Here is a 117,931-nt window from a genome sequence, read left to right on the forward strand (position 1 = left end):
GTGTCCATTCCAGAACGTTCTGCAGAGGAAGGCAGACATCATTCTGGGGAAGTTTCATTCTGACCAAGCTGCTAGAAGGCCTCAGCTCTGATACCCCTCTCTGACCTGATGGCCTCTGACTAAAGACCTGAAGGAAAGACCTTTCTCTCTATCCAGCCTGTGAGTGCTTAAAGCCTGAAGACAGAGCTGGGGGTCCAGACCTCTGATTTCTCTCTCAACTGATGGATCTTTCTGAAGGTCCAGGGTGGAGACCTATCTCTCTACATTCAGTTTAACCTGCAGGGAAAAATACAGTCCAGCACCAGCTGAAAGGCAGGGTGGGTTGTTTGAAAACCCTTTTAAAATTATCATGTGGAGAACTCGAGTCTTCTCTCAGTGAAGTTGATAGTTAATTTGGCGGAGGTAGGAGTAAGTTAGAATTAAACAGACCTGAGGTAGATATTCTGTGTAAAGGCTCAGGATAATACAAGTTAAAGTGACTCCCCAAGTTAAAGTGATCCCACTGTATGTGAGTCCTGCCTGAATATTCTAGCCACAAGAACCTCATTAGCAACATAACTGGTGGTTTCAACAATCCGCACCCTGGGAAGATAGCCGGTCATAATGATTTCAATATCAGCGACGCGGACACTCATCTCTTTCTCATCAATTTTAAACCCTATCATGTTATCCCTTTCCCTTTTCCATGTGCATGTCTATCTTGTGTGTGTTTGGGTCGAGGGTGGGATGGTAAAAGGGGGTGAATAATTGAATACCTGTGTGGTAAAGCACAGATGCACCTATATTAGGACCTGTACTACAGGTACAACGGTAGTCCCTTGCTGCTGGCTCCGCCCAGCAGGCGGAGTATAAATATGTGTGTCCTCTGTGCAGCAGCCATTACGCCAGCTACTGTGGGAGGCCACACATCTTAGAGCAATAAAGCCTCAGTTGTAGCCAACTCTCATCTTTGTGCAATTGATCGTGCATCAATTTATTGCTCTAAGATTTTCAGAAGATCAAACCGGATCACCTGCAGCTGGATCCACAATCAAGCGACGCCAAAAAGGATTTTCAGCACTGGCTAGCTTGTTTTGACGCGTACATTAACTCGCCGCCAAGTCCTATTCCGAAGGCTCAGAAAATACAGACACTGTACTCGAGGTTGAGCTTCAACGTCTTTCCGCTGATCAAGAATGCGCCAAACGACGCCGAAGTCATGACGCTACTTAAAAAAAATTACGCCCAGAAAACGAACATGCTCTTCGCCAGGCACGTGCTCCCCACTCGCTCTCAACTCCCTGGTGAGTCCATAGAAGACTTCTGGCGGGCCCTAATCCCACTAGTCCGGGACTATTACTGTCAGGCCATTACGGCCACTGAACATTCTAACCTCCTTATGCGGGACGCTTTTGTTACGGGGATTGGGTCGGACCGCATACGCCAGCGACTTTTAGAAGGGGCCACACTCGATTTCGCAGAGACAAAGAAGCCAGCGCTCTCTATGACGGTCGCCTCGCGCAATGTTCAGGCCTACACCACCAGCCGCGCGGCCCACCCCTCCTACGCATCGTGGACCCCACAGACGGCCGACCCAGTGAGGGCCTTACCCAGCCAATACACCAGCTCCACACGCCAGCCAGCGAACCCCGGGGGTCCCCGATGTTACTTTTGCACCCAGCAGAAACACCGCCGCCAATGCTGCCTGGCCCGCGCTGCCCTATGTAAGGCTTGCGGCAAGAAGGGGTACTTCACCGCCGTGTGCCAGGCCCGCTCAGTCACCGCTATCGCCCCCATCCCTCTCGTTTACGGACAATGGGTGCCACCATCTTCACCTCCAGGACCACGTGCAGCCAGTGGCCGCCGCCATCTTTTCCCCCTCAGACCACGCGCAGCCAGTGAGAGCCGCCATCTTCTCCCCCTCAGACTAAGCGCGGCCAGTGAGTGCCGCCATCTTGTCCTCTGCAATTTCCCCCTCAGACCACACGCGGCCAGTGGGCACCGCCATCTTCTCGCCCTCAGACCAAGCGCGGCCAGTGGGCGCCACCATCTTCCCCTCTGCGCGACACGTGCGGCCCATGGGTGCCGCCACCTTTTTCAACCCTCGCCACGTTCGGCCTATGGGTGCCGCCATCTTGTCTCCCCCATGGCACATGGGCGCCACCACCGTTCCAGGACCCGTGCCCCCCGGGCACTCCATCATCCGACACCAGCGACGGCCAACCACGACTCTCCTCAGTGGCCATCGACCAGTCTTGTCCGCACAACCTGGCCACCGCATCGACCAGCGTTAAGATCGATGGACACGTGACCTCTTGCCTGCTGGAATCCGGAAGCACCGAAAGCTTCATCCACCCGGATACGGTAAGGTGCTGCTCCCTCGCGGTACACCCTACTAATCAAAGAATCTCCCTGGCCTCCGGGTCCCATTCCGGGAGTACTGTGCGGTCACACTCCCGGTCCAGGGCGTAGAATTCAGCGGCTTCCGCCTCTACATCCTCCCTAATCTCTACGCTGCCCCGCTACTTGGCCTGGACTTCCAGTGTAACCTCCAGAGCTTAACCCTGAAATTCGGCGGGCCCCTACCACCCCTCACTGTGTGCGGCCTCACGACCCTAAAAGTCGATCCACCTTGCCTCTTTGCAAATCTAACCCCGGATTGCAAACCCATCACCACCAGGAGCAGATGGTACAGTGCCCATGACAGGAACTTCATCAGGTCCGAGGTCTAGCGGCTGCTTCGGGAAGGCATCATTGAGGCCAGCAACAGCGCTTGGAGAGCCCAAGTGGTAGTAGCTAAAACTGGGGAGAAACACAGAATGGTCGTGGACTACAGCCAGACCATCAATCGGTACACGCAGCTCGACGCGTACCCCCTCCCACGCATATCTGATATGGTCAATCAGATTGCACATTACCGGGTCTTCTCAACGGTAGATCTCAAATCTGCCTACCACCAGCTCCCCATCCGTAAAGCGGACCGTCCATACACTGCCTTCGAGGCAGACGGTCGCCTCTATCACTTCCTCAGGTTTCCCTTCAGCGTCACCAATGGGGTCTCGGTCTTCCAAAGGGAGATGGACCGAATGGTCGACTGGTGCAGTTTGCGGACCCCTTTCCGTACCTAGACAACGTCACCATCTGCGGCCATGATTAGCAGGACCACAATGCCAACCTTGCCAAATTTCTCCACACCGCCACTCTCCTAAACCTCACCTACAACAAGAAGCGCGTGCTTAGTACGAACCGCTGAGCCATCTTTGGCTAAGTAGTCCAGAACAGAGTTCTGGGGCCCGATCCGAACCGCATGCGTCCCCTCACGGAGCTCCCCCTCCCCCACTGCCCCAAAGCCCTCAAATGATCCTAAACTATGCGGACAAGGCCCGCCCACTCATACAGTCCACCCATTTTCCCCTGAAGGCTGTGGCTCAACAGGCCTTCGCCCGTATCAGAGCCAATATCGCCAAGGCCGGGATGCACGCAATAGACGTGACGCTGCCCTTTCAAGCGACGCATCATACGTCGCCCTAGCGCCACCCTCAATCAGCCAGGCAGACCCATGGCACTCTTTTCCCGCACCCTTCATGCCTCAGAAACCCGGCACTCATCCTTCGAAAAGGAGGCCCAAGCTATCGTTGAAGCTGTGCGGCATTGGAGGCATTACCTGGCTGGCAGGAGATTCACTCTCCTCACTGACCAACGGTCGGTAGCTTTCATGTTCAACAACACACAGCGGGGCAAGATAAAGAGTGATAAGATCTTGAGGTGGAGGATCGAGCTCTCCACATCCAATTACGAGATTTTGTATTGCCCCAGCAAGCTCAACGAGCCCCCAGACGTCCTATCCCGAGGTACATGTGCCAGCGCACAAGTAGACCAACTCCGGGCCCTGCACAACAACCTTTGTCACCCGGGAGTCACACGGTTGTACCATTTCATAAAGGCCCGCAATCTGCCCTACTCCGTCGAGGAAGTGCGGACAATCACCAGGGATTGCCAGGTCTGTGCGGAGTGCAAACCGCACTTCTACCAGCTGGACCGCGCGCGCCTGGTGAAGGCCTCCTGCCCCTTTGAACGCCTCAGCGTGGATTTCAAAGGGCCCCTCCACCGACCATAACATGTATTTTCTCAGTGTGGTCGATGAGTACTCCAGATTCCCCTTCGCTATCACATGCCCCGACATGACGTCTGCCACCGTCATCAAAGCCCTCAACACAATCTTCGCTCTGTTCGGTTTTCCCGCCTACATCCACAGTGACAGGGGATCCTCATTCATGAGTGATGAGCTGCGTCAGTTCCTGCTCAGCAGGGGTATCACCTCCAGCAGAACGATAAGCTATAACTTCCGGGAAAATGGACAGGTAGAGAGGGAGAACGGGACAGTATGGAGGGCTGTCCAACTGGCCCTACGGTCCAGGAACCTACCGGCCTCCCGCTGGCAGGAGGTCCTCCCTGATGCACTACACTCCATTCGATCACTACTGTGCACCGCCACTAACAACACACCCCATGAACGTCTCTTTGCCTTCCCCAGGAAGTCCACATCCGGGGGGGTGTCACTCCTGACTTGGCTCGCAGCTCCAGGACCCGTCCTTCTCCGTAGGCACGTCCGACTCCACAAGGCGGACCCGTTGGTGGACAGGGTGAAGTTGCTCCATGCGAACCCCCAGTATGCCTACGTGGCGTACCCCGACGGTCACCAGGATACTGTCTCCCTCAGGAACCTGGCACCAGCAGGTTCCCCACACACACTCCCCTCCCCCGCCGCTCCCAGCAGAAACCCCCCAGGACCATTTGTCCTCCCCCTGCCCACGCCCGAGGATGAAGAGGATTTCGGCACGCTCCCGGAGTCACCGAAGACCAGACCAGCATCGGCATCGCCACCACCATTCCGTTGCTCCCAGCAGCACATCAAGGCCCCGGACCAGTTAAATCTCTAACTGGTCCCCTGGACTTAAAAAGACATTTTTTTTCTCACAAAAATTGTATAAGAAAAATTCAGTTGTTGCATATAATTCTCCAACACCCCCGCCGGACTCAATTTTAACAGGGGGTGAATGTGGTAAACCACTGTTACACCTATGTTAGGTGATGTATGGTAGGACCTGTACTACAGGTTCGCCGGGAGTCCCTGCCTGCTGGCTCCGCCCAGTAGGCGGAGTATAAATATGTGTGCCCTCCGTGCAGCAGCCATTTCGCCAGCTGCTGTGGGATGCCACACTAGAGCAATAAAGCCTCAGTTGTATCCAACTCTTGTCTTTGTGCAATTGATCGTGCATCAACCTGGTCAATATTCTATGATAATCATTGCATATCTTATCTCTATTGTTGTTACAACCAAACAGTTTTTTCTGAGTTTCTTCAGTTGCAAATCTGGTGCTTGTAAGTCATTGGAGCAGTCAAGGGTCAAAGATTTCGGCAAATCACTGGATAACTAACGAGTTTTGGGACTCCAGGGCCTGTGAAGTTGGAATTGACCATGCAGGATCCCAGGGTATGATAACACTACCCACTACAGACCAGGCAGATTCTGAGGAAGACATAGACATTATGAATACATATAGGTGCCGTCCTCTTGCAGAATCCAGGAAATTAGTGATGCCTTGCAGACAGTCATCATTGTAGACATTGTAGACAAGTGCACAACATCATCATCAGGGGCTGATTAGTTTCCATTGAATTTAGAAACTTCCGCATAAACATGGGACATTGAGCAAGTCAGAGCAGCTCCTATACCTACAGTCAAACTGCTCAGTTTTTAAAAAATAAATTTAAACCCAATTCTTTTTTCCCAATTAAGGGGCAATTTAGCTTGGCCAAGTCATATACCCTGCACAACATTTTGAGTTCTGGGGGTGAGACCCACGCAGGCACTGGGAGAATGTGCAAACTCCACACGGACAGTGACCCCGGGCTGGGATACAGGATCCTCGGCGCATGGGGCAGCAGTGCTAACCACTGCACAACTGTACTTCCCAAACGGCCCACAGTTATGGTTTGTGCACATTGTTACATCTCAGTATCCTAAATTTAATGCAAAGATGTAGCCGGGTAGTGATGTGGTGACATGATTGTTACATTCTAGTGGTTTGCAATGCACCAAAGAATGTCTCGTTCATGACTAGTTAAGATTTATTATTGCAAAAACGTGGGTAGAAAACAATACTAATACTACTAAAGAACTTTAAACTGTTAACTACTAGAATATGGGAGCTAATACTAAACACGACTATCCACTACGACTCCTCACCCAGACTCTGCGAGATTGAAGTGTCACGTTGTGTAGTTCTACTGCCACCTGTTGTTGGAGGTCCAACATATTAACATACAGAATTGCTTATGCATATCATTACAGTGATGATGTGGTTATTTAAAAGGTCATGTGTTGGAACGCAAATTAATAGGGAAAATGCACTATGATCACAATTCTCACAGGCCCTCTAACATCTGGTCAACTGGTCAGGGCCCAGGCTCATGAGGGTACGACACGTCAGGGTGGTGCACAGTCATGCCCTGCAGCCACACAGTCGCATGAAGACTTGGATGGTAACTACAATGTACAGAACTAACGTCACAATAGAAAACAGAGCCAGAGCCAACACCAGCAGAAGCCACAATACCCCAGCCAATCAGCTTACAACACAGGCCCCCTAACCAGTGGAAGTGGACCTTCTGACAGAGACCTATGCAGCGAGCCCTGAACCCGCTGCGCACACCCATGGAGCACCCCAGGCCATCCACACCAGCTTGAGAATGTGTGAAGCACAGCCAACTGGCGCAATCACATGTTCAGGGCATATGACCAAACCAAACACGAGGTACCCAGATGATGTAACAAACTAATCTAGAACGCGTTTTCCTCTTTCCTCTTTACACAACAATATGGGGGTGGGTTGAGATTAGGAGACACGATGGATTATTCACCAGTTTACGCAGCTGAATTTGTATTTCACCCTATGTGAATAATTATGTATTGTTAACCTGTTCAATCTGCCTGTTATAAAATGCTTTGTGCACAATAACTGTTCATTCACACAGTTACAGTTGTCCCAACTTAAGCAGGGAATATGTAGATCGAGTGATCACATGATTTTTAAACCATTTTTAAAAATTCATTTACAGGATGTGGGCGTCCTAATTGCCCATATTGCCCATACCTAGTTGCCCTTCAGAAGGTGGTGTTGAGCTGCCTTCTTGAACCTCTGCAGTCCTTGAGGTGTGGGTAAACCCGCTGTGCTGTTGCCCCAGTGACAATGAAGGAACCAGCGATATATTTCCAAGTCAGGTGGTGAGTGAGTGAACCTCCAGGTGGTAGCGTTCCAAGGTATCTGCTGCTCTTGTCCTTCTAGATGGTAGGGGTCATGGGTTTGGATGATGCTGTTACTTAAGAAGTCACGTGATGGGCGCATGGGAGCTCCCCTCGTAATATGTACAGAAAACAAGCACGTAAGAGCTTCTCAAACTAATGAATCAACTATTGTTTATTATAAGATCTTGGTTGCCAGTGTTTGGGAACCCAGCACTTCTACTCCATCCATACACATATAGATAGTAAATTGGTGGTAAAACAGGGCTGTTTTGGGACATAAAAGGGAAATTACATATGGAACCTGGAGGGCATGGCTGAGGAATTAAATGAATAATTTGCATCCATCTTTACCAAGGAGGTAGATCCTACCCAGGATATGGTGACAGCTGAGGAAGCGTTGTACCAGAAGGGGTCATTATTACTAAAGAACAAATGTCAAATACATTGTCAATATTGAAAGATGAAACCCTTAGGGGACAGTGATCACAATATGACAAAATTTACCCTGCAGGTTGAGAGGCAGAAGCTGGAATCAGATGCAATGGTTTTACAATTAAATAAAGGTAACTTCAAAAGCATGAAGGAAGAGCTGGCCAGAGATGATTGGAGGGGGGGGGGGGGGGGGGGGGGGGGGGTGGAGGGGGAGGGGACGGGCGGCAGCAGGGAAGACAGTGAAACAGCAGTAGGGTTTTGTGGGGGTTATTCGTAAGGCACAACAGAATTCATCCCAAGGAGGAAGAAACATGCTAAAGAGTGGACAAGGCATCCATGGCTGGCAAGGGAAGTCAAGGACAGCATAAAAGCAATGGAAAAAGCATACAAAGTGGTGAGGATTAGTGGGAAGCCACAGAATTTGGGAAGCCTTTGAAAGTGAGCAGAGGACAACTAAAAAAGCAATAAGGTGGGGGGGGGGGGGGAGAAGATGAAATATGAGTATAAGCTACTCAGTAATATAAAGGGAGATAGCATGAGTTTTTTTCAACATATAAAAGGTAAGAGAGAGACAAAAATAGACATTGGACCACTGCAAAATAAGGCGGGAGAAATAGGAAACAGAGAAATGGCAGAGGAGCTGAATAGCTACTTTGCATCAGTCTTCACAGTGGAAGACACCAGTGGGATGCCAGTGCTCCAAGAGAATCAGGAGGCATCAATGGCCATCACTAAGGAGAAGGTTCTGGGGAAACTGAAAGGTCTGAAGGTGGATAAATCAACTGGACAAGATGGACTACACCCCAAAGTTCTAAAAGAGATAACTGAGGATATCGTGGAGGTGATCTGTCAGAAAACACTGGAGGCAGGAAGGGTCTCAGAGAGCTGGTAAGTGGCTAATGTAATACCGCTGTTTAAGAAGGGAGGGAAGCAGAAGACTGGAAATTATGAGCCATTTAGCCTGACTTCAATCATTGGTAAGATCTTTGAGTCCATTATTAAAGATGAGATCACAGAGTACTTGGAAGTGCATGGTAAAATAGGACTGGGGTAGCATAGCTTCTTCAAAGGGAGTTCATGTCTGACAAATCTGTTAGAGTTCTTTGAGGAGGTAACATGGAAGACCACTGTTCACGATTTATTTTGATTTCCAGAAGGCCTTTGACAAGGTGCAGCATCGGAGGCTGTTAAGTAAGTTAAGAGCCCATGGTGTTAAAGGTAAGATACTGGCATGAATAGAGGATTGGCTGACTGGCAGAGGGCAGTGAGAGGGGATAAAGGGGTCTTTTTCAGGAGGGCAGCCAGTGACTAGTGTTGTGCTGGGACCACAACTTTTCACAATATACATTAACGATCTGGGACAAGGAACTGAAGGCACTGTTGCTAAAATTGTAGATGATACAAAGATATGAAGAGGGAAAGGTTATATTGAGAAAGCAGGGGGGCTGCAGAAGGACTTGGACAGGTGAGGAGAGTGGGCAAAGAAGTGGCAGAAGGAAGACAGTGTGGAAAAATATGAGCTTATGCACTTTGGAAGGAAGAATGGAGGCATAGACTGTTTTCGAAGTGGGAAAATGCTTAGGAAATCAGACACACAAAGGGACTTAGGAGTCCTTGTTCAAGGTTCTCTTAAGGTTAACAGTTCAGTTAGGAAGGAACATGCAATGTTAACATTCATGTCAAGAGGGCTAGAATACAAGACCAGGGATGTACTCCTGTGGCTGTATAAGGTTGTGGTCAGGCCCCAGTTGGAGTAGTAGGGGCAGTTTTGGGCCACGTATCTAAGGAAGTATGTTCTGGCATTGAAAAGATCCAGAGGAGGTTCACAAGAATGATCCTTGGAATGAAGAGTTTGTCATATGAAGAGCGGTTGAGGACTCTGGATGTACTCGTTGGAATTTAGAAGGATGAGGGGGAATCCTTTTAAACCTACAAGATAACGCTAGGCCTGGATAGAGTGGACGTGGAGAGGATGTTTCCATTAGTAGGAAAAACAAGGACCTTAGACGAAAGGGACGATCCTTAAAACAGAGATGAGGAGGAACTTCTTCAGCCAGAGGTGGTGAATCTGTGGAATGCTTTCCCGCAGAAGGCTGTCGAAGTCAAATCACTGGGTGTCTTTAAGACAGAGGGAGATAGGCTCTTGTTTAATTAAGGGATAAGTGGTTATGGGGAGAAGGCAGGAGAATCGGAATGAGAAAAATATCAGCCATGATTGAATGGCGGAGCAGACATGATGTGCCGAGTGGCCTAATTGCATTCCAATGTCTTATGGTCTTATACTTTATCAATGAAAGTAATGAACAATCGAAAACAAAATTAGAGATGGTGTCTGAAATACAAAAATAATGGGTGGTGTCCCTGTGAACTATCTACCAAAATCTTCCATCTCCATTTGCAGACATCATAACGTTGCTGGGCACCTTTGTTTAATTCGATTCGCACTAAGCAACAAATCCATTTACCATTGTACTGTCCCTGGAAATAGTCACGTCAGTGAGGAAAGCAACTGAAGCAGGAGTTGCTTAATTTACAAACTGAGCTGGCTGGGTATATTTTGGAAATAGGTTCTTGAAAATAGATTTTGTAACCATAGCTGTTTCAAAACAGTTAGAATGTACAAATAACGATGGACTCTCCCTCTTTGTTTTCACACGACAAATAAAATGAAGTGAAAGCAAAGTGAAGAGAATTATTGACATGTCAAGCAACATGTCAAGTGATGTTTTTTGTTCTCTTTTTGCTGACGTTCAGCATCAAATCATTTGAATAACAAAGGAACAGAGTAGAGAGCATTTTGTACAGCATATATATACCACACTGTGCAATGTTTTGCAATGTTAAAGCAGTTACTCATCTAACTGTGAGCTCAAAATGGCAAAGGCAAGAATCAGTCTGATTTTTACAGGATGTGAGAGTTTGTCATTACTATCTCGGCATTCACAAGTTTATTAATTTATCTTGTCTCTTTCCACAGATCATCTTTTACGAGGACAGGAACTTCCAGGGAAGGCATTATGAATGCAGTAATGACTGTGCTGACCTGTCCCCTTACTTCAGCCGCTGTAACTCCATGCGTGTCATGAGTGACTGGTGGGTGATGTATGAGAGACCCAATTACATGGGATACCAGTATGTTCTGAGCAGGGGAGAATATCCTGACTACCAGCGCTGGATGGGATTCAATGACAACATTGGCTCATGTCGCACCTACCCATATGTAAGTTGGCTCTTTACTTCTTTTGCTCAGATGGAGGTCAAGAACATGTTCACAGGGCAAAGCATCTAGGTTTGGGGAGTTGGCCTGTTTTTTCACACGGGCTAGATTCTCCGCCTCGCTGTGCCACATTTCCGTTTCACCCCGTCGGCGAAATGCTCCGTTACGCCAGCTGGTCAATGGGGTTTCCCATTGTGGGGCTGCCCCATGCCATCGGGAAACCCCGAGCTGCCGATAAAACGGAGCATCCCACTGGCAGAGATTTAACAGTAAAGATCTAGAGCTGAGGTTTACAGTTTTAAATCTGCATTGGTCGAAATTAGAAATCATTGCTCCTCATTGGGTCATCATTGGGTCATTATCATTTTACAGGCACTGTGTTACCTTGTAAAACAGGGTTAGGGATGCCTCAGTCCCAGCTTTGGGTGCTCAGAGAACACATTGATTGCACGGATTATAGTGGCTGTAGTGTTCTCAGCAGGTACCGCGGAGAAATTGCTTTTATGAAGAGTCTCCCTATTGTCCTAAGGACAATGTGGATACTTGTCTCATTCCACAATCAGATCCCACATCCTCACATACTTCCAACAACTTCATGTCTCCCATTCTCTGTGTCCACTCTCATCCAGTTCATACGCTCCCCACATGTTTAAACTGCCTCTGGAGGGTATTTGTGCATCAACTGTTAATGAGTGCTGATGCTGAATTTAGGCCTTAGATTGGCACGTGGCTGCCTCCAAGCCTGGGAACAAAAACTCGTTCAGTTTCTACCTCATAAACACAAATGTGTTGGAGACTATTAGCATTTGGCAATGATTGGATAATATATTTACATCAAATTTATTGCACAGAAACAGGTCGTTCAGTGCAATAATCATCAGTCATGTCCATGTGTTTATTCTCCACATTAATATTCTCCATCTCTCTTTGTTGAACACTGTAAGCAGGTCCTTGTTTCCCTTTTCTCCTCATGCACTTACTTCACTGTAATGATATGTATAGTCCAAGTGTAGTAAAGGTTAACATTTGATTTGATTTGATTTATTATTGTAAAATGTATTAGTATACAGTGAAAAGTATTGTTTCTTGAATGCTGTACAAACAATGCATACTGTACATAGGTAAGGAAGGAGAGACTGCAGAATGTGATGTTACAGTCATAGTTAGGGTGTGGATAAAAGATCAACTTAATATGAGGTAGGTCCATTCAAAAGTCTGATGGCAGTCGGGAAGAAGCTGTTCTTGAGTCGGTTTGTACGTGACCTCAATCTTTGGTATCGTTTTCCTGACGGAAGGAGGTGGAAGAGATTATGTCTGGGGTGCGTGGGGTCGTAACATCCGAAACAATGTATAAATCAAACACTAGATGGCGTTACTAAGTTATTGTATGTAAGGCAGCATTTCTTGGATTTCCAGGAGAACATAGAACATACACTGCAGAAGGAGGTCATTTGGCCCATCAAGTCTGCACCGATCCACTTAAGCCCTCACTTCAACCCTATGCCCGTACCCAATAACCCTTCCTAACCTTTTTGGTCAATAAGTTCAATTTATCATGGCCTATCTACCTAACCTCTGCGGGGGGGGGGGGGGGGTGGGGGGGGGGGGGGGTGGGGGGGGGGGGGGGGGGGGGGTTGTTGGGTTATGGCTATAGGGTAGATACGTGGGTTTGAGTAGGGTGATCATTGCTCGGCACAACATCGAGGGCCGAAGGGCCTGTTCTGTGCTGTACTGTTCTATTACCTTCAGTCCACTTACACAATACATTAATGCTCAGCAGAAAGCTGTTATAACTCATGATGTACTGATTCCACAAACAGCCCAGGACATCGAGGTTGTCAGGTATTGTGAACTCGGATTTCCACTCTCATCACCCACATAGGAGGACAAGATAATATTAACCTGAAGAAAAATAAACTAAATGTTTAGTCATCATAAGAAATGTTCTCAGGGGTCTTACATTGGATCTGACGAATAAATCCATTATAACTGTATACAATTACACTCAATCTTAATCAGATGAAAATATAATCCGAACATCCCTGTTCAGGTTATTCAATTGTCCCAGCTCTACTCTTTTTGATAAACTTTCAAGTATGTCCCTTCTAATCCATTATCTATATTTTTATAGCCAGATTCAATTGTATAATTAATACCATAATCACAAATATGCTTTTCCCTCTATCACAGTACCGAGGTGGAAACTACAGAATGAAGATTTATGAGAGGCCTGACTTTGGAGGACAGATGATGGAATTCATGGATGACTGTCCATCTGTCTACGATCGTTTCCGTTACCGTGACATCCACTCCAGCCATGTGATGGACGGTTACTGGACCTTCTATGAACATCCCAACTACAGAGGTCGACAGTACTTCATGAGACCCGGTGAATACAGGAGATACAGTGACTGGGGCGGCTACAACTCAACTATCGGATCTTTCAGACGCATGAGGGATTTCTAGACTGTTCCTGACAAATATGATTTTGATTTTCTAACATATGTGTCAGCAGAATAAATATACATAATTTAACTGCTATTTCACTGAGTTGTTTTGTGTTTGGATAATGAGGGAAATTGAGAGTCGTTTTAAGGTATTGAATGGGATGGGTAGATGATATCTGAGAAAATAGTTTCAGCGAAATGTCTAGGATGAGAAAAGGCAAATTTAGGGCAAATATGGGAAGTTCTTCCCATAATCCACCTTGTCTCATTTTCCATTCCATCGAATTGAATTTGAAAATTCCACACAAAGTCAGTTTGTGAAAACTATCATTAGATGAACAAATTTGATGATGAGGCAAACCTGACTCTCTGTGGCAAACCATGTATCCATGGAAACGGATATCTGTATTTCCTGTCAATGCCCCACTACCCTGCTAATTTGTCCACTGCCAAGTAAAGAAAGACGTGTATTTTGGATGCCTTCCACATCCATCGGATGTCCCAAAGGGCTACACATCCAATGAAGTATTTTTGAGTTTTGTAGTCACTGTTGTAATGTAAGAAACACAGTGGCCAATTTGTCCACAGCATATTCCCACTAACAGCAATGTGATTGGAAACGACAGGATAGGAATAAATAGGAACTTAGGAGCAGTAGTCCATTTAGCCCCATTGATTTCTTGGGACGGGAATTCCACAGACTAATTGGGTAGGATTCTTCATCCCGCCGCACCCGTTATCTGGTGTGGTGCACACCTGCCGGCAGCAAGATTCTCCGTCCCGCCAACCGGCCAATGGGTTTTCCCATTGTGGGCTGCCCCACGCCGGCAGGAAATCCGTGGGCATGAGTGCGATGCCAAAAAAATGGAGGATCGCGCCGACGGAGAATCCAGTCAATGATCTTTGAAGGAAAACATTTCTCCTCATCTCAGCTATAAACATTACAAATCTTTCTCTTCAACATTTTTTTGTGACATTGATTGAGGGGTAAATATTGAGAAGGGCACTGGGCTAAATTCAGCTGCTCTTCTTTAGAATAGTGCTACGGGATCTATTATAGCCACTTCAAAGTGAAATCTGGGCCGTGGTTTAACATTGCATGTGACAATGCAGCACTCCCTCAGTACAATACCGAGGGAGGGAATCTCTAATTCTGGGGCTATGTCCCCACGCCAGCGTGAAAACCGGCGTCAACGACTCCGGCGTCAATGGCCTCTGAAAGTGAGGAATTCCCACTTTTCTAGGGGGCAAGGTTGCCGCCGGAGTGGTCCCCGTAGCTCCAGCCGGTGGCGAGTGCGAGTGATTCTGGGCCGTGGGTTTAACATTGTATGTGACAATGCAGCACTCCCTCAGTACTACACTGAGGGCGGGATTCTCTAATTATGGGGCTATTTCCTGAGTGTCTGCCTGGATTGTTGGGCTGAAGTTTGGAAGTAGGACCAAAACTCTCAACCTCTGAGACAAGACTGTTCCATCTGAGCCAGGACTCTATTATCTTCCTTCCTTTTAGAAAGTTATGATTGAATCTGCTTCCACCCTTTCTGGTAGTCTGTTGATCATTTTCTGCATAAAAATCTATTCTCCTCAACTCCCATCCCATTCTTTAGCCAATTACCTTAAATCTGTGCTGTCTGGTCCCACAAACCTCCTGCCGCTGTAAACAGTTCATATTTGTTTCCTCTATCAAGGGGCTTCATGAATTTGAACACCTTTATTAAAATCTCCCTGAACTTTCTCCGCTCTGAGGAGAGACCAAATCAGCTTTCTAATGTCTCCATTTATGTCGTACTGACCAATAGCAGTTATATTTCAAGTTACCAATAACGGCCTATAACGTCCTGCATCATTCGTGCCTACAGTCACTGGTCCACTCCACTTGCGGGGCGTGATGACCTGGAGGTGTGGGCATTCAGACATGCGCGCTGGAAGCACGTGGCATTTAAACCCCCGGGCAATTTATTTTGACTGCTTGAGGTCCTGCGCTGTTGATTGAAACGTTGGTCTGCATCGCTAACTTGGGCCATTTACCCAGATATTTGGTGACTTTTTACACCTTCGTATTTTGTTATGGGCCAGGAATAAGAGAGCCCCAAAGTGTATCATGGAGTTCACCTGACTCACAACTTTAGTAGATTGTCGTTATGGTGAGCTCACGGGCCACTCTACAGGAGTGATGCATCAGAGATCCACAGCACTTTTAAATTAAAACAATGTTTATTTATGAAACCAGTTAACATTTTATAAACCCACGCTAAACATCTTAACAACTGTCAATGCCAAAATGTCCCCAAAGAATACAGTACTCTATAGATACCCCTTAATATATTCCCAAACAACATCCGGAAGACAAAATACCCTTTTTAACACTGAGATCAAGTTTAAATTCACTATTGAGAGCAGTCAGCACTTTGAAATCACCCAATTGATTTGGAGACAGTCTTTAGTTTGCAGAGCGATCCTTATTCAGCTCCTTGCTTTTCCTGCAGCTATCCAGCTCTCAAAACGAAACTAACACACCCTGGAGCAAACAGCCTAAAACAAAAGTAAAGTAGACAGACAGCCCAGCTCCACCCACACTCTGACATCACTGATAAACAACAATTCCTTAAACACTCATTTCTTAAAGGTACTCTCACATGACAATTTACACAGAGACTTTTCAGTCCAGCAAAGGCAGGAGACAGCAGGAGACTCTTTTTTGGAGGTTAATTATTATTCGTGTTTGACATTTATAAATATGTTTGAAATGCAAATAGTAAGGAAGATACATGGGGCGAGATTCTCCATTCCTGGGGCTAGGTGTTGACACTGGGGCAGGATTCATGGACTTCCACAACAGCAAAAATGGCGGCGCACCTGGAGCAATTCAGCGACCGTGGAGGTGCTGGGACCGACACCACGTGGAACACGATTCCAATGAGAAATGGTGTGGGATTCGGCAGGTCCATGATTAACACTCGAGAGGCTGACAAGCTGCAGCCACATATATACACAATACACTTCCCATACGCACTCATCCCAGCCAACATGATGGCACTGGTTGCGCTGGAGCGCACCCATCCTGCTGATGGCTTGGCTGGCACCGGAGGGCGCCGAGGGGGGTGCCCTGCGGGGATACCCAGACGACCTGTGGCCGCAAATTCACAGTGGGCTGTCAGCGGCATGTGCAGCTGCATGGCTGCCTTGCAGGCCGCAGCAATGATGCTCAGTGCCAGTCTACACCGACCCCACAGCCCACCTCCTGGCTACCCCCTGCTACTCCCCCGGCCCGGGCAGAAGCCCCTGGCAAGTGGCATGACTGTCAGCAATCTATTGTGATGTTGGATGCTTTCCGTAGTCCCCTTTCTCTCCCTCAGCAGCCAAGGGGCCTGTTTCACAATTTTTCAAAACGCAAGTGAACCTCACAGTCGGGAATTCGCCCCAGTGGAGGCGGAGCATCGTGGCGGCCGTGGAAAATACCCGGTCGCCGGCTAGTGATATGCAAACAGCTTTTACTGTACATGCATTCTGGAATGCATTGACGTCACTGTCAAGGCACTGGTGCATTGCAATTTGGCGTGAAACCAGTGCCCGCCATGATTTCAATGTCAAAACCGATTCCCCGTCCAATCGCATTTCTCGATTCCACCATTGGCCGGAGAATCCCGCCCTTTTTTTTAAACTTTGGTTTGTCATGATTCTGTTAACTTCAGTAAAAGTGTACTTGACAATATAAAGTGATTTTGATGTCACAGAAGGTGAAAGAATGATTTTTTTTTAAACTTTGGATTGTCATGAGGATATTAATTCCATTAAAGGAACTATAATGGATACAATGCAGTGATCACACACTGATGGGTTTGATTGTCCACCTGAGTTACTCTGTGTTAATGGTCATGCGTTCTGTGGGTCCTTGTGATGAACGATCAATTGTAGAAAGACTAAGGTTGGATACAACTGTGGCTTTATTGCAGTAAGATGTGCGGCCTCCCACAGCAGCTGGCGAAATGGCTGCTGAATAGAGGACACGCATATTCTCCTCCTACTGCGCAGAGCCAGCAGGCAGGGGCTACCGGCGAACCTGTAGTACAGGTCCTACCTTACATCACCTAATACAGGTGTAACAGTGGTTTACCACATTCAACCCCTGTTAAAAATGAGTCCGGTGGGGGTGGTGGAGAACTATGTAGAGTAGTGAATGAATGTACAGTGTTTAATCAGGGAAAAGAAAAAAACTGTCCTTTGAAAGTCCGGTGCCAGTTAGAGATTCAACCGGTCTGGTGCCTGATGTTCCGCTGGGAGCGACGCAGCAGTGGCGGGAGTGTCCCAAAATCCTCTTCATCCTCTGGCGTGGGCAGGGTTAGGAGGGATGGTCCTGGTAGGGTAATGTTGGGAGCGCCAGCAGAGGGGACGGTGGTGCCGGGCCGGAGAAGTGTGTATGGGTGGAACCTGCTGGTGCCAGGTCCCTGAGGGAGACAGTATCTAGGCTGCCGTCGGGGTACGCCACATAGGCATACTGGGGGTTGGCATGGAGCAAGTACACCCTAACCACCAACGGGTCCGCCTTGTGGAGTCGGACATGCCTACGGAGTAGGACCAGTCCTGGAGCTGCGAGCCAAGTCGGGAGCGACACCTCGGATGTGGACTTCCTGGGGAAGGCAAAAGACGTTCATGGGGTGTGTTATTCGTAGGGGTGCACAGTAGTGACCAGATAGAGTGTAGTGCATCAGGGAGGACCTCCTGCCAGCGAGAGGCTGGGAGGTTCCTGGACCGTGGGGCCAGTTGGACAGCCCTCCATATCGTCCCGTTCTCCCTCTCTACCTGCTCGTTTCCCCGGGGGTTATAGCTGGTCGTCCTGCTGGAGGCGATACCCCTGCTGAGCTGGAACTGACGCAGCTCATCACTCACGAATGAGGATCCCCTGTCACTGTGGATGTAGGCGGGGAAACCGAACAGAGCAAAGATTGTATTTAGGGCTTTGATGACGGTGGCAGACGTCATATCAGGGCATGGGATGGCGAAGGGGAATCTGGAGTACTCATCGACCACACTGAGAAAATACGTGTTTCGGTCGGTGGAGGGGAGGGGCCCTTTGAAATCCACGCTGAGGCGTTCAAAGGGCAGGAGGCCTTCACCAGGCGTGCACGGTCTAGCTGGTAGAAGTACGGCTTGCACTCCGCACAGACCTGGCAGTCCCTGGTGACTGTCCGTACTTCCTCGACGGAGTAGGGCAGATTGCGAGCTTTGACAAGGTGGTACCATCGTGTGACCCCCGGGTGACAAAGGCTGTCGTGTAGGGCCCGGAGTCGGTCTACTTGTGCCCTGGCACATGTACCTCGGGATAGGGCGTCTGGGGCCTCGTTGAGTTTGCCGGGGCGATACAAAATCTCGTAATTATAGGTGGCGAGCTCGATTCTCCACCGCATGATTATATCATTTTTGATCCTGCCCCGCTGTATGTTATTAAACATGAAGGCTACCGACTGTTGGTCAGTGAGGAGAGTGAATCTCCTGCTGGCCAGGTAATGCCTCCAATGCCACACAGCTTCAACAATAGCTTGGGCCTCTTTTTCGACGGACGATTGCCGAATTTCTGAGGAATGAAGGGTGGGGGATAAGAATGCCACGGGCCTGCCTGCCTGATTGAGTGTGGTGGCAAGTGCGATGTCTGATGCATCGCTTTCTACTTGGAAGAGCAATGTCTCGTCTACTGCGTGCATCCCGGCCTTGCCAATATCAGCTCTGATACGGGCGACGGCCTGTTGATCTTGGCCTTAAGGGGAAAGTGGATGGACTGAATGAGTGGGCGGGCCTTGTCCGCATAGTTTGGGACCCACTGGGCGTAGTAGAAGCACCATTGGCAGCGTTTGAGAGCCTTGGGGCAGTGCGTGAGGTAAGCTCCATGAGGGGGCACATGCGGTCGGGATCGGGCCCCAGAACTCCGTTCTGGACCACATAGCCGAGGATGGCTAAGCGGGTTGTGCTGAACACGCACTTCTCCATGTTGTAGGTGAGGTTGAGGAGAGTGGCGGTGTGGAGGAATTTGGCAAGGTTGCGTCGTGGTCCTGCTAATTGTGATCGCAGATGGTGACATTGTCTAGGTACGGGACGGTAGCCCGCACACTGTACCGGTCGACCATTCGGTCCATCTCCCTTTGGAAGACCGAGACCCCGTTAGTGACGCCGAAGGGAATCCTGAGGAAGTGATAGATACGACCGTCCGCCTCGAAAACAGTGTATGGACGGTCCAATTTACGAATGGGGACCTGATGGTAGGCGGATTTAAAAAAAAAAATTTTCTTAGCATTTACAGTGCAGAAGCAGGCCATTCGGCCCATCGAGTCTGCACTGGCTCTTGGAAAGAGCACCCTACCCAAGGTCAACACCTCCACCCTATCCCCATAACCCAGTAACCCCACCCAACACTAAGGGCAATTTTGGACACTAAGGGCAATTTATCATGGCCAATCCACCTAACCTGCTCATCTTTGGACTGTGGGAGGAAACCGGAGCACCCGGAGGAAACTCATGCACACACGGGGATAATGTGCAGACTCCACACAGACAGTGACCCAAGCCGGAATCGAACCTGGGACCCTGGAGCTGTGAAGCAATTGTGCTATCCACAATGCTACCGTGCTGCCCATTTGAGGTCTATCGTTGAGATGACCCGGTACTGCGCAATCTGATTGACCATATCAGATATGCGTGGGAGGGGGTACGCTTCGATCTGCGTGTACCGATTGATATTCTGGCTGTAGTCCACGACCATTCTGTGTTTATCCCCAGTTTTAACGACTACCACTTGGGCTCTCCAGGGACTGTTGCTGGCCTTGATAATGCCTTCCCGAAGCAACCGCTGGACCTCGGACCTGATGTGTTGGGTATGATGGGTCTGCGAGGACTGCATTTATCAGAGCAATGAGAGAGACAGGCTACCAACACTTGCAGAAGTACAACTCTAGTTTATTTAACTATGAGCTGTTAAACATACTTGCACTGTGGGTTGACACTATGTTAGGTTGACTGGAGAACTGAGGCTAAACTGACCAGACTATACTGCTAGCACATGGTAGATGTTCGTGTTGCTGATCACAGGCTCTGGCTGTCTCAGAGGCTGCATCCCGAGAGAACGGGAAAAGTAGTGCCCTCTGACTTTATAGTGGCTGTGTCCTGTCTGTGTTGTGTGTGTTGATTGGTCTTTCAGTGTGTCAGTCAGTGTCTGTCTATGCACCATCATATACTTGTGTGTATATTATGACAGGACCTGATGAAGGTCTTGTCCTGGGTGCTGTACCGTCTGCTCCTGGTGGCGACGGGTTTGCAATCTGGAGTTAGATTGGCAAAGAGGAAGCGTGGGTCGACCTTTAGGGTCGCGGGGTCGCACACAGTGAGGGGTGGTAGGGGCCCGCCGAATTTGAGGGTAAGGCTCTGGAGATTGCACTGGATGTCCAGGCCTAGTAGTAGTGCAGCGCAGAGATTAGGAAGTACGTAGAGGTGGAAGCCGCTGAATTCTATGCCCTGGACCGAGAGTGTGACCGTGCAGAACACCCGGATCGCGACGGAATGGGATCCGGAGGCCAGGGAGATTGTTTGGTTCGTGGGGTGGACCGCGAGGGAGCAGCGCCTTACCGTATCCGGGTGGATGAAGCTTTCGGTGCTCCCGGAGTCCAGCAGGCAAGAGGTCACGTGACCGTTGATTCTCACACTGGTCACAGCGTTGGCCAGGTTGTGCGGACGAGACTGGTCGATGGTCACTGAGGCGAGCTGCGGTCAGTCGCCGCTGGCATCAGAAGATGGAGAGTGTGGGGGGTCCAGGTCGTGGAATGCTGTTGGTGGCCATGCCCCGTGGGGAAGACAAGATGGCGGCGCCTGAAGATCATGCAGGGGACAAAATGGCGGCGCCCATGGGCCGCATGTTGCGGGGGCTGCACAAGACGGCGGCGCCCATGGGCTGCACGTGGACTGAGGGGGGGAAGATGGCGGCGCCCACTGGCCGTACGTGGTCCGGGACGAAGATGGCAGCACCCATTGTCAGGGGGAGGGGCGATAGCGTCCACTGCGCGGGCCTGGAACACCGCGGTGAAGTGCCGCTTTTTGCCGAAAGCCGTGTGAATGGTAGTGCGGCAAGGCAGCGTTGGTGGGGGTGCTTCTGATGGCTGCAGAAGTAACAGCGGGGACCCCTGTGGTTCGCGGGTTGGCGTGTGGTGCAGGCATACTGCCTGGGTAAAACCTCGGCTGGGGCGGCCAATTGTGGAGTCCACGAGGGATAGGAGGGGTGGGCCGCACGGCCGGTGGGGTAGGCCTGAGCATTTCTTGAGGTGACCGTCATGGAGAGTGCTAGCTTTTTAGTCTCAGCTAGGTCGAGCGTGGCCCCTTCTAGCATTCTTTGGCGTATGAGGTCCGACCCAATCACCATTACAAACGCATCGTGCATAAAAAGGTTGGAATATTCGGTGGCTGTAACGGCCTGACAGTCACAGTCCCGGACGAGTGGGATTATGCCTGCCAGAAATCTTCTATGGCATCACCAGGGAGTTGAGAGCGAGTGGCGAGTACGTGCCTGGCGAAGAGTGTGTTCGTTTTCTGTGCGTAGTTTTCTTTGAGGAGCGCCATGGCGTCTGCGTAGTTCGAGGCATACAGGATCTGCGGAAACATGCTGGAGCTCAACCTTGAGTACAGGATCTGTATCTTCTGAGCCTCCGTTGGAGGGGTGGTCGCTGAGTTGATATAGGCCTCGAAGCAAGCTAGCCAGTGATTAAAATTCTTTTTGGCGTCCCTTGATTGCGGATCCAGCTGCAGGCGATCTGGTTTGATTCAGAGGTCCATCTTTTAGAAAATCTTACTGCAATAAATTTTTTATTTTTTAAATTAAAAATTTTTTTTTTAGAGTACCCAATTCATTTTTTCCAATTAAGTGACATTTTAGCATGGCCAATCCACCTACCTTGCGCATATTTTTTGGTTGTGGGTCGAAACCCAAGCAAACACGGGGAGAATGTTCAAACTCCACACGGACAGTGACCCAGAGCCGGGATCGAACCTGGGACCTTAGCGCCGTGAGGCAGCAGGGCCAATCCACCGTGCCACCATGCTGCCCTTTACTGCAATAAATTGATGCACATCAATTGTACAAAGACTAAGGTTGGATACAACTGTGGCTTTATTGCATTAAGATGTGTGGCCTCCCACAGCAGCTGGCAAAATGGCTGCTGAATAGAGGACACGCATATTTATACTCCACCTACTGGGCGGAGCCAGCAGGCAGGGGCTACCGGCGAACCTGTAGTACAGGTTCTACCTTACATCACCTACTACAGGTGTAACAGTGGTTTACCACACCTTGCACGGCTGATCAGCCCGGTCCAAGAGCATCTTCAATCACTCTTTGGGAGGGGGATTCCAAAAGTTGGCATCGGTCTTTGGGTGCAAAGTTGCGGATATTCCTTTCTCAGGCTCCTTTTCCAGGTCTCCTCTTGCCGTCAGGTGTTTGAGAAGAATTGTGACTCTTCAACCAAGAGGTTCCTACAAGTAGGTCTCTTCTGAGCAAAGGTGTCCCCGGCATTGACGTTACATTTCTTGAGGTAAGCCTAAAAAATGTCTTTGAAGAACTTCCTTTGTTCTCCTCTTGTTTACGAATCTTCCTTGAGGTGGATGGCAGTCGGGACTTTAACATCCAAAGTTTCTGGGCGGCCCAGCAGAGTTGGTTATGGATGGTCATGGCCTTGCTACTGGTGCTATAGATTCCTTCAAGAACACTAATGTTAGCATGCCTGTCAACCCAGTTGAATTAGAGGTAAATCATGTTTGGATTTTCCAATGAATTTTAAGATGAATTGTTTGCTCGTCTCTATGATGTAATGTTCATCCTTAGAAGCCTCAGTGATTACTTCAAATGGTTTAACAAAGATTAATGCATTTGTTGATAAATGCAAGCCTCCTGTACGCTAATGTGAACTATCTGTCTAACAGGTAGTGCAGTAAATCAATCCACCACCCCGAAGAGTGTGCTTCCAAATACTACCCCAAAATTATATCAGAGGATATGTGTGCCCAGACACTGTGCTTCAACAACTGCTGCTTTTGGATGTTGAGCTTGTCCGCCATTTAATTATGGCTGATATTTTTCTCCTCCCCATTCTCCTGCCTTCTCCTCATAACCCTTCAACTCTTTATTAATCAAGAATCTACCTATCTCTGTCTTAAAGACACTCAGTGATATGGCCTCCACAGCCTTCTGCGGCAAAGAGTTCCACAGATTCACCACCCTCTGGCTGAAGAAATACCTCCTCATCTCTGTTTGAAAGGACCGCCCCTTTAATCTCAGATGGTATCGTCTGGCTCTAGTTGTTCCTCCAAATGGACGTTCACAAATGTGCTTTCAGCCCCTTCTTCCAGATCATTAATGTATATTGTAAAAAGTTGTGGTCCCAGCACCGATCCCTGAGGCACTCCACTAGTCACCGGCTGCCATCCTGAAAAAGATATTTTCATCCCCACTCTATGCCTTCTGCCAGTCAGCCAATCCTCTATTCATGCCAGGATCTTACCCTTAACACCATGAGCTCATAACTTATTTAACAGTCTCCCATGCGGCACCTTATGAAACGCCTTCTGGAAATCTAAATAAATCATGTCCACTGGTTCTCCTTTGTCTAACTGCGTTGTTACTTCCTCAAATAACTCAAACAGATTTGTCAGACATGACCTCCCTTCGATAAAGGCATGTTGACTCAGTTCTATTTTATCGTGTGCTTCCAAGTATTTTGCGATCTCTCTTTAATAATGGACTCTGAAATCTTACCAATGACTGATGGCAGGCTAACCTGCCTATCATTTCGCATCTACTGCCTCCCTTCCTTCTTAAACACCGATGCTACATTAGCCATTTTCCAGTCCTCTGGGACCCTCCCTGCCTCCAGTGATTCCTGGAAGCTAACCACTAATGCCTCCACAATCTCCTGAGCTATCTCTTTTAGAACTCTGTAGTGTAGTCCATCCGGTTCAGGTGATTGATCCACTTTCAGACCTTTCAGTTTCCCCAGAACCTTCTCCTTAGTGATTGCCGCTGCACTCATATCTGCCTCCTGATTCTCCTGGAGATCCAGCATCCCACTGGTGTCTTCCACCATGAAGGCTGATGCAAAGTAACTATTCAGTTCCTCTGCCATTTCTCTGTTTCCTATTATTACTTCTCCAGCCACATTATCCAGTGGTCCATGTGAACAGCCTACAAGAAAATGACATCTTGGAGAAGTTGAATCCAGATAAGAAGCACCAATAGCTCAACGATACATCAGACCATCCAAAGGGATTTGGTATCATAAAGGTCAAAGATACATTAGATAGTACAAAGGACATTGATAGTATAATGGTTGAAAATGAATCTGACAAGCCAAAAGGAATTGATCTTGAGCGCACAAAAAGTATCTACGGAACGACAGAATTTACACAAAGGCACAAATGTGAAACCAAAGGACATCTAAACAACACATTGCAATTCAATTTCAAGAAAGTGTTTGAACTTTCAGTCACACTGGACACACCATACAGTATGGAAAGCAATCCAGATGGCAACCGGGCGAGGGACTGCAGGACAGTGTGTAAAAACCAGCTACCACTCGAGATACACAGGCGAATGCATGTCTAGATCATACCAAGTTCGTGCGTGATGGTACAAATGCCAGGAAGAACAGGACATTGTTTAGACAAAAAAGAAGTCATGCCAATGAATTTAATGAGTTGGTATTTGCTCAAAGACCATAAACCGAACCGGTTTTTAGGGCAAAGTACACAGGAAATTGACACCACAAACACAGAAAAAAGACCAGGTCAGACAACAAAAATGATTCAACCAGTTGAATGCCTGACCGATTTGAGCTGATGACTTGTTGGTTGTGTACCACACTTTCACAGTAAAGACTGAGTACGGACTCAATGTTTGGACGAAAGAAATGCTCTTACTATACATAGGTTTGTAGAAATCTACAAATATCTTTTTAAAAAAGGGGGATGTAATGATATGTATATTGACTGGTATGTAAAGAGTTAACAAGTCAATGATAATGTTTCGTACCACTAGAGGGAACCACAGAATAATCATATATATACCATGTGACATTGGGGATTCTGGGAGTGAGGAGTTGGAAGGCATTTGGAAGAGTGCCAGGCCGAGGAGCCGTTTTACTTGAGAAGTCTGCAGTTAGAGATAGCATAGTTTAATATAGAAACCGTCTACTTTAGGAATGTGCACACATCTTAATTAGTAGTGTTATTAAAGTTATAATTTTGTTCATTTACAAAGTTTTGTGTTCTTTATTCAACGTTACCCATCCAAGCCATCCAGGTAAAGCATGGAACACAACATGGTGGTGTTGTCATTGACCGGTGTGAAATTGAGCTTTCAAAGACAAGTTAGTCCTAAGCAGCTCCCTGGTTGTTTCCAGTTCCAGTAAAGCTTCTCGTTTGCGTATCACACACTATCATCACATTTAAAGAATGTAACTCCTTCCTATTGATGAATGAAACAGTGTCATTTTGTGATGCCTTCAATGCAATATGTGTTCCATCGACAGCCCCAATTAATTTGGGGAAACTAGCAATCCTGTAGAATATGATGACATCTCCTTCATCTTCACAGGGATGTGTGAAAAATGATAATCTCCAAAGCCTTATGATTAATTGCATTAATGACCTGGTGCCTGTAGATCCTGACGGCATTCTGTGAAATGTTACATAAGCCACTAATGCCATGTTCAAAGGAACCAGAGGCTAATATATTCAGCGCTGTTGTGTGTTTCATTTCCACTGTTAAAACAGTGCAGCAGTTAGACTTCGGTTTAGATCTTCTTTCAACATTTCAATAATGTTGAAATTCAATTCTATGTTTGAAATGGGACTACAACTTTTTACAATGTACATTAATGATCTGGAAGAAGGGGCTGAAAGCACATTTGTGAACGTCCATTCGGAGGAAAAACTAGAACCAGAGGACACCATCTGAGATTAAAGGACGATCCTTTAAAACAGAGATGAGGAGGAATTTCTTCAGCCAGAGGGTGGTGAATCTGTGGAACGCTTTGCCGCAGGAGGCTGTGGAGGCCAAATCACTGAGTGTCTTTAAGACAGAGAATATAGGTTCTTGATTAATAAGGGGATCAGTGGGTATGGGGAGGAGGCAGGAGAATGGGGATGAGAAAATGTCAGCCATGATTGAATGGCGGAGCAGACTCGATGGGCCGAGTGGCCTAATTCTGCACCTATGTCTTATGGTCTAATATACATTAATGACCTCGAAGAAGGAACTGAAGGGACTGTTGCTGAGATTGCAGATGCGACAAAATCTTTAGAGGGACGGGTAGTATTGAGGAAGCAAGGGAGCTGCAGGAGGATTGGGTCAAGCTAGGAGAGTGGGCAATGAAGTGGCAGATGGAATACAAAGTGGAAATGCATGAGGTTATGCACTTTGGAAGGAGGAATGGAGGCATAGACTATTTTCTAAATGGGGAAATGCTTAGGAAATCAGAAACACAAAGGGGCTTAGAAGTCCTTGTTCAAGATTCTCTTAAGGTTAACGTGCAGGTTCAGTCAGCAGTTAGGAAGGCAAATACAATGTTAGCATTCATGTCGAGAGGGCTGGAATACAAGACCAGGGATGTACTTCTGAGGTTATATAAGGCTCTGGTCAGACCCCTTTTGGAGTATTGTGAGCAGTTTTGGGGGACCCGTATCTAAGGAACGATGTGCTGGCCTTGGAAGTTCACAGGAATGATTCCTGGAATTAAGAGCTTGTCATATGAGGAACGGTTGAAGAGTCTGTGTATGTACTCTTTGGAGTTTAGAAGGATGAGGGGGGATCTTATTGAAACTTACACAATACTACATGGCCTGGAGAGGTGGACATGGAGACATGATCTTCCACATGTAGGAAGAACTGGAAGCAGAGGACACTATATCAGACTAAAGGGACGATCCTTTAAAACAGAGCTGAGGAGGAATTTCTTCAGCCAGGGGGTGGTGAACCTATGGAACTCTTTGCCGCAGAAGGCTGTGGAGGCCAAATCACTGAAAGTCTTTAAGACAGAGATGGATAGATTCTTGATTAATAAGGAGTTGAAGCGTTATTAGGAGAAGGCAGGAGAATGGGGATGAGAAAAATATCAGCCATGATTAAATGGCGGAGTCGGCCTGATGGGCCGACTGGCCTAATTCTGCTCCTGTGTCTTCTGGTCTCATGGTTCTGGTGGGAGGAAAGAGGGGAGGGAGGGAAGGGGAAGGTTTGACAGTTGTTAATTGACAAGCTCAACATCCAAAAGCAGCAGTTGTTGAAGAACAGTGTCCGGGCACACATATCCTCTGACATAATTTTAGGGTAGTATTTGGCAGCACATCCTTGAGCGTGGTGGATTGATTTACTGCACTACCTGTCAGACAGATAGTTCACATTAGATTACAGGAGTCTTGCATATATCAACGAATGCATTAAACTTTGTCAAAGCATTTGAAGTAATCACTGAGGCTTCTAAGGATGAACATTACATCAGGGAGATGAGCAAACAACTCAGCTTAAAATTCATTGGAAAATCCAAACATGATTTACCTCTAATTCAACTGGGAGGACAGGCATGCTAACATTAGTGTTCTTGAAGGAGTCAATAGCACCAGTATCGAGGCCATGATCATCTGAAACCAACTCTGCTGGGTCGCCCAGAAACTTTGGATGTTAAAGTCCCGACTGCCATCCAACTCAAGGAAGGATCACAAACAAGAGGAGAACAAAGGAAGTTCTTCAAAGACATTTTTTAGGCTTACCTGAAGAAATGTAACGTCAATGCCGGGGAGACCTTTGGTCAGAAGAGACCTACTTGTAGGAACCTCCTGGTTGAAGGGTCACAATTCTTCACGAATACTTGACGGCAAGCGGAGGCCTGGAAAAGGAGCCTGAGAAAGGAATACCCGCAACTTTGCACCCAAAGACCGATGCCACCTTTTGGAAACCCCCGCCAAAAGAGTGATTGAAGATCCTCTCGGACCGGGCTGATCAGCCGTGCAAGGTTTGGTAAACCACTGTTACACCTGTATTAGGTGATGTAAGGTAGAACCTGTACTACAGGTTCGCCGGTAGCCCCTGCCTGCTGGCTCCGCCCAGTAGGAGGAGTATAAATATGCGTGTCCTCTATTCAGCAGCCATTTCGCCAGCTGCTGTGAGAGGCCAGACATGTAACTGCAATAAAGCCACAGTTGTATCCAACCTTAGTCTTTGTACAATTGATCGTGCATCAATTTATTGCAGTAAGCTGGACCTCCGAATCAAACTAGATCGCCTGCAGCTGGATCCGCAATCAAGCGACGCCAAAAAGAACTTAAATCACCGACTAGCTTGCTTTGAGGCCAAGATCAACTCAGCGATCACCCCTCCAACGGAGGCTCAGAAGATACAGATCCTGTACTCAAGGTTGAGCTCCAGCGTGTTTCCGCTGATCCAGGATGCCCCGAACTACACAGACGCCTTGGCGCTCCTCAAAGAAAACTACGCACAGAAAATGAACACACTCTTCGCCAGCTACGTACTCGCCACTCCCTCTCAACTCCCTGGTGATGCCATAGAGAATTTCTGGTGGGCCCTAATCCCACTCGTCCGGGACTGTGACTGTCAGGCCATTACGGCCACCAAACATTCCAACCTTCTTATGCGCTATGCGTTTGTAATGGGGATTGGGTCGGACCTCAAACACCAAAGACTGCTAGAAGGAGCCACGCTCAACCTAGCTGAGACTAAAAAGCTAGCACTCTCCATGACGGTCGCCTCAAGTAATGCTGAGGCCTCCCCCTCCGGCCGCGCGTCCCACCCCTCCTATCCCTCGTGGACCCCACAAACGGCCGCCCCTGCCGAGGCTTTACTCAGCGAGTACGCCTGCGCCACACGCCAACCCGCGCACCCCGGGGGTCCCCGATGTTACTTCTGCAGCCATCAGAAGCACCCCCGCCAAAGTTGCCCGGCCATTTGCAAGGCTTTCAGCAAAAAGCGGCATTTCGCGGTATTCCAGGCCCGCGCCGTAGCCGCTATCGCCCCCTCCGCCCTGACCTACACACAATGGGCACCGCAATCTTCATCCCGGACAACGCGCGGCCCGTGGGCGCCGCCATCTTCCCCCCCTCAGTCCACGTGCGACCCATGGGCACCGCCATTTTGTCCCCCGCAGGATCTTCAGGTGCCGCCATCTTGTCTTCCCCACGGGGCATGGACGCCGACAGCATTCCACGACGTGGGCCTCCCACACTCTCCATCTTCTGACGCCAGCGATGACTGACCGCAGCTCTCCTCAGTGACGATCGCCCAGTCTCGTCCGCACAACCTGGCCACCACTGCAACCAGTGTGAGAATCAACGGTCACGTGACCTCTTGCCTGCTGGACTCCGGGAGCACCGAAAGCTTCATCCACCCGGATATGGTAAGGCGCTGCTCCCTCGCAGTCCAACCCACGAACCAAACAATCTCCCTGGCCTCCGGATCCCATTCCGTCGTCATCCGGGGGTTCTGCACGGTCATTTTCACGGTCCAGGGCGTAGAAGTCAGCAGCTTCCGCCTCTACATACTTCCTAATCTCTGCGCTGCACTACTACTAGGCCAGGACATCCAGTGCAATCTCCAGAGCCTTACCCTCAAATTCGGCGGGCCCCTACCACCCCTCACTGGGTGCGGCCTCGCGACCCTAAAGGTCGACCCACCCTCCCTCTTTGCCTATCTAACTCCGGACTGCAAACCCGTCGCCATCAGGAGCAGACAGTACAGCACCCAGGACAAGACCTTCATCAGGTCCTGTCATAATATACACACTTGCCGCCACACTCATTCATGCAGGCAGACCAATGGCATTCTTTTCCCGCACCCTTCATGCCTCAGATATACGGCACTCGTCCGTCGAAAAAGAGGCCCAAGCTATCGTTGAAGCTGTGCAGCATTGGAGGCATTACCTGGCTGGCAGGAGATTCACTCTCCTCACTGACCAACGGTCGGTAGTCTTCATGTTTAACAACACGCAGCGGGGCAAGATCAAAAACGCTAAAATCTTGCTGTGGAGAATTGAGCTCTCCACCTACAGTTATGAGATTTTGTATCGCTCCAAAAACTCAACGTGCCCCCAGATGCCCTATCCCGAGGTACATGTGCCAGCGCACAAGGAGACTGACTCCGGGCCCTACGCAACAACCTTGGTCACCCGGGGGTCACATATTGTACCATCTTGTCAAGGCTCGCAATCTGCCCTACTCCGTCGAGGAAGTATGGACTGTCACCAGGGACTGCCAGGTCTGTGCGGAGTGCAAGCCGCACTTCTACCAGCTAGACAGTGCACGCCTGGTGAAAACCTCCCGCCAATTTGAAAGCCTCAGCGTGATTTCAAAGGGCCCCTCCCCGCCACCGACCGGAACACGTATATTCTCAGTGTGGTCGAGGAGTACTCCAGATTCCCCTTCGCCATCCCATGCCCCGATATGACGTCTGCCACCATCATCAAAGCCCTAAATACAATCTTCACTCTGTTCGGTTTCCCCGCCTACATCCACAGTGACAGGGGATCCTCATTCATGAGTGATGAGCTGCATCACTTCCTGCTCAGCAGGGGTATCACCTCCAGCAGGACAACCAGCTATAATTCCCAGGGAAACGGGCAGGTAGAGAGGGAGAACGGGACAGTATGGAGTTAGTAGCACCAGTATCAAGGCCATGATCTTCCAAAACTAACTCCGCTGGGCTCTCTCATATGCATAGGATGTCAGAGTCCCAACTGTCATAGCAAATCTTCTTCATCCAGCTCAAGGAAGGACCACAAACAAGAGGAGGACAATTTGCAGTGCAGAAGGAGACTATTTAGCCCATCGAGTCTGCACCAGCACTTGGAAAGGGCACCCTACTTAAACCCACAGCTCCACCCCGTCCCTGTAATCCAGTAACCCCACCTAACTTTTTGGACACTAAGGGCAATTTAGCATTGCCAATCCACCTAACCTGCATATAGAGGTATAGAGAAATACAGCACAGAACAGGCCCTTCGGCCCACAATGTTGTGCCGAACTTTTGTCCTAGGTTAATCATAGAATTTTGGACACTAAGGGCAATTTATCATGGCCAATCCACCCAACCTGCACATCTTTGGACTGTGGGAGGAAACCGGAGCACCCGGAGGAAACCCACGCACACACGGGGAGGATGTGCAGACTCCACACAGACAGTGACCCAAGTCGAAATCGAACTTGGGACCCTGGAGCTGTGAAGCAATTGTGCTATCCACAATGCTACCATGCTGCCCTTAAGAAGAAATTAATCTACACTCCATTTTTCTACCCTAATCCATGTACCTATCCAATAGCCGCTTGAAGGTCCCTAACGTTTCCGACTCAACTACTTCCACAGGCAGTGCATTCCATGCCCCCACTACTCTCTGGGTAAAGAACCTACCTCTGACATCCCCCCTATATCTTCCACCATTTACCTTAAATTTATGTCCCCTTGTAATGGTTTGTTCCACCCGGGGAAAAAGTCTCTGACTGTCTACTCTATCTATTCCCCTGATCATCTTATAAACCTCTATCAAGTCGCCTCTCATCCTTCTCCGTTCTAATGAGAAAAGGCCGAGCACCCTCATCCTTTCCTCGTAAGACCTACTCTCCATTCCAGGCAACAACCTGGTAAATCTCCTTTGCACCTTTTCCAAAGCTTCCACATCCTTCCTAAAATGAGGTGATCAGAACTGTACACAGTACTCCAAATGTGGCCTGACCAAGGTTTTGTACAGCTGCATCACCTCCTCATGGCTTTTAAATTCAATCCCTCTGCTAATGAACGCTAGCACACCATAGGCCTTCTTCACAGCTCTATCCACTTGAGTGGCAACTTTCAAAGATCTATGAACATAGACCCCAAGATCTATCTGCTCCTCTACATTGCCAAGAACCCTACCGTTAACCCTGTATTCCGCATTCATATTTGTCCTCACAAAATAGACAACCTCACACTTGTCAGGGTTAAACTCCATCTGCCACTTCTCAGCCCAGCTCTGCATCCTATCTATGTGTCTTTGAAGCCGACAACAGCCCTCCTCACTATCCACAACTCCACCAATCTTCGTATCATCTACAAATTTACTGACCCACCCTTCAACTCCCTCATCCAAGTCGTTAATGAAAATCACAAACAGCAGAGGACCCAGAACTGATCCCTGCGGTACGCCACTGGTAACTGGCCTCCAGGCAGAATATTTGCCATCCACCACCACTCTCTGACGTCTATCGGTTAGCCAGTTTGTTATCCAACTGGCCAAATTTCCCACTATCCCATGCCTCCTTACTTTCTGCATAAGCCTACCATGGGGAACCTTATCAAATGCCTTACTAAAATCCATGTACACTACATCCACTGCTTTACCTTCATCCACATGCTTGGTGACCTCCTCAAAGAAGTCAATAAGACTTGTAAGGCAAGACCTGCCCCTCACAAATCCGTGCTGACTATCGCTAATCAAGCAGTGTCTTTCCAGATGCTCAGAAATCCTATCCCTCAGTACCCTTTCCATTACTTTGCCTACCACCGAAGTAAGACTAACTGGCCTGTAATTCCCAGGGTTATTCCGAGTCCCTTTTTTGAACAGGGGCACGACATTCACCACTCTCCAATCCTCTGGTACCACCCATGTTGACAGTGAGGACGAAAAGATCATTGCCAACAGCTCTGCAATTTCATTTCTTGCTTCCCATAGAATCCTTGGATATATCCCGTCAGGCCCGGGGGACTTGTCTATCCTCAAATTTTTCAAAATGCCCAACACATCTTCCTTCCAAACAAGTATCTCCTCGAGCTTACCAGTCTGTTTCACGCTGTCCTCTCCGACAATATGGCCCCTCTCGTTTGTAAATACTGAAGAAAAATACTTGTTCAAGACCTCTCCTATCTCTTCAGACTCAATACACAATCTCCCGCTACTGTTCTTGATCGGACCTACCCTCGCTCTCGTCATTCTCATATTTCTCACACATGTGTAAAAGGCCTTGGGGCTTTCCTTGATCCCACCCGCCAAAGATTTTTCATGCCCTCTCTTAGCTCTCCTAATCCCTTTCTTCAGTTCCCTCCTGGCTGTCTTGTATCCCTCCAGTGCCCTGTCTGAACCTTGTTTCCTCAGTCTTACATAAGTCTCCTTCTTCCTCTTAACAAGACATTCAACCTCTCTTGTCAACCATGGTTTCCTCACTCGACCATCTCTTCCCTGCTTGACAGGGACATACATATCAAAAACACGCAGTCCCTGTTCCTTGAACAAGTTCCACATTTCACTTGTGTCCTTCCCTGACAGCCTATGTTCCCAACTTACGCACTTCAATTCTTGTCTGACAGCATTGTATTTACCCTTCCCCCAATTGTAAACCTTACCCTGTTGCACGCACCTGTCCCTCTCCATTACTAAAGTGAAAGTCACAGAATTGTGGTCACTACCTCCAAAATGCAAATATCTTTGGACTGCCAATGTCTGGGAGTCCTTTTCTCACACGAGACCTCCTTGGAGGTTGTGCTGAACTTATACTTTAAGGAACATCCTGATTGAAAGGTCACAATTCTTTGAGAACACCCGACAGCAAGAGGAGACCTGGAAAAGGAACCTGAGAAAGGTCCAAGGACCGATCCCACCTTTTGGAAACTCCTGCCAAGTGAGTGATTGAAGATGCAGCTCGAGGTTCTGTCTCAACATCCAACCCAGGACCCCCAGACCCCATGACCAGTAACACGGAGTATCTTATGTGGACAATCAAACTCGTGAGCGAGTGATCACCGCATTCTATCCATTATAGTTCCTTTACTGAAATAACATCCTCATGACAAGTCAAAGTGAAAAAAAAATCGTTCTTTCATTCTCTCCAAACTCACTTTATATAGTAAAGTACCTTTTTAATGGAATTAACAGCTTCATGACAAGCCAAAGTTTAAAACTTAAAATATTTCTTCCTTTCACTTTATTTGCATATTTATAAATGCTAAACACAAATAATATAAAACACTAACCCACTAAACCAATGGCTCCCGATGTCTTCTGCCACTGTTCAATGATCCTGGATTGAGAAATAAAAGTACAAATAAAAAGGTGGAAAAAACGTACCTAACATTGGATCAAGTCGACTACTTTAGTGCTGTCGCTGCTTTTCCAATTTGCATGTCCAGAGCAGTGCACGAGTTCAAGATGCCAAAGAAAATCAACACCGCATGTTTCCAGCACAGAGGCCCATACGTCACACTTCTGGGTCATCATGTCATGCATGTGCGGTTAATTAAAAGTGTCAGGACAGGTGGACAGAGCAGTTAATAAAGCGTATAATATTCTAGGCATTATTAATAGTGGTATACAGAGTACAAGAGCATGGAGAATATGCTGAACGTATACAAGGCACGGGTTAGACCTTGGCTGGAGTACTTTGTACAGTTCTGGGTCCCACTCTTGGAAGGATGTGAACAAATTGGAGAGAGTGCAGAAAGACGTGTAGAGAATGATTCCGGTGATGAAAATCTTCAGTAATGAGGATAGATAAGAGAGAATAGGGCTGTGCTCCCACTATCCAACAGCACTTTTCTGTTTTCTTTGGCCTCGGGGAAGTTTCACCCGCCGGGGCTGAACCAAGAGGAATTTCCTCACAGAAAGGCTATTTGCAGGTCATGGCATCTTGTCCGCCAGCTTACTCCCCTGCCCCACACTTTCAGATCTACTCCCACCCGTGTTTTTGACCCAACCCTCATCCATCCAATCTTGGGGAAGCTCCCTTCACACCTCAACCTGGCAAGCCCCACCTCAAACCGACTACTGCCAGTGGAAACCTGGCACCCAGCTACGCTGGCACTGCCAACCTGGCAGACTGGAAGTGCTACCTGGGTGGCATTGCCAGGGTTCCCAGCTGGCTATGATTAGGACACCGGCTGGCAGTGTCAATGTGCCCGGGTGCCAGGGGGAGTGCCAGGGTGCTACCCTGCCCTGGAGCCAACCATCTGGGATTTCCAAATCCGGGGAGGCCCTCGGGTGCTGTTACAACTGGTCAGTATGTGCGAATCAGCGCCCTGGCGTGGTCACCCAGGCACGGCCGGGTGTCCCGGGCACCTGGTGAATCCAGCATCCGAGTATTTAAATGAGCCATAAATGATTAGATCTGGCTCTCGTCGAGCGATGGCCCGAATTGGAGTTCGCGCGCGATATTACACCATGTGCCCGGATCCGCAGCGGGGTGCAATCGCGTCCTTAATCATTATTTGGGAGAATTGCGCCCGAAATCTGAATTAAAAAAATTAGTGGCTAGCAAAAATCTTCCATCTTCATTTATGGACATCATCATGTTAATCTGCACCTCAGCAAAAATTGACTCAAACAGAACAACAAATCCATTTACCATTGTATTGTCCCTGGATATAGTCATGTCAATGAGGAAAGCAACTGAAGCAGATGTTGTTTAATTTACATCGTGAAGAAGCTGGGTATATTTTGAAATAAGTTCTTGAAAATGGATTTTGTAACCATTGTTGTTTGAAAACAGGTAGAATGTAGAAAGGACGATGGAATCTCCCTCTTTGTTTTCACATGACAAATAAAATGAAGTGAAAGCAAAGTGAAGAGAATCAGTGACATGTCAAGCAACATGTCAAGTGATGTGTTTTGTTCTCTTTTTGCTGACGTTCAGCATCAAATTATTTGAATAACAAAGGAACAGAGCAGAGAGCATTTTGTACAGCGTATATATACCACACTGTACAATGTTTTGCCATGTTAAAGCGGTTACTCATCTAACTGTGAGCTCAAAATGGCAAAGGCAAGAATCAGTCTGTTTTTTACAGGATGTGAGAGTTTGTCATTACTATTTCAGCATTCACAAGTTTATTAATTTATCTTGTCTCTTTCCACAGATCATCTTTTACGAGGACAGGAACTTCCAGGGTCGGCACTATGAGTGCAGTAATGACTGTGCTGACCTGTCCCCTTACTTCAGCCGCTGTAACTCCATGCGTGTCATGAGTGACTGGTGGGTGATGTATGAGAGACCCAATTACATGGGATACCAGTATGTTCTTAGCAGGGGAGAATATCCTGACTACCAGCGCTGGATGGGATTCAATGACAACATCGGCTCATGTCGCACCTACCCATATGTAAGTTGGCTGTTTACTTCTTCTGCTCAGATGGAGATCAAGAACATGTTCGCAGGGCAAAGCATCTAGGTTTGGGGAGTTGGCCTGTTTTTTCACACGGGCTAGATTCTCCGCCTCGCTGTGCCACATTTCCGTTTCACCCCGTCGGCGAAATGCTCCGTTACGCCAGCTGGTCAATGGGGTTTCCCATTGTGGGGCTGCCCCATGCCATCGGGAAACCCCGAGCTGCCGATAAAATGGAGCATCCCACTGGCAGAGATTTAACAGTAAAGAGCTAGAGCTGAGGTTTACAGTTTTAAATCTGCATTGGTCGAAATTAGAAATCATTGCTCCTCATTGGGTCATCATTGGGTCATATCATTTTACAGGCACTGTGTTACCTTGTAAAACAGGGTTAGGGCTGCCTCAGTCCCAGCTTTGGGTGCTCAGAGAACACATTGATTGCACGGATTATAGTGGCTGTAGTGTTCTCAGCAGGTAACGCTGAGAAATTGCTTTTATGAAGAGTCTCCCTATTGTCCTAAGGACAATGTAGATACTTGTCTAATTCCACAATCAGATCCCACATCCTCACATACTTCCAACAACTTCATATCTCCCATTCTCTGTGTCCACTCTCATCCAGTCCTTACGCTCCCCACATCTTTAAACTGCCTCTGGAGGGTATTTGTGCATCAACTGTTAATGAGTGCTGATGCTGAATTTGGGCCTTAGATTGGCACGTGGCTGCCTCCAAGCCTGGGAACAAAAACTCGTTCAGTTTCTACCTCATAAATACAAATGTGTTGGAGACTATTAGCATTTGGCAATGATTGGATAATATATTTACATCAAATTTATTGCACAGAAACAGGTCGTTCAGTGCAATAATCATCAGTCATGTCCATGTGTTTATTCTCCACATTAATATTCTCCATCTCTCTTTGTTGAACACTGTGAGCAGGTCCTTGTTTCCCTTTTCTCCTCATGCAGTTACCTCACTGTAATGATATGTGTAGTACAAGTGTAGTAAAGGGTTAACATTTGATTTGATTTATTATTGTCACATGTATACAGTGAAATGTATTGTTTCTTGAATGCTGTACAAACAATGCATACTGTACATAGGTAAGGAAGGAGAGAATGTTACAGTTATAGCTAGGGTGTAGAGAAAAGATCAACTTAATACGAGGTAGGTCCATTCAAAAGTCCGATGGCAGTCGGGAAGAAGCTATTCTTGAGTCGGTTTGTACGTGACCTCAATCTTTGGTATCGTTTTCCAGACGGAAGAAGGTGGAAATGAGTATGTCTGTAGTGCCTGGGGTCGTAACTTCCGAAACAATGGGTAAATCAAACACTAGATGGCGTTACTAAGTTATTGTATATAAGGCAGCATTTCTTGGAATTCCAGGAGAACATAGAACATACAGTGCAGAAGGAGGTCATTCAGCCCATCAAGTCTGAAGCGGTCCACTTCAGCCCTCACTTCCACCCTATGCCGTACCCAATAACCCCATCTAACCTTTTTGGTCACTAAGGGCAACTTACATGGCCAATCTACCTAACCTGCACATCTTTTGACTATGGGTAGAAACCGGAGCACCCAGCGGAAACCCACGCAGACACGGGGAGAACGTGCAGATTTCGCACAGACAGTGGCTCAGCCGGGAATCGAACCTGGGACCCTGGCGCTGTGAAGCCACAGTGCTATCCACTTGTGCTACCATGCTGCCCGCCATGATGAGAAGCTGATGAGAGCAGAATGAGAATTTATTTTGGAGATATAGCATGAGGTCAAGTCATAGTTTAGTTTAATATTTAGACAGAATATTGATTATTCAGTATTATTAATTTAGAATGTATTCCTCAGTAAAGTGTGCGAACCTAATCAAGTTTAGTAGTGTAAAATAAATTTGTTTTTATTCCAACTTCTTATTTTTATATTCTTTGTCAACACTACTTATCTGTCTATCTTGGAGCAAAAGGCAAGAAATATAATACTCACTTCAACTTAAATGCACCATTAAAATATGTTCTATTTGTGTTAATAATTCTAGCGCCACATTGACTCATTAAGTTGTTCAACTCAAACTTTCTGAACGTCCCAACTCGAATAATTTATATTAAATACGCTTTTAGATCTGGAAAGAACTTATTGAATTGAGGTTTATAATATTGGATTAGACAGAGATCTGTTGGAAAGGAGCGATTAATGGAAATTGCTATTGTAACCTTGTGGACTATATCGTTGTTCTAACGTGTTTTTTTACGAGAGGCTAGATTTGTATGAAATATATGTCTCGATTTCAGTGAGTGCTGCATCGGGACTTCCAGTCCTACTTCACATCACATCAAAGAAGGACAGCACGGTAGCACAGTGGGTAGCACTGTTGTTTCACAGCTCCAGGATCCCAGGTTCAATTCCCAGCTTGGGTCACTGTCTGTGCAGAGTCTACACGTTCTCCCAGTATCTGCGTGGGTTTCCTCCGGATGATCCGGCGTCCTCCCACAAGTCCCGAAAGATGTGCTGTTAGGTAATTAAGACATTCTGAACAGGCACCGGACAAACACGTGAATGTGGCGACTCGGGCTTTTCACAGTAACTTCATGTCAGTGTTAATGTCAGCCTACTTGCGACAAGAAAAATTATAATTATTATTGGAGTCGCATAAAAGTGAGATCAGGGTCACAATATGAACCCAACAAAACTGAACTTTGCTGATCTAAAACCATTCTAATAATTTTTATTATTTCGTTACATTGCCATTCCCATAAAAACGTGAAGAAAAATTTAATGCATTCCAGACACTCTCAGAAATCACAGAATTTAAGGTTTCCATTGCATCACCCCATTATCTGGGAAGTTATCCTTACCTTCAGTCCACTTACACAATACATTAATGCTCAGTAGAAAGCTGTTATAACTCATGATGTACTGATTCCACAAACAGCTCAGGACATCGAGGTTGTCAGGTATTGTGAACTCTCATTTCCACTCTCATCATCCACATAGGAGGACAAGATAATATTAACCTGAAGAAAAATAAACTAAACGTTTACTCATCATAAGAAATGTTCTCTTGGGTCTCACATTGGATCTGACGAATAAATCCATTTTAACTGTATACAATTACACTCAATCTTAATCAGATGAAAATATAATCCAAACATCCCTGTTCATGTTATTCAATTGTCCCAGCTCTACTCTTTTTGATAAACTTTTAAGTATGTCCCTTCTAATCCATTATCTCCATTTTTATAGCCAGATTCAATTGTATAATTAATACCATCATCACAAATATGCTTTTCCCTCTATCACAGTACCGAGGTGGAAACTACAGAATGAGGATTTATGAGAGGCCTGACTTTGGAGGACAGATGATGGAATTCATGGATGACTGTCCATCTGTCTACGATCGTTTCCGTTACCGTGACATCCACTCCAGCCATGTGATGGACGGTTACTGGACCTTCTATGAACATCCCAACTACAGAGGCCGACAGTACTTCATGAGACCCGGTGAATACAAGAGATACAGTGACTGGGGCGGCTACAACTCAACTATCGGATCTTTCAGACGCATGAGGGATTTCTAGACTGTTCCTGACAAATATGATTTTGATTTTCTAACCTATGTGTCAGCAGAATAAATAATTTAACTGCTATTTCACTGAGTTGTTTTGTGTTTGGATAATGAGGGAAATTGTGTGTAGTTTTAAGCTATTGAATGGGATGGGTAGATAATATCTGAGACAATAGTTTCAGTGAAATGTCCAGGATGAGAAAAGGCAAATTTAGGGCAAATATGGGAAGTTCTTCCCATAATCCACCTTGTCTCATTTTCCATTCCATCGAATTGAATTTGAAAATTCCACACAAAGTCAGTTTGTGAAAACTATCATTAGATGAACAAATTTGATGATGAGGCAAACCTGACTCTCTGTGGCAAACCATGTATCCATGGAAACGGATATCTGTATTTCCTGTCAATGCCCCACTACCCTGCTAATTTGTCCACTGCCAAGTTAAGAAAGACGTGTATTTTGTATGCCTTCCACATCCATCGGATGTCCCAAAGGGCTTCACATCCAATGAAGTATTTTTGAGTTTTGTAGTCACTGTTGTAATGTAAGAAACACAGTGGCCAATTTGTCCACAGCAATTTCCCACTAACAGCAATGTGATTGGAAACGACAGGATAGGAATAAATAGGAACTTAGGAGCAGTAGTCCATTTAGCCCCATTGATTTCTTGGGACGGGAATTCCACAGACTAATTGGGTAGGATTCTTCATCCCGCCGCACCCGTTATCTGGTGTGGTGCACACCTGCCGGCAGCAAGATTCTCCGTCCCGCCAACCGGCCAATGGGTTTTCCCATTGTGGGCAACCAAACGCAGGCGGGAAATCTGTGGGCATGAGTGCGATGCCAAAAAAATGGAGGATCGCGCCGACGGAAAATCCAGTCAATGATCTTTGAAGGAAAACATTTCTCCTCATCTCAGCTATAAACATTACAAATCTTTCTCTTCAACATTTTTTGTGACATTGATTGAGGCGTAAATATTGAGAAGGGCACTGGGTTAAATTCAGCTGCTCTTCTTTAGAATAGTGCTACAGGATCTGTTATAGCCACTTCAAAGTGAAATCTGGGCCGTGGTTTAACATTGCATGTGACAATGCAGCACTCCCTCAGTACAATACCGAGGGAGGGATTCTCTAATTCTGGGGCTATGTCCCCACGCTAGCGTGAAAACCGGCGTCAATGACTCCGGCGTCAATGGCCCCCGAAAGTGAGGAATTCTCACCTTTCTAGGGGGCTAGGTTGCCGTCGGAGTGGTTCCCGTAGCTCCAGCCGGCGGCTACGGCCGGTGCGAGTGATTCTGGGCCGTGGGTTTAACATTGTATGTGACAATGCAGCACTCCCTCAGTACTACACTGAGGGCGGGATTCTCTAATTATGGGGCTATGTTCTGAGTGTCAGCCTGGATTGTTTGGCTGAAGTGTGGAAATAGGACCAAAACTCACAACCTCTGAGACAAAACTGTTCCATCTGAGCCAGGACTCGAATATCTTCCTTCCTTTGAGAAAGTTATGATTGAATCTGCTTCCACCCTTTCCGGTAGTGTGTTGATCATTTTCTGCATAAAAATCTATTCTCCTCAACTCCCTTCTCATTCTTTAGCCAATTACCTGTGCTGTCTGGTCCCACAAACTTCCTGCCACTGTAAACAGTTCATATTTGTTTCCTCTATCAAGGGGCTTCATGATTTTGAACACCTTTATTAAAATCTCCTTGAACTTTCTCCGCTCTCAGGAGAGACCAACTCAGCTTTCGAATGTCTCCATTTATGTCGTACTGACCAATAGCAGTTATATTTCAAGTTACCAATAACGGCCTGTAACGTCCTGCATCATTCGTGCCTACAGTCACTGGTCCACTCCACTTGCGGGGCGTGATGACCTGGAGGTGCGGCCGTTCAGACATGCGTGCTGGAAGTACGTGGTATTTAAACCCCCGGCCAATTTATTTTGACTGCTTGAGGTCCTGCGCTGCTGATTGAAACGTTGGTCTGCATCACTAACTTGGGTCATTTACCCAGATATTTGGTGACTTTTTACACCTTCGTATTTTGTTATGGGCCAGGATTTAGAGAACCCCAAAGTGTATCATGGAGTTCACCTGACTCACAACTTTAATAGATTGTGGTTATGGGAACCACACGGGCCACTCTACAGGTGTGATGCATCAGAGATCCACAGCACTTTTAAATTAAAACAATGTTTATTTACGAAACCAGTTAACATTTTATAAACCCACGCTAAACATCTTAACAACTGTCAATGCCAAAATGCCCCCAAAGAATACAGAACTCTATAGATACCCCTTAATAAATTCCCAAACAACATCCGGAAGACAAAATACCCTTTTTAACACAGAGATCAAGTTTAAATTCACTATTGAGAGCAGTCAGCACTTTGAAATCACCCAATTGATTTGGAGACAGTCTTTAGTTTGCAGAGAGATCCTTATTCAGCTCCTTGCTTTTCCTGCAGCTATCCAGCTCTCAAAACAAAACTAACACACCCTGGAGCAAACAGCCTAAAACGAAAGTAAAGTAGACAGACAGCCCAGCTCCACCCACACTCTGACATCACTGATAAACAACAATTTCTTAAACACTCATTTCTTAAAGGTACTCTCACATGACAATTTACACAGAGACTTTTCAGTCCAGCAAAGGCAGGAGACATCAGGAGACTCTTTTTTGGAGGTTAGCTATTATTCGTGTTTAACGTTTATAAATATGTTTGAAATGCAAATAGTAAGGAAGATACATGGGGCGAGATTCTCCATTCCTGGGGCTAGGTGTTGACACTGGGGCAGGATTCATGGACTTCCACAACAGCAAAAATGGCGGCGCACCTGGAGCAATTCAGCGACCGTGGAGGTGCTGGGACCGACACCACGTGGAACACGATTCCAATGAGAAATGGTGTGGGATTCGGCAGGTCCGTGATTAACACTCGCGAGGCTGACAAGCTGCAGCCACATATATACACAATACACTTCCCATGTGCACTCATCCCAGCCAACATGATGGCACTGGTTGCGCTGGAGTGCACCCATCCTGCTGATGGCTTGGCTGGCACCGGAGGGCGCCGAGGGGGGTGCCCTGCGGGGATACCCAGACGACCTGTGGCCCCAAATTCACAGTGGGCTGTCAGCGGCATGTGCAGCTGCATGGCTGCCTTGCAGGCCGCACCAATGATGCTCAGTGCCAGTCTACACCGACCCCACAGCCCACCTCCTGGCTACCCCCTGCTACTCCCCCGGCCCGGGCAGAAGCCCCTGGCAAGTGGCATGACTGTCAGCAATCTATTGTGATGTTGGATGCTTTCCGTAGTCCCCTTTCTCTCTCTCAGCAGCCAAGGGGCCTGTTTCACAATTTTACAAAGCGCAAGTGAAGCTCACAGTCGGGAATTCGCCCCAGTGGAGGCGGAGCATCGTGGAGGCCGTGGAAAATACCCGGTCGCCGGCTAGTGATATGCAAACAGCGTTTACTGTACATGCATTCTGGAATGCATTGACGTCACTGTCAAGGCACTGGTGCATTGCAATTTGGCGTGAAACCAGTGCCCGCCATGATTTCAATGTCAAAACCGATTCCCCGTCCAATCGCATTTCTCGATTCCACCATTGGCTGGAGAATCCCGCCCTTTTTTTTAAACTTTGGTTTGTCATAATTCTGTTAATTTCAATAAAAGTGTACTTTACAATATAAAGTGATTTTGATGTCACAGAAGGTGAAAGAATGATTTTTTTTTAAACTTTGGTTTGTCATGAGGATATTAATTCCATTTAAGGAACTATAATGGATACAATGCAGTGATCACACACTGATGGGTTTGATTGTCCACCTGAGTTACTCTGTGTTACTGGTCATGGGTTCTGTGGGTCCTTGTGATGAACGATCAATTGTACAAAGGCTAAGGTTGGATACAACTGTGGCTTTATTGCAGTAAGATGTGTGGCCTCCCACAGCAGCTGGCAAAATGGCTGCTGAATAGAGGACACACTCTTCCTAGTGGGCGGAGCCAGCGGGCAGAGGCTACCGGCGAACCTGTAGTACAGGTCCCACATTACATCACCTAATATAGGTGTAACAGTGGTTTACCACATTCACCCCCTGTTAAAAATGAGTCCGGTGGGGGTGGTGGAGAACTATATAGAGTAGTGAATTTATGTACAGTGTTTAATCAGGGAAAAGAAAAAAAATGTCCTTTGAAAGTCCGGTGCCAGTTAGAGATTCAACCGGTCTGGTGCCTGACGTTCCGCTGGGAGCGACGCAGTGGTGGCGGGAGTGTCCCGAAATCCTCTTCATCCTCTGGCGTGGGCAGGGTTAGGAGGGATGGTCCTGGTAGGGTTAATGTTGGGAGCGCCGGGGGAGGGGAAGGTGGTGCCAAGCTATATGGGTGGCACCTGCTGGTGCCAGGTCCCTGAGGGAGAGAGTATCTTGGCGGCCGTCGGGGTACGCCACATAGGCATACTGGGGGTTGGCATGGAGCAAGTACACCCTATCCACCAATGGTTCCACCTTGTGGAGTCGGACGTGCCTACGGAGTAGGACCGGCCCTGGAGCTGCGAGCCAGGTCGGGAGCGACACCTCGGATGTGGACTTCCTGGGGAAGGCAAAAAGACATTCATGGGGTGTGTTACTCGTAGGGGTGCACAGTGGTGACCAGATAGAGTGTAGTGCATCAGGGAGGACCTCCTGCCAGCGAGAGGCTGGGAGGTTCCTGGACCGTAGGGTCAGGATGACGGCCCTCCATATCTTCTCGTTCTCCCTCTCTACCTGCCCGTTTCCCCGGGGATTCTAGCTGGTCGTCCTGCTGGAGGCGATTCCCCTGCTGAGCTGGAACTGACGCAGCTCATCATGGGCAGTGAGTGAGGGGAAGCTCCATGAGGGGATACATGCGGTCGGGATCGGGCCCCATAACTCCGTTCTGGACCACAAAGCCGAGGATGGCTAAGCAGGTTGTGCTGAACACGCACTTCTCCTTGTTGTAGGTGAAGTTGAGGAGAGTGGCGGTGTGGAGGAATTTGGCAATGTTGGCGTCATGGTCCTGCTGATCATGGTCGCAGATGGTGACATTGTCTAGGTATGGGAAGGTAGCCCGCAAACTGTACCGGTCGACCATTCGGTCCATCTCCCATTGGAAGACCGAGACCCCGTTAGTGACGCCAAAGGGAACCCTGAGGAAGTGATAGATACGACCGTCCGCCTCGAAAACAGTGTGTGGACGTTCAGATTTACGAATGGGGACCTGGTGATAGGCGGATTTTTTTTTCATAGTATTTACAGTGCAGAAGAAGGCCATTCGGACCATCGAGTCTGCACTGGCTCTTGGAAAGAACACCCTACCAAAGATCAACACCTCCACCCTATCCCCATCACCCAGTAACCCTACCCAACACTAAGGGCAATTTTGGACACTAAGGGCAATTTATCATGGCCAATCCACCTAACCTGCACATCTTTGGACTGTGGGAGGAAACCGGAGCACCCGGAGGAAACCCACGCACACACGGGGAGGGTGTGCAGACTCCGCACAGACAGTGACCCAAGCCGGAATAGAACCTGGGACCCTGGAGCTGTGAAGCAATTATGCTAACCACCATGCTACCGTGCTGCCCATTTGAGGTCTATCGTTGAGATGACCCGGTATTGCGCAATCTGATTGACCATATCAGATATGCGTGGGAGGGGGTACGCGTCGATCTGCGTGTACCGATTGATATTCTGGCTGTTGGCTACGACCATTCTGTGTTTATCCCCAGTTTTAACGACTACCACTTGGGCTCTCCAGGGGCTGTTGCTGGCCTCGATAATGCCTTACCGAAGCAACCGCTGGACCTCGGACCTGATGTGTTGGGTATGATGGGTCTGCGAGGACTGCATTTATCAGAGCAAAGAGGGAGAGAGGCTACCAACACTTGTAGAAGTACAACTCTAGTTTATTTAGCTATGAGCTGTTAAACATGCTTGCACTGGGGGTTGACACTATGTTAGGTTGACTGGAGACCTGAGGCTAACCTGACCAGACTATACTGCTAGCACATGGTAGATGTTCGTGTTGCTGATAATGGGCTCTGGCTGTCTCAAAGGCTGCATCCCAAGAGAACGAGAAAACTAGTGCCCTCTGGCTTTATAGTGGCCGTGTCCTGTCTGTGTTGTGTGTGTTGATTGGTCTTTCAGTGTGTCAGTCAGTGTCTGTCTATGCACCATCATATACTTGTGTGTATATTATGATAGGACCTGATGAAGGTCTTGTCCTGTGTGCTGTACCGTCTGCTCCTGGAGCGACGGGTTTGCAACGCGGAGTTAGATTGTCAAAGAGGAAGTGTGGGTCGACCTTTAGGGTCGCGGGGTCGCACACAGTGAGGGGTGGTAGGGGCCCGCTGAATTTGAGGGTAAGGCTCTGGAGATTGCACTGGACGTCCAGGCCTAGTACTAGTGCAGCGCAGAGATTAGGAAGAACGTAGAGGTGGAAGCCGCTGAATTCTACGCCCTGCACCGTGAGTGTGACCGTGCAGAACCCCCGGATCGCGACGGAATGGGATCCGGAGGCCAGGAAGATTCTTTGGTTGGTGGGGTGGACCGACAGTGAGCAGCGCCTTACCGAATCCGGGTGGATGAAGCTTTCGGTGCTCCCGGAGTCCAGCAGGCAAGAGGTCACGTGACCGTTGATTCTCACACTGGTCACAGCGGTGGCCAGGTTGTGCGGACGAGACTGGTTGATCGTCACTGAGGCGTGCTGCGGTCAGTCGTCGCTGGCATCAGAAGATGGAGAGTGTGGGGGGCCCCAGGTCGTGGAATGTTGTCGGCGTCCATGCCCCGTGGGGAAGACAAGATGGCGGCGCCTGACGATCCTGCAGGGGACAAAATGGCGGCGCCCATGTGCCGCATGTTGCGTGGGCTGGACAACATGTGGAGCCCATTGGCCGCATGTTGCAGGGGATGGACAAGATGGCGGCATCCATGGGCCGCACGTGGACTTAGGGGGGAAGATGGCGGCGCCCACTGGCCACGCGTGGCCCCGGGAGGTGAAGATGGCGGCGCCCTCTGGCTGCGCGTCGTCTGGGGAGGTGAAGATGGGGGTGCCCACTGGCCGTGCGTGGTCTGGGATGAAGATGGCAGCACCCATTGTGTGTAGGTCAGGGGGGAGGGGGCGGTAGCGGCCACTGCGCGGGCCTGGAACACCGCGGTGAAGTGCCGCTTTTTGCCGAAAGCCTTGTGAATGGTAGTGCGGGCCGGGCAGCGTTGGTCGGGGTGCTTCTGATGGCTGCAGAAGTTAACAGTGGGGACCCCGCGGGGTGCGCGGATTGGTGTGTGGTGCAGGCGTACTAGCTGGCTCAAGCCCCGGCTGGGGCGGCCATCTGTGGGGTCCACGAGGGATAGGAGGGATGGGCCGCACGGCCGGAGGGGTAGGCCTGAGCATTACTGAGGTGACCGTCATGGAGAGTGCTAGCTTTTTAGTCTCAGCTAGGTCGAGCGTTGCCCCGTCTAGCATTCTTTGGCATATGAGGTCCGACCCAATCACCATTACAAACGCATCCCGCATAAGAAGGTTGGAATATTCGCTGGCTGTAACGGCCTGACAGTCACAGTCCCGGACGAGTGGGACGAGTCTTCTATGGAATCACCAGGGAGTTGAGAGCGAGTGGCGAGTACGTGCCTGGCGAAGAGTGTGTTCGTTTTCTGTGCGTAGTTTTCTTTGAGGAGCGCCATGGCGTCCGCATAGTTCGGGGCATCCTGGATCAGTGGAAACAAGTTGGAGATCAGCCTTAAGTACAGGATCTGTATCTTCTGAGCCTCCGTTGGAGGGGTGGTCGCTGAGTTGATCTTGGCCTCAAAGCAAGCTAGCCAGTGATTAAAGTTCTTTTTGGCATCGCTTGATTGCGGATCCAGCTGCAGGCGATCCGGCTTGATTCAGAGGTCCACCTTTTAGAAAGTCTTACTGCAATAAATTTTTAATTTTTTTTATTTAAAAAATAAATAAATTTAGAGTACCCAATTCATTTTTTTCAATTAAGGTACAATTTAGCGTGGCCAATCCACCTACCTTGCGCATATTTTTGGGTTGTGGGGGCGAAACCCAAGCAAACACGGGGAGAATGTGCAAACTCCACACGGACAGTGACCCAGAGCCGGGATCGAACCTGGGACCTCTGCGCCGTAAGGAAGCAGGGCTAATCCACTGCGCCACCGTGCTGCCCTTTACTGCAATAAATTGATGCACATCAATTGTACAAAGACTAAGGTTGGATACAACTGTGGCTTTACTGCATTAAGATGTGTGGCCTCCCACAGCAGCTGGCAAAATAGCTGCTGAATAGAGGACACGCATATTTATACTCCTCCTACTGGGCGGAGCCAGCAGGCAGGGGCTACCGGCGAACCAGTAGTACAGGCCCTACCTTACATCACCTAATACAGGTGTAACAGTGGTTTACCACACCTTGCACGGCTGATCAGCCCGGTCCGAGAGCATCTTCAATCACTCTTTGGGCGGGGGTTTCCAAAAGTTGGCATCGGTCTTTGGGTGCAAAGCTGCGGATATTCCTTTCTCAGGCTCCTTTTCCAGGCCTTGACGTTACATTTCTTGAGGTAAACCTAAAAGATGTCTTTGAAGAACTTCCTTTGTTCTCCTCTTGTTTGCGATTCTTCCTTGTGTTGGATGGCAGTCGGGACTTTAACATCCGAAGTTTCTGGTCGGCCCAGCAGAGTTGGTTTTGGATGATCATGGCCTCGCTACTGGTGCTATTGACTCCTTCAAGAACACTAATGTTAGCATGCCTGTCAACCCAGTTGAATTAGAGGTAAATCATGTTTGGAATTTGCAATGAATTTTAAGCTGAGTTGTTTGCTCGTCTCCATGATGTAATGTTCATCCTTAGAAGCCTCAGTGATTACTTCAAATGGTTTAACAAAGGTTAATGCATTCGTTGATAAATGCAAGCCTCCTGTACGCTAATGTGAACTATCTGTCTGGCTCTAGTTGTTCCTCCAAATGGACGTTCACAAATGTGCTTTCAGCTCCTTCTTCCAGATCATTAATGTATATTGTAAAATGTTGTGGTCCCAGCACCGACCCCTGAGGCACACCACTAGTCACCGGCTGCCATCCTGAAAAAGATCTTTTCATCCCAACTCTCTGCCTTCTGCCAGTCAGCCAATCCTCTATCTATTCCAGGATCTTACCCTTAACACCATGAGCTCATAACTTATTTAACAGTCTCCCATGCGGCACGTTGTCAAAGGCCTTCTGGAAATCTAAATAAATCACATCCACTGGTTCTCCTATGTCTAACTGCCTTGTTACTTCCTCAAATAACTCGAACAGATTTGTCAGACATGACCTCCCTTCGATAAAGGCATGTTGACTTAGTCCTATTTTATCGTGTGCTTCCAAGTATTTTCCAATCTCTCTTTAATAATGGACTCTGAAATCTTACCAATGACTGATGGCAGGCTAACCTGCCTATCATTTCCCATCTACTGCCTCCCTTCCTTCTTAAACACCAATGCTACATTAGCCATTTTCCAGTCCTCTGGGACCCTCCCTGCCTCCAGTGATTCCTGGAATATCACCACCAATACCTCCACAGTCTGCTGAGCTATCTTTTTTTCGAACTCTGTCATGTAGTCCATCCGGTTCAGGTGATTGATCCACTTTCAGACCTTTCAGTTTCCCCAGAACCTTCTCCTTAGTGATTGCCGCTGCACTGGAGCTCTGGCATCTCACAGGTGTCTTCCACCATGAAGGCTGATGCAAAGTAACTATTCAGTTCCTCTGCCATTTCTCTATTTCCTATTATTACTTCTCCAGCCACATTATCCAGTGGTCCATGTGAACAGCCTACACGAAACTGACATCTTGGAGAAGTTGAATCCAGATGAGAAGCACCAATAGGTCAACGATACATCAGATCATCCAAAGGGTCTTGGTATCATAAAGGTCAAAGATACATTAGATAGTACAAAGGATATTGATGGTATAATGGTTGAAAATGAATCTGACAAGCCAAAAGGAATTGATCTTGAGCGCACAAAAAGTATCTACGGACGACAGAATTTACACAAAGGCACAAATGTGAAACCAAAGGACATCTAAACAACACATTGCAATTCAATTTCAAGAAAGTGTTTGAACTTGCAGTCACACTGGACACACCATACAGTATGGAAAGCAATCCAGATGGCAACCGGGCGAGGGACTGCAGGACAGTGTGTAAAAACCAGCTACCACTCGAGATACACAGGCGAATGCATGTCTAGATCATACCAAGTTCGTGCGTGATGGTACAAATGCCAGGAAGAACAGGACATTGTTTAGACAAAAAAGAAGTCATGCCAATGAATTTAATGAGTTGGTATTTGCTCAAAGGCCATTAACCAAACCAGGTTTTAGGGCAAAGTACACAGGAAATTGACACCAGAAACAAAGAAAAAAGACCAGGTCAGATAACAAAAACGATTCAACCAGTTGAATACCTGACCGATTTGAGCTGATGACTTGTTGGTTATGTACCACACTTTCACAGTAAAGACTGAGTACGGACTCAATTTGTGGACGAAAGAAAGTTAAAAAATTGTTAACTACTGTCCAACATCAGTACTCAATTACATGTAAAGAACATACGATGCTCTTACTATACAAAGGTTTGTAGAAATCTCCAAATATCTTTTTTAAAAAGGTGTATGTAATGAGATGCATATTGACTGGTATGTAAAAAGTTAACAAGTCAATGATAATGTTTCCTACCACTAGAGGGAACCACAAAATAATCATATATATATCATGTGACTTTGGGGATTCTGGGAGTGAGGAGTTGGAAGGCATCTGGAAGAGTGCCAGGCCGAGGAGTAGTTTTACTTGAGAAATCTGTAGTTAGAGATAGCATAGTTTAATATAGAAACCGTCTACTTTAGGAATGTGCACACATCTTAATATGTGTTCCATCGACAGCCCCATTTAATTTTGGGAAACTAGCAATCCTGTAGAATATGATGACATCTCCTTCATCTTCACAGGGATGTGTGAAAAATGATAAGCTCCAAAGCCTTATGATCAATTGCATTAATTACCTGGTGACTGTAGATCCTGACGGCATTCTGTGAAATGTTACATAAGCCACTAATGCCATGTTAAATGGAACCAGAGGCTAAAATATTCAGCGTTGTTGTGTGTTTCATTTCCACTGTTAAACAGTGCAGTAGTTAGATTTCGGTTCAGGTCTTCTTTCAACATTTCAATAAGGCTTTCCCTTGCATTCTTGCTGAAGTGCAGCCACCTGAAACACATCTCGTTTGACACCATTTCATATGATGTCCTTTGTTTGTACACTCCTAGGAGGGGTAATTGATTCAGTTACTCGCCTGACGAAAATGATGTCAGAGTCTTCTCTCACGATCCCTGCGCATACGTTCACAAAGTTTAACAAGCAAAGCTATGAATGTGATACCCCAGCAGAGGTGGAGCATGGCTACAAATTTTGAATCAGCACTGGATTCTGCAATATCTGTCAGAGAGATAATTCACAGTACCTTACGGGAGGCTTGCATACAGTGGCGGACTGGACAGGGTGTCAGCTTGCCCGATGGCAAGCGGGCCCCTGATGAAGTGGGTCCCCTATATCAAATGAAAATGCAATAAAGAAACAAATACAGACGACTGTTTTAGTCATAAAAAGGAATAAGAAAAAAAAGAGAACAGGACACAAATAAGCAGTGCATGAAAAGGAACGAAGCAGGGGAGGTAGTGGAATGATGTGGAATAGGGGGGCCTGGGTCGGGCATAATTAAGGAAATTCCATGTTTTCAGCAAGAGTGTGTGAATTTAAAGATAAAGTTACAATTCGTGATTTGAGATGGTCGGCAACTTCAAAGGATATCAAGCAGTAGTCTTGGTTCAGCCGGTACATATGGTCCGGGGCCCGGAGAGCCAAGAAGGGGCCCGTGAATCTCTGAAAGGGCCCTTAAAAATTATAATTAATTAGATAAATAAATCTCCAACTTCTTTCCTGAAATTTGTATTCTAACTTAATAAAATATAATTGTTATTAAAAAGAGCAATACCAAATAAAACTGCAATAAAGAAACAAACAAATAATCACTCAGTGTATGAAGGAACGAAGCAGTGTTAAACGGATGTGAAAAGGAGTGGGGGGGGGGGACTGGTTCACCCGGGTCGGACATAGATGGAAATCCACGTTTTCAGCAAGAGTGTTTGAATTTAAAAATAAAGTTACAGTTCGTGATTTGAGATGGTCGGCAACTTGAAAGGATATCAAGCAGTCCATAGAGTCGTGAGGTCACCGAAAAGGAGAAGCAGTACCTTTGACCGTGAATCATGAGGTCAACGATATTGAAGTGATAAGCCATGATCGGTAAACTCAAAGGGTTGCGACTTGTAACACTACACTGGTATCAAACTGGACATGTTAACTTTGGCCGTGGGACCATTCTTAATGTCTTACTATAGTCGGACCAAACTTCTAAGTTTCAACAGTTGTCTCAGTTGCTTTCTGGTGTGAACACTGGACAGTGGATTGTCTCCTCTTCTGAAGCTGCATAGGCCACAGTAGTATTGACTAATGAACATAGCCTATTGAAGTGTAAGTAAGTTATTTTATATTTTTTATCAAGTAGAGGTTTATCTGGCATTCCTTCAAGTTATTCTTGCAATCATCAATATTCATTTTTCCCAATGTAGGCTATTTTTAATTAAGTTTTTATTTCAGGAATATTACCCCTATCAGCATGGAAAAGAAAAAGCATAAATCTGGGTCACTAAAACGCAAAGAACGAAAAGAAGCAGAAAGGAAGGAATCAGCCAAGCGATGCAGGCCTATTTCAGAGTTTATAATACTACAAGCACAATCCACATCAATATCCAGTTCTGCAACAAATAATGAAGAAGCAAGAAACAATGCTCATGGTGATGATGCAATGACATGCGAGTTACAAGAACAGAGAAGAGCTACTTTGAATGTAGAGACAAATACAAGTGCATCCATTACTAATTAACCCAGGCCCAATATTTCTTCTGGCTTCCTTGTTCCGGTATCTGTACTGCCTGTAGTTGCAACATCTGAACACATAGCTTCAACTAGTGACAGGGAATCAGATATTCCTTCGAGCATAAATAACTTGGTTTCTGAAGCACATCCTGTAAATGAACCTACGCAAGAAAATGAAAGATCAATTACTGGAATCTTCCAATATCCATCACGAGCAAAGCTAAAACAGTTTTTTGCTGAACATCCATTTCAGCCACTTGATGATCTGCCATTTGATGCTCGTTTGTATGAGAGGAAAATTATGAATGACTCAGTCCCAAGAAAATGGCTAAGATATAACAAAGAAAATAGATGCTTATATTGTTCATACTGCTTAGCCGTTGAGTTTCCCAACACTTGGAATCCATCACCCTTTGTACGTGGCTTTAGTGACTACAGGCGTATTAGCCAGAGCTTGACTTTACATGAATCGACAACAACACATGTCAGAAATGCTCAGCAATCTATCAGTGTGGTTAATGATGGCACCTTAGATACATTTTTTGCAGCATCACTAATTAAAAGTAAAAGAAGAAGTATTGAAGCAGAGAAGTATTGTCATAAGGATTATAGACATCATAAAGATGTTAGGCAAGCAAGCACTTCCTTTTCGAGGTCACAGAAATGAATCGGCCTACACTCTAGATAATGAGGTTCTGAATCATGGCAATTTTTTAGCTACAGTGCAGTTGATGGCAAAATATGACCCCATTATGGCAGCTCACGTTTCTGCAGTGCAAAACAAGTCTAAACAAAGAATCAAACGATTAGAGCAACAAGGAAAGGCTCAAAGTAAAGGCTGTGGTGGACTTGTTACATACCTGAGTAAAACAACTATAAACATGTTAATCAAAATTATGAAGAATATGATACATGAAAGCATTAGTCACGAAGTTTCTCAAGCAAAATATTATTCTATTCAGGTTGATTCAACACAAGATAATTCATCCATCGATCAGTTTAGCATTATTATTTGGTCTGTGCTTAAAGGTATTATCTGTGAGCGACTACTTTCAGTTGTGCCAAGTAATGATGGTACAGGACAGGGACTTTTTGATCTATTGATTGAAACATTACAGCATCTTAAAATTGACCCCCAAAAATGTTTATCTGATAGCACAGATGGCACTGCAAGCTACCATGGCCAGTATAATGGTTTACAAAGTAAAATTGCTGATGTGGCTGATCAACTTGTTCATATATGGTGCTATGCCCATGTCTTGAATTTGGTGATAACTGAAACAACAAAATGTTGTGTGCCTGCAGTTTCTTTTTTCAATTTGCTCCAGAATATAGCAACTTTTGTGAAAGCATCAGACAAGATAATGGCTGTATGGATAGAAGTTGTTGGAAAACATCCTGGACAAGAAAAAATGAAATGATTAAAGCTAATTGGTGAGACCAGATGGTGAGGAAAATCCAATGCAGCAACAACTATATTTGGACGTTTTGATGATGCCGCTGCCAGTACTTTCGTAAATCTATTGACATGCTTATCAATGATACAAGATTCAGAAAAGTTTGATGCAAAAAAAACATGAAGCAAATGTTTTACTTCAAAGTCTTCTAAAGTTTGAAACCATATTGACAATATGAAATATATACTTACTTGTATATATTTGAAACTACAACCCCGTTATCAAGTTATCTACAGACAAGTGGTTTAGATATGTTTACTGCATGGAGTTTGGTAGATTCAGCTACAACAAAGTTGAAGGAACAGACAAGAACATTTGATAATGTTCACAGCAAGGCTTTGGAATTTGTAAATAAATGTAATGACAGGATTTCATGGATGAAAATCAAACATTGGAAATTGATGCGTTGGAAACAGCATTGCCAGTTAAGAGGCAGAGGAAGAAGAAGAGAATGGCAGATGAGCTTATTGATGATGAAAGAAATTCCTCACATTCTCTAGCTGATTTTCGAGTAAATGTGTTTAACCTAATAATGGATTGCATTGTCCAGTTACTAGAATCACGCTTTGTACAACACAAACAGTTGTATAAAGATTTGTCCTGCTTGGACCCAGCAAAGTTTAAAACTATTGCAGAGAAGTGCCTTGAAGGTGAAGCATTGGAAGGTATTATTAATCTGTTTTCACAAATCAGCAAAGATCAAGTAATATTGGAATTGTTTTATTTTGCTTCAAACTTTGATGTATTAAAGCTCTTGCTTAATGATGGTGAGACTATGGATTCCAGTTGCAACAATTGTAAAATTTGCAGCACTTGCCCATCGTGTGTACTAGAAATTCTGGCATCCAACAGACTTCATGACAAGGCATATGATAACCTTTATGAACTTTATAAAGTCATCTGCACGCTATCAGTTACTCAAGTCCAATGTGAGAGGACATTTTCAAAGCTAAAGATCACAAAGACAAGGTTACGAAATTTGCTGTCTGAGGAGAATTTGGAATCATACATGTTGCTATCCATTGAAAAGGAATTGTTAGATGAATTGGATGCAGAAGCAATTATTGGCAGATTCGCACAATCATCTAGCGAACACAAACGGTTGCTCTTAATACAGTGGACTGCATGCAATGCTCTATTGTGCTTTTGAACTATCTGTTAATGTGTAAATTGTGCAGTAAAGTATTAAAAAAATCAACCAATTACTTAAAATTTTAAAAATAAATAAAAAATTCAATTATAACATTCTGTATTTACATTTGGTATCTACTGCCAGTAATATGTACAGTACATGTACACTGTCATTAGTAAGAAATACACATTTTTTCCACAAAAATGTTTTCCTTTTTTCCATATGTATTTTTTGAAAATTTTATTTATTCGTTATGAAAATTAACTGATAGCATTGTAGTTGTGGGTGGGCCCCCTTTGTCTCCTGGCAACCAATATTTTTAGACCCAGTCTGCCACTGTTCACCTGCATTCAGAGGGCCCGAAATCTGGCACAAATTAAGAGGCCAAAGAAAAGCTGGTTGAAAATGCGACAAGTGTATCAGAGGAAGGAGCTTCATTCTCTATACAACCAGTGCTATAGTCAATCTATTAACGCACAGGTAATGTAGTTAAGTAAGAAGATTGTCCAGTCACTTCTCACCTGAATGAGCTCAGAAAATACATGCCCTGCATGTTGAAGTCAGAATACTGGGTTGAAGACAGAATTGGATATTTAAGTGGCTGTCTCGGCAATGTTTGTATGTACCAGTGAAATGGTCACTGTTCAAACCATCTCACAGACATATGCGATGAAAGTCTCAGAAAGTATTCGGGCAATGGTTTTTTTATGTTTAAGAAGCCAAGAAAATAAATATTTTGATGTAATGAGGATGGTTAATGACAGAAGTGTCGAGGAGTGGAAGTAATCACATGAATGCCATTATTTTAAAGACATTGACAACCCATCACCTGGAGTGCACGTTTCAAATCATTAACATCCTAGTCACTTCACTTTCACTTTTTGGGTTCCAATCGAAATTGTAAGGAACCTTCATGCTTATTCCCTTTATTCCCCCTTTCTTTTACTTTGCTGTCCATATTTTGATCCACAGAAGATTAATGGACATGTATCTTTAAGACAAGCAACATGTGTCTTTAGTTCAGTAGAAGAATCTAGAGGTTTAAGGAGAGATCATTTGTTGGTTTAAACTGGAGCTGCAGACATTTAGGCACCAGTGAGAGATGTGGGTTAGGATTCGGTTTGATTGCTTTGCCGGTGACCAATGAATTGGTCCAAAGGGCTGTGCTCTGCATGGTTACAGGTGGTGATTGAATATTATCCCACTGGTATGCAGTTCAGAGTCCCAGTCCCAAATTTTCAGTTTTGATTTTGTCAGCACAGAGAAAAGATCCAGTTTGCTAACCCCAAAATGCTCCTATATGCACTGTGTGCGTGTTTGAGTGGGTAGGTGGGGTGGGTCCAGGGGGATGGGGGGGTGAGAGAATGTATTGCTATAACTACAGAGGCAAGTTAAAGTGGGAATTCGGGCATTAGCTAACAGGTAACCAGTTGTATTTTCTGCCTCAGCTCCTCGTCACTAACAAGGGGAAGCTATTTTTAAGTGCTTCCTCACCACTCACTCCAGTCAACATACAAGCATGGCAGCGCGCAGACCTGCTCCTCGCTTTTGTGATGCCGACCAGGCCAAGCTTCTCAACGCTGTGAATGAGAGGCTTGACATCCCGTTCTTCCGAGGAGGTTGGACGACGAGCGGCAGGGTCACCAATTCTGCCTGGCAGGCAGTGGCAGCTGCTCTTAGTTCAGGCAGCAGGACAAGGAGGTGCTCCCTCCAATGTCAGAAGAAAACTAACGACCCCCAACGAGCTGCAAAGATCCGTTCCCACCTCACTCCTGGTATCAGGTCCACCTGCCACGCAGCAAATTCCCAAACCCACTCCCCACCACCAACAGATCACTATGTCTTGAAAAAAAATGCTTGAAATACCCAGAGAAATTAGATAATCTCCTGTTGACAGTACAAGCTGTAGCAAGATCAGCAGAGGATTGGCACCGGCCCAGTTTTTCTGGAGGATCAGTCCACACATTTGCTGCTTCTCTATTTTTTCATTTTACTGATAATCACAAACCTGAGATCACTGTGGTGAGATATTGTGCAGGTGCCCACCGGATACGTCACACTGCTTTGAGCAGTTTCTGTCAAGAATTCGAAATAAGTGATTTAAACAAGATGACAGTGTAATAGAGAGTATTTATTATGTTGACAACTGATTCAATAAATTAAGATCATATTTTACAATGAAAAACTAGAAATCCCTCATTCGCCTGAAAGATCCGATAGTTGAGTTGTAGCCGCCCCAGTCACTGTATCTCCTGTATTCACCGGGTCTCATGAAGTACTGTCGGCCTCTGTAGTTGGGATGTTCATAGAAGTTCCAGTAACCGTCCATCACATGGCAGGAGTGGATGTCACGGTAACGGAAACGATCCTGGACAGATGGGCAGTCATCCATGAATTCCATCATCTGTCCTCCAAAGTCAGGCCTCTCATAAATTCTCATTCTGTAGTTTCCACCTCGGTACTGTAATAGAAAACAGATTATATTAATTATTAAATAATTAATATACATTTGTTATATGCAGTAAAAGAGAAACATTGTGAAGGAAGGAATATCATGGAGCCCAGATGATGAGATCAACAATGAGAACAAAGCTGAGATAATTTGTTAACGTCGATTCAAGAGGTTAATTATCTTTTAGACTTGTTACCAACAAGCAGCTCCTATCTAATTTTAAACAGTTAATCAGTGATGTGTGTGTAAGAGTGCACAGGGCTGATATTAGTTGGTGCACACAGACAGAGGTTTATCAATATCAGTAATAATCTGTATATATTTCTGTTTCCTATTGTGATCAGCTTGTTTCTCTGTTTCTCTGTGTGGGAACAGCTTTCTCTTTCCTAGAAAGTATTAAACATTTACAATAAGATACAGTGAGTACGCATATGTCTGTCACCACATTGTTGCCAATCATGTCTCAGTCTATCTGCAGATGGCCTTATTATTTTCGGCAATGTAAATGCATCAATATGAATTTCAGTTCTAAATATTTGATTAATCGACAATAAATATATCTAATTACACCAGATTTTGCAATAGAGTGCCGACATGACACCCAGACGTAACCCCAGCTTGCATAACCAATACATTAAGGTCCATCTCACACAACTTAACAGTGTCTGAAAAATTATAAAATTAACTTAAGGCAGTGACCGAAAGACATGCCAGTGGATTGGTAAGTCAGGCTGGATGTTTGACAGGGAGACAATTCATGACCTGTTAACCACCAGTGGCCTGATGACTCTTCAGAGCTGATGTGCATAAAGTCAAATGTTCAGCACACTGATCATTTTCTAAGGCTCAGTATGGATATAAAATATAAATCACCAAAAGCAACTTACATATGGGTAGGTACGACATGACCTGATATTGTCATTGAATCCCATCCAGCGCTGGTAGTCAGGATATTCTCCCCTGCTCAGAACATACTGGTATCCCATGTAATTGGGTTTCTCATACATCACCCACCAGTCACTCTCAACACGGACGGAGTTACAGCGGCTGAAGTAAGGGGACAGGTCAGCACAGTCACTGCTGCACTCATAGTGCCGACCCTGGAAGTTCCTGTCCTCGTAAAAGATAATCTGTGGAAAAAGTCACAGGTTTGTAAATTAATAACTTGTCCATCTAGACTACGAAGAATTCTAATATAATATATAAATTCTGATTGATCCTTGCCTTCCCCATTTTGAGCTCAGAGTTTTAGCTTAGCAACTGACTATGTTTCACCACTTCACAGTTTGGTATTTATATGTTGGACAGAATTGCCTCCCTGGACTGTACTTTTGTTATTTTAATGATTGCAATAGTTTGAACTCAGCACAAAACAGCAAAACACATGTCACATACACTAAAGAGAACCATTTTAACGCACCTATGTAACACTGAATGTGTTTTGCCTCCGTCTCATTTTAATTGTTGTATAAAGATGGCAACAATGCATTGGAATCCATTGTGTTTCCGATATTGTACAACACTTTCACTGACATTCCTGAAGAGTTGGCACTACATATTCAACAGGTATGTTTCCAATAGTTCAGCGTAAGTGCTGAAACTGACTGCTAAACCGGTTAAGATGCAGATGTACATTTTCAGAATAATGTGCTTTCTTTACAGCAGTCTACACAATGGCTGATGCATAATTACCTGTGTATTTTGCTTCCAGATTGTACTCCAAAGGCTATCGAACTTTTAGCAGCGCACGTAATTGTATGTTGATTCGATTTAGAAATTGACTTAGAGCCACGTATACCGAAGTGCAGTGAAAGTATTGTTCTAAGTACAGTCCAGGCACATCGCTCCACACATGAAAACAGAGAACATATGATAAATGCTTGATGTAACTACATAAACATAGACATCGGGTCTTGCATTTTAAAATTAATTTATGTGATGTGGGAGTCGCTGGTTAGGTAAGCATTTATTGCCCATCCCTAGTTGCGCTTCTAAAGGTGGTGGTGAGTTGCCTTCTTGAACCGCTGCTGTCCTTGAGGTGTCAGTACACCACTGTTCTGTTCGGGAGGGGGTTACAAGTTTTTTGCACTAGCGACAGTGAAGAAAGTCAGGGTGATGTGTTACTTGGAGGGGAACCTTCAGATGGTGGGGTTCCCAGGCATCTGCTGCTCTTGTCCTTGTAGATGGTAGTGGTCATGGGTTTGTAAGGCACTGTCCAAGGAACGTTGGTGAATTGCTCCAGTGCATCTAGTAGATTGTACACACGGCTGCCATTGTTCATCCATGAATGTTTTGAATGTTAGTGGAAGGAGGAGCAATCAATGGGGCTGCTTTGTCCTGGATGGTGTCAAGCTTTTGAGTGTTGATGGAGTTGCACTCATCCAGGCAAGTGGAGAGTATTCCATTCCACTCCTGACTTGTGCCTTGTAGATGGTGGACAGGCTTTGGGGGATCAGGAGGGAAGTTACTCACCTTAGGATTCCTAGCATTGACCTGCCCTAGTAGCCACAGTATTACTGTGGCTAGTCCAGTTCAGTTCTGATCGATGGTAAACCCCAGGATGTGGGGGATGCAGCGATGGTAATGCCATTGAATTTCAAGGGGCAGTGGTTAGAACCTCATTTGTAGGATATTGTCATTGCCTGCCACCTGTGAGGCATGCATGTAAATTGCACTTGTCAGCCCAAGCCTGTACATTGTCCAAGTCTTTCTTCATTTGTACATGAACTGCTTCATTATCTGGGTGGTCACTAATGGTGCTCAACATTGTGCAGTCATCTGCAAACATCCCCACTTTGACCTTATGATGGAAAGGAGGTCATTGATGAATCAGTTGAAGATGGTTGGGGTTCGGACACAACCCTGAGGAACTACTGCACCGATGTCCTGGAGCTGAGATTATTGACCTCCAACTTCATTTGTGCATATGGAGTATTGTGCTATGACTGTAGCAAAGATATTTCAAAAGATCAACTCAATCCATAAGAGGGCCATTCAGGAGTCTGGTAACAGCAGGGAAGAAGCTGTTTATGAATCTATTGGTGCATGATATTATGTTGCAGCATTTTAACAAATTCAGTTTACCTGAAGGCACATTAGAACAATAAACAGAACAATAGAACGTCAGGTGTTAGTGTGAGCAAATTCATTTTTAGAATGTTTGTTCTAAAGTGGGAAGCGGGGAGCTGAATTCTTCACCAAATAAAAATCAATGAAGGAGGAAAGAGGCTCTGGGTGACTGAAACATAACATAATTTTGACATAATGGCAAATTCTGTTACCAGATGTGACATCCTCAAGCTCAGAAACAGCAATGTGACAGAGTTATTGAATCACAAAATGTGGATCATGGATCATCCCACTCCATCTGCTGTGTTCTTTCAATGAGTTATCCAATTAGGCACAATCCTCCACACTTTTCCAGAAGTTCCAACTTTTTCCTTTTCATCCAAAAGTCAATAAAAGAAATCCAGTGATAAATAAAGAGATAAGTGACAATATTAAAATAAAGAAATTGCGTACAAAACTGGAATCAAAGCAATGATACTGGTGACTTGGAAAGTGTTATATTATCTTGTGTAATATATGTTATTAATTTGCTTCTTACCAAGATGATCCTGTTATCGATGTTCATTAACACTCGAACTCTTCCAGTTAAAGCAAATTATTTATTGAGCAACGTTAACAAATATACTGTGAGTTTGTTCTCTCTTCAAAAACTAAAGTGGAGATTAAATAAACAAGATTAAATATATATTAACAATGATTCGCAACACCTGCACTCTGAACTATCTCTCTCTACCTCTGGTTACTCGTCACTACATCCATGAAGAGGCGGGAACCCGGTTTGTGTCGATCTTTTATTTTTCAAAATTTTTTTTATTAGGGTATTCATAGTTTTATAGTGTCTTTTGAGAGCACCTTTAAGAAATAGGTGTTTATTACTGCAGTGATGTCATAGAGTAGGTGGAGCTGGACTGGCTGTCAGCTTTTTCCTTTGTTTTCGGCTGTTTGCTGAAGGGTGTGATTTAGAGCAGGATAGCTGCAGTCACAGCCAGAAGGTGTATTACAGTCTCTCTCTGTAATCTAAAGAATTTAAATCGATCCTTTGGTGATTTAAAGCTAATAACTGCTCTTAGTAGTGACTTTAACCTGATGTGCTTCTGCTGAAAGTTTTCTTTTAAGTCTTCTCAATGTTAAAAGGACAGCTTAAGAATTACTTAGTGTTGTATTCTTTGGGGGTTGTATTTGAATTAATGGTTGCTGAGATGTTCACTGTATGTTTTAAAAAGGTTAACTTGAGTTCATAGAATAAACATTGTTTTGCAGTAAAAAGATACTTTTCCATTTCTGCTGTACCACACCTGTAGAGTGGGCTGTGTGCTCCCCATACCACAATCTATTAAAAGTTGTCTATTAAAATCTGGGTCAGGTGAACTCCATGATACACTTTGGGGTTCTCTAAACCCCATAACAATAGTAATAACAATAACAACGACATGAACATAGTATGTAAGACATTTCCATCCCTGACACGATCCTCAAGCCTCCAATCAATGAAACAATAGCTTAAACCATCCCCGCCCCTAGATCTCTGCCTCTGCTGACATTTAATTTGCCCCGAAAAAGTCGACAAATGGCTGGCACCTCCGGACGAACCCTAACATTGACCCTCGAAGGGCAAACTTTATTTTCTCAAGACTGAGAAACCCAGCCATGTCGCTAACCCAGGTCTCTGATTTTGCGGGCTTTGTGTCACTCCACATTATCAGTATCCATCTCCGGGCTACCAGGGAGGCAAAGGCCAAAATGTCAGCCTCTCCCGCCCCCTTGTCTCCCGCCTCTTACGACACTCCAAAGATCGCCACCTCCGGACCTGGCACCACCCTTGATTCATGTACCATGGAGATGACATCAGCGAAACCGTGCCAAAAATCCTCTAAACTTGGGGAGGCAGCGCCAACCCACCCTCCCACCAGCTACGCTTCGACAACACTTTCTTCACTCGCGGGGTTTTGCCCACCCACACAAAGCCCAAAAATCAGCCTATTTACCCGTTTTAAAATGGCCCTCGGGATAAAATGGGGAGGCACTGAAAAACAAACAGAAATCTGGGGAAGGCCGTCATTTTCACGGTCTGTACTCTCCCCGCCAGTGACAGCGGGAGCATGTGCCATCTCCTAAAGTCCTCCTTCATTTGCTCTATAAGCCGGGACAAGTTTAGCTTGTGCAATGTCTCCCATTCCTGTGCCACCTGTATTCCCAGATAGCGAAAGCTCATTCCCACCATTCTAAACGCCAGCTCTCGAATTCTCCTGTCCTGCCCCCTCGACTGGATCGCGAACATCTTATCTTAGCCCATATTCAATTTATACCCGAAAACTGACCGAATTCCCCTAGGATCCACATAACCCAGCCCCCTTAACGGGTCAGAAATATACAGGAGCAGGTCATCCGCGTAAAGCGAGACCCCCGGACCAGCCATTACCAGTTCCTAGAAGCTCTTAACTCCATAGCCAATAGCTCCATAGCCAGACCTAACAATAGCAGGGAGAGGAGACACCCTTGCCTTGTCCCCCGGTGCAGCTTAAATTAGCCCGACATCAGCCGATTCATTTGCACGCTTGCTACTGGTGCTTGATAGAGCAACCGCACCCAATCAATGAAGCCCTGTCCAAAACCGAACCTTCCTAAAACCTCCCACAAATAATTCCACTCCACCCGTTCAAAGGCCTTCTCTGCGTCCATCGCAACCACCACCTCAACCTCCCCCCTCTCTGAGAGAGTCATGATTACGTTTAGGAGCCTTCTAACATTGGCCGTAAGCTGCATGCCCCTCACAAAGCCCGCCTGGTCTTCCCCTATCACCTCCGGAACTCAGTCCTCTATCCTTGTGGTCAAAATTTTAGCCAGCAGTTTGGCGTCCACATTCAATAGGGAGATTGGCCTGTATGACCCGCATAGCTCAGGGTCCTTCTCCCTCTTCAGATTCAATGAGATCAAGGCCTGTGACATTGTTGGAGGAAGGACACCCCGCTCCCTTGCCTCATTAAATGCTCTCACCATCAGCGGGCCCAACATCTGCGAGAACATCTTGTAAAATTTCACTGGAAGCCGTCCAGTCTCGGGGCCTTACCCGACTGCATGGCCTCCAGCCCCTCCATTATTTCCTCATTTTTAATTGGGGCCCTCAACCCTTCCACCAGTCCTTCCTCCACCTTCGGGAACTTCAACTGACCCAGGTACTGCCTCATCCCCTCCATCCAATAGGTATATACCGCAAGGCAAGAGTCATATTTGGGAAAAGGCAATTATGATGCGATGAGGCAAGACTTAGGATGCATCGGCTGGAGTGGAAAACTCCTTGTTCAAGAAGGGAAGTAGTGATAACCCCGGTAACTATAGACCACTGAGCCTTACTTCTGTTGTGGGCAAAGTCTTGGAAAGGTTTATAAGAGATAGGATGTATAATCATCTGAAAAGGAATAATTTGATTAGAGATAGTCAACATGGTTTTGTGAAGGGTAGGTCGTGCCTCACACACCTTATTGAGTTCTTCGAGAAGGTGACCAAACAGGTGGATGAGGGTAAAGCAGTTGATGTGGTGTATATGGATTTCAGTAAAGCGTTTGATAAGGTTCCCCACGGTAGGCTATTGCAGAAAATATTGAGGCATGGGATTCAGGGTGATTTAGCAGTTTGGATCAGAAATTGGCTAGCTGGAAGAAGACAAAGGGTGGTGGTTGATGGGAAATGTTCAGACTGGTGTCCAGTTACTAGTGGTGTACCACAAGGATCTGTTTTGGGGCCACTGGTGTTTGTCATTTTTATAAATGACCTGGAGGAGGACGTAGAAGGATGGGTGAGTAAATATGCAGATGACACTAAAGTCGGTGGTGTTGTGGACACTGCAGAAGGATGTTACAAGTTACAGAGGGACATAGATAAGCTGCAGAGCTAGGCTGACAGGTGGCAAACGGAGTTTAATGCAGAAAAGTGTGAGGTGATTCATTTAGAAAGGAATAACAGTACGACAGAGTACTGGGCTAATGGTAAGATTCTTGGTAGTGTGGATGAGCAGAGAGATCTCGGTGTCCATGTTCATAGATCCCTGAAAGTTGCCACCCAGGTTGAGAGGGTTGTTAAGAAGTCGTACGGTGTGTTAGCTTTTATTGGTAGAGGAATTGAGTTTCGGAGCCCTGAGGTCATGTTGCAGTTGTACAAAACTCTCGTGCGGCCACATTTGGAGTATTGCATGCAGTTCTGGTCGCCGCATTATAGGAAGGATGTGGAAGCATTGGAAAGGGTACAGAGGAGATTTACAAGGATGTTGCCTGGTATGGAAGGAAGACCTTATGAGGAAAGGCTGAGGGACTTGAGGCTGTTTTCATTAGAGAGAAGAAGGTTAAGAGGTGACTTAATTGAGGCATACAAGATGATCAGAGGATTAGATTGGGTGGACATTGAGAGCCTTTTTCCTCGGATGGTGATGTCCAGTACGAGGGGACATAGCTTTAAATTGAGGAGAGAAAGATATAGGATAGATGTCAGAGGTAGGTTATTTATTCAGAGAGTAGTAAGGGTGTGGAATGCCCTGCCTGCAGCAGTAGTGGACTCGCCAACACTAAACACGTTCAAATGATCATTGGATAAACATATGGATGATAAGGGAATAGTGTAGAGGGACTTTAGAGGGCTTTCACAGGTCGGCGCAACATTGAGGGCCGAAGGGCCTGTACTGCGCTGTAATGTTCTATGTTCTATGTTCTATCCCACCCCGGGGTTCCGACTCATATAGCTTGTTATATAACTCCTTAAACACCCCATTCACCCCTACTGGGTCCAAGGCCGCGTTCCCACTTCTGTCCTTTACTCTCCCTATCTCCCCAGCCACCTCCCTTTTCCTCAGTTGATGTGCTAGTATCCTATTGGCCTTCTCCCCATATTCATATACTGCCCCACTTGCCTTCCTCAATTGCTCCACCGCCTTCCCGCAGATAACAGCCCCAACTCCAACTGGAGCCTCCGCTGCTCCTACAGTAACCCCGCCTCCAGGACCTCCAAATATCTCCTATCCACCTGGAGTATCTCCCCAACCAACTTATCCATTTCTGCTTGTTCCATGGTTTCTCCATGGGCCAAATCAAGATTAACTCCCCTCTAACCACTGCCTTCAGAGCTTCCCACACCGTTGCTGCCAAGACTTCCCCCGTATCATTTATTTCCAAATAGTTCTGGATGGACTTGCTCACCCGCCCGCACACCCCCTCATCTGCTAATAGTCCCACATCCAACCTCCATAGCGGGCGCTGCCCTCTCTCCTTACTCACCCGTAAATCCATCCAATGTGGGGCATGGTCCGACACAGTGAGCGCTGAATACTCGGTATCAACCACCCCCAGCACTAACACCCTGATCAGGATAAAAAGGTTGATCCTAGAATATATTTTGTGCACATAGGGAGAAAAAAGAAAGCTCCTTCACTCTTGGCCGTCCAAACCTCAATGGATCAACCCCCCAAACTGCTCCATGAACCCCTTTAGTTCCTTCGCTACGGCTGGCACCCTCCCTGTCTTAGATTTTGACTGGTCCAACCCTGGGTCAATGACCGTATTAAAACCTCCTCCCATGATCAACTTATGTGACTCTAGGTCCAGAATCTTACCAAACACCCGCCTCATAAATTCAACATTGTCCCAATTTGTTGCATATATATTCACAGGTACCACCCACTCACCATGATGTACCTGCCACCCCCCCCCCCCCCCCCCCCCCCCCCCGCCACATCCTACACAATTCTCCCTGCCTCGAATGCCACCCATTTGCTGATCAGGATCGTGACCCCCCGGTCTTAAAGTCCAGCCCTGAATTAAATGCTTGGCCGTTGCACCCCTTCCTCAGTCTGTTCTGGTCTATAACGTTCAGGTGTGTCTCTTGTAACATTGTCACGTCCACCTTCAGTCCCCTCAGATGCATGAACACATGAGCCCTCTTAACTAGCACATTTAGCCCTCTGGCGTTCCAAGTGATCAGCCTAGTCGAGGGGCTTCCTGCCCCCTCCTCGTGCCGATCAGCCATCACCCTTCATAGGTCAGCCTCCAGATCACGACCCTCGCTTCCGTGGGCCTGCCCTCGGGCATCTGCCGTCCTTGACCTCCCTTTTGTCCCCAAGCAACAGTTCCTCCCCTGTCAGCAGAGCAGCTCACCCCACCCCTATTAGCAGCATCACAATCCCAACCCCCCCATACCAAGCGTATCACCTGCTCACCCCCCACTGCGCTTCCGTGAACTAGCTCACCTAGTAGCCTGGTAGCTCCCGCCCATGACATCAGACACCCTATCTCCCTACTGTTCTCCCTCCTTCCCCCCGCTCAGACATCCATATTCAGAGCATCACAGTCCCCAGTAAACAAACAGCAGAAAAAATCCCCCCACCCATCACCCATCCAGAACAGATTTAAATTACATTTCTGAGCAACTGCTCAAACACTTTATCAAACTAAAACCAAAGAAAAAGGAAGGAGCAAAAAAACAAGATAATCCCTTGTTGCAGAGAGCATTGCATATCCAGAACCTTACATAAATAAATTTAAACCAAATCGATCCTGCAATGCCCTCCCCCAAGATTCAGTCTCCTTCGACCCCTGCCAGCCTTTTGTCCTTGATGAAGTTTATTGCTTTGCCTGGTGATTCAAAGTAAAGTTCCTGGCCCACAAAAGTGACCTACAGACACGTTGGATATAACATCCTGAACTTCACCCCCTTCTTGAAGAGGGCTGATTTTGCCCTGTTAAATCCGGCTCGCCTTTTGGCCAGTTCCACGCCCAGGTCCTGGTAGATGCGCAACTCACAGTTCTCCCAGTTGCAGCTCTATCTCTGCTTGGCCCACCGCAAATCTGTTCCTTGTGCAGGAACCGGTGCATTCATAGAACATAGAACATAGAACAGTACAGCACAGAACAGGCCCTTCGGCCCTCGATGTTGTGCCGAGCAATGATCACCCTACTCAAAACCACGTATCCACCCTATAACCGTAACTCAACAACCCCTCCCCCCCCCAACCTTACTTTTTTTTTTAGGACACTACGGGCAATTTAGCATGGCCAATCCACCTAACCCGCACATCTTTGGACTGTGGGAGGAAACCGGAGCACCCGGAGGAAACCCACGCACACACGGGGAGGACGTGCAGACTCCACACAGACAGTGACCCAGCCGGGAATTGAACCTGGGACCCTGGAGCTGTGAAGCATTTATGCTAACCACCATGCTACCGTGCTGCCCTATCACCATCGCCCTCGGCGGTTTGTTAGCTCACGGCTTTCTTGCAAGCGCTCTTTGCATTCTGTCCACCTCCAAGGGTCCAGTAAATGTCCCCTCTCACATCAACTTTTGCAGCATACTTTGCCACATATTCCCTCGCGTCCGATCCCTCACTACCCTCCGGGAGGCATATGATCCTCAGGTTCTGTCTCCTGGACCTGTTCTCAAAATCCTCAAACTTCTCCTGCAGTCTTTTCTGGTGGTCCTTCATCAGCCCCACCTCAGCCTCCGACACAGTTAGATAGTCCTCGTGCTTGGACACCTTTTCCTCCACCTTCTGGATCGTCCATCCGTGGGTTTCTAGCCCCTGTTCAACCCGATCTATCGATGCCTTAATCTTGTCTAGGGTATCCTACTTTAGCGAAGCTCTCCTCAAAGAACTTCACCAGCTGTACCATCGACCACTGTGCCACCGCACCAGGATCCTGCGCACCCGCCATGCTTTCCTGTGGTGCCGTTTCTGCACGCGCCTTCTTTGCTCGACTATGTCTGCTTGTGAAGCCACTTCTAGTCCACTGCTCCATATACTGGTTGGGACTTTTTCCCCACTGTCTCACTCTCCACCGATTATTCCAATAAAATTCTGACAAAATCGGGAGGAAAGTTCCAAAAGCTCCGTCGCAAGCGAGTGCTACCAAATGTGCGATCACCTACTGCATGGCCGCCACCGGAAGTGTCAAGTCTGTCTTTTCCAACCATCTCTCATGCTACCATCTAGGGATTACTTAGTTGTTACTTCTAAACATTACCCTTTATATACATACAGGTGTGCAGATTACTACATCCCCTTTTTTTTAACACATTTTCTGAACTGGTTAAAGAAAATTGTACAACAAGAAAATATAAATAAGGATGTGTATAACTGTACAAGTTATGACAATATTGATAATTATACAAAGTTAAGTATCATTTTAGAGTCCAATATCTATAAATTGAATTGGTTGGGTTTCTTTCTTCTTCTATTAGATTTTTATACCTGTTGAAATGATGATGTGGATAATTTAATGCCATTGTGAACGTCGTCTGTCGTCTTGCTGTGAAGTAAATTTTGTCAAATGAGTAGCTCATTTAGATTCAATGTAGGAAATCTGGTGATTGAAGTCGAATCTTCAGTAGATCTTGCCGGTTGCGTCAAAAAATCAGCTGATTTGGCGATGTAGGATCGCGGGGCTGTTTGCCTGTGTACAGTGGCTGGAGCAGACCATCCTCCCTTTGGTTTTCTTAGTCTGACAGTCTCATCTTTTGTCAGTGGGTTTGAGCTTGATCGTGTGCTGATCATAGCATTGTCACTGTTTAGAACATTGTTCTTTGATTTTTTGAGAACATACACGTGATCAGGATCGTTGAGTTTTATTGCAGGTAAAGTTGTTCGGCCGTCTCTGTTAAAATGTATCTGAGCTAGTGACAGTCCTGAGCTTAATGGAGTTGCTCGGTACGATAACAAAGCCAAACGTATGTCAGATTGTTAATCATTCACTTTACTGATAAGTTGTTTGATGATGTGAAAACCTTTTCCAACTTTCCCATTGGATTGTGAGTAGTGTGGATTAGATGTCACATGACGAAAGTTGTAGTTATTTGAAACCTCTGTCCATTCCCAATTCGCGAAACATCGAACATTACAGTGTGCGGAATCCCATGTCGCGAAAAAAGCCTTTATGACAGATGAAGAAGTAAGATCAGGAAGTTTCATAACCTCCGGAAAGTTTGAGTAGTAGTCCATGATGAGAACGTAGTCACGACCAGTAGCATGGAACAGATCGATGCCTTCTTTTGTCCGTAGTGACGTTGTTAACTCATGTTGCTGAAGTGTCTCTTTACACTACAGGTTGATGCTTCCGACAGGTATCACATGTCATGACCATGTCAGTTATCTTTATGTTGATGCCAGGCCAGTAAACTGTCTGTCATGCTCTCCTCTTACATTTCCCAATTCCGAGATGTCCCTTGTGAATCTTGTGTAGCATCTCAGAGCACAGACTCAGTGGAATTAATATTTTGTCATTGGGTAACAATAGACCATCAATTACTTTTATCTCGGTCTGAATGTTTTGATATTGTAGGCATTGTCCCTTTGGCCAACTATGCTGGAAATGGTGCATCACCCTTAGCAAGGTTGCATCTTTCTATGTTTCTTGACCAATCAGTTGGAGCGTCTCTTCAGATGCCGGAAGATTCTCCGCGCATAACTGCGTTTGAGCTTGTCTCTAATAAATTCTGGTGGTGAACTTTCTGTGTCAATTGATCTGGATAACATATTAGCAATCATGAGATCTTTTCCCGCAGTGTATACCAAGTTGAAATCATACCTCCTTAACTTCATCATGATGCACTGTAGGCGAGGAGTCATGTCATTTAAATTCTTCTCAATGATGTGGACCAACGGCCTGTGATCCGCTTCCACTATAAAGGTTGGAAGCCCATACACATAGTCCTGGAATTTCAGTATTCCCGTGAGTAACCCAAGACATTCCTTTTCTACCTGTGTATATCTGCATTCTGTTGCAGTCATAGCCCTTGAAGCATATGCAACAGGAACCCAATCAGATTGGTCATCTTGCTGTAAAGGAACTGCGCCTATTCCATCCTGACTTTCATCAGTGGGCATCTTGGTTGCTCTAGTTGGGTTGAAAAAGCAAGAATTGGTGCAGTCATTAGTTGATGCTTGAGATCCACCCATTAATAATATGGTGACTTTGTGTCCATTTAAAGTTGGTGGTCATCCTTATCAAATTGTGTAAAGCTGACGTCCTCATGGATAGGTTCAAGATAAACTTGCCCTAGAAGTTTACAAAGCCCAGAAATCTTCGCACAGCCTTTTTATCCTGGGGCATTTTCATATTCTGGATTGCAGAAATCTTCGCATCATCTGGCCTGACACCTTGACTGGATATGGTACCTCCCAAGAAGTTTAACTATGCTTGTGCAAATGTACACTTTGATTGGTTTAGTTTCAATCCAAACTTATGGACTCTTTGAAACACCATGTTCAAATGACAAATGTGTTCTTCTTCAGTCGTGGATCAGATGATTATGTCTTTGACGTAGACTCTTACACCATCGATACCCTCTGTCATCTGCTCCATTATCCTATGGAAAATCTCTGAAGCGGATATTATCCCAAAGGACATGCGGTTAAAGCAGAAGCATCCAAATGGAGTTTTGAAAGTGCACAATAACCTGTATGAGTCGTCAAGCTGCATCTTTCAGATTCCCTGAGAAGTTTTGAGTTCAGCGAAGATTCGAGCATTGGCTCGTCACATGTGATCTCTTCATACTTAGGAATGGGATAACGAATATTTTTGGTCATATTCTTTGGATCTAGGCAGTTTCAAAGATCTCCAGATGATTTCTTGACACATACTAGAGAGCTGACTCAGTCAGTCGGTGGTGTGACTTGAGAGATGATTCCTTGTGATTGTAGTCGGTCAAGTTCGAGTTTCAACCTCTCTCGCAAAGGAGCAGGAACCCATCCAGGTAGATGAATTACATGTTTTACATATTTTTTCAGTAAAACCTTGTACTGATAAGGTAAAGTACCCATACCTTTAAATATATCAGGATATTTTTGAAGTATCTGCTGGATTTCAGCTTCCACGTGTGAAGTATCCTGAGTATTCATATAGATTCATTGAACAAGCCGCAAGTCTCCACAAGTCTGAGCGCCTGACAGTGATAATTTCTCGTTCTCCACTATCTCAAATCGTAGTGTCTTCTTGTTTGTGACTTTAAGATGGCACGATCCTCTTGAAGCGATCTGGTTGCCATTGTAGTCTTTCAGCCTACATGCAGCAGGTAGCATCTCATGTTCTCCTGGAATCATATTGAGATCTTTGTTTGACAGTAGATTGGCTGAAGCCCCAGTGTCAAGCTTGAATAATACTGGAAAATTGTTAACTTGCACTGTTGAAGTCCATTCACTGTTGGAGTTGATCATGTTGACCTGTGAGGAGGGTTGGTTATTGCTTGAGGTTCTTCACACTTTTCAATTATTCCCATGAAAAACGTGTTTTCTAAGGAAAAATGATCCTCTTCGGATGAATAATTTTGTTCAGATTTGTTCTGCTCCAATGAATCCACACTGCGAACGTTGACGTTCTTTTGTTTTGCTTTCGGAGGTTGATATTTCGCTGTAGATCTGTATTGTGAGTGATTGAGTTTTCCAAACTTTAAACATTTTTTGCCTTGAACCGGACATTTCCTTTTTAAGTGGGCGTTGCCATGTCGGTAACATGTGATGACATTGTCTCTCTGATGCATGAGATACATTCGCGCATGCGCAGACTTCTTTTATTTAGTCTTGCATTTTTGAGCCAAGTGCAAATGTCCCGGGTTGGAGTGTGCGCGCGCAAGCTAGCTGCATCCGAAACGTGCTTCTTTACTGCCTGCGACACCATTTAACACTCTTGATCTCGTGGTTGACGTTCGCACCTTTTTCACGATGATAAAATTCAAGATATTGATTTTTACTCTGTTGGGGAAATAAACACTTTTCAATTGCGATTTTCAGCGTTAAATCTTGCTGACATAACAATGCTTCCCTTAGACTCTCATCACATATTCCATACACTATCTGATCCCGGATCAGTGGCTCATGCAATCTGCAGAGTTACAAGTTTGTGCTAGTAATTATAAATCAGTGACAAATCTGGTGAACAATTCCCCATGTTTTTGCAAATGTCAATGGCAAGGATTCACTCAAATTATCTGAAGCAAAATAATAGTCATGAAAAAAATAATGATACTGAAGCCTGACAAATCCTCAGGGTTAGGATTTAAAAGAAGTAGGCAAGGCCATTGCAATTCGGGATGGGCAACAGGACCAGAAGATTCCACTGGCGAGAACGGCCATCAGGGTTTGCAACATAATTGTGGGGAAAACCATTGCTCCCCGCTTTTGTGACTCACCTCTTCTCACAACTCTTTCCCCTCTCCCCGATCAAAACTTTCAACATCACAGTTGGCCCTCACAATATTTTTCGAGAATACCTTCAGCTAGTAGGAATAAAAAAACATTCACAATTACTCTGTTTCCTGTCACTCAATCAATGTGGCCACTTTCCCAATAATTCCATGAGTGTCAATTTTACTGGCAGCTTAACATGCTGCAGTTTATCAATCACCCTTTCAAAATCCTTATAGACAAATGTTTTTCAAACATTTTTGCACGTAATCCATTTTTACCAACCGGCCATCATTCGGGACCCATGCCGGCCAACTTTCATTACCCACGCTGACCGACCTTCGCATCCCATGCCGATGGACCTTTGCGACCCACGCCAGCCAACATTCGCGACCCACCATTTTCTATTACCTTAATGCGAGAAGTAAACCTGGGCTTATAGAACATAGAACATTACAGCGCAGTACGGGCCCTTCGGCCCTCGATGTTGCGCCGACCTGTGAAACCATCTGAAGCCTATCTGACCTACATTATTCCATTTTCACCCATATGTCTATCCAGTGACCACTTAAATGCCCTTAAAGTTGGCGAGTCTACTACTGTTGCAGGCAGGGCGTTCCACACCCCTACTACTCTCTGAGTAAAGAAACTGCCTCTGACATCTGTCCTATATCTACCACCACTCAATTTAAAGCTATGTCCCCTCGTGTTGGTCATCACCATCCGAGGAAAAAGACTCTCACTGTCCACCCTATCTAACCCTCTGACTATCTTATATGTCTCTATTAAGTCACCTCTCAGCCTTCTCCTCTCTAACGAAAACAACCTCAAGTCCCTGAGCCTTTCCTCGTAAGACCTTCCCTCTATACCAGGCAACATCCTAGTAAATCTCCTCTGAACCCTTTCCAAAGCTTCCACATCCTTCCTATAATGTGGTGACCAGAACTGCACGCAGTACTCCAGGAGCGGCCGCACCAGAGTTATGTACAGCTACAGCATGACCTTGTGGCTCCGAAACTCAATCCCCCTACTGATAAAGGCTAGCACACCATATGCCTTCTTAACAGCCCTATTAACCTGGGTGGCAACTTTCAGGGATTTATGTACCTGGATGCCGAGATCTCTCTGTTCATCTACACTACCAAGAATCTTGCCATTAGCCCAGTACTCTGCATTCCTGTTACTCCTTCCAAAGTGAACCACCTCATACTTTTCCACATTAAACTCCATCTGCCACCTCTCAGCCCAGCTCTGCAGCTTATCTATGTCCCTCTGTATCCTATAACATCCTTCAGCGCTATCCACAACTCCACCGACCTTCGTGTCATCTGCAAATTTACTAACCCATCCTTCTACACCCTCTTCCAGGTCATTTATAGAAATTACAAACAGCAGTGGCCCCAAAACAGATCCTTGCGGTACACCACTAGTAACTGAACTCCAGGATGAACATTTGCCATCAACCACCACCCTCTGTCTTCTTTCAGCTAGCCAATTACTGATCCAAACCGCTAAATCACCTTCGATCCCATACTTCCTTATTTTCTGCAATAACCTACCGTGGGGAACCTTATCAAACGCCTTACTGAAATCCATATACACCACATCAACCGCTTTACTCTCATCCACCTGTTTGGTCACCTTCTCAAAAAACTCAATAAGGTTTGTGAGGCATGACCTACCCTTTACAAAACCGTGTTGAGTATCGCTAATCAACTTGTTCTTTTCAAGATGATTATAAACCCTATCTCTTATAAACTTTTCCAACATTTCACCCACAACCGAAGTAAGGCTCACAGGTCTATAATTACCAGGGTTGTCTCTACTCCCCTTCTTGAACAAGGGGACAACATTTGCTATCCTCCAGTCTTCCGGCACTATTCCTGTCGACAAAGACGACATAAAGATCAAGGACAAAGGCTCTGCAATCTCCTCCCTGGCTTCCCAGAGAATCCTAGGATAAATCCCATCTGGCCCAGGGGACTTATCTATTTTGACATTTTCCAAAATTGATAACACCTCCTCCTTTTGAACCTCAATTCCATCTAGCCTGGTCGACTGAACCTGAGTATTCTCCTCGACAACATTGTCTTTCTCCAGTGTAAACACTGATGAAAAATATCCATTTAACGCTTCCCCTATCTCCTCTGATTCCACACACAACTTTCCACTACTATCCTTGATTGGCCCTAATCTTACTCTAGTCATTCTTTTGTTCCTGATATACCGAAAGAAAGCCTTAGGGTTTTCCTTGATCCTATCCATCAACGACTTTTCGTGTCCTCTCCTCGCTCTTCTTAACTCTCCCTTTAGGTCCTTCCTGGCTAACTTGTAACTCTCAAGTGCCCTAACTGAGCCTTCATGTCTCATCCTAACATAAGCCTTCTTCTTCCTCTTGACAAGTGCTTCCACTTCCTTAGTAAACCACGGTTCCCTTGCTCGACAACTTCCTCCCTGCCTGACAGGTACATACTTATCAAGGACACGCAGTAGCTGTTTCTTGAAAAAGCTCCACATTTCGATTGTACCCATCCCCTGCAGTTTCCTTCCCCATCCTATACATCCTAAATCTTGCCGAATAGCATCATAATTGCCTTTCCCCCAGCTATAATTCTTGCCTTGCGGTATATACCTATCCCTGCCCATTGCTAAAGTAAACATAACCGAGTTGTGATCACTATCACCAAAGTGCTCACCTACATCTAAATCTAACACCTGGCCGGGTTCATTACCCAGTACCAAATCCAATGTGGCCTCGCCCCTTGTTGGCCTGTCTACATACTGTGTCAGAAAACCCTCCTGCACACACTGCACAAAAACTGACCCATCTATTGTACTCAAACTATAGTATTTCCAGTCAATATTCGGAAAGTCAAAGTCCCGCATAACAACTACCCTGTTACTCTCGCTCCTGTCGAGAATCATCTTTGCAATCCTTTCCTCTACATCTCTGGAACTATTCGGAGGTCTATAGTGTTGCACGTTTTACTATGGGTGTAATACGCGTTTATTGGAGTGTATTAACACGCCTCCGTTTAAAGGCCGTGTGCTTAACACTACTAGGCTCTATGTATGTATTTTCATCTCAGGAGTCGCCAGATGCCGTATAGACACCTCACAAATATTCCAAGGTCAGGTTCAAAGTAATAAAACGATACACCGATTAGTAAGTTCCAAACGATCAATATTTATTATACAATTATAATAAATACGCATGCACACGCTAAGGGACTAAGCTATGACTAAACTAAGCGATCAGAATACTTAACTAAACAGGAACAGGCAAGGTCAGGGAGCGAGGCCTTCGTTCCGATCTTGGTCTGCAACCTTCAGAGAGCGTGCTGGTCACTGGGGGTCTAGAGGGCCTGGTTCGCGTAGCGAGCGTCGTATTGGCACTTACGGTTCGGCGGCTGGTGCTCAACGGCTGGAGTCAGGATACATGTTGGAGTTCTTGGTCAAAGCCGGAGCACGAAACAACAGACAGGACCATGGGTGGGGGTCTATCTTTTATAGGGGTCCCCAATGTCCGTGCCTTCTCGGGGCGGGCTTTACCTTCAGGTATCGATTGGATCACTCCCAACCGATATCTTTTGAATTCCTCCAATGTGAGGGTCTTTCTTGATGGCGGGGGCGGTTTCTAGTGGATACTTCTGGTGCCACTCTGTCTGGACATCCACTTAAAGTATCTTATTCACCCAAATGTTGCCATTGTGTGTGCCTAGATCTGGACTGCCTCATTAGTATGCAAAGTGTTTTGCTATTATCACCTTTGGTTTGAGATCTTCCACCTGGCCAGAAACTAGTTTTGCTGCTTGCAAAATGCTAATGAGTCTTTGCAGACTGCTGCCTTGGATAAACTGCTTTTTCCCTGCAGTCTTAGCGATTCTCCATCTTGTTTAGTCCAGTGTCCATTTTAGGTGGCTACAGTGGCTACAATAGACAACTCCCAACAGGGTGACCTCTCCTCTCCTGTTCCTAACCTCGGCCCATACTACCTCAGTAGACGAGTCCTCAAACGCCCTTTCTACCGCCGTAATACTTTCCTTGATTAACAATGCCACCCCCCCCCCCCTCTTTTACCATCTTCTCTGTTCTGACAGAAACATCTAAATCCTGGAACCTGCAACAACCATTCCTGTCCCTGCTCTACCCATGTCTCCAAAATCGCCACAACATCGAGATTCCAGGTACCAACCCATGCTGCAAGCTCATCCACCTTCTTCCGGATGCTCCTGGCGTTGAAGTAGACACACTTCAAACCAGCGTCTTGCTTGCCGGTGCCCTATTTCAAACTTTTAACCCTATCCCTGACCTCACTACTCTCAACATCCTGTACACTGGGACTACAATTTAGGTTCCCATCCCCCTGCTGAATTAGTTTAAACCCCCCAGAAGAGCACTAGCAAATCTCCCCCCCAGGATATTGGTACCCCTCTGGTTCAGGTGAAGACCATCCTGTTTGTAGAGGTCCCACCTACCCCAGAATGAGCCCCAATTATCCAGGAAACCAAAACCCTCCCTCCTGCACCATCCCTGCAGCCACGTGTTCAACTCCTCTCTCTCCTTATTTCTCACTTCGCTAGCACGTGGCACGGGTAACAACCCAGAGATAACAACTCTGTTTGTTCTAGCTCTCAGCTTCCACCCTAGCTCCCTAAATTTCTGTCTCAAATCCCCATCTCTCTTCCTACCTATGTCGTTGGTACACAGTACATTATATTCTGTAGTCTAGAGTAGCGAAGAATGAGAAATTACCTCATTGAAACAGGCATTATTCTCTCTGGACTCCACAGTCTAGATGCAGAATGTAAGTTTTCCTTAGATGGGTGGTTTACAGCCTGGGGATATAGTCTGTAAATTACAGTGTGACGATTTTAGTCATAGATGAGGAGAAATAATTTAACTCAAGATATTGTGAATCTTTTAAAACTCAGGAGGATGCAATGATTCTCTCTGGGCTCAGGATGCGCACTGATGAGTGGCCATCAAGATACACGAACCCAATTTGCTTTGAACAAAGTTTGGGTGTCTTTCATTAAGTAATCCATATTTCTCCAAGTCACGTGAAGTTTGTCCCAGATTATTGTTTATAAACGTTTGTGCACTGTTGAGAGTAAACTGACTAGCCTGTAGTTGTTGAGTTTTCATCCTTTATTTGATAAGGATGTAATGTTTGGAATTCTCCAGACTTCTGACACCATTCCCATATCTAAGGAAGAATGGAAGAATATGGCCAGTACCATTGCAATTTCCACCATTACTTCCCTCAACATCCTTTACAGTGGCCGGGATTTTCCGTTTGTGAGACTATGGGCTGGATACTCTGCTATCGGGATTCTCCGTTGCACCTGCAGCGCACCCACGCCCAAGGATTTCATGACGGTGTGGGGCTGCCCACAATGGGAAATACCATTGACCAAATAACTGGTGTGGTAGCACGGAGAAACCAGCACCATGTTCTCTCACCGGAGGTGAATTGGAACTGTTTTATGCTCCAAAATCAGGAAGCATTTTGGTATCCCTCACCATGCAAATTTATGGATACCGAGGAATACGAGGCATTCCTCAGGGAATTCCACTGTCGGGCCACCTACTCAAAATATCGGCTCAAAATGGGTCAATAGGACTCATTTGCATCCAATAGTGGGCGTGAAATCTGCCACCAGCAGGGGCCAGAGCATAGCAGTCAGTTCACCACTCAGCTCGAACCTCGATTTTGGCCAGACACCCAATTCTCCGCCTGAGTTTCATTCGCGGTTGAATTTAATGGAAATAAGCAGGATCTCACCAATTGGTTGGAGAACCAATGGAGTCTCACATTGCCATTTTTAGGGCAGATCCGTCACTTTAAGTGGCTCTTCGGCATTTATAGTTTTGGTCTCCTTACCTATAGGAGGACATACTTGCCACAAAACAAGTGCAGTGGAGATTCTCTGGAATGAGTTCTGGATTAATGGGATTGCCCAATGAAGGGAGATTGAGGAGGCTGTATTCTCCAGGGCTCAGAAGAATGAGAGGCGATTTCATTGAAACTTACAAATTTCTTTGGGGATTGACAAGGTAGATGAAGGAAGGATGTTTCCCTTGGTTGGGGTGGGGAGAGAATGAGGTGGAGTATCAATAACCAGGGAAGATAGATGCAGAATAAATGGTAGGCAATTTAGAATTGATATTGAGATGATTCTTTTCACTCTTTGGAATTTACTACTTCCGAGGGCTGTGAAGTCTCAGTCATTGAATATGTTCAAGACAGTGATTGATAATATCTAGGTATTAAAGATATCAGAGATATGGGGAAAATGCAGGAAAATAGCATTGAGATAGAAGATCAGCCATGGACTGGATGAATGGCGGTGCATGCTTGAGGGGTTAAATGGCCAACTTCTGCTCTGATTTCCTTTCTAACCTCCTGTTAGGTCAAGGATCACATTGCCTGTGGTTGTCAAGATGGCTGGAGTTATAGGTTCATTTAATGGAGCTCCTGGATATGCAAGCAACATCTCAGAGTTTACATGATGAGGCTCTCTATACAAATTCATCTCCTTCTGACATAGCAAAGATAAGCATGTGGAGTGAGAACGAGGTTTTTTCAGGATTCTGAACTTTCCATGATGCAGGATGCCATTGAGTGTCAGTACATATCTTTGTGTACATCTGACCTCAACTCTCTTATGTACTGGGGTCGGTTTAGTTCAGTTGGCTGGACGGCTGGATTGTGATGCAGAGTGAGGCCAACAGCACGGGTTCAATTCCTGGCTGAGGTTATCCATGAAGGCCCCGCCTTCTCTGCCTTGCCCCTTGTCTAAGGTGTGGTGATTCTCAGCTTAAATCACCACCAGTCTGCTCTCCCCCTCAAAGGGGAAAGTGGCCTATGGTCACCTGGGACTCTGATGAGTTTACCTACTTGATCCAAAACGCTTAAACTCCCTCAGAGGCAGAGGGAGTGATCCATGCAGGATTAAGCTCAATATCCTGGCTGTAATCCCAATGTTGTTATTCTGCTGAAGTCCTGAGTGCCAGCCATCTCAATGCCAGCCATGTAATAAGGAATAGGGGTTGTCTATTTGGCCCACTCAGCCTGTGCCACTATTCAATAATCTCATGGCAAAACAATAATATGTATCAGAGTGATAACATGCTTCACTGTGCTGTACTGTGTTCACGGACTCAGCTTTTGTCCAGGCGCACCTGCAGTGTTAAACTCAAGGGCAGTTGAGCCATTCTCTATGCATTTATCTGTGAGAACAGGGAAATAGTTTTTAAGTGAGAGAATTGCAAGGTGAATTAGAACAGCTGCAAACAGCAAATACCAATCTCATGAAATAGTTTCTAACACTTTCTTGATTCTCCTTCAGTACCTCCACCTGCACTCAGAGGGCATGAAATTTGGCACAAATTAAGAGGCCAAAGAAAAGCTGGTTGAAAATGCGACAAGTGTATCAGAGGAAGTGAGCTTCATTCTCTATCTAAACTGTGCTGTAGTTAATCTATAAATGCTGAGGTAATGCAGTTAAGTAAGAAGATTGTCCAATCACATCTCACCTGAATGAGAATAAATTCTTCCTTCCATAACTATCACTGATCATTGTGGAGAATATTAGTTGGATCTTTTGTTATCAGCAAGACTAAAAGTAATAAACCGTGGTATAATAATTCATATCAATCAAATGTTTTTTTAAATTATCAGACGGCTGTTGACAAGGCAGCAGTTTTGCAGTGCCATTGCTTAAATGCTTACAAGAGGGGCAGCACGGTGGCACAGTGGTTAGCACAGCTGCCTCACGGTGCTGAGGACCCGGGTTCGAATCCCGGCCCTGGGTCACTGTCTGTGTGGAATTTGCACATTCTCCCCGTGTCTGCGTGGGTTTCACCCCCACAACCCAAAGATGTGCAGGATAGGTAGATTGGCCACTCTAAAATTGCCCCTTAATTGGAAAAAATAATTGGGTACACTAAATTTAAAAAAATAAAAAATAAAATGCTTACTAGCCTGTCAGTTTCACTGAACAATGATTCCCCGCTACACTCTTGCCTTGTTGACTCTGGTGAGTTCTGCACAGCTCGGAAAATATGTGTACTGCATGTTGAACACAGAATCCTGGGTCAAAGACGAAATTTGATACAGAAGTCACTCTCTTGGCATCCTGTTTGAATTTACAACATATTTCGGAAGTGAACAGACCACGTTGGGATTATGAAACACCAGCATGTTGCTGTCCACATTCTGAACCAATTCAGTCTTGGCAGATAACATTATGTAACAACCACAATGCAATTGTTGAAAAAGTAATTCCGAGAGATATAAAATATAAATGTACATTGTTTGTATGTACCAGTGAAATGGACACTCTGCAACCTATCTCACAGACAGATGTAATAAAAGATTCAGCAAGTATTCCGGCAATGTTTTGTTTATGTTTAGGAAGCCAGGAAAATAAATATTTTGATGTAATGAGGATGGCTTACGACAGATGTGTAGAGGATTGGAAGAAATCACATGAATGCCATCATTTTAAAGACACTGACAGCCCATCACCTGGAGTGGAAGTTTTAAATCATTTACATCTTAGTCACTTCATTTTCACTTTTTGGGTTCCAATTGAGGTGGTAAGGTACCTTCATGCTTATTCCCTTTATTCCCTCTTTCTTTAATTTTGCCGTTCATATTTTGATCCACAGAAGATTAATGGACATGTATCTTTAAGGCAAGCAACATGTGTCTTTAGTTCAGTAGAAGAACCTAGAGGTTTAAGGAGAGATCATTTGCTGGTTTAAACTGGAGCTGCAGACATTTAGGCACCAGTGAGAGATGTGGGTTAGGATTCGGTTTGATTGCTTTGCCGGTGGCCAATGAATTGACCCAAAGGACTGTGCTCTGCATGATTACAGGTGGTGATTGGATATTATCCCACTGGTATGCAGTTCAGAGTCCCAGTCCCAAGATTTCAGTTTTGATTTTGGAAGCACAGAGAAAAGATCCAGCTATCTAACTCCAAAGCGCTTCTGTAGCATTATTTCTGTGTCCAGAAATCCTGTGGGGGAGGTGGGGGGGTGAATTGCTGAAACTACAGAGGCCTGTGTACAAACCACAATTTGAAAGCAATGTTTGAAGGGAAGTAAGGTGCCTCGCCAGGAAAGTTGTGAGTGCTGCGTTTCTAAAGCACAGAGAACCTGAATGAATGGATCTACTGAAATGACTATTACAGGCTGCAAACCAAAGGTGTTAATCTGCAAGATTACTGTGAAGAAACGTGAGCGTAACCCATCATCCTAAACAAAGACCATTTTCCATTCTCTTCTGATTTTCACCCCTTTCCACCCCTCTGTTTATGTCTGTCTTGTGTGTCAGTGTAGAGGGTGGGGGCAAGTTAAAATGGGAATTCAGGAACTAGCTAATGGTTAACCAGTTGTATTTTCGGCCTCAGCTCCTTGTCGATAACAAGGGGGAGCTGTTTTTAAGTGCTTCCTCACCACTCACTCCAGTCAACATACAAGCATGGCAGCACGCTGACTTGCTCCTGGCTTTGGTGATGTCGACCTGGCCAAGCTTCTCAACGCTGTGAATGAGAGGCTTGACACCCTGTTCTTCCGAGGAGGTTGGAGGACGAGCGGCAGGGTCACCAATGCTGCCTGGCAGGTAGTGGCAGCTGCTCTTAGTTCAGGCAGCAGGACATTCTCCTTCCAATGTCAGAAGAAAACCAACGGCCCCCACCGAGCTGCAAAGATCCGTTACCACCTCTCTCCTGGCATCAGGTCCACCTGCCTCCCATCAAGTTCTGAAACCCACTCCCCACCGCCCCATCCCCCCCAACAGAGCACTATGTCTCGCAAAAAAGTGCTTGAAATACCCAGAGAAATTAGATAATCTCCTGTTGACTGCACAAACTTTAGTAAGATGAGCAGAGGATTGGCACTGGCCCAGTTTTTCTGGAGGATCAGTCCACAGATTTGCTCTGCCCACCGGATACGTTGTACTACTTTGAACAGTTTCTGCCAAGAACTAAAAATAAGTGTTTTAAACAAGGTGACAGTGTAATGGAGAGTATTTATTATGTTGACAACTCATTCAATAAAGTTAAATCATACATTATAATGAAAAACTAGAAATCCCTCATGCGTCTGAAAGATCCGATAGTTGAGTTGTAGCCGCCCCAGTCACTGTATCTCTTGTATTCACCGGGTCTCATGAAGTACTGTCGGCCTCTGTAGTTGGGATGTTCATAGAAGTTCCAGTAACCGTCCATCACATGGCAGGAGTGGATGTCACGGTAACGGAAACGATCATAGACAGATGGACAGTCATCCATGAATTCCATCATCTGTCCTCCAAAGTCAGGCCTCTCGTAAATCCTCATCTTGTAGTTTCCACCTCGGTACTGTAATAAAAATAAGATTACATTAATGATTAAATAATAAATATACATTTGTTATACATAGGAAAAGAGAAACATTATGAAAGAAGGATTTAATGGAGCCCAGATGATGCATCAACAATGAGAGCAAAGCTGAGATAGTTTATTAACATTGATTCAATAGGTTGACTATCTTTGAAACTTGTTACAAAGAAGTAGCTCCTATCAAATGTTGAGCACACTGATCATTTTCTAAGGTTTAGAAATTGGACAGAAAATAAAAATCACCAAAAGCAACTTACATATGGGTAGGTGCGGCATGATCTGATGTTGTCATTGAATCCCATCCAGTGCTGGTAGTCAGGATATTCTCCCCTGCTCATAACATACTGGTATCCCATGTAATTGGGTTTCTCATACATCACCCACCAGTCACTCTCAACACGGACGGAGTTACAGCGGCTGAAGTAAGGGGACAGGTCAGCACAGTCACTGCTGCACTCATAGTGCCGACCCTGGAAGTTCCTGTCCTCGTAAAAGATGATCTGTGGAAAAAGTCACATGTTTCTAAATTAATAACTTGTCAAATTAGGCTATGAAGAATTCCAATTCAATATATAAACTCTGATTTATCCTTGCCTTCCCCATTTTGAGCTCAGAGTTTTAGCCGAGTAACTGACTATGCTTCACCACTTCACACAGTTTGGTATTTATATGTTGGACAGAATTGCCTCCCTGGACTGTACTTTTGTTATTTTAATGATTGCAATAGTTTCAACTCAGCACAAAAGCAGCAAAACACATGTCACATACACTAAATAGAACCATTTTAACGCACCTGTGTATCACTGAATGTGTTTTGCCTCTGTCGCATTTTAATTGTTGTATAAAGATGGCAACAATGCATTGGAATCCATTGTGTTTCCGATACTGTACAGTGCTTTCACTGACATTCCTGAAGAATTGGCATTACACATTCAACAGGTATGTTTCCAATAGTTCAGCCTCAGTGCTGAAGCTGACTGCAAAACCGATTACAATGCAGATGTACATTTTCAGAATAATGTGCTTTATTTACAGCACTCTACATAATGGCTGATGCATAATTATCTGTGTTTTTTGCTTCCAGATTGTATTCCAAAGGTGATAGAACCTTCAGCAATACATTTTAATTGTATGGGAATTAGATTTACATTAGATTTAGATTTATTGCCACGTGTATAGAGGTACAGTGAAAAGTATTGTTCTGAGTACAGTCCAGGCACATCGCTCCATACATGAAAACATAGAACAGGCAGCACGTTGGCACAGTGATCAGCACAGATGTCTCATGGTGCCGAGGTCGCAGATTCGATCCCGGTCCTGGGTCACTGTCTGTGTGGAGTTTGCACATTCTCCCCGTGATGGCGTGGTTTTAACCCCACAACCCAAAGATATGCCGGATAGGTGGTTTGACCATGTGAAATTGCCCCTTAATTGGAAAAAATTAATTGGGTACTCTAAATTTATTTTTAAAAATTAAAACATAAAACATACGATAAATGCATGATGTAAATACATAAACATAGACATCGGGTGATGCAATTTTAAAATTCATTGATAGGATGTGGGAGTCGCTGGTTAGGCCCGGATTTATTGCCCATCCTTAGTTGCTGGTGGGGAGTTGCCTTCTTGAACCGCTGCGGTACACCCATGTGTTGTTCGGGAGGGAGCTCCAGGATTTTGCCCCAGCGAAAGTGAAGGAATTCCAAGTCAGGTGGTGAGTTACTTGAAGGGGAACTTCCAGGTGGTGGGGTTCCCAGGTATCTGCTGCTCTTGTCCTTCTAGATAGTATTAGTCGTGGGTTTCGAAGTTGCTCTTTAAGGAACCCGGTGAGTTATTGCAGTGCATCTTGAAGATGGTTCACAGGGCTGCCACTGTTAGTCTGTGGTGGAGGGTTTGGCTGTGGTGGAAGGGGGAGCAATCAAGCGGGCTGCTTTGTCCTGGATGATGTTGATCTTCTTGCGTGTTGTTGGATCTTCACTCACCCAGGCAATTGGAGAGTATTCCATCACACTCCTGACTTGTGCCTTGTAGATGGTGGACAGGCTTTGGGGGGTTCAGTCGGCAAGTTGTCCGCCGGTGGCTTCCTAGCCTTTGATCTGCTCTGGTTGCCACAGTATTCATATGGCTAGTCCAGTTCAGTTTCTGATCAATGGTAACCCCCAGGATGTTGATTGAGGGGGATGCAGCGATGGTAATGGCATTGAATGTTGAGGAGTGATGGTTAAATCCTCTCTTGTAGTAGATGTTCATTGCCTGGCACTTGTGTGGCACGAATGTAACTTGCCACTTGACTTGTCAACCCAAACCTGCATATTGTCCAGGTCTTGCTGCACTTGAACATGGCCTGCTTCATTATCTGAGGAGTCTCGAATTGTGCTGAACATTGTGCAGTGATCTGCAAACATCCCCACTTCTCACCTTATAATGAAAGGGAGGTCATTGATGAAGCAGCTGAAGATGGTTGGGGCTAGAACACTACCCTGAGGAATTACTGCAGTGATACTCACTATACGGAGTATAGTGCTACAACTACAGCAAATACAGATTTAGAAAGATCAGTTCAGTACATTAGAGGGCCATTCATGTATTTGATAACAGCGATAAAGAAGCTGTTTCTGAATCTATTGGTGCATGATATTATGGCTGCAGTGTTGAGGGGTGTTGTTTGTTACAGTCCAGACTCATTTTCATATTTTAACAAGTTCAGTTTACCTGAAGCCACATTAGAACAATAAACAGAACAGTAGAAAGTCAGGTGACAGAGTGATCAAAGGTATTTTTTAGAATGTTTGTTCTAAAGTGGGAAGCGAGGAGCTGGATTCTTAACCAAACAAAAATCAGTGAAGGAGGAAAGAGGCTCTGGGTGACTGAAACAGAACATAATTTTGACATAATGACAGATTCCGTTACCAGAAGTGACATCCTCAAGCTCAGAAACAGCAATGCGACCGAGAGTTATTGAATCACAAAATGTGGATCATGGCTCATCCCACTCCACCTGCTGTGTTCTTTGAATGAGTTATCCAATTAGGGACAATCCTCCACAACTTTCCCATAGATTCCAACTTTTTCCTTTTCATCTATAAGTCAATAAAAGAAATCCAATGATAAATAAAAAGATAAGTGACAATATTAAAATTAAGAAATTACATACAAAACTAGAATCAAAGCAATGATACGGGTGACTGGGAAAGATACAAGGAAAAGCAAAGGTGACAAACAGATGAGTTCAAAAAAATAAGTGTGGGGCAGCAGAGTGGCACAGTGGTTAGCATTGCTGCCTACGCCGCTGAGGACCTGGTTTCGAATCCCGGCTCTGGGTCACTGTCCGTGAGGAGTTTGCACATTCTCCCCGTGTCTGCATGGGCTTCACTGCCATAACCCAAAAGATGTGCAGGATAGGTGGATCGGTGGTGATAAGGAGCAGCAGCCTTCATATTTCCGCCGGGAGCAGTGGCGAGGGGTCTGTTGGGAAGGTAAGTTTACCTCTTTAAAACTTTAGAAACTTACCTTGAAGAGTGTAGCAAAGCAGTGACCTGATTGGCTGGTAAGGAAAGTGCTCCAATTAGCAGCAGCTGGGAGAAATTTAACTCTTCCTGTGCTGGTGAGTATTGTGATTGGAAAGTAAAATCTTTATTCCTTTCACTTATTAATTATTTGATAGTATATTTTGTAGCCAGTTAAGGTAAAGGGTAAAAATGGCAGGAGATCCCAGACCCGTGTTATGCTCCTCGTGCTCAACGTGGGAGTTCAGGGACGCGGCCGATGCCCCTGACTCCTTCATTTCCGGAAAGTGTGTCCAGCTGCAACTCCTGTTAGACCGCATGACGGCTCTGGAGCTGCGGATGGACTCACTTTGGAGCATCCGCGATGCTGAGGTGGTCGTGGATAGCACGTTCAGTGAGTTGGTCACACCGCAGATTAGGATTGGTGAGGGAGACAGGGAATGGGTGACTAAAAGGCAGAGAAAGAGCCGGAAGGTAGTGCAGGTGTCCCCTGCGGTCATCTCCCTCCAAAACAGGTATACCGTTTTGGATATTGTTGGGGGAGATAACTCACCAGGAGAAGGCAGTAGTAGCCAGGCTCATGGCACCGTGGCTGGCTCTGCTGTACAGAAGGGCGTGAAAAAGACTGGCAGGGCTATAGTTATAGGGGATTCAATTGTAAGGGGAGTAGACAGGCGTTTCTGTGGTCGAAAACGAGACTCCCGAATGGTATGTTGTCTCCCGGTTGCACGAGTCAGGGATGTCGCCGATCGGCTGCAGGACATACTGAAGGGGGAGGATGAACAGCCAGTTGTCGTGGTGCATATAGGCACCAACGATATAGGTAAAAAACGGGTTGAGGTCTTACAATCAGAATTTAGGGAGTTAGGAGATAAGTTAAAAAGTAGGACCTCCAAGGTAGTAATCTCAGGATTCCTACCAGTGCCACGTGACAGTCAGATTAGAAATTCAAGAATAGTCAGAATGAATACGTGGCTTGAGAGATGGTGCAGGAGGGAGGGGTTCAGATATTTGGGACATTGGAACCGGTTCTGGGGGCGGTGGGAACATTACAAACCGGATGGTCTACACCTGGGCAGGACTAGAACCAATGTCCTAGGGGGTGCTTTTGCTAACACTGTTGGGGAGGTTTTAAACTAATGTGGCAGGGGGATGGGAACCAGAATAGGAAGTTAGAGGTCAGTAAAGAGGCAGCAACTAAAGCCAGTAAGGTACTAGATAATAAACTCAATGTGACTAAGGGGAAGAGTAGACAGGGAAGAGATGATGAACACAAAGGGTCAGGAGGTCTGAGGTGCATTTGTTTTAATGCGAGAAGTTTGATAAGGTTCCCCACGGTCGGCTATTGCAGAAAATATGGAGGCTGGGGATTGAGGGTGATTTAGAGATGTGGATCAGAAATTGGCTAGTTGAAAGAAGACAGAGAGTGGTAGTTGATGGGAAATGTTCAGAATGGAGTTCAGTTACAAGTGGCGTACCACAAGGATCTGTTCTGGGGCCGTTGCTGTTTGTCATTTTTATAAATGACCTAGAGGAGGGCGCAGAAGGATGGGTGAGTAAATTTGCAGACGACACTAAAGTTGGTGGAGTTGTAGACAGTGTGGAAGGATGTTGCAGGTTACAGAGGGACATAGATAAGCTGCAGAGCTGGGCTGAGAGGTGGCAAATGGAGTTTAATGTGGAGAAGTGTGAGGTGATTCACTTTGGAAAGAATAACAGAAATGCGGAATATTTGGCTAATGGTAAAATTCTTGGTAGTGTGGATGAGCAGAGGGATCTCGGTGTCCATGTACATAGATCCCTGAAAGTTGCCACCCAGGTTGATAGGGTTGTGAAGAAGGCCTATGGTGTGTTGGCCTTTATTGGTAGAGGGATTGAGTTCCGGAGCCATGAGGTCATGTTGCAGTTGTACAAAACTCTAGGATGGCCGCATTTGGAGTATTGCGTACAGTTCTGGTCGCCTCATTATAGGAAGGACGTGGAAGCTTTGGAACGGGTGCAGAGGAGATTTACCAGGATGTTGCCTGGTATGGAGGGAAAATCTTATGAGGAAAGGCTGATGGACTTGAGGTTGTTTTCGTTAGAGAGAAGAAGGTTAAGAGGTGACTTAATAGAGGTATACAAAATGATCAGAGGGTTAGATAGTGTGGACAGCGAGAGCCTTCTCCCGCGGATGGAGGTGGCTAGCACGAGGGGACATAGCCTTAAATTGAGGGGTAATAGATATAGGACAGAGGTCAGAGGTGGGTTTTTTACGCAAAGAGTGGTGAGGCCGTGGAATGCCCTACCTGCAACAGTAGTGAACACGCCAACATTGAGGGCATTTAAAAATTTATTGGATAAGCATATGGATAAGGGCATAGTGTAGGTTAGATGGCCTTTAGATTTTTTCCATGTCGGTGCAACATCGAGGGCCGAAGGGCCTGTACTGCGCTGTATCGTTCTATGTTCTATGTTCTAAGTGTAGCAGGTAAGGCAGATGAACTTAGGGCTTGGATTAGTACCTGGGAATATGATGTTATTGGTATTACTGAGACTTGGTTGAGGGAAGGGCAGGACTGGCAACTGAATATCCCAGGGTATAGATGCTTCAGGAGGGATAGAGAGGGAGGTAGAAGGGGTGGAGGAGTTGCATTACTAGTCAGAGATGATATCACCGCTGTGATTAAGGAGGACACTTTGGAGGATTCGAGCACTGAGGCAATATGAGTGGAGCTCAGAAATAGGAAGGGTGCAGTAACATTGTTAGGACTTTACTACAGGCCTCCCAAAAGCGAGCATGAAGTAGAGGTACAAATATGCAGACAGATTATAGAAAAATGTAAGAGCAATGGGGTGGTTGTGATGGGAGATTTTAACTTTCCCAACATTGAATGGGATTCGTGTAGTGTTGTAGGCGTAGATGGAGCAGAGTTTGTAAGGAGCATCCAGGAGAGTTTTTTAGAGCAGTATGTAAATAGTCCAACTTGGGAAGGGGCCATACTGGACCTGGTGTTGGGGAATGATCCCGGCCATAGAACATAGAACACTATAGCGCAGTACGGGCCCTTCGGCCCTCGATGTTGCGCCGACCTGTGAAACCATCTGAAGCCTATCTGACCTACACTATTCCATTTTCATCCATATGTCTATCCAGTGACCACTTAAATGCCCTTAAAGTTGGCGAGTCTACTACTATTGCAGGCAGGGCGTTCCACACCCCTACTACTCTGAGTAAAGAAACTGCCTCTGACATCTGTCCTATATCTATCACCCCTCAATTTAAAGCTATGTCCCCTCGTGTTGGTCATCACCATCCGAGGAAAAAGACTCTCACTGTCCACCCTATCTAACCCTCTGACTATCTTATATGTCTCTATTAAGTCACCTCTCAGCCTTCTCCTCTCTAACGAAAACAACCTCAATTCCCTGAGCCTTTCCTCGTAAGACCTTCCCTCTATACCAGGCAACATCCTAGTAAATCTCCTCTGAACCCTTTCCAAAGCTTCCACATCCTTCCTATAATGTGGTGACCAGAACTGCACGCAGTACTCCAGGTGCGGCCGCACCAGAGTTATGTTCAGCTGCAGCATGACCTTGTGGTTCCGAAACTCAATCCCCCTGCTTATAAAGGCTAGCACACCACCTGCCTTCTTAACAGCCCTATTAACCTGGGTTGCAACTTTCAGGGATTTATGTACCTGGATGCCGAGATCTCTCTGTTCATCTACACTACCAAGAATCTTGCCATTAGCCCAGTAATCTGCATTCCTGGTACTCCTTCCAAAGTGAACCACCTCACACTTTTCCGCATTAAACTCCATCTGCCACCTCTCAGCCCAGCTCTGCAGCTTATCTATGTCCCTCTGTATCCTATAACATCCTTCAGCACTATCTACAACTCCACCGACCTTCGTGTCATCTGCAAATTTACTAACCCATCCTTCTACACCCTCTTCCAGGTCATTTATAAAAATGACAAACAGCAGTGGCCCCAAAACAGATCCTTGCGGTACACCACTAGTAACTGAACTCCAGGATGAACATTTGCCATCAACCACCACCCTCTGTCTTCTTTCAGCTAGCCAATTACTGATCCAAACCGCTAAATCACCTTCAATTCCATACTTCCTTATTTTCTGCAATAGCCTACCGTGGGGAACCTTATCAAACGCCTTACTGAAGTCCATATACACCACATCAACAGCTTTACCCTGATCCACCTGTTTGGTCACCTTCTCAAAAAACTCAATAAGGTTTGTGAGACATGACCTACCCTTCACAAAACCGTGTTGAGTATCGCTGATCAACTTGTTCTTTTCAAGATGATTATAAACCCTATCTCTTATAACCTTTTCCAACATTTTACCCACAACCAAAGTAAGGCTCACAGGTCTATAATTACCAGGGTTGTCTCTACTCCCCTTCTTGAACAAGGGGACAACATTTGCTATCCTCCAGTCTTCCGGCACTATTCCTGTCGACAAAGACGACATAAAGATCAAGGACAAAGGCTCTGCAATCTCCTCCCTGGCTTCCCAGAGAATCCTAGGATAAATCCCATCTGGCCCAGGGGACTTATCTATTTTGACATTTTCTAAAATTGCTAACACCTCCTCCTTTTGAACCTCAATTCCATCTAGCCTGGTCGACTGAACCTGAGTGTTCTCCTCGACAACATTGTCTTTCTCCAGTGTAAACACGGACGAAAAATATCCATTTAATGCTTCCCCTATCTCCTCTGATTCCACACACAATTTTCCACTACTATCCTTGATTGGCCCTAATCTTACTCTAGTCATTCTTTTGTTCCTGATATACCTATAGAAAGCCTTAGGGTTTTCCTTGATCCTATCCGCCAACGACTTTTCGTGTCCTCTCCTCGCTCTTCTTAACTCTCCCTTTAGGTCCTTCCTGGCTAACTTGTAACTCTCAAGTGCCCTAACTGAGCCTTCATGTCTCATCCTAACATAAGCCTTCTTCTTCCTCTTGACAAGTGCTTCAACATCCTTAGTAAACCACGGTTCCCTTGCTCGACAACTTCCTCCCTGCCTGACAGGTACATACTTATCAAGGACACGCAGTAGTGCACACTTGAAATGTGGGAGTCTTGTAAGGAAAGATTGATTAGAGTGCAGGACAGACATGTCCCTGTGAAAATGAGGGATAAAAATGGCAAGATTAGGGAACCATGGATGACGGGTGAAATTGTGAGACTAGCTAAGATGAAAAGGGAAGCATACATAAGAACGAGGCAACTCAAAACTGATGAAGCTTTGGAGGAATATCGGGAAAGTAGGACGAATCTCAAACGCGCAATAAAGAGGGCTAAAAGGGGTCATGAAATTTCTTTGGCTAACAGGGTTAAGGAAAATCCCAAAGCCTTTTATTCGTATATAAGGAGAAAGAGGGTAACTAGAGAAAGGATTGCCCACTCAAAGACAAAAGAGGGAATTTATGCGTGGAGTCAGAGGAAATGGGTGAGATTCTTAATGAGTACTTTGCATTAGTATTCACAAAGGAGAGGGACAGGACGGATGTTGAGGCTAGGGATGGATGTTTAAAAACTCTAGGTCAAGATGTCATACAGAAGGGGGAAGTTTTGGGTATTCTAAAACACATTAAGGTGGACAAGTCCCCAGGACCGGATGGGATCTATCCCAAGTTACTGAGGGAAGCGAGGGTCGAAATAGCTGAGGACTTAACAGATATCTTTGCAGCATCCTTGAGCACGGGTGAGGTCCTGGAGGACTGGAGAATTGCTAATGTTGTCCCTTTGTTTAAGAAGGGTAGCAGGGATAATCCAGGGAATTATAGACCTGTGAGCTTGACGTCAGTGGTAGGCAAACTGTTGAAGAAGATACTGAGGGATAGGATCTATTCACACCTGGAAGAAAATAGACTTATCAGTGATAGGCAGCATGGTTTTGTGCAGGGAAGGTCATGTCTTACAAACCTAATAGAATTCTTTGAGGAAATGACAAAGTTAATTGATGAGAGATGGGCTGTAGATGTTATATACATGGACTTTAGTAAGGCATTTGATAAAGTTTCCCATGGCAGGTTGATGGAAAAAGTGAAGTCATATGGGGTTCAGGGTGTACTAGCTAGATGGATAAAGAACTGGCTGGCAACAGGAGACAGAGTAGTGGTGGAAGGGAGTGTCTCAAAATGGAGAAGGGTGACTAGTGGTGTTCCACAGGGATCCGCGTTCGGACCACTGTTGTTTGTGATATACATAAATGACCTTGAGGAAGGTATAGGTGGTCTGGTTAGCAAGTTTGCAGATGATACTAAGATTGGTGGAGTTGCAGATAGCGAGGAGGACTGTCAGAGAATACAGCAAAATATAGATAGATTGGAGAGTTGGGCAGAGAAATGGCAGATGGAGTTCAATCCAGGCAAATGCGAGGTGATGCATTTTGGAAGATCTAACTCAAGAGCAGACTATATGGTCAATGGAAGAGTCCTGGGGAAAATTGATGTACAGAGAGATCTGGGAGTTCAGGTCCATTGTACCCTGAAGGTGGCTGTGCAGGTCGATAGAGTGGTCAAGAAGGCATACAGCATGCTTGCCTTCATCGGACGGGGTATTGAGTACAAGAGTCGGCAGGTCATGTTACAGTTGTATAGGACTTTGCTTAGGCCACATTTGGAATACTGCGTGCAGTTCTGGTCGCCACATTACCAGAAGGATGTGGATGCTTTGGAGAGAACATAAGAACATAAGAACATAAGAACTAGGAGCAGGAGTAGGCCATCTGGCCCCTCGAGCCTGCTCCGCCATTCAATTAGATCATGGCTGATCTTTTGTGGACTCAGCTCCACTTTCCGGCCCGAACACCATAACCCTTAATCCCTTTATTCTTCAAAAAACTATCTATCTTTACCTTAAAAACATGTAATGAAGGAACCTCAACTGCTTCACTGGGCAAGGAATTCCATAGATTCACAACCCTTTGGGTGAAGAAGTTCCTCCTAAACTCAGTTCTAAATCTACTTCCCCTTATTTTGAGGCTATGCCCCCTAGTTCTGCTGTCACCCGCCAGTGGAAACAACCTGCCCGCATCTATCCTATCTATTCCCTTCATAATTTTAAATGTTTCCACAAGATCCCCCCTCATCCTTCTAAATTCCAACGAGTACAGTCCCAGTCTACTCAACCTATCCTCATAATCCAACCCCTTCAGCTCTGGGATTAACCTAGTGAATCTCCTCTGCACACCCTCCAGTGCCAGTACGTCCTTTCTCAAGTAAGGAGACCAAAACTGAACACAATACTCCAGGTGTGGCCGCACTAACACCTTATACAGTTGCAACATAACCTCCCTAGTCTTAAACTCCATCCCCCTAGCAATGAAGGACAAAATTCCATTTGCCTTCTTAATCACCTGTTGCACTTGTAAACCAACCTTCTGTGACTCAAGCACACCCAAGTCTCTCTGAACAGTGGCATGCTTTAATATTTTATCGTTTAAATAATAATCCCGTTTGCTGTTATTCCTACCAAAATGGATAACCTCACATTTGTCAACATTGTATTCCATCTGCCAGACCCGAGCCCATTCACTTAACCTATCCAAATCCCTCCGCAGACTTCCAGTATCCTCTGCACTTTTCGCTTTACCACTCATCTTAGTGTCATCTGCAAACTTGGACACATTGCCCTTGGTCCCAAACTCCAAATCATCAATGTAAATTGTGAACAATTGTGGGCCCAACACGGATCCCTGAGGGACACCACTAGCTACTGATTGCCAACCAGAGAAACACCCATTTATCCCAACTCTTTGCTTTCTATTAATTAACCAATCCTCTATCCATGCTACTACTTTACCCTTAATGCCATGCATCTTTATCTTATGCAGCAACCTTTTGTGTGGCACCTTGTCAAAGGCTTTCTGGAAATCCAGATATACCACATCCATCGGCTCCCCGTTATCTACTGCACTGGTAATATCCTCAAAAAATTCCACTAAATTAGTTAGGCATGACCTGCCTTTAACGAACCCATGCTGCGTCTGCCCAATGGGACAATTTCTATCCAGATGCCTCGCAATTTCTTCCTTGATGATAGATTCCAGCATCTTCCCTATTACCGAAGTTAAGCTCACTGGCCTATAATTTCCTGCTTTCTGCCTACCTCCTTTTTTAAACAGTGGCGTCACGTTTGCTAATTTCCAATCCACCGGGACCACCCCAGAGTCTAGTGAATTTCGGTAAATTATCACTAGTGCATCTGCAATTTCCCTAGCCATCTCTTTTAGCACTCTGGGATGCATTCCATCAGGGCCAGGAGACTTGTCTACCTTTAGCCCCATTAGCTTGCCCATCACTCCCTTCTTAGTGATAACAATCCTCTCAAGGTCCTCACCTGTCATAGCCTCATTTCTATCAGTCGCTGGCATGTTATTTGTGTCTTCCACTGTGAAGACCGACCCAAAAAACCTGTTCAGTTCCTCAGCCATTTCCTCATTTCCCATTATTAAAACTCCCTTCTCATCCTCTAAAGGACCAATATTTACCTTAGCCACTCTTTTTTGTCTTATATATTTGTAAAAACTTTTACTGTCTGTTTTTATATTCTGAGCAAGTTTACTCTCATACTCTATCTTACTCTTCTTTATAGCTTTTTTAGTAGCTTTCTGTTGCCCCCTAAAGATTTCCCAGTCCTCTAATCTCCCAGCAATCTTTGCCACTTTATATGCTTTTTCCTTCAACTTGATACTCTCCCTTATTTCCTTAGATATCCACGGTCGATTTTCCCTCTTTCTTCCGTCCTTTCTTTTTGTTGGTATAAACCTTTGCTGAGCACTGTGAAAAATCGCTTGGAAGGTTCTCCACTGTTCCTCAACTGTTTCACCATAAAGTCTTAGCTCCCAGTCTACCTTAGCTAGTTCTTCTCTCATCCCCTTGTAATCTCCTTTGTTTAAACACAAAACACTAGTATTTGATTTTACTTTCTCACCCTCCATCTGTATTTTAAATTCCACCATATTGTGATCGCTCCTTCCGAGAGGATCCCTAACTATGAGATCATGAATCAATCCTGTCTCATTACACAGGACAAGATCTAGGACCGCTTGTTCCCTCGTAGGTTCCATTACATACTGTTCTAGGAAACTATCGCGGATAGATTCTATAAACTCCTCCTCACGGTTGCCTTGACCGACCTGGTTAAACCAATCGACATGTAGATTAAAATCCCCCATGATAACTGCTGTACCATTTCTACATGCATCAGTTATTTCTTTGTTTATTGCCTGCCCCACCATATCGTTACTATTTGGTGGCCGATAGACTACTCCTATCAGTGACTTTTTCGCCTTACTATTCCTGATTTCCACCCAAATGGATTCAACCTTATCCTCCATAGCACCGATGTCATCCCTTACTATTGCCCGGATGTCATCCTTAAATAACAGAGCAACACCACCTCCCTTACCATCCACTCTGTCCTTCCGAATAGTTTGATACCCTCGGATATTTAACTCCCAGTCGTGACCATCCTTTAACCATGTTTCAGTAATGGCCACTAAATCATAGTCATTTACGATGATTTGTGCCACCAACTCATTTACTTTATTCCGAATACTACGAGCATTCAGGTAAAGTACACTTATGTTGGTTTTTTTACCTCTGTTTTGAATCTTAACATCTCCAGTTTTATTCCTTTTGTTATTACTGGGCCTATTCACTGTGCTCCCCTCAGTCACTGTACCTTGTACTGTCGCCCTTATGGATTTCTGACTATGTCTTCTCTGCCTTGCACTTTTCCCCTTACTTCCTTTTGTTTCTGTCCCTGTTTTACTACCTTCCAACTTCCAGCATTGGTTCCCATCCCCCTGCCACATTAGTTTAAACCCTCCCCAACAGCTCTAGAAAACAGAAAGTAGAAGAGTTTCACCAGGATGTTGCCTGGTATGGAGGGTGCTAGCTATGAAGAAAGGTTGCGTAGATTAGGATTGTTTTCATTGGAAAGACGGAGGTTGAGGGGAGACCTGATTGAGGTCTACAAAATTATGAGAGGTATGGACAGGGTGGATAGCAACAAACGTTTTCCAAGAGTGGAGGTGTCAATTACAAGGGGTCACGATTTCAAGGTGAGAGGGGAAAAGTTTAAGGGAGATGTGCGTGGAAAGTTTTTTACGCAGAGGGTGGTGGGTGCCTGGAATGCTTTGCCAGCGGAGGTGGTAGCGGCGGGTGCGATAGCATCATTTAAGACGCATCTGGACAGATATATGAACGGGTGGGGAACAGAGAGAAGTAGAACTTGGAAAATAGGCGCCAGGTTTAGATAAAGGATCTGGATCGGCGCAGGCTGGGAGGGCCGAAGGGCCTGTTCCTGTGCTGTAATTTTCTTTGTTCTTTGTTTCTTTGTTCTTTGTTCTTGATTTCTATGCCTACATCATCCTTCTCCATCATAAACAAAAATGCAAAGTACTAATTTAAAACCTCACCTATGTCTTCCAGTTAAATACACAAATTGCCACATTGGTCCTGAATGGGCCCTACGTTTACCCCGGTCAACCTCCTGCCCTCAATATACATATAAAACATCTTTGGATTTTCCTTTATTTACCTGTCAATGCTTTATCATGCCCCCTCTCCGCTCTCCTAATTTATTTTTGAAGTAACCCTCTTCATATCCTACATAACGCCAGATCTTCTGCACTGTAGCACAAGTGGTTAGCACTGTGGCTTCACAGCGCCAGGGGTCCAGGTTTGATTTCCTGCTGGGTCACTGTCTGTGTGAAGTCTGCACGTTCTCCCCCTGTCTGCGTGGGTTTCCTCCGGGTGCTCCGGTTTCCTCCCACAGTCCAAAGACGTGCAGGTTAGGTGGATTGGCCTTGATAAATTGCCCTTAGTGTCCAAAAGGTTCGGAGGGGTTATTGGGTTACGGGGATTGGGTGGAAATGGGGGCTTGGGTGGGTTTGTGCAGACTCGATGGGCCGAGTGGTCTCCTTCTGCACTGTATGTTCTATGTTCTGCTGTTTTGAGCCCTTGGTATCTGTCATAACCCTCCTTTTTTTCCCATATCCAACCTTAGATATCCCTTGACATCCAGGGTTCTCTGGATTATTGCTCCCACCCTTCACTATCATGGGAACATGTTGGCCCTGCATGCTCTCTATTTCTTTTTGAATGAATCTCACACTTCTGGCAATGATTTTCTTACAAGTAGTTGCTCCCAGTTAACTTTGGACAGATTGTCTTACTTCATTAAAATTAGTCCTCTCCAATTAAGAACCTCAATTTCCAGTCTATTTTTGTCCCTTTCCATAACTACCTTAAATTCTACTAAGTTATGGTCACTGTACCCAAAATGCTCTCCAACTGAAACTTTGCTGGCTTCATTCTCTAAAACTAGATCCAACACCACCACTACCTTGTAGGACTTTCTTCACATTGGCAAAAAAATACTCTCTGCATTTAAAGAGTTCCATCCCCTTTAAGCCCTTCACACTTTGACTATCCCAGTTAATATTGGGGAAGTTGAAATCGCCCACTATTATGACCTGATTTCTCTTACAATTCTCAGAGTTTTGCCGACAGAGTTGCCCTTCTATCTCTCCCTGACTATTTTGGGCCTATAGTACACTCCCAGCAATGTGATTGTCCCCTTTTTATCACTAAGTTCGACCCATGTCACTTCATTTGAAGAACCAACCAAGATATTACCCTGAGTACTGCTGTGATGTTCACCCTAATCAATGATGCAATTCCTCCTCCTCTGTTACCTCCTCTGCTATCACACCTGCAACTTCCATACCCTGCGACGTTCAGCTGTCAGACCTGCCCTTCTTTCAACCAATAATGTCATAATTCCATTTGCTGATCAACACTTTGAGGTCATCAGTCTTACTGTCAGCCTGTCTGCTCAGTGCTCATTCACACCCATCGTTTGCGTGTGGTGTGCCTGTGGTGGTGGGGAGGGGGGAGGGGGAGTGGAAGAAGCATCCAGGACCTCCATGCACGGGGAGTAGGAGATTTGTGCTTGCCCTGCATTGCAGAAGAAATTGCCAGAGGCGTCATATTTCACGAGTCCAACTTTTTTTTAAAGACTAAACATGTGTGTCCCCAACTTCCCCAATTGTGCCATCTCACCTTCCACACCCCTCGCAAAACCTCACCCCCTCATTGCACCCTCCCCCCTCTCATTGCACCCTCCCCACCTTACCCTCAACCCCCATGCCCCCTCAGTGATCCTTGACCTGCTTCGCCTTTCATGCTCCACCATTGCGCCTAGGTGTGTCCCCAGGATGCACATCAGAGGTGGAGGCAGCCTACTATCTACCACATCCCACGGCCTTTGGTTCCCCTGGTGGGCAACTTCTGGAGGCCCTGTGGCCAGAGAGCCTCGGCCCACTTTCTGGTGACACTGCCCCGCCATGCCCCCGGTTCGAGATGCTGACTCCGAGATGTGCTGTTGTCAGGGGGGGTGGAATGGGAGAGCTGCCATCGCCACTCTGTAGGATGGTTCCGGTTTGGTACTCAGGGTCCTCTCTTCCTGGTCAGTGCCTATAGGGCCCTGGGGTTCACCTCGGGATGGAGGGGCAGCTGGATGGAGCATTGACTGCCCCTCCGTCACCAGGCTCTGCCAGCTCTGGTGGCTCCCCAGTGTCTGCAACATGGTGTCTGTAAGAGATCTACCATGCGGAATTAGTGAGAAACTTGCAAGACTAAAACTCAGTAGAAATTTGAATTAAAACTTCTCGGATGCAAATAAGAATTGTTTCTTTCCTGTATTAGATTACAATTGAGAGTCACTTAAATCCTATTCTCTAATAAGTCCGGCTAGCAAAAAGGACTGAAAGAGAAGCAACTTGTACACAATTTAACTTTTAAAATAATGCGTAAATTGCATTTACTTCAAGAGTTAGAGTGGAAAAGTGATAAATAGAGATAGCGAATAGTTTAGATCAAAGTATAGAATGATCCGGATAAAAATGGCCGTAGGGTCCTTCATGGTTATAGGAAATCATATCAGTCTTTAGCCATCTATCTACACCTCCAAGTCACCCTAATTGATTTGGGTTACAATCAAATGAGTTTGATTTGACGGTTAGCTGTTAATCTTTAATGTGCAACATTAGCTTTAAATGTTTCATGTCTGAATACTTGTGCATGTTACGGAATGCAATTCTATGCTGTTATCACGATCAGTTTAAACTGGACTTCTGCTGACTTAGCTGTTAGACACATTGTAGACAATAGCGCCTTAATGTTGCTATGGTGCCTGCCCTGTCCTTGGATTGATATCTGGTTCAGCTTGTGTTTTAATGTCACAATGTCTTGCAAATGTATTTGCTAGAACAATGGAGCTCAGTAAAAGTGAATTGTGCTGCGCATGCTGTTTTGTGTCTCTACTGAAGCTATATGTTTTGAGATGACCTGAAGTTATGAATGAATTTAAAATGGGGATTTAAAACTGGGGCTTAATATTTTACGCTGAATAGCCATCTTTTACCTATCAGTTGTTTTAGAAAATAGTTGGTTTCTACAGTGTCGAAACCTTTGGTGATGCTCCTCAGTGACTGGGACATAGGCTCTGGAGTGCCCAGGCAATGCCCGCCTGGGACTGTCGAGGCACTCAGCCATGGCTGCCACTGACTGAGCCATGCTTTGGACATCTCCATTCAGGTTGCCGACATTGTGCACCAGGCTCTCCACTGCAGTCGCAGTGTTAGCCTCTGTGCCATGCATTTCCAGTGCTATCTCCTGTACCCATAGCACCTGGAATTCCTCCAATCAGCTATGGACCTGCTGGAGTGTCGCCGACATCCCTCTGTGAATAATAATAATAATCGTTATTATTGTCACAAGTAGGCTTACATTAACACTGAAATGAAGTTACTGTGAAAATCCCCTAGTCGCCACACTACAGCACCTGTTCAGGTTAACAAGCCCACCATTCAGGATTTACGCAAGAAACTGGAGCACCCGGAGGAAATCCACGCAGACACGGGGAGAACATACAGTCTCCGCACAGACAGTGACCCAAGCCGGGATTCGAATCCGGGTCACTGGAGCTGTGAAGCTACAGTGCTAACCACTGTGCTATTGTGCCACATCTAGCATATGCATCAGCTCTGGGTAAACCTAGTCCTGAGGCTCAGCAACTGTCTGGGACCCAGCAGACCTCCGACTGCTATCTCGCCTGGGTGTTCCTGCTTCCACCTGATGTGCATCGGCAGCTGTGTGGCGCTCATCAGAATGTGCCCCAAAAGCCTGACCACTACTGTCGCCCACCGAGGTGTGTGTCTCTGTGCTGGTGGAGGGTGGGATGACAGCTGTGCCGTGAATATGGTGGGCTCCTCAGAGCTCCCCTTCAAGGGGTTCTGATGGGAAGCAGGGCAGGGATCCACCCTGGATAGGACGGCACCATCGGATGAGGATCCTCCGGGAGAATGGAAAAGTGGTCAGTGGGAGGATGGGTCATTCTGTGTGGCATTAACAACTCACATGTGACAGGTCAGTAGGGTGGGGGCTGGTGGATACTCACCTCTACACCTTACACCAAACTCTACATTGGTGATTATTCTGCTCTGTTCTGGACCAACCTGTGAACTCCAGAGTCTGGTACCCTATTGCCCGCCTGGGCCCTCTTTCATCTGCTGTGTGCCAATGTCTCCTGCGGGGGCACAGAGGGCTGAATGCTTCATTCAACATGGGGACAGAGGTGGGGGGAGGAGGTAGTGAGAATGGGGGTTGATGGAAGCCTAGGGTGATAGAGAATATGGGGCGGAGGGAGTATGGGATAAGAGGAATATGGGGGCTGGGGAATTTGAGTTGTGGAGTGCATGTAGGGTGGGGAGCTTGGGGAGTATGTGGAGTGGGGAATTTGGGGGTTGGGGAGTATGGGGGGGATGGAGAGTTTTTGGGGAAATGGGGAGTTTGTGACGGGCCAGTGTGGGCGGCACTGCCGGACATGGATGGACCGGGGCACGGAATGATGCAAGGTGACGGCTATGCTAGGCGCATGCTCGGGGATGTCGGGGGGGGGGGGGTCGTGGGCAGGGCCAGTACCATGGGGCCGGGGTCAACCCAAAGGGCTCGGTGGAGGTCGTTGACATTCTTACGGCACTGGGTGGCGCTTCCCCAGGTGACGGCGCTGGCACCTCCTCCCAGGCGACACTGGCTGCCCTGCTGCTGACCCTCTGAGCCCCTCGGGAGAACAGGGCATCCTGCCTGGTCACGACTGGATCCAACACTCTGGCCAGGTCGCCATTCTCGAATCGTGGGGCTGGTCTCCTCAGCGGCACGGCTACGGGCTGTGTGGGATTTGCTCTTCAGGAGGGGTTTACGTGCTGCTCTCCCTTGTCAGCAGGGGGCTGGCGAGTACGGTGCCAGCAGATCAGCCAGTGGGACAGTCATTTGCAGTATGAAACATGTGGGGCCTCGTTAAGTGGACTAATTAACAGTTTTTAGCGGTGACAGCCACACCGGGCCAAGAGTCGGGAGAGTCGGGAAACTCGCTGCAGCTCCTGCTCATTCCCACACTTCGAATCTTTTCCATCAATTCGCGCCCAATGGTTGAATGAATTTCTTCAATCCAATCATCCCATTATCTACTTACACAATGCACAGGGTTGACAAGCAGCACGGATCGCGCCGGAAAACATGGCGCCGGCCATGCTGGAACCCTAACCCGCCCACCCCAACCCCACAGCTCACCCCCTGGCCTCCCCCCTACCCCTCCCCCAACCTGAAGAGAAGTTGCCTGGCCAGCGGCATGGATCCCGGAGAAGCGTGGTGGCATTGGACGCTGTGTGCAGCCAGCACGCCAGATTCCCAACCACTGGGATCACACGTGGCCCGCGCCATAGGGAGCTCGGCCCATTGGGGTGGAGTATCATGGGTCAAGCCGGCTGATGTCGTGCCAACTGCGTGCAGCGTGCATCATGCTCATGCCGATTTGGAGTGGTCGGAGCATCACAAACTGGTCGGAGCATCACAAACTGGTGTCAAATTGGCACTTACACCGAATCCGGTGTCGGAAGCCATTCTCTGCCTGATCATTGTTCCCGATTTCAGCGTCGGGCTATGGAGAATCCCGCCCCCTCTTCCTGTTATTAAATTTACTCAGCTTTACTCCAATTGACAATAAAATGATCATTATCTTTTGCATCTATTCTTATCTATCCCATCTAACCAACCAGCAATATTTTACATAATTTTTCAAATGCATAATTACTACAAATATGCTTTTCCCTCTATCACAGTACCGAGGCGGAAACTACAGAATGAGGATTTACGAGAGGCCTGACTTTGGTGGACAAATGATGGAATTCATGGATGACTGTCCATCCGTCTATGATCGTTTCCGTTACCGTGACATCCACTCCTGCCATGTGATGGACGGTTACTGGACCTTCTATGAACATCCCAACTACAGAGGCCGACAGTACTTCATGAGACCCGGTGAATACAAGAGATACAATGACTGGGGCGGCTTCAACTCAACTATCGGATCTTTCAGGCGCATGAGAGATTTCTAAATTGTTCTTCACAAATGTTTTTCTGATCTTCTGGCCAATTTGTCAGCAGAATAAATATACATAATTTAACCGTGTTTACTCTTAATTGATTGCTTGGATTGTTAGGGGAATTGCCTGTAACGTGAATATGATGGAATTTTCTCTTTGGCAATTGCACAGGTTTGAGGATGACTTACTTCCCCACTAAAAATGAATTCCTAGGTGACTGACAAGTCCAATGCACAACCTACTGTCTCTGGTGAGGCAGATGGCGATTAGAGGAGTGGGTGGATGGGATGACTGGGTCTCTATGCGCTCTGGGCACAATTCCTTCAGAGCATGAGATGAACCAATTTCATTATATTACAAGTCTAAGTCTCTTCTCTAAAAGGAGTCAGAATCTGTAACGTTGAAGTCAAAAGCACAAATTCCATAAAATCATAAAATCTTGCATAATTATTAAATTATAATCTAAATAACAGCCAATGTCTGTATTCTTCTGGGTTTGCATCTAATCATAATGCTAGGAGTGACAGCAGTGAGAGCCAAATCGAGTTCAGCTATTGGCCGAAGAATCCCCGTTCGCACCGCTTTTGCAATACTCCGTCCCCTCAAAAACAGCGTACAATGGCAGCTGTCCCACAGATGGGTGCTTCGTCAGCCTGATCTAGCAGTGCACAGACCCCGCCTTCTGATGTCAGCACGCTGCCCTAGAAACTGACTTTTTTTAATGGATGGAGTCTTCCTGCAATAATGGTGGGTCATGAAGGTCAGCTGATGTGGGTCGCAAAGGTCGGCAAGCAAGGGTCGCGAAGGTCGGCTTATGGTAAAAAATACCTGGGAAAAGAATTTGGACAAACACTGCTCTATGCTGTGATTGAAGTAATTGGTTTCAGGAATATTTCTTTTCTTTTCCTCACCACCTACTGACACAGACTGTGTTGTATACCTCTCTTAACATGTTTCAGACACACCCTGACTTAAAAAAGATAGGTTGCTTCATATCTCCAATAAAGTGACTGGCATCAAACAACCTTGAATCACATCAAATTCTTTTCAAAACTGCCAAGCAAAGACATAATTTAATAATTACACAAGATTTTCTGATTTCATGGATTTTTTGAGTCATAGAATGGTACAGCACAGACCATTCAGGTCCTCCTGTCTCTTTTAAATACCCGATCAAATAGGTCTTCTTCTCATTGCCCCACATAACACTGCAAATATTTTCTCTTCCTAAATAGAAAGACTTTCCTAGTCTTATAGACTAAAATAGAAAGGCTTTACATCTGTAATAAATCCACAGAGGCAGAAGCCCCTTCACTAGAATCCCTTTTATTAACAAAACCAACATCAGCAGAACCAGGTGCATTCAGCTTGCTGTCCACACTGGGAGTGCAGAGGATCTGACACTCCTGGTTCTATACAGAGAAAGGGGTTCTGTGATTGGGCCACTAATCAGGGAACTCATATTCTAATTGGCCAATCTTAAAGGCTTGGTCTAAGTCACTACAAAATCCACCTGAGTAATTCTGAAGTGGAGACACTCTTGTAATGTGGAAAAATCAGCAGTAATTTGTGCAACAAACAATGTGAATGGTAATGACAGGAAAACCTCTCGTGACATTATTTCGGTGATAAATGTTGGCCAGGGCACTGAGGTCAATTCCTCTGTTTTTCAAAATATTGCTGTGGGATCTTGTACGTCCACCTAAAAGGGCAAAAAGAGCTTGAGTTTAATGTCTCATCGGAAAGATCCGGCAATATAGCACCCCCTCAGGACTGCAGTGGAGTCTCAGGCTGAAGTTTTGAGTTCAAGTCCTGGAGCAAGACATGAACTTACAACCTCAGATTCAGAAGTAAGACTGGGCCATGGTTTTAAAATCTAATTCCCTTGTTGAAGTTATGATGGGATCTGCTTGCATCGTATTGTGTTCCAGATAATGACAATATTCTGCATAAAAGATAATTCTCCTCACCTCCCCTCTAATTCTTTTAAATTGGTGTCCTCAGGTTACCCAATCCTCCTGCCATTGAAACCGCTCTATCTTCATTCACTCTATCAAACGGCTTCATGATTTTGAACACCTTTATTATAATCTCCCCTGAACTTTCTCTGCTCTGAGAAGAATCAACCCCAGCTTTCTAATGTCTTTGTATAATTGAAATCACACTTCTAAGAAATCTTTCTAGTATACCTCTTCCTCGTCCCTTACCACCCATCCCAAAGTAAATTCAATGGGTTGATCTTGTTTTGAACATAGACAAACAATGATTCACAGAATCATTACAGCCCCCTCATGATTTTGAACACCTCGATCAAATTTCTTCTTTGCCTTCTTCTTTCCAAGGTGAACAATTGCAACCTCTCCAATATATCCTCGTAACTGAAGTTTCTCATCTCTGGAACCATTCTTGTAAATCTCTTCCTCCACTCTCTCTAATGTGTTCACATTTTTCCTATAGTGATGAACCCAGAACTGTACACAATATTCCAGATGGGGTCTAATTAGTGGCATGTGTAAGTTCAGCATAACCTCCTTGCTCTTGTATGTGATGTTCTCTGTTGGGTCTATCTGGATGCTTCGAGAAGTAGTGTTAACAAGGAACATCAAGATGATTTATTTTACATTACTAAATTAAAAGATTCTAACCAGTCAACAAGGAATAAATTATTAAATAAAACAATATGATATCTCTTATAACAGAACTCTGTGCTATGCATTTAATCTCTCTAATGCCTGACAACCTTCTCCCAGAATCCCAGAAGTCACATGATATTTATATCACTGCTCCTTATCGCCATCTAGTGGTGAGAAGTATTATTACCTTATTGTTAACCCCTTGTATTCATTACAATACTAATTCTATGTCCTATTAATAAAGCCCAGAATACTACATGCTTTATTACCTGATCCCTCGCGGCACAGTGGCACAATGGTTAGCACTGCTACCTCACAGCTTCAGGGATCCGGGTTCAATTCCTGCCACGGGAGACTGTCTGTGTGGACTTTTCACAAAGAACAAACAAAGAAAAGTACAACACAGGAACAGGCCCTTTGGCCCTCCAAGCCTGCGCCGACCATGCTGTCTGTCTAAACTAAAATCTTCTACACTTCCGGGGTCCGTATCCCTCTATTCCCATTCTATTCATGTATTTGTCAAGATGCCCCTTAAAAGTCACTATCGTCCCTGCTTCCACCACCTCCTCCGGCAGCGAGTTCCAGGCACTCACTAACCTCTGTGTAAAAAACATGCTCCCCGTGTCTGCATGGGTTTCCTCCGGGTGTTCTGGTTTCCTCCCATAGTTCAAAGATGTGCAGGTTAGGTGGATTGGCCATATTAAATTCCCCTTTTCTGTCCAAAAGATTAGGTGGGGTTACTAGGTTACAGGTGTTGCTTGTTCTGGGTGAGTGTGCTTTACACTCAATTTGGCTCTGTTTTATTCCTTAGCTCTAGAGTCGCTAGGTATCATTAAGATACCGCCACAAGTTTCAAGTTCAAGTTCAGACCAATAACTCAATACACCAGTTAGTAAGTTCAAACAAGACACGTTTATTATAATCCAGTTATCTAGTACTTATGCATATAAAACTACAAGACTAGGATAATCCTACCACTAACTCTATCTAACAGGCCAATACTTATCTGGAATAAGGGAACTGCCGGATCGGAGAACAATGGCCTCTTGCTTTGTCCTGGATCCGCAGGCTTCCAGTCGGTGTGGACTAAAGGGGTCAGGCGTGTCTACTCTCGTAGCGTGCGTTGTATGACACTTACTTGATGGCGGCTGCTGACCAGGCCTCTCCTTCTCAAGGTTCTTCGAGAGCTGCTAAGATGTTCTGCTGGGAGGGCCGGCTAATAGAACGAATCAGTCCTGTGACCTGACTTTTATAGATCCCAGGGACTTCGCATCTTTCTGGGCGGACCCTCTATAAACCTGCAATCGATTGGGTCTCTTCCCCAATAACTGGGCCGTTCCTCAATCACCGGGCGGATCCTTCCACCTTATTGGTGCCCTTTGTTTTAGACTCCACTGGCGCCGGAATGTCTGACCTTCCATAGAATGTTGTGTCCATTGTGCCTGGGAATCACCATGAATCGCTCACTTAATATGCGCAGCTCATTAGTTACAATTCTGTCGGGTTTCTGTGGCAGCTAGAATACAGGGGATTCTGCAGACTGCTTGTTTCTTTGCCAATGTCCATTTTACCCTGTAATCTTTGGGTTCTTCCATTTTGTCTGAGGAAGTGGCCAACCCAGGTGGCTACACAGGGATATGGGCGGAGGCATAGGCTTAAGTGCGGTTCACTTTCCAAGGGCCAGTGCAGATGTGATGGGTCGAATGGCCTCCTTCTGCACTGTAAATTGTATGATTTCACCTGCCTGCCACCTTCAAAGATCTCGACATATATACACCCACGTCCCTCTATTCCTGCAGAAAAATAATATTAAAGAATTTTACCCTTTATTTTATCTTGGCCGGAAATTTCCAGCCGTTCACTGGCAGTGGGATTCTCAGGCCCCACCAGCAGTGCACCCCGCCCGTGGGTTTCCCACAAGTGTGGGACGGTTTCAATGGAAATTCCCATTGACAGCGGTGGGAACAGAGAATCCCGCCGCCAGCGAACTGCTCACCGCCGCTGGGAAACAAGCAGCTGGGAGGCCGTAGAATCCCGCCCATTGTCTCCCATGTTCTTCCTAGCAAAATGCATCACCTCATAATTCTCCACATTGAACTTCATCTGCCATGTGTCTGCCCACTCTGCCAACTTTCTATTTCCTTTTCAAATTCCACACTGTCTCCTCACAGTTTACAGTACTTCCAAATTTTGTGTCACCTGCAAACTTTCAAATTGTCCCCTGCACACCAAGCTCTACATCATTAATATGTATCAGGAGAAGCAAGGGTCCCAATACCAATCCCTAGGGAACACCATTACAAACCTTTCTCCAGCCTGAAAAGTATTCATTGTTTCCTATTACTCAGCCAATTTTGTATCCACATTACTACTGTCCCTTCTATTCCATGAGCCATAACATTTCTCACAAGTCCGTTGTGTGGCACTGTATCAAATGCCTTTTGGAAGTCAATGCACAACACATCTAGATTCTACAGATCCAAACTGTTATATGGTCCTGGATCACTGGTTGTGCCAGAATGAAAGAACAGCAATGAAAGTTAGAATGCCATTTCCAAGTTACACCTAACAACAGAGGTTATATTTCAAGATACTGTCATAATATACACCAGTATATCATGGTGCAGACACACACTGATGGACACACACAGGGACCAATCAACATGTACAAACACCGCAGCCAATCACCAGTTAGAATACACACACTATAAAGGCAGAGGGCACCACGGTTCCCGCTCATTCTGGGTGCTGCCTCTGAGTGTAACAAGAACTCATCCAGCCCAGCACAGACTCACACCACGTGCTGAGAGAATCAACTGGTTCGGACAAGGCTAAGGTCTCCAGTTTAAGTTAGCATCATTTAGACCCGCAGTCATCGCGTGTTAGTTAGTTAGAAGTAGTTAATAAAATTGAGTTGAACCTTCATCAGTGTTGGAAGTGTCTGTTCATCTCTCAAGTCTACACTAGCTAACACTTCAGATACCAATTACAATTTCACTTTAGTGGCCTGCCCCATGGGTGTGTGAGAAGCAATAAGACAGGAACTATGGGATCACACCAGCCCACACCAGGAAAAACATCAGGATTGAATTTTTCTCAGAATCAGTTAACAGAATCCTCCATTTTTTTTGTCTAAGTGCGATGGCAGGCAGTTCCGATGGCATCATTCCCGCTGGCTGGAATAGCATGAACTCGCTCTTGATTCCATGCTTGGAGCCTAATCAATTATGCATGAGTGGGTATCTCTCCGAATCACCTGGTGGGTCGGGATCTGATTCATCCGCCTGCTGTCAATGCGCAGGTTTAAAAGTCCCAGGGCCATACTTAGACACCAGTGCAACAAATACATCTCACTGTCTCCAGCCCACCTGTCCTCAGGAGACCATCCACGATGTCTAGAACCCAGAAGCAAAAGGCGACCTCCTCCAAGAAGATGGCAACACCCTGCTTCAGTCATCAGGTCTTCAAAACTGTGGTGAGCGCTGGTGCTTCGCATCGTTTGACAACATCTGACTCCTCCCACAGTAGCACTTACCACTGGCCATCTGGGTGATTCCTGCATGCGAGCTGGCCATTCTATTACACGGTCCCATCGAACCCCTAGGGGGCAGAGGTGAAGCTGATTGTGGGGGGAGGTGGGGGGCATATGCAATGCAGAGGGATGGACGAGGACAGCGGAGCGTTGAGCACTGGCTGAGCTGGGATTCCTTGCCAAGTCCACCCCAACATCCTCCCATCTTCCCGCCCCCCCCCCCCCCTAGTGCCCACTCTGCAACCGGCTCAGACCAGGCCATCCCTCACACCCTTCTGTCAAAGCACTGAGGCTGGTTGAAATGTTGTGAACAAGTGTCTATTGTGAAACAGTGAATATTTATCTACAGGTTTATGCCCTAACCCCTAACACTATACTGTGTGCTGCATCTGTGTGCCAAAGTAACAGGTGTCTACCTTTCTGGCCTTACAGGCCCTAACACTATGTTTAGGTGGGCCCCAGATGGTACATCAGGAGTGGAGGCGGCCTGCTGTGGTTCTCGTCCTGTGACCTGAATCCCCTTTGGCAGCCGGCTTCTGGAGCGACTGAGCCTGGGTGTACCCGGCTGCTGCTCGAGTGTCCCAGCTGGCGTGGTGCCACCCTGTAATGCCCATTACCTATTGGATGCGCCAGATACAGGAGGGGGAGAGTCCGAGGTTATGTTGTCTTCCGGCACGACTCGTGCGGGAGTCACAAGCACAGGCCCCATCACCTCCTCCTCCCTCGGGGTGCCCAATGGCCCCCGGGCTACCTGGGCAGCATGGCGATGCAGTGCATAGCATTGCTGCCTCACGTTGCCGAGATCCCAGGTTCAATCCCGGCTCCGGGTCACTGTCCGTGTGGAGCATGCACATTCACCCCGTGATTGTGTGGGTTTTGCCCCCACAACCCAAAGATGCAGCACACATGGAATGGCCATGCTAAATTGCCCCTTAATTGGAAAAAATGAATTGGGTACTCTGAATTTATATTTTAAAAAAGCAGCGCTAACCCCTGAGGCTCCTCTGCCACCTGGCACTGCCAGTCCTGGACGCCCGCACTTGCCCCGGACCACGCCCCCACAGTGCACCCCCGCGGATTGGCCTTTCCCTGACTGTAGAGGCACTGGACTGAGTCCACAGCCACCACGCCGAGTTCCCGACGGGTGAGACCATGAGAAACCCGGCCGGTCGGGGGCGGAGCTTCGGGGGGCGAGCCTCAGGCAATGTCTTGAGGTCGTCGATATGTGGCGTGGTGTACTCCTCAAGTACGCCGGTTTGGAGGGGGCGGAGCATCGCAAAAGCGGCGCTACCCCAGATTTGGTTGGAAACTTGGATTCTCCGGCCTGTAGCAGGACGCGATTTTGGCGTTGGCGACGGAGAATCCAGCCCTGGTTGTCTCATTGTGGGATTAATTTCTGGTGTATTGTTGAGGAATCTATGGAATCTGTTTTCGTTACATCTGTCATTTACTCCGTGGGTGGTGTGGCCAACCACAACTCCTCTGTTAAATAACATAGACCTGATACTTACACTGAATGTTACAGTATAAGATTCATATTGTAACTTATTTTAACTTTCTGAACATGTATAGTAAAGTTTGTTTTTGTTTGTTCAAAACCTGTGGAATCGTGTGGCTTTATTCCAAAAGCAGGTGTCTTGCGTCTGAACCTTTGCATATTTCAAAGAAAATGTCATTGGTCCCCAACCAGATTCCCCCACCACCACCCTCCCCAGCCAGGCCTTTCTCGCCGGCAAGATTCAAACCACCTCTGTAACCGGCAGGACTGGCGGCGCGGGCGGGCTCTGGGGTCCTGGGGGGGGGGGGGGGGGGTGCGGGACAATCTGACCCCGGGGGGTGGCCCCACGGTGGCCTGGCCCACGATTGGGGCCAACCGATCGGCGGGCGGGCCAGCACCGTGGGGGCACTCTTTTTTTTCCGACCCCGCCTTGGCCTTCACCATGGCGGGGACGGAAGAGACCCCCTCCCCTGCGCATGCGAGAGCTGAGTGGACTGCTGGGGGGTGGATAGTGGTTGTTCTGTGGGGCAGCATGTGGCAGGTTGGTGTAGTGATATTCAGATATCAATATACATGATCAATGTATGTAAATGTAGTACAGTCATTTCAACACTAGATGGCTCACAGTCAGATACTATAAGAACTGGTTACCTGCCTTTTCTAAGTCAGATTATGATATGATGATGTTATTCAGAACAGTGAACAAGCAAGACATAGAATAGAATGAGAGAAGTTAGAACTAGTTTGTTATAATAATGTATAGTTATGTAGTTATCTGTATTGTACTTTAATTCTTTATTGTGAGTTTAGTATAGAGTAAAAGGACTCACAGTTTACTGTTTTATTACTCATTAAATAGTTCACCTTTCAACAAGAAGACTATTGGTCATTTTATCATCCTGATGGATTCAAGAGTAATATATATATTTGAGTGATGTAATTTCAAATATATTTAAAATATAACAGTTGGGTACGTGCACGACCAGCATCTTGTTGTACAGCACAACCGCTGCAGGTCATCACTGTGCGCATGCGGGGCCATGAACCCGGCCATTCTCTGGCCATTTTTGGCGTGGGAACCAAGGGTTTTACCCAGCTCCACTGCTAGCCCCTCACCAATCCCAGAGTCGGTAAGGGTTTGGCACCGATTTTGGCATCGTAAAACTCCACAGTTCCCATACTGGCATCAGCAATTATAAATATATATAATCTTTTTATTGTCACAAGTAGGCTTATGTTAACACTGCAATGAAGTTACTGTGAAAATCCCATAGTCGCCTGTTCGGGTGAGGGAGAATTCAGAAATCTCAGCTGGTATGGGAATTGAACCTGTGCTGCAGGCCTTGTTCTGCATCACAAACCAGCTTCCTAGCCCACTGAGCTAAATTAGCCGCAAATTTGGAGAATCTAGCCCCATTCCTGTTTATTTACAGCGACTACATACATGTTGGGACCTCTGAACGAGGTTGGAATTTTTGCTCCCTCACGATCTCTGTTACTCAATCATGTGATGTTACATCGTCATTACTTCAGCATTATGCACTTCTGATATGCTTCTCTTTACCCCACATTAATCTGCATGATTTTATCGAATCATAGAATGATTATAGCACAGGAATTGGCCATTTGGCCTGTCATGTCCGTGCCTACTCTCTCCATGAGCAACTCACCGAGTCACACTCCGCTGCCCTTTCCTGTCACCCAGCAAATTAGTTTTCACTTCAAATAGTTATCTAATTCCCTTTGAAAGCTTTGATTGAAACTGCTTCCACCACACTCTCAGATAGAATATTCCAGGCCTTAACCACTTGCTGTGTGAAAACCTTTTTTCCCCTGTTGCTGTTATTTTTCACCAATCACCTTTAATCAGTGTCCACTGCTTCTGCTGCCAATGAAAAAAAAGGTTGACTAGACTTCTTATGATCATGAACACTGCCTTCAAATCTCTGCTTAATCGTCCCTTCACCAAGGAGAACATTCCCCATCTGTACACGTGGCTGAAGTTTTTCATCCCTGGAAACATGCTGGCGAATCTTTTTTGAAACCTCTGATGCCTTCACATTTTGTCCAAAGAATGGTGACCAGAATTCGACACAATACTTCGACTGAGGACAAAGCAGGCTCATCATAATTTCCGTGTTTTTATACTCAGTGCTCCTAATTATAAAGCCAAGGAACTCGTATGCTTTAGAAACTGCTTTCTTAACCTGCCCTGCCATCTTCAATGATTTGTACACATGCACCCCAGATCCCTCTTCCCCTGCCCACTCCTATGCTTGATTGTTTATTGCATCTCCCTGTTCTTCCAACCATAATGAATCACTTCATACTTTTCGGCATTAAATTACATCTGCCATATACTCACCCATTCAATTGGCCTGACTAAGGTCATTTAAAGTTATACACGATCCTTCTCATGGCTCACAATTCGCAAATTTTGTGTTATCTGTAAATTTTTAAATTGTGCCCTGCACAGTGAAGCTAAGGTCATTAATATTGATCAGGATAAGCAGTTGCCCTAACTCTGTGCCCTGGGGAACCCCATCATATCTTATTCCTGTGTGACAAAGATCGCCACTATTCTGTCTCTTACTGCTCAGTCAACATTGTGCTCCTTTGACCACTGTCCCTTTCATTCCATGGCCCTCATTTGCTGACAAGTTTGTTATGTGCTACTTTATCAATGAAAACTCCAAACAATAAAAAAATAACATTGCAGATGGAGTCTGAAAGTACAGAAGTAATAGATATGACAATGAGCAAAGCAATTAGTGTGGGTTTTTCTTCTTCACGTTGGTTAATTTAGGAACTGAGCTGGCTGGGTATACTTTGGGAATAGGTTCTAGGAAATAGATTTTGTAACCATTGCTGTTTTGAAACAGTTTGAATGTAGAAAGCACGATGGACTCTCCCTCTTTGTTTTGACACGACAAATAAAATGAAACTAAAGCAAAGTGAAGAGAATCAGTGACATGTCAAGCAACATGTCAAGTGATGTGTTTTGTTCTCTTTTTGCTGATGTTCAGCATCAAATCATATGAATAACAAAGGAACAGAGTAGAGAGCATTTTGTACAGCATATATATATCACACTGTACAATGTGTTGCTCTGTTAAAGCAGTTACTCATCTAACTGTGAGCTCAAAATGGCAAAGGCAAGAATCAAATTGTTTTTTTCTCAGGATTTAAGAGTTCTTGATTACTGTCGCTAGATTTTCAGTTTATTAATTTATCTTGTCTTTTTCCACAGATTATCTTTTACGAGGACAGGAACTTCCAGGGTCGGCACTATGAGTGCAGCAGTGACTGTGCTGACCTGTCCTCTTACTTCAGCCGCTGTAACTCCATGCGTGTCATGAGTGACTGGTGGGTGATGTATGAGAAACCCAATTACATGGGATACCAGTATGTTCTGAGCAGGGGAGAATATCCTGACTACCAGCGCTGGATGGGATTCAATGACAGCATCGGCTCATGTCGCACCTACCCATATGTAAGTTTGTTGTTTACACATTCTGCTCTGATTGACATCAAATTGACTCACTGAGTGGATGAATTCTAGAGTCATTTAAATTCAATACACATTTCGATTTGAAAAAGCTTATTGAATTGGAGGTTTAGAATGTTGATTTAGACTGTGAATCTGTTGGATTTAATTTTTCATGCAAGTTGTTATTGTTACATAGTGGGCTGTTTACTTATTCTAACTTGTTGTGATATTTCAAGGCCAGTTTTCTGATGAAATACCTCAGTTTCAGTGTGAGCATAGCATCGAGACACTTAGTCCCACTTTATATTGCAACAAAAATACATAAAAGTGTGTTCAGACAGACATCATGTGCTCAATAATAATTCACAGCATTAGACTTCTAGTCAAATTATTCTATTGTTTATGTTGCCCTCACACATTCTTCCCATTTCCCATAAACATATAATGGTGAGGAAGTTAATATGTTCCAGACAATCACAGACATTGCTGAGTAAATGGTTCCCAGTCCACCAGCCCATTATCTGTGACAATGTCCTTACCTCAAGCACATTTATACAATGCATTACTGCTCAGCAGAACGATGGGGTGGGCGTTTTCGGCTATGCCCTCCCAGCGACTGGAAATTCCCGTCCAAGGTCAACAGACCTTTACATCGTCCTAGTCCCGTCCATGGCGATCTTGCAGCGGGTATGGCCAAAAACCTTGGGGCTATAACTTCCTGGCTCCACAGCATAGAATGTGAGGAGTTTGCCAAAGATATGCTGGGGAATTCTTCTCAGATGTCCACAGCTTTGTGTGGCAATTGTGCAGAAGTCCGAACATTCCCCAGACAATTGAGTTGGAAATCGCCTAACAAAATTTTAAAGTTACTAACTTTGGATGGATCTGCCAGTTTTACATCAATAACTACCTGACTGGACCCAACCTGCTCCCTCCTCCCTGCCCACCCCACCCAGGAGCTTACCCAACCTAACTTGATCCAACCACCCCTCCACCACCCCACCACCGCCCCAACCCTTCCCCCGCGGTGGAGGAGAACCGCCCCCACCTCCTGGGGTTCACCAGAAACCCCAACATCCCTGGAGTGGATTTGATCCACCTTGTCCTCCCTCCCACCGCCCCACCTTTTCCGAAACTTTGCTTAATCCTCATTGGTAATGAGATGATACTTCAGGTATTCCCTTCACACCTACCAGCTCCATTTCTATGCCTATATCAAATATATAATTCATGCTATCGTCACAAATATGCTTTTCCTTCTATCACAGTACCGAGGTGGAAACTACAAAATGAGGATTTACGAGAGGCCTGACTTTGGAGGACAGATGATGGAATTCATGGATGACTGTCCATCTGTCTATGATCGTTTCCGTTACCGTGACATCCACTCCAGCCATGTGATGGACGGTTACTGGACCTTCTATGAACATCCCAACTACAGAGGCCGACAGTACTTCATGAGACCCGGTGAATACAGGAGATACAGTGACTGGGGCGGCTTCAACTCAACTATCGGATCTTTCAGACGCATGAGGGATTTCTAGATTGTTCCTGACAAATATGGCTTTGTTTTTCAGACAAAAGTGTCAGCAGAATAAATATACATAACTTAACTGCTTTTTCTCGCAATTTGTGTTTGGATTGAGTGGGAAGAATACCTGGCACAATTGTTTCAAAATATCTTCAGGATGATAAAAGGCAAATTTGGGCGAATGTGTGATGACTTCCCATTATACACCCTGCCTAACTTTCCATTGATGCTGAATTGAAGTTGAGAATGGCATGCTAATTATCTCTACGATGATGACGATTAGATAATCCAATTTCATGATCACGCAAAACTAATCTCTATGCCACTTCTCTAGGAGCAGGCAGAAGTTCAGTTCCTTATGATTACTGAGTCTAAAATATGGAAGTCAGAAGAAACATCGGTTAAATAAATAACAGTCGATGGCTGTGCCCTTCTGGATTTGTGTTTAATCTGGGGCTGGTTTAGCACAGGGCTAAAGAGCTGGCTTTTAAAGCAGACCAAGGCAGGCCAGCAGCACGGTTCAATTCCCGTACTGGCATCCCCAAACAGGTGCTGGAATGTGGTGACTAGGGGCTTTCACAGTAACTTCATTTGAAGCCTACTTGTGACAATAAGCGATTTTCATTTTTCATAATCACAATGTTAATGGCGATAGCAGTGAGAACTTTGTGCTTTGCATTAACACATGAAAAATTAACTCTCAGTTGCCGTGAATAGTAAAAACCCAGTTCATCTGGGTTCATACACATCTGACTCTTTTTTTCCACCAACATTCTCACCAGAACGTCCCAGTCCCAGAGCTTTTCTGGTTTTGACAATTTTGTTACAACTCATTTCTATAAATCTTTTCCATGAAACACAGTTCAGCCCTGATACACCCTCAACTCGATAGAGGGAATATTTATTTTAAATGAATAAAGCAAAGGAATGGAGCAAAAAAAATTTCTTCACAACAGGCATTGACCTAATTCCACCATTCGTGCAAAATACATCAGCTGTGACTCCTGCCCTGAACTGTGATTCAAATACATTATTTTCTGAAATATTTATTTCCTTTTTCTCACCGTCCACTGACACCGTCTGAGCTATATATTTCACTTTAAAGGTTTCAGACAGACCCCGATTTAAACAAAGCAGCTTGCTAAATATCTCCAATAAAGTGACTGACATCAAACTACCTGAACCACAACAAATTATTTTTAAATCTGACAGCCAAACTCCTTCTTGATAATTGCAGAAGATGTTTCTATTTCTTAGAGGACTATTTGTGACCAGCAAGCTCCCACAAACTGTAAAGTGATAACGTCACGATAATCTGTTTTTTGTTCCATAAGATGGGTAATAAATATTGGCCAGGGGACAGGGCTTAATCCTACTGTTCGTGATGTGGAAGACATGAGTAATATCCCAAAAATTATAGAGGGTCAGGGGGCTGAGTTGAGTATGGTTGCCATTACAAAAGAGATGGTGCTAAAAAAGCTAAAAGGTCTTAAAATTGCCAAATCTCCT

The 117,931-nt window shown here is 45.7% G+C and overlaps 5 protein-coding genes across 6 annotated transcripts; 3 read left to right on the forward strand and 2 right to left on the reverse strand.

Moving 5' to 3' along the window:
* Positions 1–10,435: 10,435 nt before the first annotated feature.
* LOC119961452 (gamma-crystallin S-1-like) lies at positions 10,436–13,478 on the forward strand. Its single transcript, XM_038788824.1, has 3 exons — positions 10,436–10,603; positions 10,698–10,940; positions 13,128–13,478. The coding sequence occupies exons 1-3, from the start codon at positions 10,595–10,597 to the stop codon at positions 13,401–13,403; spliced, it is 528 nt and encodes a 175-aa protein (XP_038644752.1). The 5' UTR covers positions 10,436–10,594; the 3' UTR covers positions 13,404–13,478.
* Positions 13,479–36,097: 22,619 nt separating this feature from the next.
* LOC119961377 (gamma-crystallin S-1-like) lies at positions 36,098–103,824 on the forward strand. 2 transcript variants are annotated; one of them, XM_038788773.1, is made up of 3 exons: positions 36,098–36,196; positions 36,291–36,533; positions 103,475–103,824. In XM_038788773.1, the coding sequence occupies exons 1-3, from the start codon at positions 36,188–36,190 to the stop codon at positions 103,748–103,750; spliced, it is 528 nt and encodes a 175-aa protein (XP_038644701.1). In that variant the 5' UTR covers positions 36,098–36,187; the 3' UTR covers positions 103,751–103,824. The 2 variants fall into 2 exon arrangements, with proteins under 2 accessions (XP_038644701.1, XP_038644693.1); XM_038788765.1 differs by lacking the exon at positions 103,475–103,824 and adding an exon at positions 39,834–40,166.
* On the reverse strand, positions 57,799–59,436 carry LOC119961555 (gamma-crystallin S-1-like). Its single transcript, XM_038788887.1, has 3 exons — positions 59,365–59,436; positions 59,028–59,270; positions 57,799–58,149 (listed from the first exon to the last, which is right to left on the reverse strand). The coding sequence occupies exons 1-3, from the start codon at positions 59,371–59,373 to the stop codon at positions 57,874–57,876; spliced, it is 528 nt and encodes a 175-aa protein (XP_038644815.1). The 5' UTR covers positions 59,374–59,436; the 3' UTR covers positions 57,799–57,873.
* On the reverse strand, positions 83,458–84,440 carry LOC119961551 (gamma-crystallin S-1-like). The gene is made up of 3 exons (XM_038788878.1): positions 84,358–84,440; positions 84,021–84,263; positions 83,458–83,742 (listed from the first exon to the last, which is right to left on the reverse strand). Exons 1-3 carry the CDS (start codon positions 84,364–84,366, stop codon positions 83,467–83,469), a joined length of 528 nt encoding a protein of 175 aa, XP_038644806.1. The 5' UTR covers positions 84,367–84,440; the 3' UTR covers positions 83,458–83,466.
* A 10,676-nt stretch (positions 103,825–114,500) lies between the features above and the next one.
* Positions 114,501–116,504, forward strand: LOC119961391 (gamma-crystallin S-1-like). Its single transcript, XM_038788784.1, has 3 exons — positions 114,501–114,556; positions 114,652–114,894; positions 116,160–116,504. Exons 1-3 carry the CDS (start codon positions 114,548–114,550, stop codon positions 116,433–116,435), a joined length of 528 nt encoding a protein of 175 aa, XP_038644712.1. The 5' UTR covers positions 114,501–114,547; the 3' UTR covers positions 116,436–116,504.
* Positions 116,505–117,931: the final 1,427 nt, after the last annotated feature.

Source organism: Scyliorhinus canicula, chromosome 2 (assembly GCF_902713615.1).
Source record: "Scyliorhinus canicula chromosome 2, sScyCan1.1, whole genome shotgun sequence".
NCBI classification, from domain to species: Eukaryota; Metazoa; Chordata; class Chondrichthyes; order Carcharhiniformes; family Scyliorhinidae; genus Scyliorhinus; species Scyliorhinus canicula.

What these genes read in the sequence shown, in the direction of transcription:
- LOC119961452 (XM_038788824.1), top strand. An exon ending in CATGTCGCACCTACCCATAT is followed by an intron (nt 10,941 to 13,127) that starts GTAAGTTGGCTC and finishes CCTCTATCACAG; the next exon opens with TACCGAGGTGGAAACTACAG.
- LOC119961377 (XM_038788773.1), top strand. An exon ending in CATGTCGCACCTACCCATAT is followed by an intron (nt 36,534 to 103,474) that starts GTAAGTTGGCTG and finishes CCTCTATCACAG; the next exon opens with TACCGAGGCGGAAACTACAG.
- LOC119961555 (XM_038788887.1), bottom strand. An exon ending in CATGTCGTACCTACCCATAT is followed by an intron (nt 58,150 to 59,027) that starts GTAAGTTGCTTT and finishes TTTCTATTACAG; the next exon opens with TACCGAGGTGGAAACTACAG.
- LOC119961551 (XM_038788878.1), bottom strand. An exon ending in CATGCCGCACCTACCCATAT is followed by an intron (nt 83,743 to 84,020) that starts GTAAGTTGCTTT and finishes TTTTTATTACAG; the next exon opens with TACCGAGGTGGAAACTACAA.
- LOC119961391 (XM_038788784.1), top strand. An exon ending in CATGTCGCACCTACCCATAT is followed by an intron (nt 114,895 to 116,159) that starts GTAAGTTTGTTG and finishes CTTCTATCACAG; the next exon opens with TACCGAGGTGGAAACTACAA.